Here is a 144,179-nt window from a genome sequence, read left to right as displayed (position 1 = left end):
TATTTTAATGCTATTTGAAATGATTTTAATGCCATCAACAAGAACCATGTACAAAGGTTATTAGTGTACATGAAATATGAAGACGCTGCAAGCAGAGTTCCATGACTCCTGTATGTATGTAAACACACACACACACACATATATACGTATATATATATCCTCTAGCTTTTTCTCCGCCTGGAGCGATATAATATATCTGACGAAATTGTTTTTATAAGCATTTTTTATTAAAGAATTATAAATACTTAGATAAACATATTTAAATAATTTTAGTGCCAATTAAGACCTTGATTTAAAAAAAAAAAAAAGAATGATTTTTAAATTATTTTTATTGATCCGCGGAAACCCTGGTTCATCTCGCGCATGCTCCCTACGATCTCCAAGAAACTCAGAACGGCGGTGTGCAGCCACAGTGGAGGATGGATGCTTTGCTTTGTGCAGGCGGTCTGGAGCGGAGAATGGGGGATTTCGGGGTAAAACTCCTCTTGGACGCGATGGCGACTCTGCATCGAACAAGACGAACTCAAAGAAGAGATGCTAGCGGTAAATATATGTTCGATTACTGCCTGCTAAGCTAAAAGTAGCCTAGCCTCAGCTACGGCTAATAGCGGCTAATAGTAGCCTTGCAAGAACAAGCTTTATTAAAGTGTATTTTTTGTGATTCACAGGAAGCAGTATGCCGTCTTAACAACTCGGAGACTAATTGCAGGCGCTATGAACCGGAGCAAGGGGTAAGATTTAAAGAATATGCTTTCATTCTGCGGTAAAAGGTAATGGATACCGATCATAGCTTTACATTTTGTTTTCACAGACCTCCTATTTGCTCTGAGCCATATCAGCAAGTCCAGATTTGCACGATGTTGATAAAGACGACATTGTGTGTAAGTGACTTGTTTTAATGTTTTCTCCTTCCTTGTTACTGTGACTTGCGTTTGATTTTTTATTCATACCACTCTCATTTAATTGTTTTCCAGCTGCTGGTAAGACGTATTTTCAGACGGTACGCAGGAGCTTCAGATACACGCTGCCAGCCAACACGTTGCGTGCGGAGGCTATCTGCTCGGAGTCGGGCCAGAAGAAAGAGGGTAAGACTTTATTTGGTGACTATTTTTCAGGTGCATTGATAGATGTGTTGTGTCCATACGCAGTGCGCTGATTCATTGTTTTTTTTTTCAGCTGCTGAAAGCGAGGCAGAGTGTGCTAGCAGATGAGGAAGTGGAACTCTGGAAGTCCGCCTTCCTCGGAGGTGTCTCTGGATGGATTGTACGGTCGCCGCCATTTCGTAGGCCGGATCTCACTGAACTATGTGTTAAGCTGCAGTCCCGGTTAGAAGCGATGCCGAAGTACAGGGCCACGCACAGTAGGCGTCTGCACATCGGACCTGCCTCGGAGGGAATGCTGCCAGTTACCTCCAACCCCGAGGAAGCAAACGGACCGTTCACGGACTTTTAATTTTTAGAAATGCATGTGTTTGGATACGCGTTGTATATAGTTGGGTGTGTTTTAATAAAGCTCTTTCTTTGCCTAAACAGCTTCCTGGCAAATGTTCATTTCCTGTATGAATTCATTCATGTCCTTGATGGTAGCATAATAATTGTGTAGTAGTGTAGGATAACATAAATACACACCATATGAATGAATAAATATATGAATGAATATATATACATATATATATATATATATATATATATATATATATATATATATATATATATATATATATATATATATATATATATATATATATATATATATATATGAATAAATTTATATATATAAATTTATATGTAAATATATATATATGCCAACCAATCACGAGCGACTTTACTTGTTTAAAAAGAAGTGGTTCCGTCCAATACTCAGTAAGAAAATTAAAGCCTGGCGTGGCCACGTGTGGTTTTGCTGCCAATCACGAGCGATTTCATTTGTTTGAGAATAGTGGTTTCAGCCAATACTGAGTAGGTTATTCAAGCCAGACCTGGCCAGCCGCGCAGGTTTGCTGCATTCATATGCTAATTAGGGCCATTAGTACAGCTGATCGCTCTCCACATACGTCATGGTACGTTTCCGACAATTTGTGGCAGGACAAACGCGGACAAGCACGGGTTGCAAATTGTCGGAAACTGACGAAAATCAGGCAGATCTGCGGGAGTTTACGGGGACGAAAATCTCACTTTTCATGCAGTGTCAGCTGTCAGGAGTTGGAATTAGGGCTCTGAAATTTGCCCTAAAAACAGATCTCTCGCTTTCTTCTTGCTTTACATCCTCCTCTTTCTAAGAACACATCAACAGGAAATGCCATCATCCCTGTTTTGAATTAAAGACTGGGAGTCATAATTTGGATCATGTCTGGATGTGGCATCACCACTAACCCCATCTGTCAGGAGATCACCACAGTAATTCTCTACCTAAGTCCCTTAACCAGGACACAATATTTGGGGTATTATGAAAAACTAAGACAAAGACCCATATGGCCGTAAACATTTGAACCACTGTAGATCTATTAATGTGTAATTCTTTCATCAAAAGACTTGGCTTTTTGAAAGCTTAAAGATAAGAGGAAAACATGATTTTTCAGAAAACTGTCCTTCCTGCAGTCATTGCCGGTGCAGAACTCGTAGGAAAGACTGCCCAGACTTCCCTCTCCCCCAGCTCCTGTGGGAGAAGCCCAAGGTGTTCCAGGGCCAGATGAGAAACACATAGTCCCTCCAACGGGTCCCAGTCCTCCTCCTGGGGGAAGTGCCTTGAACACCTCCCCTATGCAGGCTAACAGAGGGCATCCATAACAGATGTCCAAGCCAACCCAGCTGACTGCTAGTGGTCTAACTCCTTGATTTTATCATCCTAAAGGAGGTAAAAATGGGCCAACCTGCTCTACAGCGCCCCTAAAACAAGACAGACCCACCACAATATCCTAGAAATGGAATTTGGTACATACATAGAACCCCCTATACCAAGAGGTGTTTCTTGGTGGGATGTTCTAATTTCATAAGGAAGTTATCCGTTTGGGATCCAAAAGTTATATATATATATATATATATATATATATATATATATATATATATATATATATATATATATATATATATATATATATATATATATATATAAACCAAACCAACCGGACATTGTGGTGTTGGACAAAAAGGAGAGGAAACCCGTTTTGGTTGACATAGCAATACCAAGATGAGAAACTAGAGAAATACAAGGGGATCAGAGAAGACCTGGACAAAACCTGGAAGGTCAAGGCATCAGTGGAACCCATGGTCATTGGGGCCCTCGGGGCAGTGACCCCCAAACTGAATCAGCAGTTCCCTGGAAATACCTCAGACATCTCGGTCCAGAAGAGTGCAATTCTAGGAACAGCAAAAATACTGGCAGAACCCTGAAGCTCCCAGGCCTCTGGTAGAGGACCCCCAGCTTGGAGGAAAAAGGGTCTTCCCCCCTTTTTCCTCCAAGTGGAACCCAATGACCACGGGTTACCAGTGGATACCAGTCACTTGGTATCCCTATGCCAACCACAACGGCTTTTTGTCCACCACCACAATGTCCTGTTGCTTTGTGATTACCATTCGGTTCGTCTGTATCTGGAAGTCCAGCAGGATCTTGGCTTGATCATTCTTTACCACCTTTGGAGGTGTTTTCCACGGTGACCTTGGGGTTACCAGCCCATACTCTGCACAGACGTTCCTGTATACTATTCAGCCACTTAGATATAAATCTAAGAAAAAAATTTAGTTAATCAAACCTCTGCTCTGTCTGTTCAAGATGTTTTCCCTCAGTTTCTTCTCTGAATTACTTTTTTTTCACATTTTCATTTACAAAGGGTGTTTTTTTTTATGGAACTAAATCCTCTCCATATGGAGGTCCTCTATTCTCCACGACAGAAAGTGTTGTTAATAGTCAAAAGATGGAATGCGCAATCAATAATTCTATCTGTGGTGCGCTTTTATTTTGAAGGCGGGGTTAATGGCAGTGACGTAGGACTGTCCTCGCGCTGCTGTGGGACCGTTTAGAGGGAGGGCAGCTCAGGGTCCGGACACACAGGGCGGATCCCTGCAAGATGCTCATTAGAGACTAACTGCACATTATTATTTTAATAGGTTATTGTTTGTTAATAAATTATTACTAAAGAGAGCAGAGCGGCTGAGAAACCAATGAATGGAGTTACTTTCTGCCTTGTTGGGATTCCACCTCACTCAGAAACTGAAGTAAGTCTGAAATGATTTTATTCTCTGTTTGTTTCCAAACTTCGCCCCCTGCTGGTGAGGAAATGCTTTACTTCCAGTGTGTTTATGCTGCTGTGACGCTGCAGCTCATCCTCCAGTCCCTGAACGCATCCTCGCTCTGATGACGCAGCTCCGCGCGCTCCGCTTCAACATCTTCTCGTGCATTTGTTACGTCACAGTGTGCATACCGGTAGAAAACATCCCAGCATCCTCTGAAGCTGAAGGTTCTGCTTCCAGCTGGGGAGCAGAGCTCCAGATGAAGGCTGCTCATTTTCTGCTTAAACAGACCATCAGGAGCGGCTGTGGAATGTGACGCACGCACGCGGCCCACGCTCAGTGACAGAAGGCGCATTGTTGCCTTCATGCGTTTCTCTGCACAGAGGGCCTCATTCAGAGCGTTTCTCTAAAACAGAAGTAAAGCCTGAACACTTTCAAGCAGACGCTTATTAGAAATGACAACCGCTCCCTTCCTTTCCCATTACGCAGCGCGTGGCTCCATCTCAGCCAATTTCTCTGACCTCATTCCCACTTTATTACTGAGCACTTCACCAAACATCTAAAAATAGCTGGAACGCCACTAAAAGAAGTTATGGCATTTCATTTGATAGGATCATGAAGAGGTTCTTGATGTTATTTGCTTACAATGCCATTTATTGGCCCCGATTCCTGATACCTGGCTGTGCAGTATTGGCCGATACCGATACCATCTGTTTGAAATTGATGTGTGTGTTCATATGAAGAACTGCATACTACTGTGATGTAAACTAATTGCCATCATGGCTTTGTCAAGCTGCTGCAGGAAAAATACTAAAACAAAGTGAATCCAGTAGAACTTCTTATTGCCAACCTGGACCTAAACGTTTGGCTCTCAGTGCCCTATTTGTTGGTACTTGCCAATACCGATAACACCATTTTAGTGCTGGATTAGGGCCTCACCCGATACTGGTATCGGTGCAACACTACTTAAAATAACACTTTTTCATATGTTTATAAACATAAATTAATGGAAATACATTATAAAAAGTAACTTTGTCACATTCCAGTCAGTGTTTCCTGGAATAAGTAATTCCCCTCGATTTGAGTTATAAATTAAGACAATTTTCTAATGGAATGAGATATTAACATGTTAAACAGAAACAAAAAATTAATTATCGTATTTGAACTGCATAATATGTAATTATCTTATTCTCATCATCCCACAGGCAGATTTTCATATTTACCTGCTTAAATACATTTATTTATCTTTAGATAAGTTAACAGTGTGTAAAAAAGTTTCAGGTTAATGAGACACTGATTAGTGAGATGAGGAGAAGATCTGAAGCTCAGCTGTGAAAACAATAGAAATGAAGTAATTATTGCACTAAAGCCAGACGACTGAGGCCCATTTGGAAAAGGAGGAATATTTGATATAATGTGAGTTATCATAACATTAAGACTTTATTCATTTAGCCAGGGGCAGATTTAGGAAATTTGGGGCCCTAGACAAAGACAGGCAGGGGGCCCTCTGAATGGAGAAGACAACACATCAAACAGACCCATTATACAGATAGAGAAATGTTAATAGAATAGACATCCATTATCTGTTCTAGGTTGTGTCCCTCTCTTCTTGTCCCTTTTCTTCTTGTTTTCCTCTCTATGTTTTGTACTCAGCTGACTTTTCATGGTGTCTCTAAAGGAATGAAAGATTTTTTCCAAGCACTAAGCTCACTTAGCTGATTGCTCCTTCCTGTGTTTCCAAAAAGGCCAAAGTAAATAACCCAGTCCTTCTTTTCACTGTAGACAAGCCATGATCTGCTTCTCTGTTCTCCATTTTTCATTTGGATGAAATAATAGCTGCATGAATCATGACAGCAGACAAGATAGAGGAGAGCCGGAGGCGGGGTTACCAATCTACTCGCTCTGGAGAGCAGAGTTCGCTGCTTTTAGATGTTGTCTCCAAAGTCTCCAGTAGCAGAAAAAAGGCACTAGATTTGGCGCTAGGAGCTTTTTAGAAATCAAAGTGCTAGAGGGGTCTGAAAAGTCGCTAAATATAGCGACTAAAGCTCTAAGTTGGCAACACTGCTCTTTGCATGGTTTGTTTTCAAATGGTTTGCTGCTGTCTGTTTGGACCTTTCTGAACATGTGCAGCAAATGGACTGATCCAATATGGTGGACACTGAAGGGGGGGCTGAGACACACTTAATATTATCAGCGTTCTGATGGCACTTTAGTTAAAGGATTTTAATCAAAACCATAATTAATGTGCACAAAAAAGGAATAGTTGTATTAACCATACATGTAAACAGAGTTTTATGGGGCCCCCAGGAACTTGGGGCCCTAGGCTACTGTCTAGTATTGCCTAATGGTAAATCCTCCCCCTGCATTTAGCAACACTGCTTTTAAATTGATAAAACAGTTGCTGTTTTTATTTCTGCATTATCCATCACTGTTTTTAAGAAATGTTGTCATAATAAAATAATCTTGAAATCTCAGTTTAGGTTTAACAGTTTATTTAGAGAGAATATTATATATATATATATATATATATATATATATATATATATATATATATATATATATATATATATATATATATATATATATATATAAAAAGATTAACATAAAACATATTTTACAGTTTAGAAGGAAATGTTTTCATGGAAATGGTAGTATTTACCAAAAGTGCAGCTTGTGCCACTAGAACTGAACGATTTTCCAAGCATGAAAAGTACGATTATTTTAAGCCAATATTGTGAATGTGATTTCATCTGATTTTACCTCAATTAATTTCAATAAAGAGTTTAGGATCTTTTATGACCTTGTTTGTCCAAAGCCCATTTCTGCAGGACTTTACTGAAACCTCTGTGTGAAAAAGTTCTGACCTTTACTTGCAGGAATGAATCTGCAATCTAGCTGCATCTTTCTCTTCTGCAAGGTTGCAAACCACTGATCTCTAGTTATTCATTGGTCTGCTTATAGCCGGTCTCACTGTAAACAATCTGTGCGCTGCAGCATCGAACAACCATGATGTTCTCCTTTTCAGGGGGACTTGAGACTTTTAAAATAACAATAAATTCATCACTTTGACACAGACTGGCTGTTTCATAGCATCAGTAGAATAACTTCAACTTAGAATAAATAAATCAGCCCATCACATTGCATAGTCATTATGAAAACAATGAAGTCTATAAATCATGTAATATAGCATATTATATTATAATATAGCATCACAATAACATTAATGTGTTGATGGAGCAGAATAATACAGATGAGCCAAAAGTGCTAAATTGTGTATTACATTGTTTTGGTATTACATAAAATTTTAAGATTTTACATCAAGACTGATTTACAAGTAAATGTCTGGTAATGCTGTAGTATTTCCTATTTTCAAATTATGCATGCATGATGGCATATACTTTTTTTTGCTGTCTATGCATTAGTCTTTAAAAATGTTAGTTTTTTTTCCTGTCAATATAACATGCAATATATTTCAGCACATGACTTTTTCAAATGAGAAATACAACAAACACTACAGAAACTACAGTGTCATCCACTTAAGAATTACTAAATTGATAATTCACAGTGAATGACTGATGATAGACACAATGTCAATGGCTAATTTAGTCAATATCTTTGAGACAGTGTCTAACTTCACTTGCACTGCTTCTGTTAATACGGTAAAGCCCTCCCGAGCGTCCGGCACCAGGCTGCACGTGATCCATGAAGTGACAAATGTTGTGTCTTGTTACTTACCTTATCCTTACCTGCAGATGGCGCCACCGTGCATCGATATATAGAAGTGCTGTGACTACTACCCCGCCACACATTGGCGATTGCTGTAAATGTACCCAGCTTTAAAAGCATTCTTTTTGTCCCAGGACAGGCCACCAGTGCAGATCAAGATGAGTTCATTGAGATTTAGGCTATGTAAGAGGCAGTCGGCCAAAATCCCGGACGATTTTAAAATTCCCCCCAGACATTTTTTTAAAGTCTGAAAAGTAGGACATGTCCAGAAAAAAAGAGGACATCTGATCACCCTACATTAAGCCATAAAAAAAAGACAAAAGGTGTTTTATAAAGTAAGTGAAACAGGAAATTGTCTATATACCAAACTGAAAGATTGTTGTTCTGTACTTAAAAAAAAAAAAGATTTAGATTTTAAAATGGAAAAATTCTCTTTTTTATATATTTTATTTAAAAGTTAATGTATTACATGGATGTATAAACACGTAATTTTATTTCAATGTTAAATTCTGTTTAAAGTAACAGAATATAATTAAATGTCATGATTTTATCAAGAGCTCGGACACACATGCAGAGAGACCAATCCACAGAGACCGGGGGAAGGTTTAACAGGTTTATTTAGGAGTTTGTGATGAATCCAGTGTTGCTCTGAACACTGCTCAACTGGAACTGAAGGGTAAGGGGAAGACACTGCGGTTAGTTCAGGCTCAGTAGGAATTTGGATTCTGAAACTTGAAGAGGAGAATTTGGTAGATAACTTACGTTTTCAGAGAAGTTGCTGACTCTTAGACTCCAGTCTGTGTACGGAAGTTTCGGTGTTTGTCTGATTCAGTGGAGGGGGGAACAGGGTTTACCCAGAAAGCGGTTGTTAAGGTGAACGGAGAAGCTGACTGCCACTCAGATTTCCTGCGTTACTTGAACAGGTCGTAGTGGAGATTAACCCCTTACTCAGTATGAAGCTCAAATGATCTCTTGAGGGAAAGTGGATTCAAACCTCCAGTTTAAATTCTTAGCTCAGTTTGAAGCTCAGATGATCCTTCCTGGGAGAGAAGGTCAGAAAAATCCAGTTTGCAGGATGACTTCCTGCTGAGAGGCAAAGACAAAAACAATGTTAAAACTCAGGATGACAAGAACTCAGTTAGACTCAGCAAAACTCAGCTTGGCTAGAGTACCCCAAACTGGCAAACACTCTGGCGTCGAGGTAGTGGCAGTCAGCAGCTTAAGAGCACCCCGTACACAAGGAAACCCTTAGCAGGTGTGTAGAGAGGCGGACCAGAACCAGGCGCCTCTTGGTGGAGGAAGGGAGACAAACACAGAAACAACACATACACAGACAGGAATCCTTATAATAAAAATATCTCCGGACCTTTACTGGTTGTTGATTTTCGTTATTGGGACCCTGCTGATTTTTAATTGGTTACCTCTGCGTTACATACTATAGGATCCATTGGTTTACAGATGGATTTATTGGTTAGTTCATCCACTGACTGACTTCCTACAGCCAGAAAACTGCTTGTTTTTGCAGTCAAATGCGGCACATGTAGGCATTTTTACTGTGCATCTCTGTGGGAGTGTGGAGAAACAATATGGCGGCCGCTTCACTTTTTTCAGGCAATCAGCAATTCTGTGAATAAATAGAGATCAGTGTTGGAAACCTACTTTAAGCACATTACCGCCACCTACAGGGCTGGTATAGAAATATAGCTACTTGTTTGAGTTTACGTAAATGTAGTTTGACCAAAACTGAGAGCCTCTTTGATTTGAAAATTGTGTTTTGTTAAATTGTGATTATATTGCAAATGCAATTAATGGCCCAGCCGTAGCCAGAACTGTTTGTTTTGAATTGAATGTTGTTGAATTGCTTTCCTGATGGAAGTGGCATTTTCCCACTAACCCCGCCCTCACCACAGACTTGTACACAGAGTGAACGTCTCATGGTCAGCTGAACTAGCAGCACATTTAATCAATTAGAATTCACTGAAAACAAACCTTTTAATGGTTTTTTGCCGCAAAAGCTGTAAATGTTTCATATTGGTTTCAAGTTTTGTCCCCATATGCAGAACGGGTAATGAGATAAATGAAGTTTATTTGAACAGAAAAAGCAAATGGTACAGTTTCTTTGAGGGAGGGCACATGAAGTCATCTGCACACTGCTCAGCAGATAAAACGGGGGGCGGGGGGGGGGGGGGGGGGGGGGGGGGGGTTTGAGGTTGTGGGCATTCAGACCTTTGAGAAGAGTTTAACAAACTGATCTTACTTGGCTTGAAGTCCTCCTTCACCCAGAAGGGAGGGGGGTGTGGGTTGAGGTCTTGGTTCCTTTGTGGGGGTCCAGGTTCCAGAGGGAGGTTTCAACTGAGTTCAGGTTGATGATATGGAGACTGCGGTGGAGGGCGGACAGGTTTACTCAGGCTTGGAGGAGGAAAGAGGAGCGATCCAACTGCCAGCTGGAGAATCCAGGAACTGCTTGTGATCAAAATGTTGATGGAAGGACTCAGGCAACCAGTGGGTAACAATCAGCGATGTTGTGAGGTGAGCCGAGGCTTTGAGGTGTGTGTCGAGTACTGGAGGGGGCGTTTTCGCAAGGCACGTATCGAGGCTTGCTTCATTTGGGGGAGCAGTCAAAATAGATGACGTCCGAAGCCTTGCTACCTCGCCATACAATCTGACCGCTTATGGAAGGGGTTCAGCTCGCACAGAACTTCGGCAGGCATTTAAACAGCCTCAGTGTTCGGTAAAGATGTGAGAGTTTGTAGGAGAGTTGGGTAGAGTTTGTATAGATTCTAAGAATACACTCACCGGCCACTTTATTAGGTACCCCATGCTAGTAACGGGTCGGACCCCCTTTTGCCTTCAGAACTGCCTCAATTCTTCGTGGCATAGATTCAACAAGGTGCTGGAAGCATTCCTCAGGGAGTTTGGTCCATATTGACATGATGGCATCACACAGTTGCCGCAGATTTCTCGGCTGCACATCCATGATGCGAATCTCCCGTTCCACCACATCCCAAAGATGCTCTATTGGATTGAGATCTGGTGACTGGAGGCCATTTGAGTACAGTGAACTCATTGTCATGTTCAAGAAACCAGTCTGAGATGATTCCAGCTTTATGACATGGCGCCTTATCCTGCTGAAAGTAGCCATCAGAAGTTGGGTACATTGTGGTCCTAAAGGGATGGACATGGTCAGCAACAATACTCAGGTAGGCTGTGGCGTTGCAACAATGCTCAATTGGTACCAAGGGGCCCAAAGAGTGCCAAGAAAATATTCCCCACACCATGACACCACCACCACCAGCCTGAACCGTTGATACAAGGCAGGATGGATCCATGCTTTCATGTTGTAGACGCCAAATTCTGACCCTACCATCCGAATGTCGCAGCAGAAATCGAGACTCATCAGACCAGGCAACGTTTTTCCAATCCTCTATTGTCCAATTTCGATGAGCTTGTGCAAATTGTAGCCTCAGTTTCCTGTTCTTAGCTGAAAGGAGTGGCACCCGGTGTGGTCTTCTGCTGCTGTAGCCCATCTGCCTCAAAGTTCGACGTACTGTGCGTTCAGAGATGCTCTTCTGCCCACCTTGGTTGTAACGGGTGGTTATTTGAGTCACTGTTGCCCTTCTATCAGCTCGAACCAGTCTGGCCATTCTCCCCTGACCTCTGGCATCAACAAGGCATTTCCGCCCACAGAACTGCCGCTCACTGGATGTTTTTTCTTTTTCGGACCATTCTCTGTAAACCCTAGAGATGGTTGTGCGTGAAAATCCCAGTAGATCAGCAGTTTCTGAAATACTCAGACCAGCCCTTCTGGCACCAATAATCATGCCACGTTCAAAGTCACTCAAATCACCTTTCTTCCCCATACTGATGCTCGGTTTGAACTGCAGGAGATTGTCTTGACCATGTCTACATGCCTAAATGCACTGAGTTGCCGCCATGTGATTGGCTGCTCAGAAATTAAGTGTTAACGAGCAGTTGGTCAGGTGTACCTAATAAAGTGGCCTGTGAGTGTAGATTGGCTGTTTTTCCAACCAATCTAGTTGGTTAAAACTAAGTTGGTTAGATTAAACCAGTGTTTTTCAATCCTGGTCCTCAAGGCACCCTGCTCTGCATGTTTTGGATGTTTCTGAGGTTCAGCACACCTGATTCAGAGGATTGCAGTTCAGCAAAGCCTGATAATCTGCTATCAATTGAAAACAGGTGTGTGAAAGCGGGGAAACATCTTGTTGCTATGATGCGTCTTTGCTCAGCAGCTTTGCTCGTTGTAAACCAACCAATCAGCGCACAGCTCATCTAAATATTCATCATCATACCATAAAAGGCAGAAAAACCGGTTGTTTCATTCTATGGCTTATAACCAGGCTGCATTAGGGCTCATAGAACAACAAATATGACATTTTCAGCCCAACTAATGTTACACACCCTATTCAGAGACCTTAGAGACCAGCACCAGATACCCTATATCAGGCGTCTTCAAAATCTTCCAGGCCAAGGACCCCAAACTGATGGCGAGATGGAGAGGGGACCCCATAATTATATATATTGTATGAAATAGTGTTCTATCAAACTGGTCCTATAGTCACTCTATTACAGATGGAGTAATGTAACTAAAGTAATTTCTCTCTGGGATTATTAAAGTATTTCTGATTCCTTGTTGATGGGACAGGTGTTGTGAATGAAACGGTGCCCAGCTTGAAAGAGCTCCTGTGTGTCGCTGAATGTGATCATTGATGACTGAAAGACATCTTCTGCCTCCATTTATCTGTTTACTACAGTGTGATGAATTCATGTTAATGTGGATTTAAAGACATTTCAATTAGTGGAAAAAACTGCAGGTAAGAATATAAAAAAAGTCTGATCAACAAAACCTTTCGCAACCCCCATGCAGTACCTCCGTGGACCCACTAGGGGTCGCGGACCCCCTGTTGAAGACCTCTGCCCTATAGAATCATTCTATTACCACTTTAATATATTTATTGCCGTCCCCAGTAGGGGGCGGTAAATATGTTATTTAAACAGATAATATTCTGTCATATGTTGTTCTGTCAACACGCCCCCTACTGGCTGTGTGTTCGAACAATAAATGAAAGTTTGAATCAAGCTCAAATCATGGTCAGATGGATGGATGGAATAAATACACCACAAGTTCCATTCAAAACATCAGAGTTTATTTAAAAAAAAATATTCAACTAAAAGTCAAACACATTTCAGTTAAAAACTCTTGACTAAACCACTGAAATTCAACTAGAATAGAATAGAATAGAATAGAATAGAATAGAATAGAAAATCCCTTCTGGATTTGAAATTCTGGTGTTTACAGCAGCAAAAAAATTATAGAAAAAATGGTCACACAAATGTGGACCTTAGAAAAATGTATAAGAATAACATTATAGTGTAGAGTTAAATGATAAACGATAAAATACTGCACTTTAAAGGGTTTTAACAATATCAAACTCTGCACCTGGAGAATAAATAACCAATATACAGCTATGGACATTTTTTAACAGTAATGGATACCTGATAGTGTCTGAAAGGGGGGCGGTTAAAGGGAATAGGAACAACCCCCTTTAGAGACATAGACAGGTATGGGGCATTGCAGGCCAACAAAGAAACCAAAAGACGCCCATTCCAAAGGGATGGACCGTTCATCTGTTTCTATTTGCATGTTTTCTAAATAAAAACAAGGCTTTGTTGGGCTGCTGTATAAAACCTGAAACTCAACACTATTTCTGACATTTTGAATTGAAAAATCTTCCTGGATGGAAGACAAACGTCTTCAAACTTGGGAACAAAGTCCAGCGGATTGTTTTTAAGAATCTACACCAGCATACCAGTAAGACTCTGACTAAGAGTTAATAGCTGCTCCCTCTAGTGGACGGTGGTAACATTACACTGAAAGAAATTCCCTATTATTCTACGTTCACACCAGACGCAGCAAGAGCAGCAAAATCGCGTCTGCTGCTTCATTTTTGCTGCTTGTACCAGTTTATTTCTGACGCGCGGCTGAAGCAGCTTTGCTGCTCTGGCTGCGCGGAGCAAAAGTGTGTCTGACGCGCGTTGGGTTGAGCTTCACTATCCTTTCTCTGCCTTGCAGCTATATTAGCTGTGATCAGTGGGAATAAAGTAGTTTTAATATGTTTTTAAGTGAGAAAATCCACCTGAAAACTTAGTCATTGCAGTCAGTTAATCCAGATTACCATCCTGACTTCTAATATTATTTCTGTCGGAGCCGCTCAGAGCCCCACATACCAGCGGTGCGCCGACAGTAGGAATCCCTTCATCAGCAGCCTCTGGCCGGGTCGCCTCCTCGCGGTTCACTCCGGCAGCTGGTAGGTGTTTTTCATCTGAATAATCCAAACTGCAGGCAGCAGGATAATAAAAGTGAACATATTCTGCCAGCAGATTTCTACATTTTAAGTTAATTTAGGCATTAATAAACAGTTTCAGAGGAGTGATCATAGCGCTCTCATCATCAGCAATGTGTCTGTCTCTCTGCCAGCTCCCAGATCAGCTTCTCTGATTGGTTGACGCGGCGCGTCAAGCAGCAAAAGTTAAATTTTTCCATCTCGAGCAGCAGCTGCTCAGACGCGCTGCGCCTTCTGCTCAAAACCCGCTGCGGGACCTTTTGCTGCGCCTTGACGCGCGTTAGCCATTGACCTTGCATGTAAACTCACTGCTTCTGCCGCACCTCCGGTGTGAACGTAGCATAGACTAAGTCCACACTGCAACAAGTGACCAAAATCAGATTAATACCCGACAAAGGTCACTATTCTGCATCTTACCTAGCAGAAGCAGGAAGAAAACATCAATGGTGGATGATGATGCGGAGAGCACTCTCTATTTTTCACGATCTTGAAAAGATTGAGTTTTCAAGGTTGGAAAAGATCGCTAGGTGTGCTCCAGCGCTACCTTCCATGTTTACTTCCAGGAAACACAGCACACAGTGGTTTGTGATGTCATTGCGTCCTCTAGTACGCAGAGCCTCATGAATGCAGTTCACACAGAACATCACAAACATATCGCATAAATTTGGAAATGTAAACGACAACGCAAAAAATAATCGTATTTCACAGAACTATTGGAATTGAGCATTAAGGCCTGCAGTGTGAACGTAGCCTAAATGGGCTTTATCAGTTAATGGGATTGAGCTAAATCGAATCTAATAAACCATTTAGTGAAAATTATTTGAAAGTTGATTATTTGTTTACATTCCCAGCTTTAAGGTGATATATGTCACATTAATTTATCATATTTTGCCTAAGATGTTTGAGGACAAAATTATTGCAATTACTCTTACATCAGTTAAAAAAGAAAAAACCTCCACTCCGAACCTCCTCTCCTCCATCAGCTGATCAAATCCTTCCGTAAAGTTGAACAGCAGATGAGCTGAATCCCAGCATTCCCTGCCTCTACTGCTGGACATCTTTAGTCCTCTTGGAGTAAGCCAGATGATCACCTGCTGCCCCCTTGTGGCCGGACTGGTTTAAAGCGCCACAAGTTAATCTATATAGCATCATTTAGTTCAATCAAGTGGAAGATAAATGAACCCTATAAGTTTAAGATGAATTATAACAGAAGTGAAGAAGATACAGAATTGAATAGATTTTTCAGATTGGACTCACCTGTTCAGTGGCTGAGCAGAACGAATACGCGGCATGGAGATGATTTTATAACTATAAATGGCTTATCGGTGACCCAGGCTCCTTAACACTGCTAACTAATTTGAAGGTATGAAAGTTTATTTCAAACTAATCAAAGTACAAATCTCCTAAAATTGGTGCGTTTTTTTCCCTTATTCTGGTTAAATCACATGATCAGCGAGACATTATTAGCAATTAGAGGATTTTTGAGGCAAACTCAAGCTGTGTGAAGACTAAAGCAAAGCAAGAAACTATTTAATCAGAACAACCCTGTCTTGGTATCTGAGGTAAACAGTTTGGAGGCGTCGGGCCGCTCTGTTATACTGAAATGATATCTGTAGATGGTTTTCTAAATCAGGCTATAAAATTAGGGGAGGTCCATAGAATGAAGTAATAAAGTTAAAGGAACAGATTGTATCTCTGAGTTACGAGTGTGCTGGTATACAGTAGATTCATACATAGAGGCTTCATCACATTTTATTTTAGTAAAAAACAAGTCATCCTTCGGTTTGGAAAATAATTCAATATTGATCAGTGTGCAGACATCTTTTATTAGGGCAGGGGATCAAGTTGAAAAAAGGGTGCCTCATACGGTACATGAAGCTGCAGCTAAAAAAAACAACTAATATTAACTAATATTTTTGTTTTCTTTCTTAGCTTCAGTCTTCTAACAGTTTGAACTTTGCCCCGAAAAATCCTCTCGATGCAAAAAATGTATTACTGTTAGAAAAAAGTGTAAATTGATTTTTCATATTTCTCTTATTCTGATTGAGTTTCATGAATTGCATTCATTTTAAGATCAAGTTCTTTTTCCTTCTGGGGGCGGGGCTTTCCTCTGGAGTGAGGACCATCCTTGAGAGAAATATCAGCTGTGCTGCTGCCATCAACACCTTTGTTTATAGATGTTGGAGATCGGCCTGTTTTCCAGTGTAGTCCTTTTTCTCTGACTGTGACTAACTGGATGTGCTCTCTTCATCCTCTGACATGGGAGCTGGCTCGGAGCTTGTCTGCCTGGCTGTGTGTTTCCTAGATGGGGCCGCCTGTGGAGCTGGTTGACAGTTGCCTTTTGTATCTATGCTTCTTTTTCTATGTCTGCTTCTGTCTCCTTGAATCCCGGTCGGCCTCAGCAGATGGCCGCTCACACTGAGCCTGGTTCTGCTGGAGGTTTCTTCCTGTTCAAAGGGAGTTTTTCCTCTCCACTGTCCCTACAAGCATGCTTAGTGTGAGGGATTGCTGAAGAGTCAATGAGTCGATGCAATCAGCTGATTTTATGTAGATAGAAAACTTTGAATCAATCTGACTGGATGATCTGGTGAACTGGAAAGTGACTTGAGATGACATGTTAGGAATTGGCCAATATGAGTAATTAATTATAGTTATGTCCTCCAGCAGTCTAAGCCTATAGCAGCATAACTATACAGATAGCTCAGGATAACCTGAGCCACTCTAACTAGAAGCTTTATCAAAAAGGAAAGTTTTAAGCCTAGCCTTAAAAGTAGACAGGGTGTCTGCCTCACGGACTAAAACTGGTAGTTGGTTCCACAGGAGAGGAGCCTGATAACTAAAAGATCTGCCTCTCATTCTACTTTTAGAAATTCTAGGAACCACTAGTAAACCTGCAGATTGAGAGCGAAGTGCTCTGTTAGGAACATAAGGAACAATCACCAGGAAACACTTGACATATCCTTTCCAGTCGTCTTCTTAGATAACTCTCATTTCGATCACTTCCGTCTGATATTTCGGAGAATGCAGCCGGTTTGGGTTCTATAATGGAGCGAGTCCATGAACCCTGGAATGAAGTGAACAGAGGGAAGCAGCAGCCAGCATGTGATCAGTCATGTTCAGACCTGAGGCCAAAGGCAGCGGGCCAGAGCAGATGCAGATTCTGACTCATGAATCAAATGCTGTTATTTTTACCCCCCATGATTACGAAGCCTCACATGTTTGCATAGATTGGTTTAAATTGCCTTCATAGGGATCCTTGGTCCCCCCCACCCCCAGTGTTTACTGCCTTCCTGCATTTTTAGTTCACTCCTCTGTTTTACTCTCTTACTTTTACTTTGCTGCAGCAGCAAACATGTGAAACAAAGAGAAAGGGTGTAGGAGGGTGTAGGACCATGGATAGCGCAGGCTAGGAAGGTGGATGATGTTGGCGGCGCTGTCAGCTTCTTTTAGCATCTCAACCCACTGTATCCTCGCATCCTCACTTTTCTCTTTCTCACTGCCTGTCCTCTGCGCTGTTCTCAGGTGGCGACTGAGGGGATGACAGCACTGCTTACCCTGTTAGCTGATGAGGCGGGTGCATAATGTGCACTCACCCAGAGAGGCATGCAGGTAGTTAGGAAGCTGTGACAAAAGTCTAACATCTACTGGGATTAAAAAGGTCAATGAAACAAAAATTGAATTAATCTTTCTTTTTCTTCGATCGTTTTGAGGTCAAACACTGATGCTGAGGCAGAGGGCCTCGACCCACTCATCCATGGTTTGATGGAGCTTTTTTGTGAGCAGGTGCTAATAAAACTAAATAAAATAAAGAAATTGAACTTTATTGATCTCACTTTGGAGAAATTTAACTCTGCATTTAACTGATCCCCCATGGGGAGCAGTGGGTGGCCATTGTTTGGCGCCCGGGGAGCAATCATGGGTGAAAAACTGTCCTCAGAGCCGTGAGCTTTAAATTCTCCAGCATGTCTTTGCTTAAAGTGGTCTGTCACTTGAACCACAATCCTCCCTCCACCAAACTTTCCCCTTGAAACACTGCAGTAAGGGAAAAAAACGTTCTTTAATAAAACCTCTTTCACCCGACTGCGGGATACATTTACACATTTATTTGCAAAGCAGAAATATGATTGTTCAGTCTATTTCAGCATCCAATATCTATATCTAAATTTTAATTTATCTCTAAATCTATAATCTATCTTTTTTAATTCAAATATATCTTTAATCTAAACGTTAAAAGTATTTGAAAAGCTAAATATATATTTTTTCTACTAAACGTTTGTATATACACTATATTGCCAAAAGTATTTGCTCACCCATCCAAATTATTGGAATCAGGTGTTCCAATCACTTCCATGGCCACAGGTGTATAAATTCAAGCACCTAGGCATGCAGACTGTTTTTACAAACATTTGTGAAAGAATGGGTCGCTCTCAGGAGCTCAGTGAATTCCAGCGTGGAACTGTGATAGGATGCCACCTGTGCAACAAATCCAGTCGTGAAATTTCCTCGCTCCTAAATATTCCACAGTCAACTGTCAGCTGTATTATAAGAAAATGGAAGTGTTTGGGAACGACAGCAACTCAGCCACGAAGTGGTAGGCCACGTAAACTGACGGAGCGGGGTCAGCGGATGCTGACGCGCATAGTGCGAAGAGGTCGTCAACTTTCTGCAGAGTCAATCACTACAGACCTCCAAACTTCATGTGGCCTTCAGATTAGCTCAAGAACAGTGCGCAGAGAGCTTCATGGAATGGGTTTCCATGGTCGAGCAGCTGCATCCAAGCCATACATCACCAAGTGCAATGCAAAGCGTCGGATGCGGTGGTGTAAAGCACGCCGCCACTGGACTCTAGAGCAGTGGAGACGCGTTCTCTGGAGTGACGAATCGCGCTTCTCCATCTGGCAATCTGATGGACGGGTCTGGGTTTGGCGGTTGCCAGGAGAACGGTACTTGTCTGACTGCATTGTGCCAAGTGTAAAGTTTGGTGGAGGGGGGATTATGGTGTGGGGTTGTTTTTCAGGAGCTGGGCTTGGCCCCTTAGTTCCAGTGAAAGGAACTCTGAATGCTTCAGCATACCAAGACATTTTGGACAATTCCATGCTCCCAACTTTGTGGGAACAGTTTGGAGCTGGCCCCTTCCTCTTCCAACATGACTGTGCACCAGTGCACAAAGCAAGGTCCATAAAGACATGGATGACAGAGTCTGGTGTGGATGAACTTGACTGGCCTGCACAGAGTCCTGACCTCAACCCGATAGAACACCTTTGGGATGAATTAGAGCGGAGACTGAGAGCCAGGCCTTCTCGTCCAACATCAGTGTGCAACCTCACAAATGCGCTTCTGGAAGAATGGTCAAAAATTCCCATAAACACACTCCTAAACCTTGTGGACAGCCTTCCCAGAAGAGTTGAAGCTGTTTTAGCTGCAAAGGGTGGACCGACGTCATATTGAACCCTATGGATTAGGAACGGGATGTCACTTAAGCTCATATGTGAGTCAAGGCAGGTGAGCAAATACTTTTGGCAATATAGTGTATCTCAATTCTTCAATTTTAATCAATACATTTTTGATTTTATATCTGATCTAAAAATTGCAGCTTTTACTTTGAAATAAAGTATTTCTGCTGATGCATCAAAACATAAATTTTGGAAAGATTTCGCTGGATTATCTTTATTTAAATGTCAAGCTTTCCTTACTTAAAGGTATTGTGGACGATTTTTGAAATTTTTTTTTAAAGACCCGCCCTCACCACTTAAAAAAAAATACATGTGCGAGAGCGTGCACGAGTCCATTTCTCCTCGTGCACGCTCTGTTTAAAGGTTGCTGTTTTTATAGCTCATTCAAGCTCACTGTGTCCAACCGTCCACCCTAACCCCTAAATCCCTCCATCACTATAGAGCAGGGACTATAAAGTGAACTTTATAGTGAACTCAGTTAACTGACCGTTCAGACACATGATCACTGCTTTTTGCTGCCTGATGCCTGCGCCATCTTTGTTATTAATCTCCGCTGTCGGATAGCGACAGCGGGCCGCTGTGACAGCAAATTCCATAATGCTTTGTGAGGACAGCTCTCCAGCAAAACATTTTGGGAATTATCTGCCTCTTCTGATGCCTTTCTTTTTTTCTCATACACTTCTTAGAAACTTTTTCTCTTCCGACCCTCGGCCATTTTCAAAGAACCGCGGTGAGAAAGGTGAGCTTCAATGACCGTCTGAAACCGTAGCTCACCACAGATAAACGCCTGAAAGAAAAAGATAGCTAATGGGACGAGAACGTAGGACGGCCTTACGGAAACATCACCAGGATGATTGACAGTTAGGAGGACCATTGCTTGAGATGACTTTTTGCTTGGAGAGTTTTTAAAAAAATTAGATGTAAAATGTTGCTCTATTAAAGAGGTTAAAGTTTTTAATGATGCTGCCACCTGTGGCCAAAACAGAGAACTGCGGCAGTCTTCTGCTCGTTATTCTACATGACAATTTCTTTTTTTTTACTTTTCCACCTTACATGGAGTTGCAGGTGGCGCTTGAAAATAACGTGTCGCTTTGCTAGGTCAGACCCGTTGAACAAAGATACGCTTACCCTCTGCCGATGCGCGGGAAATTTAGACCTGAAGTATATGAAGAAAAATTTGCTACAGGCTGATGGATGCATCAGCACTGATTTACTGAGGCGTCAGTCTAATCATCTACTTAAGGAAGTAAAATGTAGTTTGGATTTTTTTTTTTCTATTCAGGTAATGCATCTTTATTTTAAGAACTGGAAAAACATTTCTATTGATCTAATTTAATCTAATTTAGTGTTCAAAGCTCCATTTTAGCCCAAATCAAGGAGAGAAAAAAACTTAGGAAAAATTTATTTAATTGTGTTTCCTTTTCTTGCAGTGAGAAATATGTTTGTTGTAGAGCAGTGAGGAGAATAGTCCTTCCTGTAAAGGCTCCATTTTTTCGTCTGATAAAAATAGAAGAGAAAAGCTGTTGAAGTTACAGGAGAGACGAAGCAAATTAATTTGGTAAAGAACCATAAAAAAAGATTACCTAACATTTATGTTCCTTTCCACTTTAGTTTTGTTGCCATTTAGACACAATATTGACAAATGAAGTATAATCATGTTTATTTTTAGACTTTAGTTTGCAGAATAAACAATAATACAGGCCCCTCTATGGAGTCGATTTTGTCCCATGTTGGTTTTAATCAGAGAACACGGTTTGTAAATGAAATCTGAATAAAAGGAATCCAGAAATAAAACTTTGAAATAATGATTTTTCAGATTTAACTGTTTCAAGCTTTTTTTTTTAACAAATGTTTTTATAATTTTTATGACAATTCTTTTTCTAATTTCTCTTTGTCAAATTGCCTTCTTTTCACATTGCATTTTACATTTTCAAAATGTTATTCCTGGATTTCCTTTGTTTATTTCATTTAAAAAGCATGTTCTCTGCAACAATAATGGAACAAAATTTATTTTTCCTTATTTTCTTTAAGGTTTATTTTGCATGTTTGCATAAAACCCCAGACAGCCTCAGCAACCAGGCTGTGAGCCTAAGAGGAGATGACAGAGAGAGAGAGAGAGAGAGAGAGAGAGAGAGAGAGAGAGAGAGAGAGAGGGATTACCGGCGCTGTGAGCTCCACTGATGGGCGAGACGGGATCTGCACAGGAGGAGATGAACGTTGCTGAGTGTTTGTGTGTGAGGATGTCAGCAAATAAACCCCGGAGGAGGGGGGGAGGCAGGAGAGAGAGAGAGAAGCATGCACAGCTGAGTAGAGCAGGACTATACATAGATGCAGTAAAGATAGTGAAGCGTAGGCAGACCTGTAGTGGCAGCATGGAGACAGATCCTCCAAATCTCTTCTCAGCGTCAGTCTGGACTAACCATGGAAATCCTTTCAAACATCACTGGTCCACCAAAGGAATCAAACTTTTTTGGATCTGATCGGGGAAAGTTGTCGATGGGAACGCTTAACAGAGGAGCTTTGAAGAAGGATGAGCTGAAGTCAGAGGAGACCGCGTGCAAACGATGCCCCAAGTGATCCAGCGTCACACGTAGCCATGCCTCTCACTACCTTCAACCAATCAGAATCGAGCCTTGAACGGCACGCTGTGGGCCAACCTCAATGATGGAAGCAAAGAGGTTGGATTTTAAAACAGAGAACACCATAAAAACGGACACGGTGAAGATGCTTCTTCTTCCTTTGGATCGGCTAAATGTTCAAACTAAAAATCTAGAAATCTTTTGATTTTGGCCAAAAAGGAAAAATGAACTTAAATCAATGTTTAAGCAGCTGATTGAACCCATACCGCTCCGATTCGAGGGTCCGGTCGCTGTGAGATTGTCTTAGCTGTGGAATCTGACGTCTCTGTGGTTTGCTGGCTGAACAGACCCTGCATGCTCGGACGGATGCTATGCTGAGGGGGTCGGCTGTTGCTCCAGCCCCACCAGGCCACAAGTGGCACTTTCACTGTTCTGTTGGGGTGGACTGCAGCAACCCTGAACCTCGCTGCATTTGGCTGGCAGTTCTCCGGGGCGTCTCCGCTAACAGTCCCTCCCTTCCAGCACCAGTCACACCAACAAGAAGATCCAGGATTATAAATCGCCATCGCTTGTCTTGGGTAATAGAGCTTGCGAATTTTCAGTCAAATCATAACAAGAAGCTAACAGAGGGTCCAATGTCCACTCAGGCAGTTTGTTTTTGGTTTCTCTAAACAAAACGAGAAACAAAACTAAGCGCTAATGTTAGAACATTCGGTGAACAAGCAGACTGACCTGAAGTTCCTCCTGTTCACCATATAAAAAATGCAAATAGTTTTTTGTTGTTTTTTCAGGATTTGTGGCTTGTTTTTTATGAAAAGTTGACAGGAAAGGTTGTACAAGAGAGGGGAAAGACATGCAGTAAAGGTCGGATTCGAACCCGGGTCGGCCATATTTAGGGCTAAGGCCTCCATACATGGGTAGTTCCCCCTAACCACTGTGCCCCTGAAGCACCCCTTTCATTCTGACTTTGTTTTGTTTGACCTTGTCTTATTCCTCATCCAAAACACTCAGGTTATCCTGAGCCATCTCTATAGTTATGCTGCTATAGGCTTAGACTGCTGGAGGACATAGGGAACCTTTTTTCATCAAAGTCGGTAAAGCAAAGTCATTGCTTTACCTGCTTGCCTTTTGTAGATTCAATCTTCCCATCCTGGTGAGGTCTATACTTTTCTTCCTGTTGTCTTTTGATGGCTCTTTGTTGGAGTTTGTTGTGAGATTGACAGCAGAGGTAGTCCTGGTTCATTGGTTAACTTCTTCTGGTTGTTGCTGATAGAAGTGGTGCTGCTGCTGTTGATGATGGCATTGTTGGAGTTGTTGGTGGGGTTTTTTTTGTTGCTTTTGTTGCAGCGTTAGAAGTTGGACTCTTTGTTGTCATGGTCCTTGGTCTGTCGTTATTTGGAGATGTTTCTTATTTCAATGCAAACAATTTACATCTTACCACACCTTATAGTGTTACATTTAGCCAAGTTTGATTGATATACTGAGAAGTAGCAGATTCTGGGCGTGCTTCAGTGGCGCAGTTGTCATGCTTCAAGGTCTGGTTATCCTCCTTCAGCAGTGTGTCACAGTGAGCTCCTCGCAAATATTTTTGATTTCTGCCCAATATTGAAGAGTGGTCTGCGCTATGTTACTCCATGCCACAACGCCAGAGGGCCAATCAGGAACTAGCTGTGGGTCTAGATACGGCCGAAGCGGCGAGGAATTGGAGGCAAGTTTGTGCGACAACGGAGGGACATGAGGGCCAAAAAGAGCGGGTATCCAGGTGGAAAAAGGGTCCTAGCGTTCTTACCCACCTCGCGCTTCTAGCTGGTCCAACTTACCGAGTCGTTTTCCACAATGGCGGTCATACAAACGAAACAAGCCGGAAAGGTACCAAACAGGAAATACGCATATTTCCTGTTTCCTCGGACACGTAACGAGGAGTCCTCCAATCTGAACAGACCTCGGCGCCGTGCTATGATGTAATCGGCTGACGAATCTGGAGGACGCAGCCACTGAATTAGAGCTCAGCAAATGTGATCTGGAAAACACAATTTGAAAAGCATGCAATTTGCAACTATATCTGAAAATGAGAAATTTTAGCAAGGTTTTGGAAATATAAAATCTGTGATGAAATTAATAAAGTTTTTTAATAATTTTTTTTTGTTTTGTTCCATTCCTTAATTTTTTCCCCAAAAAACAACCATAATATTTTCATCAAACAATAATGGAAAAAATTGATTTTGTTATTTGACAGCGATAGTGATGTAGCAAAGGGGTCAGAGTGTTTAACTAAAGGCCGGCATAGACTGTACATTTTTAACCTAGTTTTAGCCTCATTGTGCGTTACGGGGGGTGATTAACTGCTCACAAGCTCCTCCGGATCAGGAGTCATACAGTTAGTTTCCAAACAAACATGTTTGAAATTCAGTCGGCCCTTGTGTGGTGATGGTGATGTGATGGTGAGCGGATCCTACCGTTGAATCGGGGTGAGTATTGGCATGGGTGTTACAATATGATACGTGCTACGATACTCCGCGATACAATATTATCACGATATTGCAATATTGCTATATATTGTGATATTTTTGTACAGATAAAAGAGCAAGTGCTGTATATTTTCATCAGAAGATATTGATCATTTTGTTATTTTGGTCCTCGTCTTCCACTGTGACTGCCTGATCTACAGATACGGTGCGGCACCGCACAGTAAAAGGGCTCCACGGCGCCATCTGTGTTGGTACAGAGGTAGCTGATTGTCCCTCGCTGTTTTAGGTAAATATTTTTTTAATCGATATTAAAAACTGAAAAAACGATATTATATCAGGCAGCCAAAAATCATCATAATTTATCATATTTCGCCAAATTGTTTTTTTTTTCACACCCCTACGAACTACGAGCTGACTTACCTCAACCTTGCAAGCTACACATGTACAAAGGGAATTCTTCTTCTTCTCTGACTTTACCTCAGGATATACATCATCTCTCTACGGGGTCAGATGTGTGGCTTTTAGTCGTACAGGTTGAGCAGTCAGATCTCATCAGAGGATCGGGCCGCACGGAGGAAGAAAGTATCGTGACCTGTGACCTTTTAAATCATTTATCGTACAGTTTGAGCTGTAGCTGAGAGCAACATGTCGTACATGGTGTGCTCGCCCTAAAGCTGAGCAGAACTGTGGCACAGCATTGGTTCTCGGCCAAAACAGTGATATTATCATCGGATAGCTACCGGCCCAAATGTTTACATATCCCTTTCTGGTGAGGTGCTTTAAATGATGGAATCGATCCGATCATCCAGACGGATTGATTTAAACGTTTCTTAGGAAATTCAGACATTGCCTTATACTCAATCACTGTGCCTGAGTATTTCTGTTTTTGTAATGAGGTTATTTCCTTTACATTTATAATATTGATTCAGATATTTATGGTTCTGGTTTGTCTGTTGTAACTAATTGTAGTTGGTAGGGATTTTTGAGCCTCTTCATTCCCATTTCCCTTATACCGGTACTTTACCACTGGAACCCACAGACTACTCTATTCTGCTCAGTTCTACTCTATTCTGCTCTGTTCTACTCTATTCTGCTCTGTTCTACTCTATTCTGCTCTGTTCTACTCTATTCTGCTCTGTTCTACTCTATTCTGCTCTGTTCTACTCTATTCTGCTCTGTTCTGCTTTGTTCTAATCTATTCTGCTCTGTTCTACTCTATTCTGCTTTGTTCTAATCTATTCTGCTCTGTTCTACTCTATTCTGCTCAGTTCTACTCTATTCTGCTCTGTTCTACTCTATTCTGCTCTGTTCTACTCTATTCTGCTCTGTTCTACTCTATTCTGCTCTGTTCTACTCTACTCTGCTTTGTTCTACTCTATTCTGCTCTGTTCTACTCTATTCTGCTCTGTTCTACTCTATTCTGCTCTGTTCTACTCTATTCTGCTTTGTTCTACTCTATTCTGCTCTGTTCTACTCTACTCTGCTTTGTTCTACTCTATTCTGCTCTGTTCTACTCTATTCTGCTCTGTTCTACTCTATTCTGCTCTGTTCTACTCTATTCTACTCTGTTCTACTCTATTCTGCTCTGTTCTACTCTATTCTGCTATGTTCTACTCTGTTCTGCTATGTTCTACTCTGTTCTGCTTTGTTCTAATCTGTTCTGCTTTGTTCTAATCTATTCTGCTCTGTTCTACTCTATTCTGCTCTGTTCTACTCTATTCTACTCTGTTCTAATCCATTCTGCTCTGTTCTACTCTATTCTACTCTATTCTGCTTTGTTCTAATCTATTCTGCTCTGTTCTACTCTATTCTGCTCTATTCTGCTCTATTCTACTCTATTCTGCTCTGTTCTAATCTATTCTGCTCTGTTCTACTCTATTCTGCTTTGTTCTACTCTATTCTGCTATGTTCTACTCTATTCTGCTCTGTTCTACTCTATTCTGCTCTGTTCTACTCTATTCTGCTCTGTTCTGCTTTGTTCTAATCTATTCTGCTCTGTTCTACTCTATTCTGCTCTATTCTACTCTATTCTGCTCTGTTCTAATCTATTCTGCTCTGTTCTACTCTATTCTGCTTTGTTCTACTCTATTCTGCTGTGTTCTAATCTATTCTGCTCTGTTCTACTCTATTCTGCTCTGTTCTACTCTATTCTACTCTGTTCTAATATATTCTGCTCTGTTCTACTCTATTCTGCTTTGTTCTAATCTATTCTGCTTTGTTCTAATCTATTCTTCTCTGTTCTAATCCATTCTGCTCTGTTCTACTCTATTCTACTCTGTTCTACTCTATTCTGCTCTGTTCTACTCTATTCTGCTCTGTTCTACTCTATTCTGCTCTGTTCTACTCTATTCTACTCTGTTCTACTCTATTCTGCTCTGTTCTACTCTATTCTGCTCTGTTCTACTCTATTCTACTCTGTTCTGCTCTGTTCCACTCTATTCTGCTCTGTTCTACTCTATTCTGCTCTGTTCTACTCTATTCTGCTCTGTTCTACTCTATTCTGCTCTGTTCTACTCTATTCTGCTCTGTTCTACTCTATTCTACTCTGTTCTACTCTATTCTGCTTTGTTCTACTCTTTTCTGCTCTGTTCTAATCCATTCTGCTCTGTTCTACTCTATTCTACTCTGTTCTACTCTATTCTGCTTTGTTCTACTCTATTCTACTCTATTCTACTCTGTTCTACTCTATTCTGCTCTGTTCTACTCTATTCTGCTCTGTTCTACTCTATTCTGCTCTGTTCTACTCTATTCTACTCTGTTCTACTCTATTCTACTCTGTTCTACTCTATTCTGCTCTGTTCTACTCTATTCTACTCTGTTCTACTCTATTCTGCTTTGTTCTACTCTTTTCTGCTCTGTTCTAATCCATTCTGCTCTGTTCTACTCTATTCTACTCTGTTCTACTCTATTCTGCTTTGTTCTACTCTATTCTACTCTGTTCTACTCTATTCTACTCTGTTCTACTCTATTCTGCTCTGTTCTACTCTATTCTGCTCTGTTCTACTCTATTCTGCTCTGTTATACTCTATTCTACTCTGTTCTACTCTATTCTACTCTGTTCTACTCTATTCTGCTTTGTTCTACTCTATTCTGCTCTGTTCTACTCTATTCTGCTTTGTTCTACTCTATTCTGCTCTGTTCTACTCTATTCTGCTTTGTTCTACTCTATTCTGCTCTGTTCTAATCCATTCTGCTCTGTTCTACTCTATTCTACTCTGTTCTACTCTATTCTGCTTTGTTCTACTCTATTCTGCTCTGTTCTAATCCATTCTGCTCTGTTCTACTCTATTCTACTCTGTTCTACTCTATTCTGCTTTGTTCTACTCTATTCTGCTCTGTTCTAATCCATTCTGCTTTGTTCTACTCTATTCTGCTGTGTTCTAATCTATTCTGCTCTGTTCTACTCTATTCTGCTCTGTTCTACTCTATTCTACTCTGTTCTAATCTATTCTGCTCTGTTCTACTCTATTCTGCTTTGTTCTACTCTATTCTACTCTGTTCTACTCTATTCTGCTTTGTTCTACTCTATTCTGCTCTGTTCTAATCCATTCTGCTTTGTTCTACTCTATTCTGCTGTGTTCTAATCTATTCTGCTCTGTTCTACTCTATTCTGCTCTGTTCTACTCTATTCTACTCTGTTCTAATCTATTCTGCTCTGTTCTACTCTATTCTGCTTTGTTCTAATCTATTCTTCTCTGTTCTAATCCATTCTGCTCTGTTCTACTCTATTCTACTCTGTTCTACTCTATTCTGCTCTGTTCTACTCTATTCTGCTCTGTTCTACTCTATTCTGCTCTGTTCTACTCTATTCTGCTCTGTTCTACTCTATTCTGCTCTGTTCTACTCTATTCTGCTCTGTTCTACTCTATTCTGCTTTGTTCTACTCTATTCTGCTCTGTTCTACTCTATTCTGCTTTGTTCTACTCTTTTCTGCTCTGTTCTAATCCATTCTGCTCTGTTCTACTCTATTCTACTCTGTTCTACTCTATTCTGCTTTGTTCTACTCTATTCTGCTCTGTTCTAATCCATTCTGCTCTGTTCTACTCTATTCTACTCTGTTCTACTCTATTCTGCTCTGTTCTACTCTATTCTACTCTGTTCTACTCTATTCTGCTTTGTTCTAATCTATTCTGCTCTGTTCTACTCTATTCTGCTCTGTTCTACTCTATTCTGCTCTGTTCTACTCTATTCTACTCCGTTCTAATCTATTCTGCTCTGTTCTACTCTATTCTACTCTGTTCTACTCTATTCTACTCTGTTCTGCTCTGTTCTACTCTATTCTACTCTGTTCTACTCTATTCTGCTCTGTTCTACTCTATTCTGCTCTGTCCAACTCTATTCTGCTTTGTTCTACTCTATTCTGCTCTGTTCTAATCCATTCTGCTCTGTTCTACTCTATTCTACTCTGTTCTACTCTATTCTACTCTGTTCTACTCTATTCTGCTCTGTTCTACTCTATTCTACTCTGTTCTACTCTATTCTGCTTTGTTCTAATCTATTCTGCTCTGTTCTACTCTATTCTGCTCTGTTCTACTCTATTCTGCTCTGTTCTACTCTATTCTGCTCTGTTCTACTCTATTATACTCCGTTCTAATCTATTCTGCTCTGTTCTACTCTATTCTACTCTGTTCTACTCTATTCTGCTCTGTTCTACTCTGTTCTGCTTTGTTCTAATCTATTCTTCTCTGTTCTAATCCATTCTGCTCTGTTCTACTCTATTCTACTCTGTTCTACTCTATTCTACTCTGTTCTACTCTATTCTACTCTATTCTACTCTGTTCTACTCTATTCTACTCTGTTTTAATCTATTCTTCTCTGTTCTAATCCATTCTGCTCTGTTCTACTCTATTCTACTCTGTTCTACTCTATTCTACTCTGTTCTACTCTATTCTACTCTGTTCTACTCTATTCTACTCTGTTCTACTCTATTCTACTCTATTCTACTCTGTTCTACTCTGTTCTGCTTTGTTCTAATCTATTCTTCTTTGTTCTAATCCATTCTGCTCTGTTCTACTCTATTCTACTCTGTTCTACTCTATTCTACTCTGTTCTACTATATTCTACTCTGTTCTTCTCTGTTCTACTCTGTTCTGCTTTGTTCTAATCTATTCTTCTCTGTTCTAATCCATTCTGCTCTGTTCTACTCTATTCTACTCTGTTCTACTCTATTCTACTCTATTCTAATCTGTTCTACTCTATTCTACTCTGTTCTAATCTATTCTTCTCTGTTCTAATCCATTCTGCTCTGTTCTACTCTATTCTACTCTGTTCTACTCTATTCTACTCTGTTCTACTCTATTCTACTCTGTTCTACTCTATTCTACTCTATTCTACTCTGTTCTACTCTATTCTACTCTGTTCTACTCTATTCTGCTCTGTTCTACTCTATTCTGCTCTGTTCTACTCTATTCTGCTCTGTTCTACTCTATTCTACTCTGTTCTACTCTATTCTGCTCTGTTCTACTCTTTTCTGCTTTGTTCTAATCTATTCTTCTCTGTTCTAATCCATTCTGCTCTGTTCTACTCTATTCTACTCTGTTCTACTCTATTCTACTCTGTTCTACTCTATTCTACTCTATTCTACTCTGTTCTACTCTATTCTACTCTGTTTTAATCTATTCTTCTCTGTTCTAATCCATTCTGCTCTGTTCTACTCTATTCTACTCTGTTCTACTCTATTCTGCTTTGTTCTAATCTATTCTGCTCTGTTCTACTCTATTCTGCTCTGTTCTACTCTATTCTGCTCTGTTCTACTCTATTCTACTCCGTTCTAATCTATTCTGCTCTGTTCTACTCTATTCTACTCTGTTCTACTCTATTCTACTCTGTTCTGCTCTGTTCTACTCTATTCTACTCTGTTCTACTCTATTCTGCTCTGTTCTACTCTATTCTGCTCTGTCCAACTCTATTCTGCTTTGTTCTACTCTATTCTGCTCTGTTCTAATCCATTCTGCTCTGTTCTACTCTATTCTACTCTGTTCTACTCTATTCTGCTCTGTTCTACTCTATTCTGCTCTGTTCTACTCTATTCTGCTTTGTTCTAATCTATTCTGCTCTGTTCTACTCTATTCTGCTCTGTTCTACTCTATTCTGCTCTGTTCTACTCTATTCTGCTCTGTTCTACTCTATTCTGCTCTGTTCTACTCTATTATACTCCGTTCTAATCTATTCTGCTCTGTTCTACTCTATTCTACTCTGTTCTACTCTATTCTGCTCTGTTCTACTCTGTTCTGCTTTGTTCTAATCTATTCTTCTCTGTTCTAATCCATTCTGCTCTGTTCTACTCTATTCTACTCTGTTCTACTCTATTCTACTCTGTTCTACTCTATTCTACTCTATTCTACTCTGTTCTACTCTATTCTACTCTGTTTTAATCTATTCTTCTCTGTTCTAATCCATTCTGCTCTGTTCTACTCTATTCTACTCTGTTCTACTCTATTCTACTCTGTTCTACTCTATTCTACTCTATTCTACTCTGTTCTACTCTATTCTACTCTGTTCTACTCTATTCTACTCTATTCTACTCTGTTCTACTCTGTTCTGCTTTGTTCTAATCTATTCTTCTCTGTTCTAATCCATTCTGCTCTGTTCTACTCTATTCTACTCTGTTCTACTCTATTCTACTCTGTTCTACTATATTCTACTCTGTTCTTCTCTGTTCTACTCTGTTCTGCTTTGTTCTAATCTATTCTTCTCTGTTCTAATCCATTCTGCTCTGTTCTACTCTATTCTACTCTGTTCTACTCTATTCTACTCTATTCTACTCTGTTCTACTCTATTCTACTCTGTTCTAATCTATTCTTCTCTGTTCTAATCCATTCTGCTCTGTTCTACTCTATTCTACTCTGTTCTACTCTATTCTACTCTGTTCTACTCTATTCTACTCTGTTCTACTCTATTCTACTCTATTCTACTCTGTTCTACTCTATTCTACTCTGTTCTAATCTATTCTTCTCTGTTCTAATCCATTCTGCTCTGTTCTACTCTATTCTGCTCTTTTGGTGAATTCAGGCATAGCAGCAGCAAAGGAACAGGTGAAATTGAAGCAGCAGATTCACAAAGATAAAATAAATGACAGCGATGGGCAGACAGCACGCTGTGGGTAAAATTATAACAATTACAGGATAAATGCTGAAAATCTGTCAAATCTGTAAAACTCCCCCTCCATCAGAAAATCAGCCTCTTCCTAAATTCTTCTTCTCTGTTTGTTTCCCATTGTGTGCTCTAGTTCCATAAATAGACGTATTATAGAATGAGTTGCTGGCTGGATGCAGTAAATGTGACATCAGGGAGATTTTCAGAGGGAGATGTATATGGGTGGAGGTTGTGACCCAATCCGATCCGATAGAATCATCACTCAGTGAGAGTCCTCCCACTCCCAGCTACTCACTCTAGAGTTGCATTTCTAGGATGTGACTAAAGAGGATAAGTTTATCTTCTGATTGTTTGTATTAGAACCAGTAGAAACATCCATGTTGAAAATCTTGTTCTCCATCTCTGTTCTTTACAGGCTAGAAGCCGGAACGATGGGATGGTGTCACCGGATAAAAACAGGTGTAACCTGCCGCCGTCCGGTGAGGTGGAGGCCGTGCCATCGAAGGGTCCGCGGACCGTCGTTCTCCAAAAGAACTCGCAGGGTTTCGGCTTCACTCTGCGCCACTTCATTGTGTACCCACCAGAGTCGGCCCTCCAGAGCCTCAAGGTAACTGAGGGCCCCGGTAGGTTATGTTGGTATGGATGTCCCCGTGGTTATAGCAAAATATTAAGCTCACTAAACTATAATGTGTTAAAGGATGATAATGTATTTCCTAAGAAAATGAATGCAGTTAAATTCTTTCTGTTTCATCACTGCTCCTGAGCTGTACAGGAAATGGGATCCAGGAGCTAATTTTTTCAGCTTTGGATTTAAACATAAATCTAGTCTTTTTGAGTTTTCAGTTTTTCCTTTCATGTTAACATTATGGTATATAGTGTGTAACCGAAAGAAAAAAACAACTAAATTGCAGATAAACATGGTTTAATCAGATTTACCTGGACTGCTCCGAGTATGCACCATGATAACATCAGAGAAGCAGTTCAACGGAGAAAATGTAAAAAGCATCAAATTGTCTCAGAAAAGTTATTATTAAATATAAAAGTTAGCATTATTTTTTTTACTCATAGTTTAGCATTCTTTAGTAATTTTAAGACAGATAGATAAATTCTCACAGAGCTGAGAATTTATATTTAAATACAGCAGCAGCCATTAATAATTGGTCCATCCCAGTCAAAAGCCAGCCGAATAGACGCGAAATTCCCTCCACCTTCGAGTCTCTGCAGTGACTCCACCCTTTCACTAATTTACAGGGTCTGACCAGGAGATGTTGTTTCTCTCTAGATCTTAATGTCCACAAATCATGACAGAAAGAATATTTTAAATATTTAAAAAGGAATTGTAGGGGACCAGCCAAAGACTAGCCAAGGACTAGCCAAGAACCAGCTAAGGGCCAACTAAGGGCCAGCCAAGGACAAACCAAGGACCAGCTAAGGGCCAGCCAAGGACCAGCCAAAGACTAGCCAAGGGCCAGCCAAGAACCAGCCAAGGACCAGCCAAGGACTAGCCAAGAACCAGCTAAGGGCCAACCAAGGGCCAGCCAAGGACAAACCAAGGACCAGCCAAGAACCAGCTAAGGGCCAGCCAAGAACCAGCCAAGGATCAGCCAAAGACTAGCCAAGGGCCAGCCAAGAACCAGCCAAGGACCAGCCAAGGACCAGCCAAGAACCAGCCAAGGACCAGCCGAAGACTAGCCAAGGACCAGCCAAGGACCAGCCAAAGACTAGCCAAAACCAGACAATAACCAGCCAAGGACCAGCCAAGGACTAGCCAAGGAGCAGCCAAGGATCAGCCAAAGACTAGCCAAAGACCAGCCAAGAACCAGCCAAGAACCAGCCAAGGACCAGCCGAAGACTAGCCAAGGACTAGCCAAGGACCAGCCAAGAACCAGCCAAGGACCAGCCAAAGACTAGCCAAAGACCAGCCAAGGACCAGCCAAAGACCAGCCAAGGACCAGCCAATGACCAGCCAAGAACCAGCCAAGGACCAGCCAAGAATCAGCCAAGGACCAGCCAAGGACCAGCCAAAGACCAGCCAAGGACCAGCCAAGAACCAGCCAAGGACCAGCCAAGAATCAGCCAAAGACCAGCCAAGGACCAGCCAAGAACCAGCCAAGGACCAGCCAAGAATCAGCCAAGGACCAGCCAAGGACCAGCCAAGAACCCATCAAGGAAAGTGGGGAAATTTTGAATGGCTACCAACCAGACGAGGCATCAGGACAACTCTATAGTCTTTTGAGGGTTAACATCAACTAAGCTCTAGTAGATGTTTAGCAGGATGATTACGTTAAATACCTGTCATCATGTAAACACATCGTCCACCAGCAGACCTGCCAACCCCCCCGTCCCAGTGAAGAAGATGAGCCACATCTTCATGGACAGGAAATGATCATCATTCTATGTGATTTTCAATATTTTTACTACTTTTAAAACTTAAAGCTACAGTGTGTAATAATTACAAGGATATAGAGTCAGAAATTGAATATATTATACATAAATATGTTATTTATCATCACCTATGAGCTCAGCCTTTTAACCATAATATTTGCGTTGCCTTAGAATTCGTTATTTATAATTACATAGGAGCGGGTCTCGCAGCCATGGAGGCAGACATCTTTGCGCTACGGCAAGCGCAGAGGCAACAAACTAGCGATTGCGAGATCGCCCATTACGCTCGAAAGTAACTACAGCAAGTTGAGAGAGATGAACTGAGACGGTACTGAACAGTAGATGGCAGTATTATGCCTGAGAAGCGTTTAGTCTGCCTGAAACCAAAGAAGAAGAAGAAGCAGGTATACATCGCTTCAGTAACAAGAAAGGTAAACAAGGCGGCAGGCGTGAGTGACTTTGCAAACTGTTTGGCCAAACATCAGACGAATGGAGGATCATGCCTACTCTGTATCACAACGAAAAGCGGCGGACACCGAACCCCCGTCATCTAAGAAGCGGAAACACGACGAGAATAAACGCAAGCGTGACAAGAAATGGCAAAAAACACGGATCAACATTGGCACGGCATTTACACGATGGAAGTCACTGATGGAGGAAAAAGGTTTTCAAAGTGACGCTCAAGTTGCCAGTTTTCTGTTGGACAGGTAATTAATCCTACACACACAATTGTCTTTTTATACACGTAATACCCCACCCCCACATCCCAGTTTCAACCAAACTATTGTCAAGATGTCTGGTAGCATTACTTAGATAAGGCCACAGCTTCATAAAATTACCACAGCTGATAGTGGCGTGTGTGAGTGTGAGAGAGACAGATATATGAAGCTGCATATTAGCGAGCTACGGATATATACCTCGGTTACTTCTCTCCGGCTCCTTTGGAGATCTTCAAGCCTTTCCTCCTATAGTCTAGTCACCCCGCTTGCACCTCTCCCTCGCCTGGCCCTGGCTGCACGCCCACCCCGGCCTCTCTGCCCTCGTCCTCTCCCTCTTCCTCGCCTTGTAACCCCCGTGCCACCAAAATGACTTGGATTCTGTAAACGGGGAATATATATTCTTCCAGCGAACACAATCTCGCTGTTAAACTAATGACTACAATTACTTCGTCTGTTTATATCACCATGCAAAGCAGCTCACCAAAACGTCACAACGATGTAGAAAAAATAATGGGTATATTTATTATCTAAAGTCTACATAAAATCTATACCCTACACAGACTAAATACTATCTGTAAAATTATCTATGTAAACAAACCTCATCACTTGAGAAGGTAGGTGATGCGGACATCGTGGAAGACATTTTGTCCCGTAACGCTCGCCGTATTGTTGGGGGGGAAAGCGGTGGGGGGGAGATGTTCATGTTGCTGCAGTCTGCAGTCTGACCGCTAGATGTCGCTGAAAATTACACACTTTGTAGCTTTAAAATTTAACTTTTTATATATTTAAACCTTTAAGATATATATATATATATATATATATATATATATGTATATATTATATACATAATGAGCACTATAAAATAAAAAGGGCCTCCAGTTGTTTGTACTGGTTCCCTTAGCAGCCTGTATTTAAATCACTGTCAATAAGTGCGACTTTTATATTCAGATTTAATTACAGCCATTAAAACAACATCTGTAAATCTGGATCATTCTCATGAGCAGCCTGAAGAAGTCAGTTTTTTAAAGGTATAGTGAAACCTAATAGGAATATATTTTCTAAAATCAAAAACGTATTTTTTTTTCATGTGTCCATAGACACAGCTGTTGTTTTTCCCCTCTAAATAAGCCGTTATTATTTTAAAAGGAAGATTTTTAATGTGAATTTTAAAGTTGATTTATATAATTATATGCTGTGTAAATTCTGCTCTCTGGTGCATCTTTATAGCAGTTTTAAAGCTTGCATCAACTTTTTTTGGGGGGGTGGGGGGACCAATATCAATGTTTTTCATGGGGCCCCTGCTTAGGAGGTAAACGGAGGTCATCGGCAACTCGTTGCTCATCCTGCCTAACAGAATCTGTTTTACTTTTCCACAGGATGAAGAAAACGGTAACTTACCAGGAAAAGGTGAGTGGTCCATGTTTCTGTCGACTTCAATAGCCACAACCCTGTGTCAAGATCGGTTTTATTTTTTAATAACCGCTGTGCTTTTATCACCTCAATCAACCTGTAATCTAGTAGAAGAAATCTGATTTTCACTGTATAAGATACAACCTGTTAGAAATAAAGTTCCGTATTTTCACGACCATAAGGCGCACCGTACTAAAAGGCGCACTCTCAGTTATGTGTCCAATTTCTGTATTTAACACACACATAAGGCGCACCGGACTATAGGGCGCGTTTTTTATATACCGGTACATGTCCTCTACTACCTTTAAATACCTCTACTGCGTATTTAAAAATACAGCGGGGGCAAAACTGAGTATGACTGTGCTTTATTCATGTATTTATTACAAAGTATTAATCAAACCTGGCAGCTGGCCGTGAGACAGAGACATCGCAGATGACACAGCGCTGTGATCACTCCTAAATGAACTTAAAATCCTGAAACCTGCCGACGGAATATGTTCGCTTTTATTACCGGTATCCTGGTGCCTGCAGTTTAAATTATTTAGATGAAAAACACCTGCCAGCCACCGCGTGAACCCGGAGGCTGCCCAGCCTAGAGGCTGCTGATGAAAGGATTTCTACTGTCGGTGCACCGCTGGTATGTGGGGGTCTGAGCGCCTCCGACAGAAATAGATAATATGGATGAACTGACTGCAATTATTAAGTTTTCAGGTGGACTTTCTCACTTAAAAACATATTAAAACTACTTTATTCCCACTGATCACAGCAAATATAGCTGCAAGATTTAGATTATTTAGATGAAAAAACACCTGCCAGCCGCCGCGGTGAAGGGGAGGAGACCCGGCCCGGAGGCTGCTGTTGAAGGGATTCCTACTGTCGGCGCACCGCTGGTATGTGGGGGTCTGAGCGCCTCCGACAGAAATAGATAATCTGGATGAACTGACTGCAATTATTAAGTTTTCAGGTGGACTTTCTCACTTAAAAACATATTAAAACTACTTTATTCCCACTGATCACAGCAAATATAGCTGCAAGATTTGGATTATTTAGATGAAAAAACACCTGCCAGCCCCCGCGGTGAAGAGGAGGAGACCCGGCCCAGAGCCTGCTGTTGAATTAAGTTTTCAGGTAGAAAAATAGAGCGGGAGCAAAACTGAGTATGATTGTGCTTTATTCAGTATTTATTACAAAGTATTAATCAAACCCATCAAAGTCATCATCCTCTGTTTCTGAATTAAACAGCTGCGCTAAATCAGACATGCCAGTTTCCCCTTCTTCGCTGTCAGAGTCACTTTCCGTGCAGCGCGGCTCCTCAGAAATAATGCCGGCTTTTGCGAAAGCTTGAACAACAGAGCCAGCAGACACGTTAGTCCAAGCATCTCAATCCATCCACAAACGGTGGCGTAACTTGCCCGGCGCTGCCTTCCACTTATCCTGAAACTGTGGTCTCCGTCTGTCATCCATCGCTCCCACGCCGCTCGCAGCCTTACTTTGAACGGCCGCTTCACACTGATGTGGAGCGGTTGAAGTTCCTTTGTCAGACCCCCCGGGATAACGGCGAGCACAGCGTTCATTTGATTCACCTTTTTTTTCACATCGGCTGTGAGATGGGCACGCAGCGATGGTGATGCGTGGAAAAAACCACCTGGTCTCCTCACATACACCTGCCTCAGCCACGCTTTCATCATCTCCTCATCCATCCAGCCTTTTTCATTTGCGTTAATATCATATGTCATCAGAGCGCTGTGTCTGTCTCGCTGTCAGCTCCCAGATCAGCTTCTCTGATTGGTTGGTGCGGCGCGTCCAGCAGCAAAACTTCAATTTTTCCATCTTGAGCAGCAGCAGCGCGTTGGCGGTGCGTCAGATGCTTAAACGCTCCCGACGCGCTGCGCCTGCTGCTCAAAACGCGCTGCGGGACCTTTTGCTGCGCCTATACGCGCATCAACCATTGACTTTGCATGTAAACTCGCTGCTTCTGCTGCACCTGCTGGGTCCGGTTCACACCGATGTCGAGCGGTTGAACAGCGAGCACTGCGTTAATTTGTTTCCCCATGTTTTTCACATCAGCTGTGAGATGGGCACGCATGGAGTCACAGATTAACAGCGATGGTGATGAGTGGAAAAAAACACCTGGTCTCCTTACATTCAGCCACTCTTTCATCATCTCCTCAATGAGGTGGTCTCAAAAGTCGCAGTTACAACACACATAGGGCGCACCGCACCAAAGGGCGCACCGCACATTTTGAGGGAAAAAAAAGACGTTTAAGTGCGCCTTATAGTCGTGAAAATACGGTTTGTTTTTTAAAGGTATTGATGAAGATGTTGAATCCTGAAAATAACTGAAAATAATCTATGGTAGTTCATTTCATTGCTATATTTTTATTGAATATTTATTTATTAACCTCTTAAAAAAGAAGGGCAGGCTAGTCTAAAGCAAAGCTTATGCTGATAAGGGGAACATAGGCTACGTTCACACAGCAGCCTGAAGTGATCCAAATCTGACTTTTTTGCTAATATGTGATCTGGATCTGATCTGTTCGGTCTGAACAACTCAGATCCGATGTTTTCCAACACAACGCAGGACACTTGGCTCTGTGGGCCTGAATCCGAAATGAATCTGATCTTTTCAAATGCGAGCTGCGTCTGAACGGCAGTGGTGTCAAAAAAACACACATTTGTTATCTAGAAGTATAGATATTGCAGTTTAAAAACACTCTGGTAAAAGTTGAAGTATTAACTTGACCTCTTTACTTAAGTAAAAGTGAAAAAGTATGATCTCCAAAAAATACTTAAAGTATAAAAGTATAAAGTAACCTTTAAAAAACAGCCAGATGCCACTTTATGAATTGAAAGCAAAATTTTTCGACTATTTCAATAAGTTCTTTGAGATAGGGCCAAGGATGAGGAAGGTCTTGTTGGTCTCCGTCTCCCGATACGCTCTCGCCTGTGTTCGACCTTTCAGACATTTCAACATCTTTTTCTCAATCCTTCATTGTAGCATGGCATAGACAATTCATGTTAGCAGTTTGAAGAACACCTGCTTGCTTCTGATGATTTCCTTTAGCTAACTAATGAGTGTTTGCGTTATATGACTCATCCAATTACACTAGTTTTCACTAGATGTGGATGGAGCCAATGATCTGCATTGGATGGCGCACATGACGGGAAAAAAATATTTATAAACATTAAACCGAAGCCAAGAGTAACGAGTAACGTTTGTTTTAAAAATGTAAGGAAAAGAAAGTACAGATACTTATGTGAAAATGTAATGAGCAGAAGTCAGAAGAAAAATAAGTAATGGAGTAAAGTGTAGATATGTAAAAAATTTACTTAAGTACAGTAACAAAGTATTTGTTCTTCGTTACTTGACACCTCTGCTAAACGGCCAGGTCTCATTCATCCGACCTGAACGCCATTAATACCCGACAAAGGTCACTTGCTTGCTTCGCAGAACAAGAAAAACATCAACTGTGGAGGACGATGATGCGGATAGCAGTATTTATGTTTAAACATTTTGAAAAGATTGAGTTTTTAAGGTTGGGAAAGATTGTTAGATCTGTTCCAGCGCTACCATCCATGTTTACCTCAGTAAACACAGAGCACGCTGGTTTGTGATGTTATTGCGTCCTCTACTACGCATGTGGGACACTTAATCACTTACAAGTTGCATATATTTGGAAATGTGAACGGCAATTAAAAAAAATTCACACAAAAAATCGGAATTGAGCATTAAGGCCTGCAGTGGGGACCAATAGAAATGCACGTTTGCTCCTCACTCCAGAGTTTCTGGGATGCAACAATAATGGAACAAAATTCACTCCATATTTTTACACCTCCCTCTATCTGTGTTTCCTTAAAGCGGAGAGTCAGCGATCCTGCTTGGAGCCGATGGACACCATTTTTGTGAAAAGTGTCAAAGAAAACGGGCCGGCTCAGCAAGCTGGAATGTGTACCGGTAAGAAGCACAGCGTAATCCCATTACAACTGAACCCTAAAATACACACAATAAAACGTGGGGAACTTCTAAGGTAATAAATATTATTAATAAAGAAAAAAAGTTTAGCTGTATGGAAAGCCAAAAGTACCACAATATGTTAATAAGTGACAATATTTCTATTGATGTTTCTATTGATGTTTCTTTCACACATCAAAATTTAAAAAATTATTTATATCCTAAATAACCAATTAAGATATTTAGATAGGCATTATTAATGATCATTAAATTCATATTTGCAGTTCATGACCATAATGAGTTATATATATATATATATATATATATATATATATATATATATATATATATATATATATATATATATATTAGTGCTGTCAAAATTATCGCGTTATTATCGCGTTAACGCGAGGCCATTTTAACGGCGATAATTTTTTTAACGTGAGATTAACGCTATGTGGTTTTATGGTACAATTTTCCAAGTACATCCCGCTGCAGCCTGCGAGAAGGCGGGGCTATTTCCCCCCAGTCTATGCATTTCCCATAGGCTTCGAGAGCAGAGCTTCTCAAGGGAAAAAGACGCTCATACACTGGGTGACGCTGGTGCCTTTTCTTTAAGCCCCACCACCAACAAACAAGTTGAGTGTCTGGTAACTAGTAGCAACCTGATATACGCTGAGAAAACAGATTACTGAGGTGAAATGGAATCTGCTACGGCACTTTTGCTGTCTGTGTATGCAACAGGTCAGTATCGTGTGTGTGTGTGGGTGGGTGTGTCTGTGTGTGTGTGTGTGTGGGTGTGTGTGTGTGTGTTCTCATTTTTGTTAAGAGTCTGAAAAGTAACTTTCTAGAGCATAGACTACCTCCATCTAGTGATGTCGGTCTATTGATTTTGATGTATTGATTGAAAATTGTTCATTACTACCTTGGTTAATTAACATCTAATGTTAACTGCTTGTCTTTGTTCAAAAGACTGTATTAACTGTAAAGACTGTCTTTTACATCAGCCTGTTTTCAGGGCCTTTTTTTTGGCTACATATTTGTTATTTTTTGCTACATGCCTCCCCATCTTCTTGCCATATGTTTCTATGGCATAAATCAGTATCTGTGACCTGTTTTCATTTAAAAAAAAGAACATTGGCACAAACCTAGCCTGTATGTATTTTTTGTATGTCATCGAGAGTATTTAAATGATTTTCAATCAGAAAAAAAATTTGCGATTAAAATGCGATTAATCGCGAGTTAACTCAGGCATTGATGCGATTAATCGCGATTAAAAAAAATTAATCGATTGACAGCACTAATATATATATATATATACACATCTTCCTGCTTCAGTAAAGTAAAAAATAAAAATGTGATTAAAATTTGGAAGGTGATCTGCAGTGGACTCACTTCCAGAAAAAGGTGTCTTTTTTGGAATCCAGTCTGTGTAGGATGTTCCAGTGATTGTCTAGTTTAATGGAGGGCGGACAGGGTTTACCCAGATTGCGTTTGTTCCTTGGTGAACGGAGAAGCTGACTGCCACTTAGATTTCCCACGGTACTTGAGAGGGTTGTTGTGGAGATGAATCCCCTGCTCAGAGAGAAGCTCCAGACGATTCTTGGGAGAAAAGGTTGATCCAAACCATAAACTTGAATCCTTAGCTCAGTTTGGTTCTCAGAAGATCCTTCCAGGGGAGAGAAGGTCCGAAACACCCAGTTTGCAGGATGCCTTCCTGCCGAGAGGCAAAGACAAAAACAGCAAGATTAAAACTCAGGTTAACCAAAACTCAGTTTGACCCAGCCAAAACTCAGCTTGGCTAGAGTACCCAAACTGGCAAAACAAAAAACTCAGGTTAGACTCTGATAAACTAGGCATGGCTAGAGTACCCCAAACTGGCAAACACTCTGGCCTCGAGGTGGTGGCAGTCAGCAGCTTAAGAACACTCCACATTTAATGAGGCAACGAGCTGCAGGTGTGCAGGGAGGCCCAATGAGCATGGGGCACCACCTGGTGGAGGAGAAAAGGAAACACAAAAACAGACCACACAAACTGGATTCCTGACAATACATAATTATTCAAACAATAACCCACCTCCCAATAATGCATGGTCTGAAGAGTTTCACTTTTTTCTCTGTTGTCCATATTAAGAACTCTGGGAAATTTAACTTTACCCTCAAAGGTCATTTTTGGCACCAATCTCCTGCAGAGTGAAAATAGGCAATGAGGCCGTCTGGCACCTCCTCCGGTACCGCTGCCACGATCCGAGCCTACCGTCTCTCCATTTTTTTTCTTATTATATTAAACAGTCCTGACTCTTGGTCTCTTCTGTTTTAACTGTTCTCTGGATCTGGGTTCTCCAGGAGATCGACTGGTGAAGGTGAACGGGGAGAGCATTCTGGGGAAAACCTATTCTCAGGTTATCACACTCATCCAAAACAGGTGCAGATCATTATGACTGTAACATCTTCTCACACTCTTCTTTATTTTATTTTCTCACTGCTGTTTGTTGTGTTTTTCTATTCAGTGAGAAGCAGCTGGAGCTGACCATTATGCCAAAAGATGAGGATGTGTTGCAGTTGGTAAGTGTGAGTATTACCTTCCTTCTTTTTTCTGCCTTTTCCTTCCAGCTAGACTGTCTGCGATGCAAAATAACTGTTTCAGGCATAAAGATGGTGATCGGAGCGTACAGGCGTGGTGGACGCTTTCAGGCAGCAAAGGGACATTTTGCAGAAGGTGTCAAATCTAAACTTCTCTATAAAGCTGTCGAGATAACCAATCAAGGACTGGATGTGGCTGTGACGTGGGGTTAAGTAGGTCAGCACAAATAATTTTTTTGTTAAAATCCTACCAGAACTGTTTCTACTGGGGCCTGGAAAGACAGAAGTACAACTGGAAGTGATTATTTAGCCGCAGCATGTGTACCGGATGGAGGTAAAGCTCAGAGGGGAGCTCATCTGCTGACGCTGTTGATTCTCACTCACATCGAGCTAAACAGACAACAGGATAGTGGCGGCTGGTGAAATGTTCTCCGGGGGGGCTATAAGTTCAAAATAGACGTATGTCAACAATGTGGGTGAGGTTGCGTTTGGACCCAAAAGCAGAGATGAGTTCTTGTAGATTTAATGCAAACTGAGGCAAACATCCAAAACACAAAAAATTCTGAGAACCAAGAAATTGGCAAATATCGTTGAAAACTCAAGTTGAGACTAGGAAGCGACTAACAATCAACAAGGAATCAACACTGAAGAACTGCAGAGGGAGACAGAACATAGACTGGGCTAATCAGATGATAGGGAGCAGGTGTGGATGGAAGTGACTAGAAGGGAGCTAGGGGAAAGGAGACAGGCACAAATGGGCAACACAGAGTAACTAAAGAGTTCTTAAATATAACATAAAATGGGAAATAAACCAAAGATCAACAATGCAGAATTACTTAGATAGTGAACACTGAAAACTCAAGGTCTCAAAAGGGGAGAACCAGGACACGGATGCTAAAAACCAATCCAATGTATACTAAGGTATCACACTAGTATATTTACATGGATGCCAACAACAAAAACCAACGTCATCAAATGTTCTGCAAAGTGCTTTAAATCAGTGCTAGCTGTCTTTATCCATGCTGGGTCAGATCCTGACGTTTGAAAAATGAGGCAGGGAAAGCAGGATAAAGCCTTAGCCTCACTGCATGCAGCTAGCCTAGCCTTGGAGCTAAATAATTCTATAGGCCTGTCAATGAACCGCACTTTCTAACAGACGACTGTGACGTCAGCGCTGTGGAGGGAGGTGGTTTGCAAATAAAGATGCTTTCAGCTCTGGATGCAGGAGAGCTGCTCCTCGGGATGCTCCTATCTTTGTATTGAAGAGGAGCTGCTGCGCATGGACAACTTTAACCAGCGTCTATGGGGGAAATACGTCACCAATCCGACGACCAACGAAACAGCTTTACCCATAATAAAAGATTAAATATTTATTTTGCACATCTAAAAAATACATTTTGAAACATTTAAATTTTATAAATTATTTTTTATTAGTTTTTTTTATGTGTTGTTAAAGTTCATTGGGTGACGTAACGTACTCAGTTCTATAGAAAGCTGAACTCAAATCTAAAGTGCTTTAAATCAGTGCTAGCTGTCTTTATCCATGCTGGGTCAGATCCTGACGTTTGAAAAATGAGGCAGGGAAAGCAGGATAAAGCCTTAGCCTCACTGCATGCAGCTAGCCTAGCCTTGGAGCTAAATAATTCTATAGGCCTGTCAATGAACCGCACTTTCTAACAGACGACTGTGACGTCAGCGCTGTGGAGGGAGGTGGTTTGCAAATAAAGATGCTTTCAGCTCTGGATGCAGGAGAGCTGCTCCTCGGGATGCTCCTATCTTTGCATTGAAGAGGAGCTGCTGCGCATGGACAACTTTAACCAGCGTCTATGGGGGAAATACGTCACCAATCCGACGACCAACGAAACAGCTTTACCCATAATAAAAGATTAAATATTTATTTTGCACATCTAAAAAATACATTTTGAAACATTTAAATTTTATAAATTATTTTTTATTAGTTTTTTTTATGTGTTGTTAAAGTTCATTGGGTGACGTAACGTACTCAGTTCTATAGAAAGCTGAACTCAAATCTAAAATATCACACAAGCAGAAATCTCTGAATTGGAACAATTAGACCATAGAAGGTATGGAAAGCTCTACACCCTCAGCAGGGTCCTGGAGGGTGCATGGGAGTTCACCCAACCAGTCTACATGTGCTTTGTGGACTTGGAGAAGGCGTTCGACCGTGTCCCTCGGGGGGCCCTGTGGGGGGTTCTCCGGGAGTACGGGGTGCCGGGCCCTTTGATACGGACTGTCAGGTCCCTGTATGACCGGTGTCAGAGTCTGGTTCGCATTGCCGGCAGTAAGTCGGGCTCGTTTCCAGTGAGAGTTAGACTCCGCCAGGGCTGCCCTTTGTCACCGATTCTGTTCATTACCTTCATGGACAGAATTTCTAGGCGCAGCCAAGGTGTTGAGGGGATCCGTTTTGGTGGCCTTAGGATTGCGTCTCTGCTTTTTGCAGATGATGTGGTCCTGTTGGCTTCATCAGGTCGTGATCTGCAGCTCTCGCTGGATCGGTTCGCAGCCGAGTGTGAAGCGGCCGGGATGGGGATCAGTGCCTCCAAATCCGAGGCCATGGTCTTGAGCCGGAAAAGGGTAGAGTGCCTTCTCCGGGTCAGGGGGGGTGTCCTGCCCCAAGTGGAGGAGTTTAAGTATCTTGGGATCTTGTTCACGAATGAGGGAAGAAGGGAGCGGGAGGTCGACAGGCGGATTGGTGCAGCGTCTGCCGTGAAGCGGGCGCTGTGCCGGTCCGTCGTGGTGAGGTGAAGAGAGAGCTGAGTCAAAAAGCGAAGCTCTCGATTTACCGGTCGATCTACGTTCCTACCCTCATCTATGGTCATGAACTCTGGGTCATGACCGAAAGAACGAGATCGCGGATACAAGCGGCCGAAATGGGTTTCCTCCGTAGTGTGGCTGGGCTCTCCCTTAGAGATAGGGTGAGAAGCTCGGTCATCCGGGAGGGACTCGGAGTAGAGCCGCTGCTCCTCCACGTCGAGAGGGGCCAGTTGAGGTGGCTTGGGCATCTGTTTAGAATGCCTCCTGGACGCCTCCCTGGTGAGGTGTTCCGGGCACGTTCCACCGGGGGGAGGCCCCGGGGAAGACCCAGGACACGCTGGAGAGACTATGTTTCTCGGCTGGCCTGGGAACGCCTTGGGGTTCCTCCTGAAGAGCTGGAAGAAGTGGCTGGGGAGAGGGAAGTCTGGGCCTCCCTTCTTAAGCTGCTGCCCCCGCGACCCGACCCCGGATAAGCGGAGGAAGATGGATGGATGGATGGAGGTATGGAAAGCCAAATGTGCCACAAATTAAATTACTTAGAGGTGGGGAATATTTTTATTTTATAAAAAAAAAAAAAGACTCAAGATGCATGCATTAAATTAACGCAACCTAAACAAATAAATAGTTGTATTTTAATTTCATAATTTGTCATTTTTAGTTACGTAGTTGTTACTCTTTGCAGAAGATATTGCTATTTTATTTCCCTGTCTCACAAATCAAAGCTAAATGAAAGCCAGTCATAATTATTTAGGTTTGTCATATGATCTACTGCTGACTTTTATGATCTTTAACAAAGAAAGCCGAAAAAGATTTTTTCAAAATGTCTCATATATCTGATTAAAAGTGAGGACTTAAGCACAAGTATTAATTAGGCAACATCATATTTATTTCAGCTTTCCATAAAATAAAAGTAATTTAAAAACTCCCTTGTTCTTGACTCTGTCTCACCATCACAGCATCTTGGTCTTAATCTTGCTTTCCCTTGGCCTTAAATCGTTCTTGCACTTACTCGATCACTTCTTTTGGCTACTTGTTTTTCGCCATTCTATAGTCTTGGTCTTGACTTGGTCTTCCTTTGGTCTCTCTTTCTTAGTCTTGGTCTTGAATATGTGTTGTCGCCCTTGGTCTTGACTTGGTGTCATTCTCAATCACTCTTGGTCTTGACGTGGTCTCACCCGCCATTGGTCTTAACTGACTTGACTCAGTCTTGTCCTCACTTGGTAGTCACTCGGTCTCTACCTTAGTCTTTGTCTCTTGACCCTGTCTTTCTCCATTGTCTTGTCTCTGCTTCTTTCCCTTGCTCTGTGTCCTGCCTCAGTCTAAGTCACAGGTGTCAAAGTCGTTACAGAAAGGGCCGTGTGGCTGCTGGTTTTCTGCCACACGGCCCTTTCTGGAACGACTTTGACACCCCTGGTCTAAGTCTTTACTCTCTCTTACCCTTCCTCAGTCTCGGTCTTGACTCTTTGTCACCCTTCCTCAGTCTCGGTCTTGACTCTTTGTCACCCTACCTCAGTGTTGGTTTTCAATGGGTCTCGCCCTCACTTGGTCTTCACTCAGTTAATCACTTAATTCTTGCTCTTGACTCTGTCTCTCCCTCGCTTGGTCTAGACCTTGTCTTACTTTCCCTCACTCTGTCTCCATCAGTCCCTCAATCTTGGTCTTTACTCAGTCTCTCTCCCTTGGTCTTGGTCTTTACACTGTGTCTCCCTCCCTTGGTCTAGACTTGATTTTAGTCTCCCTCAGTCTTAGTCTTGACTAGGTCTCATCTTCATTTGGTCTTCAATCTCTCTTTCCCATGGTATTGACTCAGTCTCACTCTCACATTATGTATTGTGGTATTAAAACAGATGTGGTGAGGAAAGCATATGAGTTTCTGAAAAAGGATATCATGGCTGCAAGTAGAAAAAGGCAAAAACAAAAAGACAGTATGCATGTAAAATACTGTTTTAGGACTTACCCAGACTACTGTCTTCATCCTTTTCTCATTAAAAATTAATGAGTTTTTACTAGTCAGAGCAGTGTTAAAAATAAGCCATTGTAATTTGGAATAGTTAAATTCATTAGATGTTGAACCACCTTGCTATATACGGGTAGCTGAATTATCAAGCAACTAACACAATGTGAAAACAGTGGTGTGAGCGTGCCTGTACTGTTTTATTTTATTATTTTTTCCTCTGTGCCATGCCTCCTCAGGTATATTCCCAGAATGTCAACTCCAAAGAGGCTAAGCTGCACTCAAGTGAGGCCCACCACTTCCCAGAAGCTCTGCGTCTCTGCAACCCGAGCTGCGCTCTGCAGCAGCCTGCTTCCAGCCTTCCAGGTCCTCTGGACAACTGGCCGTGCAAAGGCAGCAGCACCGCCTCACTGGACAACAAACCCTCTGCTACCTCCACCTCTGGCCGACCCCAAGTCCCACAGGATACCAGCAGTCACGTGGCTCCGCCATGGCGACACCAGGGCCACGTTTCGGCATCCCTTAACGCATTTGACTTCCATTTTGCTAACCACAATGCTGCCATCACCTCTGCGACGCTGCCTCCACCTCGGAGGAGAAGTCTGCTGGCCTCGTCACGCGTTCACAGTGACGCACTCTGCCAACAGGCTCTGTCCGACTGGTACCACACCCAAGCTGAGGCTGCAGAGCACTTCTCCCCCTGTCACCGCAGTGTATCGCAGGACTACTTAGCCGAGCAAGAGCTAGGTTTGCCATCCGGTCCCAGATTTGCGGCTGGCCCTACAACCTCCCTCCTGCAACACCGGGCAGCAGCCGCAGTGCATGACGCCTACTGGCTGGGTGGCTGGGGTGGAGCGTCTGAGGCCGCCAGCAAATCGTGCTCGGAGAGTCTGCTGGCAGCTTACGCCGAATACGAACACAACTATGGACGCTCTGTGGAAACACTGGCTGAGGCCTCCGCTCTGGTCTCACAACATTACGAACAGACAAGCAAAAGAGTGCAGAGGAAGCAGACAGCTCCAGGAGGACACGAACACGTAACCGCGGTGACCACCGCAGTGACCACCACAGTCACAGCTTCCTCCAGCGCTTCCAGTCAGCAGGTGGCTGAGCCCCAAACACGACGCCTAAAAGGAGAAGAGCTGGTGGGATACAAAAGCTACAGCCCCTCTTTTTACCGCAAAGAGGGACATCTCCTCCAACAGTCCCACTCCTTCAGAGACCCCAGTTACAGGGGCCCTCATATGAACTGGGGGTCCGGCACCGGAAGAGACAGCAATGGGGGAAAATTGTCTCATCTGCAGTCGCCCAGCACAGCATTGGCTTTGGACAAGAAAACGGACACATTGAGGGAGGACAGAGAGGTTGCCTCTTCTGTGTCCCCAACTCAAAGGCCCCCATTTACGCGTCAGGCTGGTTCCACACATACAGAGTCGCTGCAACCATCAGCTTGGACTCCTGCGGCAGGAAAAACTCCAGTCCAACCAGACACAGGGTCCAGCCGCAGGGTCAATGGTAGCCTGGCCCATGCTTTTAATTCCCTGTCCTCCATTCCTTTCATAGGTTAGTGAAAAACACAAAGCTTCCAACAGGAAGTCTCTGCCTTCACTTCAACAGGAAGTGTACTCTGAATATTGCGTCAACCTCGAAAAGAAACCATTTGGTTTGTTGCTACATAGTTTTTTATGTAGCATTTGTTCTTATTATTGACAGAGAAGGTGAATTTTGGTTCATTATTGTTTTTCAAGCAAAGGATCAGTTTTTTGTTTTTTTTTATGGAAATAAATTTTTTTCCCCCCATTTTATTATTTAAAAAAAACATGAAATTATAGGTCAACATTCTCTCAGTAGAAGAAGTACAGATCTTACAGATTTGTTCTGTTTTTACTTTCTTTGCCACACTAAAATGTTTTGTGATCATCCAACAAATAATAGTTAAGAAAAGATTGCCTAAATTCAGTGTTTTATGTCAATACTGAACATTTTTAAATGAATTGTACATATATAGGTAATTATCTACTTACCTGATGAGGGATATATTTAAGAGTGTAGGGCTGCAACTAATGATTATTTTGCAAATTAAATAATCTATCAAGTTTTTTTCGATTTATTGATAAATAATCGAATATCAAAAGGTTCCTCAAAGAAGAATTTTTACAGAATTAAACCAGGTAAAACTAAAATATTTCCAGATGAGGAGTTCTGGATAGAGCACATTGACAGACTATAAAGTTTTTTTTAAGTTGGTCGCTCTGTCAGCTAAAGACATGTTTTAGAGTCTCTATACTCCAGTTAACGATTTTCGATCAGTAAATTAGTTGACAATTATTGTAATAATCAATTATTCCGATTGTTTCAGCCATATAGGAGGGTGTAAATATATATATATACACTACCGTTCAAAAGTTTGGGGTCACCCAAACAATTTTGTGTTTTCCTGAAAAGTCACACTTATTCACCACCATAAGTTGTGAAATGAATAGAAAATAGAGTCAAGACATTGACTTGTGTCCAATCAAGCGCTGTCCACTGGGTATGGCATGGCGTTGCAAAATGGAGTGATAGCCTTCCTTATTCAGAATCCCTTTTGCCCTGTACAAATCTCCCACCATACCAGCGCCAAAGCAACCCCAGACCATCACATTACCTCCACCATGCTTAACAGATGGCGTCAGGCATTCTTCCAGCATATTTTCATTTGTTCTGCGTCCGACAAACGTTCTTCTTTGTGATCCAAACACCTCAAACTTGGATTCATCCGTCCACAACACTTTTTCCAGTCTTCCTCTGTCCAATGTCTGTGTTCTTTTGCCCATCTTAATCTTTTTCTTTTATTGGCCAGTCTCAGATATGGATTTTTCTTTGCCACTCTGCCCTGAAGCCCAGAATCCCGCAGCCGCCTCTTCACTGTAGATGCTGACACTGGTGTTTTGCGGGTACTATTTAATGAAGATGCCAGTTGGGGACCTGTGAGTCGTCTGTTTCTCAAACTAGAGACTCAAATGTACTTATCTTCTTTCTCAGTTGTGCAACGCCGCCTCCCACTTCTTTTTATACGCTGGTTAGAGCCTGTTTATGCTGTCCTCTGAAGGGAGTAGTACACACCGTTGTAGGAAATCTTCAGTTTCTTAGCAATTTCTGGCATGGAATAGCCTTCATTTCTAAGAACAAGAATAGACTGTGGAGTTTCAGATGAAAGTTCTCTTTTTCTGGCCATTTTGAGCGTTTAAATGACCCCACAAATGTGATGCTCCAGAAACTCAATCTGCTCAAAGGAATGTCAGTTTTGTAGCTTCTGTAACGAGCTAAACTGTTTTCAGATGTGTTAACATGATTGCACAAGGGTTTTCTAATCATCAATTAGCCTTCTGAGCCAATGAGCAAACACATTGTACCATTAGACCACTGGAGTGGTAGTTGCTGGAAATGGGCCTCTATACACCTATGTAGATATTGCACCAAAAACCAGATATTTGCAGCTAGAATAGTCATTTACCACATTAGCAATGTATAGAGTGTATTTTTTTTAGAGTTAAGACTAGTTTAAAGTTATCCTTATTGAAAAGTACAGTGCTTTTCCTTCAAAAATAAGGACATTTCAATGTGACCCCAAACTTTTGAACGGTAGTGTATAGCTTAACATTAACTTTTTGCTCACTTGCGACTGTAGTTAGTTGTTTTTCAAAGTTACTATCCACTCAACATTTTCTCATGCCATAATTTAGTTGTTAGAAAATTACCTTTAATTTGATTAACACTCACTATGGCTTCCTTAAGTTTACTTAAAATGTAAACCTTCCAAAGCTGTCAAGCTTCCGTCGAATGATGCAACTTCAGGGCAGAGAGAAGCTCAGAGGTTGATGCTTTCCTTCTGGAATGACAAATTCAATGTGTGGTTACTTCCATGAAAATGTGGAACATATGTTGATCATCAAAACATGCAAAATGCTGGGTGGAGGTTTTGCAAACTTCCCGCAGTTCTGGTGCAAAGTGCGACAGAAACAAAAACAGAAGAAGTATGTACGAGAGCAGATGTTTTTTAAACCACTCTATAATTATGTGTTTTAATACAGCCTGTCATGTCTCTGTCCACATCATGTTCACTCACAGCGTCTGTTTCCCCTGTACCTGTGTAACAGTGATCAAATGTTATCCTTCAGTCTTTCCATGTGCTGTTTTTAGGCATTATAAACATCTGAGGATGCAAATGAACATTCTTAGAAATGGAGCTTCTATGGATGCAGAAATACCTAAGCTTCCAGCAGCTGTTTTTATGTTTAGTACAAATCCCCCCGAAAGTGACGACAGATTGGTTAGAAGTAAAAAAAAATTTATAAAAAAAATCAGAGATCAATGCTGTATAAGCAGGTTTCTCTGTTTTAATCACAGTTTAGATGGAGCTTGATGGAGGGCGTTTCCAGGGCGTACGAAGATCTGTCTCTTGACACTTCGGAGCTAATGAAGAACAAAGACGTCCGATTTATTACATGCTTCTGGGTTTTCCTCTGAGTTGAAGAAGAAGAATCATTGTTTGCGCTCTGAGCGATTTCCCCACAACCACCTTACGACCGCCGACTGAATTTCAAACATATTTGATTTTCTCCCGACCTTAAGATTCCTGATGCAGCAGTGTGTCGCAGTGAGCTTTTCACAGATATTTTATGATTTATGCTCAATATTGAAGTGTGGTCTGTGCTATGTTATTCCACGCTACAACGCCAGAGGGCCAATCAGGAACTAGCTGTGGGTCTAGATACGGCCAAGGAGGTGAGGAAGTGGGGGCAAGTTTGTCCGACAACGGAGGGACATGAGGGCCAAAAAGAGCGGGGATCCAGGTTGAAAAAGGGTCCCAGCGTTCTTACCTACCTCGCGCTTCTAGCTGGTCCAACTTCACGAGTCGTTTTCCACAATGGCGGTCAGACACACAAAACAAGCCAGTAAGGTACCAAACATGGTACCAAACAGGAAATACACAGTGTTGAGCGGATGTAGATTTGACCAATCAGATGCTTCCTGTCTGTGTCAGTCACTTACAATTTTGGAGAGGTGCAACAGAGTGCGGAAGGGGTGGGGCATATCTGTGTTCACTGCAACTCACATGCAGACAACCTGGTTTCTGAGTATAAACCAGCCCTTACCACCTGTTCACTACACGATGCAAGATCAGGCTTAAAGTCGGCCCAATTGAAAAATTCTCGCACAACTGGAGAATCAGCCCGAAAAGGGCAAAACATCGTACAGTGTATGCCCGGCTTAAGAGACCAAATGCAGAAGGATCTTTAAATCTGGTGTAAAGTCTTCCTAGTTCAACTTCACAGATGATTTCTGTTTCCATAGAAGCTGTGTTTCATAGAAATGAAGCAGAACTCACCCATGTATCTCTGTGTCCGTATGTTCTTTCTTTTGTTTTCCTGTCTGCCTGCGTTGTTTACCTGGTGTTGCTCGCCTGCACAGATGACCCTGTCAGTCCCAGTGCCGACCGCCAGGCCTGCTGTGTACCCGCTCACTCCGAGTCCAGCAACCACGCCTCCGCTGCGGCCAGCATCACCTTCACCTCTGTGTCCCCCCCACCCTCCATCTCCCCCCCTGTACAACTGCGCTCTCACGACTTCAGTGAGTCTCACTGACCCAATCTAAGCACTACAGGCCTAGAAAGAAATTCCCTTTACTAATGCGGAATTAACAGAAGATGTTCAGCCCTATATTTAAAACATAGTCCTGATCAAAACCAGCTCCCATGTCCTCCCTTTTGTAGCCTAACACTGTAATACCAAAAAACTTTCCAAGTGGGAAGATATTTCACTTCCCATCCAGGAAGCTTTTTCAATTCAAAATGTCAGAAATAGCCTCAAAAGAATGACCTTTGTCCATTCTCTTAGGACGAGAATGTTCACATTTAGGACAAAAAAAAAAGGTGGTTTGTGAGGGGTGTAAAGGAATCCATATATGTTAAGAGAGAAAAAACAACAGGCTCTTCCAACTGTTGCATTTCTGAATTCTCCCGAGTGGTGCCCGACTTTACACGAGTGAATAAAGTGAATGTGATTGGTCCTTTATTAAGGTGGCGGGATGTTGTGGCGGAAGGTTCGCAGTTAGCAACTTAGTGCTAGTAGGTTCCCAATGGGAAATTCCATTGGGACCAAGTAGCACTAAATTGGTGACTTAGAAACGACACTGTCAAGGAACGCTATGGACAGAGGAAACATGCAAGAGGAGGAGAGTTTAGTGTCGGAGGTCGTGGATGAGTCTCCTCAGTCATCCATTTTTTATTTAGAGGAGGAAAGCGGGGAAGAAGATGTTGGTTTGGTGTAGAAGGCTTCCAGCCGTACATGTTTGAGCCCAACGCTGCCAGTTCTGTTAGCTCTACGCCTGCTGAAGACACAGACGTCCATCCCCGTGAACACTGGGACGGAACTCAATGGGAAAGGAAATTATTCTGATTTCTTATTTCACCCGTTGCGTATTTTAGCTGCGACACATGAATCAAGATGCTATGACCGAAAAAATTTGATTGACAGATGACCGTTGATATATGATTGGCTGAATTTAGGTGAACAAGCCAACGTATAACTAACTGGCCTGCAGAAGATAACGAAAAAAACACAGATTTTAAGACAGGATTTTTTTTTTAAATAGAAATATTCTAAATTTTGGGACAACATGGTCTGATAAAGAGTACATTTATAGACATGTTTAAGCCAGAATGATTTGACATTTAAAAATGATTTCCCTACAACCTTAAACAGAGGGGCTGGACTTGGATTTCAGCTTTCAAAAACCTACAATGCAGCATTTGAGTTGTGCCCTTCCCGCTATCATTGCATTGCCTACGATCTCCCCTAACAACCCCCCTTTTAGAGACATAAACAGGTATGGGGCATTGCAGGCTAATGAAGAAGCCAAACAACCCTGATTCCAAAGAGTTGGACCCGTTCATCCGTTTCAATTTGCATGTTTTCTAAACAAAGACAAGGCTTTGTTGTGCTACTGTATAAAATCTGAAACTCAACGCTATTTCTGACATTTTGAATTGAAAAAGCTTCCTGGATGGGAAGAGAAACGTCTTCAAACTTGGAAACAAAATCCAGTGGATTGTTTTTTTAAACTTTTTCGGAATGACTGTTACCTGGATGGCTGAGAGTGTTCACCAACTCTCACAACTGCTTGTGTCGAACACATCCCTTATTATCAAAGTCAACAAACGTAAAAGCTGGAGAAAATTCCTAGATGCATTTAGCAAGCACAGCATCACGTTAGCATTGAGCAGCATGAGGTTTAACTAGCTTAGCGGTGTTTCCTGTCCATTAGCTCCTTTCATGGATAGAATTGTATCAAGTAAGTTTACAGCTTATTATAAAAAAAAGAAGTAAAAAATACCGTTTAAGTTACTGCAGTATAATGTCCCTTTGGGATTATTAAAGTATTTTTGAATTGAACTATTAACAAGCTAACATAGAACAGAACGAAAGGATAACAGCATTTCTTTGAGAGTTCATTACTGCTACAAAAACAACAAGCAGCTTCAAACTATTTCAAAACAAGAATTGTTCCATTATGATATATCCCAAAAGCCTCTTAAAAAGGTCTAAGTCATAAAGTCTAATCTAATGGATATGTAATGATAATGCTAATGCTAACGCTGCTGTGAAGCGTCGGGATGCCGTGTTCAGAACAGCAGATTAAAAATCTCTTTGGATTAAACTCAATCTGAAACTGATTAAAAGTTACCACAGATTATATTATATTTCACAACTTCTGTAAAATTATGACCTTTAACCCTAATCTGATTATTGGATTAAACTGTTATCTGATTTTCAATCCAACATAATGAATTAATTTTTGGGGGAATTCCTGTTTATCTGTTTTCAGATATTATGATTGTTGCACTATATATTATTTTTGGAGGTAACTGGTGATATTTTAATAAATCAAAGTGTATTATTGTCTGGGTAGGAAGCATTAAAGGTCGCCGCTCCTCGTACCTGCTGGCCATCACCACGGAGCGATCCAAGTCCTGCGACGAGGGACTCAACACCTACAGGGAGGAGGGCCGCGTCATGTCGTGAGTTAATAACTTACAAAAATCCCTACTTGTAGTTTAGATCAACTTCAACAAGTCATGTTTTATCTAATTTTATATAATTATAGCCATTGGCAAATCATGCTATCTACCTGCGCCATTTAAAACACACTTATATAAGGACTTTCTAGTTGTTTGTAGATTATTATTTGCAGTGAAACTTCAAACAATGTTACTAGGAGAGCTAATATAGACGATGCAGATAGAGGTGTTTCACAGTAATCTGTGAAATCTTGCTTTTCAGTTAGAGAGCAATATTTAATAGTGGAATTATATAAAGATATAAACTGCTATGGAGGGAAATCTGATGTAATATTGAAAGCAAAGAACACAATTAAAAAAAAGGAAAATTGAAGAACATTATTTCAAAAAAGACATCAAGAAAAATTTCTCAATCAAAATAGGTTTTGAGAAAACTTCTATTTTTTCAGAATTTATTTGATCAAAGCTTTTTTCAGATTCTATTTATTCATTGTTTTTATAAAAAAATTTGTATGTATATCTATTGATTTTTTCATGTTTTTCAGTTTTTATTTCTCTTTCATTTTTCTGACATCTTGTTTTTGAAAAAGAAAATTTGGATTCAATATAAAAAAAAAATCATATTTATTATTATTTTTATTATTATGATTATTATTAGGTTGTTTTTGTTTTTTTTTTCCCATTTAATTTTTACATTTTTTTACATCCTATTTTTTTAGATAAATATTATTTTAAAGTCTCTTCTTAATAACAAACTTATAATTATAGTTTTTGTGTCTTTTTTCCCTTTTTGCCTCATTAAATTCTTCTATTTTTTTTTTTTTTATCCTATTTCCTCTTCTTCAAAAAAACCTGCTGGAAAAGATGATGTTCCTTTCAGTGTCCTTTCTACTCGCAAGATTTTTCTCAGAGGCTACACTAGATAATGAGTTCCCTTCACATTATACATTTCCAATATTAAAAACCTGCTGTTTGCTTTTATTAATTTTGGATAAAAATTCTCTCCATAAGCCCCTGCAGGCTGGAGCCTGATAATGAGATTCATTTTAACCTAATGCCGTATCCAGCAGCCGTAAAAAAAAAAACATTTCTATACGAAAATGTGATGTAACACCGAGCATCTGTTTGGCAGATGTTAGTTTTTAATGTTTTTTGTGTGTTTTATCTGCCCAACAGAAAATTACCAAAAAGAGTGAAGAGCTTCTTTGCTGAGGGGGTGAGTTACTGGAACGGGTTTAATTTGTAAACCAGGTGAAAACATGGAAAACTCTTAACCTCTCGCCTGTTAATCCGAAGTCTTTGGACAGTTTGCGAGCGCAGGAGGACGCCCGCTCCAAACGCCACTCTACATCAGAGCTGGGCACCATTACCTTCAGCGATGTTCGCAAGGAGGGCTGGCTGCACTACAAGCAGATCCTCACCGAGAAGGGAAAGGTACGTCTACCTGCTGCTTCAGACGCCTTGGAAGGCTTTGAAGATGTACGGAGAGAAATATTATTGAAATAAGAAAAATAAAACTGAAAAACATCCTTTAAAAAAAGAATTTGAAATCAATTTATATCAGCAAATACTGCTCCATTGATTTCAGATTCTTTTTTTCCCAAATATATTTGGTTTATTTTTTCAAGAATCAATTCTTTTATTTTTCGATTATTTATTCAGATTTTTTTTTTTTTTTTCCAGATCTTATTTATTAAAATGTATTCTCCTTTTTTAAAAAGTTTTTTCAGATTCTATTTTTCCATATTTCAGAAGTATAGACGTTGAAATCAGTAAAACAGGATTTTAAAAGAATTCAGTTTGTAAAACTATATTTAAAAAACAATCAAATTAACATTTAAAAAAAAAACTACGGAAAACACAATCTGAAAAAATATTGGAAAAAAAAATTTGGAATATAAATAAAATTTGAGTTAAAGAAAAAGAAAAAAGTTTAATTTCAAAATAAAAAAATCCAAAAACACATTTTAAAAATAAAACCTGAAGAAAGGGAAATTAAACAGAAAATCTGGGGGGAAAAAATGTTTGACAAAAGAAAGAGGAAAAATGAAATCAAAATTGAAAAAGGTAATAGAAAAATAAAATAGGAAAAACGACATTTGTAAACTAAATCTGAAATAAATAAACCCTGAAAAAGAGTTTTCAGTAATAGTGTAACTAAATAACCTTCTGATGTATTTTCCTGAGTTTTCCGGAGTGCGCTGACCGTTCTATCCCAGCAGAGGTTTAACTCCGCTCCTTGTTTCTATAGAAGGTGGGAGGCAGCATGCGGCCTTGGAAACGTGCCTTCAGCGTCCTCCGCCATCACTCGCTCTTCCTTTACAAAGACAAGCGGGAGGCTGTGCTGCACGCCGCGGGGGCCGGCGGCAGCCAGGACGAACACCCGCCCGTCAACATCCGAGGCTGCCTGATCGACATCGCCTACAGCGAGACAAAGCGAAAGAACACCCTGAGGCTGACCACCCAGGACTTCTGTGAGTATCTGCTGCAGGCTGAAGACCAGGACGACATGCTGGCATGGATCAGGGTCATCAGAGAGAACAGCAAGACGGATAACGAGGTGAGGAGGAGATCAGTGGCTCACACGTTCCCCGCTCATCTACTCAGGCCTTATTTAGGCTTTCCCTTCCTTCCTTCCAGGAGATCGGTTTCTCCAGACAAGCTCTCATCAATAAGAAGCTGAACGACTACAGGAAAAACAGGTCAGGTGGGGCGCCATGTTCAGGGAAAAGGCTTTCGTTTCCATTGTGTAATCAGGTCACTGTGGGCTGGAAGCTTGTCAAAACCATCATTTCCCAGAAACCTTGTCTCACCCTTCTCTGTGTCTGAGACGAGCTGGTCCAATTGGGTTATCCTTTACTTCTATTCAGTTTATGTCTATATCATCAGTTCACAAGACCTGTCATCTTAAGGCACTTTCCAGTTCACCAGATCATCCAGTCAGATTGATTCAACAATTTCTATCTAAGGAAAACCAGCTGATTGCATCGACTCATTGCCTCTTCAGCAATCCCTCACACTAAGCATGCTTGTAGCGACAGTGGAGAGGAAAAACTCAATTTGAACAGGAAGAAACCTCCAGCAGAACCAGGCTCAGTGTGAGCGGCCATCTGCTGAGACCGACGGGGGTTCAAGGAGACAGAAGCAGACATAGAAAAAGAAGCATAGATACAAAAGCAGTGGGCTGCCATTGTGCGGCTCCCGGGGAACAGTGTCGGGTTAAGGGTCTTGCTCAGGGACCCAGAGTGGGGCTCAAACTCAGAACCTCTGGATTCCAAGTTCTATGCCCTAACCACCAAGCCGCCACAGAAAGGTTAGCAGAAACTTTTAGCATGTAGATTTTTCTTTAAAAATGTTTTTTTTTTATTTGCTAATGGATTAAGATGAATATCCTTTAAAATGAGAAGTTAATTAAAGTGCATATTAGCCAACTCTCTGGATCTGTGCTTCCTTAAATTTCCATAACCATTAGTTTAGCCTTTAGCGATGCTTTGATATCAGTTGCTAGTTTCAACATTTAGCCGTAGGCCTCCCTGGTGGACCATCAGAACCAGGCCTCTACATTGACTCTGTGCTCCTGTTTCCTTCTGTTTTAGTCTGACGGGCAACAAGCCGGATTCCTCGCCCAGAGCCCACCGCATGGTGCCCGACTTCCTCCTGGCTAAAACAGAACAGACGTCAGTGAGCCGAGCGCTCAGAGCCGGTGGGTGTCACCTTGTTTGTTTTTACTTTGAAAAGGCTTCCTGTATGTGACTCCATCAGGAACAGTTTGCAGCGCCAAACTGACCCGAACCCGCAACAGAATAATGTCAATGATGTCACCTACGGCACACTTTGCACCAGGAAATGCGGTTTTAGTGTCATAGAACCTGCCAGCAGAGCAGGAAAACACAAAGAGAGAATAAATAAAATCAGCTTCATGACTCAGCAGAAATGAATTCCTCTGATTTCGGATAGATTTGAGGAGCAACAACATGTTTGATTCCCATCAGGAATCGAACATGTTTGAAATCCAGTCGGCCGTCTTAAGGTGGTCGTGGGCAAATCGCTTAGTGGACAAACAAGGATTCTTCTTCTTCCTCTCAGATGAAAACCCAGCAGCATGGCGGGGGTGCAATGAGTGAAATGGAGTTCTTTCTGTCAAATTGACATATCGTAGTAGCCACGTTTGCTCAGCCATGTCTTTGTCCAAATACGTTGTCTCCTTTTCTTTTTAGGGCTTTCAGCACAAAATTGCCCAAATTGCCAAGGCAGCGCGTTTCACTCTAGTGAGCTTCATATTCCTCTTCTACTGGTTTGGCTTCTGGATAGACAAGTCAGAGCAGCGCCATCTCACTGCAGAGCTGAGTCCCACCTGGTTTTTAGACGCACAGTGTGAGCAGGTAGATCGCATCAGAGCGTCGGCTCGCACAGTGAGAACAAACATCGTGAGCTGGGAACTTTTAAACCCTGCAGTTTCATCGAACAGTTTGAGCCGTAGCTGCGTAAAAGAGAACAAAGAATTCTAAAATAAACTTAGACTTTATTGTCATTTTGTACACAGGGTGTATACAAAAAATCAAAAATTTCCATTTCTTAAAGTGCAGCAGTGATCAAATGTAAAAATGTGGGAGAAAAAAAACATGTTGACAAACGCATAGATTATTTTATTTTTTTTTTTATGCCTGGTTTGTAGCGTTCTGAACAGCTGAGTTAGTAGAGCTATACGCTGTACCGCTCTACCATTCATTTGATGGATTAAATGGTTAATTTTTTAAAATTCTTGGAATCTAAATTTCCCCTGCACTTCATAAATGAGCATTTTCACCAAACTTTTACTCAGAAAGATTTAAATAAAAAGATGTCTTTGTATTTGGTTTCAGACGACAACAAGGCTCTGTGGGGAATAAACCTCATGAAGAAAACTAAGAAAAGCTGCAGTCCCAAAGCCTTTGGGGTGAGACTGGAGGACTGTCAGCCTGCTGTCAACTATAAGGTGGGCAAAGAAATGTCCTTTTACTGAAGGGGCACTCATCATGCCTTTAACGCTTAAAGCGAAATAGATGATCATCCAGTTGAGAAGGTCAAAGAACCAGCAGTTTTCTATCCTTCCCGTTCAATGGCTGCCTTAATAGACCGGTTTTGTCCCAGCGACGCCCAGAAGGCCGACCCGCTCCACCAGTCCTTCTGGAAGTGATGCTTTATTGGGCTGACCTGAGGGAACATCTGTGTTTTCTAGTTCTACGTGTGGTGTTGTAAGCCGGAGGAGGTTTCAGGGCTCGGTTGTGTTGAGGCGAAAGGTTTAGGATTAGTTAGAATGATTTTGGGGCAAGAATATATGATTATTAAATTGTTTTTAGGGATTAGGATTAGTAAAGTGTCTCTAGTCCAGTTTTCTTTGCCAGAGGTTAGAATTAGGACAAAAGTGCGTCTTAGGTTTAGGTTTATGCTACAATTCAGACTGCAAGCAGCAGAGGCAGCAGAATCAGCAGGTTTCCATGCAAAGTCAATGGTTGACACGCATCAAGGTGCAGCAAAAGGTCCTGCAGCGTCTAGAACAGCGCCTCATGAGCATCTGAGGCGCTTCAGAAGCAGCAGCTGCTGAAGTTGAAAAATTAAACTTTAGCTGTTGGACCCTCCACATCAACCAATCAGAGAAGCTGATCTGAGAGCTGGCAGGGAGACAGACACAGCGCTGATGATACAGAGCGCTTGATAATCGACCAATCACATTCACTTTATTCACTCGTGTAAAGACGGGAACCACTCGAGAGAATTTGGAAATGCAACGGTTGGAACAGCCGCTTCCCTGCGATTTTCATAACGGCTAAATTAACTTAAAATGTAGATACCTGCCGTTAAACATGTTCGCTTTTATTACCCTGGTGCCTGCAGTTTGGATTACGTACATGAAAAACACCTTCCAGCCACAGTGGAAAACCCCAAGCGGCGAGCGGGCCTGAGGCAGCTGCTGCTGGGGATTCCCAGTGACAGTGCACCGCCGGTATGTGGGGGTCTGAGCGGCTCCCACAGAGAAATAATCTTTGAAGGCAGGGTGGTAATCTGGATGAACTGACTGCACAGACCATGTTTTCAGGAGGACTTTCTCACTTCAACATAGATTCAAACTACTTTTTACCCGCTGATCACAGCAAATATAGCTGCCATTGTTCCAGGCAGAGAAAGGATAGAGTAGACCCACTTTCCACCGCACAGCCAGAGTAGCAAAGATGCTTCAGCCGCACGTCAGAACTGCATTGGAGTCAGGGTTACGGTGCGGCCATAGGAAGGGTGGAAAACATGAACGCTTCTGGGGATCATTGAAACAAATTCGCTCTCCTCTCCATAGTTTGTCCCTCGTATTGTGGAGATGTGCTGCGGCGTGGTGGAGGCCACGGGTCTGGAGTACACCGGGATCTACCGCGTCCCCGGGAACAACGCCATGGTGTCCTGTCTGCAGGAGCACCTGAACAAGGGCCTGGACATGGACACCGCTGAGGAGGTGAGGGGAACTGGAAGGACGTGTCTCTTCAGGCCGGATCCAGATCAGGTTCTAACGCCTCTGTCTCTTTGTCCACAGAGGTGGCAAGATCTGAACGTCATCAGCAGCCTGCTGAAGTCGTTCTTTCGTAAACTGCCGGAGCCTCTGTTCACAGACGGTGAGTCTGAGCGAGCCGCTTTAATCCCGTTTGATTCGTTCGCTCTGTAATTTCCTGCCTTTCAGGATTGCTGAGTTTTTTTTGTCCGCAGATAAATATACCAGCTTCATTGAGGCCAACCGGATAGAAGATGCAGAGGAGAGATTAACAAGCATGAAGAAACTGGTGTGGAAATTCTTCTCCCGGTAAAATCTGCTGAGATTAAAGCCATAATTTCTCCTCACACTCTGTCCTCGGCTCCTTTCAGATCCTCGGCCTGCCAGATCATTATTACCACACCCTCAAGTTCCTGGTGGGTCACCTAAAGAGAGTAGCAGACCACTCAGAGAAGAACAAGGTAACCTTCAGTCCTCACGGTTCTCCTCAATCTCAACTTTGAATCCCTGACGGAGTTCTGTTGCTGCAGATGGAGCCTAGAAACCTGGCTCTGGTGTTTGGCCCCACCCTGGTGAGGACGTCAGAGGACAACATGACCGACATGGTCACCCACATGCCTGACCGATACAGAATAGTGGAGACACTGATCCTGCATGTAAGAACTCCCACCGCATCCTCAGAACCTGAAGAGAAGTTGAACTTGCGTTAAAAATGCTCCCGATTTGATTCTGCAGCATGACTGGATCTTCTGTGATGGAGAACTGGATCGAGAAGAGAAGGTGAGGTTCTCCCTCTGCTGATGAACGGACACCATGCAGGATCCAATTTTTTTATGATTGTGGGCGTCTGTGTGTCTGCAGACCTCAGAGGACAAAGGGGACGTCCAACCGGTCCCCAACATCGATCATCTGCTGTCCAACATCGGCAGGCCGGGCATGCCTGGAGACGCCTCAGGTGAGGAGGGGAATGCTGGTTGGTGAGGCGGCCACAGTGCCGCTGTAGAACCACCGGTGCTGAACGGCGCCGCTGCAGAACACCGCGGGCCTGTAGGCGCTCCAGAATGGCGCTGCTGCATAACGCCCTGGAGCCGCTGCAGAAGGCTCTCCTTTAGGACATGAAAGCGGATCACATATTTACGCACGTGAATAAAATAGTTCCAAATGTGATTGGGGGGAGTGGGGGCCTAGTGGTTAGGCCATAGGGCTTGGAATGCTGAGGTTGTGAGTACGATCTCCAATCCCACAGACTGCCACTGTGGGTCTCTGAGCAAGACCCTTAACCCCACACTGCTCCCTGGGCGCCGCACAATGGCCGCCCACTGCTCCCCAAAGGGATGGTTTAAATGCAGAGGTGAATTTCTCCAGTGTGAGATCAGTTCAATTAATATTATTTACATTATTATCCATATAATATTTAAATTTTAGTTAAAAAGTTAAATTATTCCCTAACTGGAAAAATTATGTTCCTATAATAATGGACAAAATTCACTCCATAACCAACCAGCCTCAACAATAGAAACGTTCATATGTTTGGAACACAGTAAATAAGCTAACAAGGTACCTACTCCGAAAACACGAGGAGCCTGGAACCATCGGGGGGGCGTGGTTACCTGGGGGAGCTCACCTCTCCACCAGTTCATAACCCCTCCACAGAGGCCTATCGAGGTGATACCATTTTGTACAAGTGTCTGAATATCTCGAAATTTCCCACAATGCACCTTGAAAAGCAGTGATCATCCATGGTCTCTAGATGAGCAGATATATCCCAGGTTGCTTTGCAAGAGCTCTCCTCGCAAAGCATCATGGGATTTGTTGTGGGGGCAATAAAGAGCAAAGATGGCGCAGGCAGCTTGGGAGGAGGCGGAGTCACATGACCAACGGGGTTAGTGGTGATCATCTGTTCGAACGGTCAGAACGGACAGAACTCAAGCAAAGCTGCTGCTTGCTTCTTCTCCATCTGTCCTCCATGTTCAGACCCATGCTCTGTGACTAAAAAGAGGTTTTCTTCCCAGCTGGGCTGTGAGTTATTGATCTGTCAGCGTTTCCTTCTCTCTCTCTCTGCTCTAGCTGAGACTCTGGATCGGCCTCTTCGGTAGGACCAGGTCTAAACGCTCTATCTCTGTGTTTTTTGGTGGCTTTGTCTTCGCTTCATCTCGTTGTTTCTGCCTGTTTCCCATCATTTCTGTCTCTCTGTCAGTAAAACCGTTGTGTGTGTTACTCATCAGTAGTGTTGAACAGATGATTAGACTCTGCATAGTTTCCTGTTGGGGTTTATGGAGGATGTTTAGATGTCACTGCTTCTAACGCTCGTCTCCTTTCCTTTGGTAGATTCCACCATCAGCGACTCGGTTAAACTGAAGGTAAGCAGACGGAGTTTCACATCTGATCACATTTCCAACATATGATCAATAATCCTCTAAATATTTTTAAAAATGTGATGGGATTTTGCTTAATATGTCATAAACTAAAGTATTTGGTGCATCTAGTTGGAGCATCCTATAATTATTAATAAAAGTTAAAGCAAATGTTACAGCTATCATTGTGCTTTCTGACTGATTTCCAGAGCAGTAAGGGGTAAGTGTAGGTAGCAAACAATCAGGATAAACAGGTCAATCACTTATTTACAGATGGGAACTTTGTGAAAACAACGGTTTCACAGGGTGCGCATGTGAACAAAGGAATTAACAGATGGATTTGGAACAATTCATGGTGAAAACCCATGTTTTTAGATATGGATCACATATTTTACATGGGATAGACATGTGAATAAAATATTTCCACATGTACAATCATGACATCCACATATAAGTTTAAAAAAAAACATGTTTTTTCTCTAGAAATTGTTCCAAATCAGGCTTCATACAGTACATGTGTTTTTATATCATATATGTTTACATTTGGAAACATGTGAGACTAATGTGAAACCAATTGTTTCACATGTGAAAATTGTGGGGTTTCCTTCATGTAAAATGTGTTGTTTTACATTGAAAAATGTGACGATTCCTCGTGTAAAATATGAGGTTTCATATGTCAAATATTTGGTTTCACATGTGAAAACATTGTGTTACAAATTTTTGGTCACATGGTTCACTGGAAATACGATTTAGTAATAATTTTTAAATGTCTTAATTTAAGTGGATTTACCCTTAATTTGAGTAGGTAAATGAGATAGTTTGCCAATGGAATCGGCATTTTTACTCTTAAAATAAGATAATTAGATAATATACACTTAAAATAAAAAAAAATGCAATTGTGTTTTCTTATTTTAAGTGTAAATTGTCTTGTTCCATTGGCAAAATGTCTCTCTTACCTCCTCAATCAATGCACTTATTTTAAGAAAAACATGACTTATCTAGATGTCGATTATTTCCAGTGTTTTTCTTGTGAGTCGCCTTAGTTCACATGTGGAAAGTGGTTTATACAACATGTGAATCCATCCCTAAATATTCTGCCAAAAAGACTCAGGTCACTGATTTCTGGGCTTCATTGTTTCAGATTTCTTCCAGCTCCAAGAAAGACCTGAACGCCATGGATTTCCTCCCCAAATCCATCATCTCTGCTGTGACCCGCAAACGTAAAAAATGTCCCAGCGCTCATCTGGCGGTCAGCAGCGGCGATGAAGACTCTGAGCACGAACCGGTCAAGAATACCAGCTACAGAGAGGGGGGTGGAGGGGGGGCTCAGGAGGCGGCTCAGGGGGAGCGCACCTGCTCCAAAAAGGAGAAGAGACAGGGGGAGGAAGATGTGGGGAGACCAGCAGAGAGAGGAGGAGGAGGAGGAGGAGAGGAGATGAAGGACAGGAAGATCAGGCAGAGAAGCAGTTTGATCCCCCCCCCTCAGCAGAGTCATTCCACACACCCCCCACCACAGCTGAAGACTCCCAGTGAGGCCAGAGGACGTCCCAGTATTCCCTACTGGGTGGCCCCCAGCCGGCCCCCTGCCCTGCAAACGTCCAGCTGCCAGCAGCCAGAACGGAACCAGGCCGTCCGCTACAGGAGAACCAGAGGGGCTCGGACCAGGGCCACCTCCGTCAATCTGGACCTGGAGCTGGGCCAGCGCGAGGATTTAGTCAGAGGTCAGAGGGCAGACAGACTTCAGCGTGGCGGGGCCGCAGAGGGAGGCTCAGGGCAGCAGGTCGACCCCCTCCCTACCTTCCCTTCTCCTCCAGGAGCGACGGAGCAGACGTCCTCCTCTGTGGTGTTAAGGAGATCAGCTCCAGATGCTCAAGCCAAGAACAGGGCGCTGCGGCGCCACACTGTGGTCATTTAAAGAAGAAAAAAAACTAAAGTTTACTAACCGACGTCTGCTCACAGGTTTTCCTGCTAAAGCAGGACGGTGAGCCTTCGTTAATCTCTCCACCCCAGACCTTTACGCCCAAATAACCAGCTGTTAAAAACAACTTTATATAACCTAAGAAAGAGTCCGTGTTCCTATATTTAACTAAAACTAAACCAAAAAACAGAAACCCTTAGTGCAACAGAGTCCATCCATACTCCTCCACAGGAAGAAGGGAAGCAGAAAGCATCCTTGCATCTGATGCGTGGATGAACTCACAGGCAGCAGAGGGAAAATTCATCTGAAGCTGGAGTTTGTTTGATTAGAGGTGGAAAGGCGTCAGCGATGATGTCGTGATTCTTGTTCCTCCTCCAAGTTTTAGAGCGGATCCCCTCAGTGAAACAAACAAGCTCAGAACTTTGAAAAATAGACTTGCAAACACAAGAATGACTATAAACTGAAAAATGAGACTAGCAAATTCAAAGGTCACACTAACATAAGGAGAAAAGCTGCGGTTACAGTAAATAGAGATCAACAAAGTGGAAATGAAAAAAATGATGGGTTAAAGAAGCAGCACAGCAGAAGCTCCACTAGGGGGCAATCATCAGTGTTAACTCATATTGGTGGTTTTTCTTCACTTGAGTTTATTTTTTGTGTTTGCAGGACTTTTTAAATTTGCAGTGAGATGCATATCATCCATTTATGCGGCGTTTGCACTCCTGGGCCTCCGTAGCTCATTGCTGCAGAACAGTGTTAACAATTTGTATTCAAGATAAAAACTCATGTGCTTCAGCAGTTTGACGTGCTTGTTTAACCTGAGGCAGATCAGCATTTGTACCATTTTCAATTTACTCATCAGATTTTGAAAAGCAAAGGCTTTATTAGGCTTTAAGCTTTCTGTGTCAAAATGTCTTACCTGCCTTATCACAGTAAACCAAAAGCTCAATAAAAAAAGAGACTTTTTATTTCTTTGGAAATAAACTGAACCAACATAATTAGCTCTGAAACAAATGAATAGAGATTTTAAAATATATCTAAAACCCAAGCCTTCCAAGGCGCTGACAGATCCTCCCATTGGTCTGCAAAGGAACGGACCCACTGATCCATAAAGCATTTAGATGGAAAAACCCTCCGTCCGCCACTAGGCTGCCAAATGTCTCATTTATGTGTCAGAGTACATGGTCTGCTAAACGTCCCCGCGTTTACCGCTTCCACTCCACTGTCATTGGAGAGCAGAGGCCATGCAGGAAACAGTCCAAACCAGTTTAAAGTCAGACCAGTTTAAAGTCTACAGTCAGACCAGTTTAAAGTCTACAGTCAGACCAGTTTAAAGCCAACAGTAAGACCAGTTTAAAGTCTACAGTCAGACCAGTTTAAAGCCAACAGTAAGACCAGTTTAAAGCCAACAATCAGACCAGTTTAAAGTCTACAGTCAGAGCAGTTTGAGGCCAACAGTCAGACCAGTTTAAAGTCTACAGTCAAACCAGTTTAAAGCCAACAGTCAGAGCAGTTTAAAGCCAACAATCAGACCAGTTTAAAGTCTACAGTCAGAGCAGTTTAAAGTCTACAGTCAGACCAGTTTAAAATATACAGTCAGACCAGTTTAAAGTCTACAGTCAAACCAGTTTGAAGCCAACAATCAGAGCAGTTCAAAGCCAACGATCAGACCAGTTTAGAGTCTACAGTCAGACCTGTTTAAAGTCCACAGTCAGACCAGTTTAAAGCCAACAGTCAGAACAGTTTAAAGCCAACAATCAGAGCAGTTTAAAGCCAACAATCAGAGCAGTTTAAAGCCAACAGTCAGAGCAGTTTAAAGCCAACAATCAGACCAGTTTAAAGCCAACAATCAGACCAGTTTAAAGCCAACAGTTAGACCAGTTTAAAGCCAACAATCAGACAAGTTTAAAGTCTACAGTCAGACCAGTTTAAAGCCAACAATCAGACCAGTTTAAAGCCAACAGTAAGACCAGTTTAAAGTCTACAGTCAGACCAGTTTAAAGCCAACAGTAAGACCAGTTTAAAGCCAACAATCAGACCAGTTTAAAACCAACAATCAGACCAGTTTAAAGTCTACAGTCAGAGCAGTTTGAGGCCAACAGTCAGACCAGTTTAAAGTCTACAGTCAAACCAGTTTAAAGCCAACAGTCAGAGCAGTTTAAAGCCAACAATCAGACCAGTTTAAAGTCTACAGTCAGAGCAGTTTAAAGTCTACAGTCAGACCAGTTTAAAATATACAGTCAGACCAGTTTAAAGTCTACAGTCAAACCAGTTTGAAGCCAACAATCAGAGCAGTTCAAAGCCAACGATCAGACCAGTTTAGAGTCTACAGTCAGACCTGTTTAAAGTCCACAGTCAGACCAGTTTAAAGCCAACAGTCAGAGCGGTTTAAAGCCAACAGTCAGAACAGTTTAAAGCCAACAATCAGAGCAGTTTAAAGTCTACAGTCAGACCCGTTTAAAGTGTACAGTCAGACCCGTTTAAAGCCAACAGTCAGAGCAGTTTAAAGCCAACAATCAGACCAGTTTAAAGCCAACAATCAGAACAGTTTCAAGTCTACAGTCAGACCAGTTTAAAGCCAACAATCAGACAAGTTTAAAGTCTACAGTCAGACCCGTTTAAAGTGTACAGTCAGACCCGTTTAAAGCCAACAGTCAGAGCAGTTTAAAGCCAACAATCAGACCAGTTTAAAGCCAACAATCAGAACAGTTTCAAGTCTACAGTCAGACCAGTTTAAAGCCAACAATCAGACAAGTTTAAAGTCTACAGTCAGACCCGTTTAAAGTGTACAGTCAGAGCAGTTTAAAGCCAACAATCAGACCAGTTTAAAGCCAACAATCAGACAAGTTTAAAGTCTACAGTCAGACCCGTTTAAAGTGTACAGTCAGAGCAGTTTAAAGTCTACAGTCAAACCAGTTTGAAGCCAACAATCTGAGCAGTTCAAAGCCAACGATCAGACCAGTTTAGAGTCTACAGTCAGACCTGTTTAAAGTCCACAGTCAGACCAGTTTAAAGCCAACAGTCAGAACAGTTTAAAGCCAACAATCAGACCAGTTTAAAGCCAACAATCAGACCAGTTTAAAGCCAACAATCAGAGCAGTTTAAAGCCAACAATCAGACCAGTTTAAAGCCAACAATCAGACCAGTTTAAAGCCAACAATCAGACCAGTTTAAAGCCAACAATCAGAGCAGTTTAAAGTCTACAGTCAGACCCGTTTAAAGTGTACAGTCACCCGTTTAAAGCCAACAGTCAGAGCAGTTTAAAGCCAACAATCAGACCAGTTTAAAGCCAACAATCAGACCAGTTTAAAGCCAACAATCAGACCAGTTTAAAGCCAACAATCAGACAAGTTTAAAGTCTACAGTCAGACCAGTTTAAAGCCAACAATCAGACCAGTTTAAAACCCACAGTCAGACCAGTTTAAAGCCAACAATTAGACCAGTTTAAAGCCAACAGTCAGACCAGTTTAAAGCCAACAGTCAGAGCAGTTTAAAGCCAACAATCAGACCAGTTTAAAGCCAACAATCAGCCCAGTTTAAAGCCAACAATTAGAGCAGTTTAAAGTCTACAGTCAGACCAGTTTAAAGCCAACAGTCAGACCAGTTTAAAGCCAACAATCAGACAAGTTTAAAGTCTACAGTCAGACCAGTTTAAAGCCAACAATCAGACCAGTTTAAAACCCACAGTCAGACCAGTTTAAAGCCAACAATTAGACCAGTTTAAAGCCAACAGTCAGACCAGTTTAAAGCCAACAGTCAGAGCAGTTTAAAGCCAACAATCAGACCAGTTTAAAGCCAACAATCAGCCCAGTTTAAAGCCAACAATCAGAGCAGTTTAAAGTCTACAGTCAGACCAGTTTAAAACCAACAGTCAGACCAGTTTAAAGCCAACAATTAGACCGGTTTAAAGCCAACAGTCAGACCGGTTTAAAGCCCACAGTCAGAGCAGTTTAAAGCCAACAGTCAGTGCAGTTTAAAGCCAACAATCAGACCGGTTTAAAGCCAACAGTCAGAGCGGTTTAAAGTCAACAGTCAGAGCAGTTTATAGCCAACAGTCAGACCGGTTTAAAGCCAACAGTCAAACCGGTTTAAAGCCAACAGTCAGACCAGTTTAAAGCCAACAGTCAAACTGGTTTAAAGCCTACAGTCAGAGCGGTTTAAAGCCAACAGTCAAACCGGTTTAAAGCCTACAGTCAGACCAGTTTAAAGCCAACGGTCAGACCGGTTTAAAGCCAACAGTCAGAGCAGTTTAAAGTCTACAGTCAGAGCAGTTTAAAGTCTACAGTCAGACCAGTTTAAAGCCAACAGTCAGAGCAGTTTAAAGCCAACAATCAGACCAGTTTAAAGCCAACAGTCAGACCAGTTTGAAGCCAACCGTTCCAACATGGAAGTTTCAGACTTCCACTTTGAAACTCTAGTTTTCCAAAAACCGAATGGAGCTGAACCGACTGCATCTCTGTGTCCTTTCAATATCTGGTGTCTGAGTTTCATCCTGCACAAACCGATTTTGTAACTGTTGTATAAAATCCTTTGTAACCTTTTAAATATACAAATATAATTTATTAAATTATTTGTTTGGCAATAATTTGTTCATTTGTTGTAATTGAAGCTTGTTTCTGGGATGAGAATTTATTAAAGGAAATCATTTCCATCAACCGAAAATCTGAAGTAATGCAACCAAACAGAAGGAAAGACATTTTCTTCAACATAACTGCTTCATCTTCCTGGTTTTTTTGCCCTCCTGACGGCAGGAGAGGCAGAACATCTCAGCGTACGGCAAGACGGAACGTAAAGGTTTGAAACGCTCCCGAAGGATGAGAGAGACTTATTCAATGTTGTTGAAAGAGAAGAACGTTTCAAAAATGGAAATTTAAAGAAAATGGGTTTTAAAATAAATTAAATCAAGTTTTGAAAGTAAAACGTTTAACCAGTATTTTCAGTTTGACATTATTGCAGGTTTGATTTTCCAAATTTTTTATTTTATTTTATTTTTTTTGTGTGTAATGAATAGTTTTACTGTTTTATTCTTTTCTAATATTTGTTCGACTAATACTGAAACCAAAGAACAAAATTCAAAAAAGGAAGTTGAAAGAAAAAACATTTAAAATAGAAATAGAAAAACATGTAAAAAGAACTTTTAAGTTTTTCTTTTCTTCCAGATTAAATGTATTAAATTTTAGGATTTTACTTGTTGTATTTTTTGGTAAGAGGTTTCTATCTGGAATTAAAGGAAGTTTCAAACTGAGATAATCAAACACAAACATGAGATCAAAACTTTCAAATCTGTGAAACTGAAAAGAAGTCATTTGTTATTCCATCAGTATCTGTACAAAAATAAAACTATTTAAATATTAAACCCAAACAGGAAACTATAAAATATTCAGATAAATGACTCTCCAAACCGGTTAGAAATGTGTTCTTTGCTTTTAATAATATTAGAGGATAGAGTTTAAAGTCCTAAACGATCAAATAAACCAAACTGATCTGAATCTGGATTAAAATCATTAAAATGGGAAACATCAAAGTTCTAATTAGTTGATTAAATTCAGCCTTTTTATTCACTGCCTTTATTTTAGCGCCTCCACCCTGTAAGGAGCTCAGAATATGGCAGCAGAGCCATGATTCATTTCGGGTGAAGCGGATTGGTCAATCTCAGGGGGAAAAACTTCCAAACCCGCGTTCTGTGACCAGAAACAAACTTTTAAGAGGCTTTTTGGCAGATTGCTGAATTCAAATATTTACTCTGTTAATTAAGATTATTTGATTAAAAGTAGCAGCTCAGCTCATTTCAGCAGCTAAACTGGTTTTTATGTCTTTAATGTTTATTGAGTGCATTTTTTCCTGTTACTGTTGCCGAGAGCGCTTTCAAAATGCAAAAAAAATCTAGACATGAAAATTTTCTTAATACAAAAAAAAAGTTTTGTGAAAATACTTTCCCTATTTTGTCAAGATTTATTTTCCACTTTTCAGAACGAGTTTAATGAATTGCATTCTTTTTTTATTGCCTTGAGCTTAAAGTGAAGAGAATATCAGGAAAACTATTTAATAAGAGTTCAATTCATAAAATCTAAATTTCCATTAAAAAAAACGTGTTCTTTGCTGCAACAATAATGGAGGAAAATCCCCTTTAGGTCCCACTGCTGATAGGAGAGACTTCAATAGTCAAAGAGCAGGAATCATTTTCATTGGTCAGGAGTCTAAACAAGCCTTCAAGGATTACGGCGGAATAATCCCACCGTCTGTCGGTCTTAATCTGGTCACAGCGGCCTCAGCTGGACCCCATCAAGCAGAGGTTGATTCAGACCTGGTCAGCAGAATGTTGGGTAAAAACTGAAGAGGCGTTTATTTAACCCTCAGAGATTCTATTTCACTTTATTAAAACGATAAATCACAGGAAGTTCTTCGTCTGAAGAAAGGAGCTTCAATCAGATGCTGGGAAGTTTGGGGAGCAAAAACTTCTTCCTATGTCCATCTGGGGGAGGGGCTTTGTCATGACAACGTGCGGCTCCTCTGGTGGGCCTTCCTCAGCAGGTAGACCAGACCCTGTGCGACGAACGGCCACAGCATGAAGAGAAGAACCGTCTGACACGACACGTCGAAAGGCCACCACGCCTCCTCCTGGAGGGGAAAGAAAATAACATGACCACCACGTTACCAGAGCCGCCACGGAACCAGAGCCGCCACGGAACCAGAGCCGCCACGGAACCAGAGCCGCCACGGAACCAGAACCGCCACGTTACCAGAGCCGCCACGGAACCAGAGTCGCTGTGACACAGGCTGCTGCAGAACATGAACCAGAACCAGGAACCTTCAGCAAAGGTTCCTGGATCAGAGCAAGCCTATTTTATTTTTATAGCACAATTCAGTACATTCAGTACAATTGAAAGCGCTTTACATAAATTAGATAATAGAAAAAATTTGAAAAATAAAATTGAAAACATTTGTAAAATAAATAAAACAATTGGACCACAAGAAAGCAGAATAAAAGCCAGTGAAAAATAAAATAAATAATAAAAAAAAAGGCATGAGGAAACAGAACAGAGCTACGGGGCTAAATAAGGGCCATAAATTAAAGATGTTTCTGGTTCCCAAGGTTCCTGAACGCAACAGTTATTCATATTTTGTTCAGTCGCTTTAGGCCGGGCGTACACTGTAAGATACTTTCAATCGTTGCACGCAGCTACAGTTCAAACTGCATGAGGGAAACGCAGGGTTTAAAATTTCCCAGCTCACCACGTTTGTTCTCACACTGTGCGACCCGACGCTCTGATGCGATCTACCTGCTCACACAGTACGTCAAAAAACCAGGTGGGACTCAGCTCCGCAGTGAGATGGCGCTGCTGGGACTCAATGTGGAAGAAGAAGAGGAAGAGCTGCTTTGTTGACACACACGCAGTTAGCTAGGTTCTGGTAAATCGGCTCGTAGCTCAGCTTCAGCAGCAGGATTTACCCACCAGCACCTCATGAGGGACGACTGAATATCAAACGTTTTATTTTTTTTCGACCTTACGATTTCTGATGGGGAGGTGGTTGTTAAAGGAAAAGTTCAGTCATATTCAGAATTCAAACTTCTGAAAGTCCTTTAAATATTAAATTATTCCATCCTGTTCAATAAATGATCAGTGTTTTTAATTCAGAGTGATTTTCATGTGAATGTGCTTTACTGGAGGCATCCATGTTTGTCAAAGAACACTACTGCCACCTACTGGTTAGTGACGTCACGGTGCGGTATCGGCTGTTGATCAAGTCCCAGTGCTGTATCTGGTGTTTGTCACAACGCGCTATTATCCAAGTCATCTTGAAAACATTCTTCTTCCAAATGTTGGCTACATATTACGGGTTTTTTTTTCTGGCCAGAAGTTCGATGGCAAATCCTCCCTCTTCAAGTTGGCAATCCAACGACCAACCTGTCCATGGAGGATCAGGAATCAGAAAGGTGAGATAACGCTTTTTTTCACTGTTACCCGATATATTGCAGCATCCAGCTGCCATGCACGTGGGCATTGTCAGTTTCACTATAGCTCTGGTGAATTTCAATGGTGAAGTCCTCTGGAAATCTTCAATAATTGTTGTTGATTGCAGATGTGTCTAGTAGTTCCCATTGATTTAGCTTGTAAAGCGGGAAGAATGGCGCTAGGCTTACCGCACCGTGACGTCACTGCTGGAAGATGGCAGGAGGAGGGGTTACTATATTAGGACAAAAATGGCCGCTCCCAGACTCTGTGATCGCCACGAAAATTATTGCTGTTATTTTTTTACTGATTAGCGCTAAATTCATGTGACCGTATTAGTCTTAGGGATAAGTAACGATCCACTGATTATTCCTGCTGACCAGAATTTTCCTTTAAATGCTAATTTAAAGGACGTAAGGCGAACCATGAGGCTAAAACTCAACCTACTTCAGAAAAATCTCACACAACTGAAGAATCGGCCCTAAAAAGGAAAAAACTCATACAGTGTACGCCCGGCTTTGCCTGTCAGTCATCCTTCCAGTGTCTTCAAAGCCCTGCCCCCATGCCCAAGGTGGCAGAAGTGTAAAAGTAGAAAAACTGAAACTAAGAAAAAAATATATAAGATCTGATAGGAAAAAAAATATAAAACTTTAGCTTTAAAAATGTACTTTTAAGTTTGATTTTCAAAATTATTTCTGTTCTGAAATGATTAGCTACACAGTAAAACGCTTGTCACTGATCATAGCCACGGTCTGTTTGCTTAAATAATCAAAACTGAAGTCTTAAATTTACCTAAAAGATTGGTTGAGATTCTGAAGATGCTGAAATACAAAAAAAGCCAGATTCCTCCCCGAGTCACAAGGTTTTTAGGAAGCTAGATGTCAGACAGAACCAGAAGACAGGAAGCCTTGGAGACCCGACTTTCCAGGAAGTCCTCTGAAGCCAGATGGTCCTCCCATCACTGCTGCTTTTACCAAAGATGAAAGAAAACCACTGACCTACTGCAGAAATGCTGCCATTTGTTTGGGAAACTAAAGGCTTCATAGAAAATATCACAGCAGGAAGTGATGGAAAGTTTCCTGAAGGTCATTCATTGGTTCTGATCCAAAGGAGGACTGATTGGTGGAACCAACTACCAGTTTTAGTCCGTGAGGCAGACACCCTGTCTACTTTTAAGGCTAGGCTTAAAACTTTCCTTTTTGATAAAGCTTATAGTTAGAGTGGCTCAGGTTATCCTGAGCTATCTCTATAGTTATGCTGCTATAGGCTTAGACTGCTGGAAGACATAGGGACCCCTTTTTCATCATTTTGCTTCATTCTATCTCCATTCTCCCACTCTGCAGAATCTGTTAGTTCAATCTCTAACGTTCTGCTCTCTCTGCTTTTTCTCATAGTAGCTTCATCTGGTCTGTTCCTGTTTGGCTGTGACTCCATCCTGGAGAGAAATATCAGCTGTGCTGCTGCCATCAACACCTTTGTTTCTAGATGTTGGAGCTTGGCCTGTTTTTCAGTGTAGTCCTGTTTCTCTGACTGTGACTAACTGGATGTGCTCTCTTCATCCTGACATGGGAGCTGGCTCGGAGCTCGTCTGCCTGGCAATCAGCAGACAGCTTTCCCCGAAAATTGTCTAAAGTGGCTTTGCTTCGCCTGAGGAACATTTCATGACCAAAACTTTCAGAGATAGGTTTTCTGTCCGGTTGCAGCCGGTTCTGTTAGATGAGCTTACCCGGTCAGACCATCATACCTATAATCAAGACCCATTTATCCCTTTAGTTTTGTGCGAAAAATAGACTTTAAACTACCTCAACAGCCGTGCATCCCTTTAGTCATGTACCAAAAACTATTTAATTACTTGCTTTATGTTTTTTTTTTAAGCGTATTGCAATCTGACCTTAAATAATTTTTTTTTGAAACATACTAAATGAAAAACGGAAATTTTCTGACGTCTTTTTGCATACGTATTGACTATGGGCCCCGCTGCCCTGGTCTGACAGATAAAGCCGCCCTCGTACCCTCACCTCAGCATCTTGGCTGAAACCGCGGGCGGGGCCCCTCCTTTCCCTGACCCCTGTGGGGGGTCAAACAAACCCCGTTCAAAAGTTCACAGAAAAATTTCAAACACTAAAACAAACCCTTAAATTTGGATTCGAAAACCCACAGGGAAGTGGCAGCGAGCCTTCTCCACCGCCTCCACCCCGGGTCCAAAACGCTCCTCATGTCCTCCCCTGACCCCCTCCGGGGGCCCCCGGGAATGTTTCTTTTGCTGCGGGTGCGTTGGGAAATCCTCTCAGCTCCACCCCTGACCCGTCCCCCCCCTTTCCGAAGCCCCCCCCCCACCGCCCCCCGGAAAAGCCCCCGGGGCCCCCCCCTGGGGGTTCCCCCTTGGGGAAAATCCCCCCTTGGACCAAGAAGGTCAGGGGGGCCCCCCATTAAAATTTAAATTTCAGTTTTTTTTATATACCCCCCAAAATTCAAAAAAACAGGGTCACCCTTAAAGGGCACTTTACAGTTAAAACCCCAACCCTTCCGTAAAATTTTTTTTTTCAAATTTTTCCCTATCAAAGGAAAACCAGTTGATTGCATTGACCCCTTTGGGAACCAAATAAAAACCCCCCAAAACAAAAGCATGCTTGTAGCGGGAAATGTGAGAGGAAAAACTCCCTTTTAACAGGAAAAAACCTCCCGCAGGGAAACCCGGGTCAGTGTGAGCGGCCCCTCTGGGCCCAGGCCGGGCCCGGGGTTCAAAGGGGACAGAACAGAGATTTCAAAAAGCAGCTGTAAAAGGCGGCCCCCTCCAGGAAACCCCAAAAGCCCAGGCAGACGACTTCCCAAAGGGGGGCTCCCCCTGCCCCGGGGGAAAGAAGAGAGCCTTCCAATTTGTCCCCGGTCCGAGAAACCCGGACCACAAATGGAAAACAGGCCGATCTCCAACAACTTTTTAAAATGGGTTTGTAGAAGCAGAAAAAGCTAATGTTTTTTTCCAGGGGTGACGTCCCCAGCCAAACAGGAAAAGACGAGGCAAAAACTACTTGAGGAAAAGCAGAGAGAGAGGGAAAGGGTTTGAGAAATTTAACTAAAAAGATTCTGCGAATAAAAAGGGGAACAGAGAAGAATGAAGCAGAATGGGTGAAATGGGGGGCCCTATGTCCTCCAAAAATCTAAACCTTTTAGCAGCATAACTATAGGGGAGAGCTCAGGAAACCAGCCACCCAAATAAGCTTTAATTTAAAAAAGAAAGTTTTAAAAACCTTTGCCTTAAAAGTAGAAAGGGGGTCTGGCCCCCACGGACTAAAAAATGGTAGTTGGTTCCAAAAAGGAGGGGGAGCCTGATAAAAAAAGATCCCTCCCCCTTCTACTTTTAGAAATTCTAGGGAAAACCACTAGTAAACCTGCAGATTGAGAGCGAAGTGCTCTGTTGGGAACATAAGGAACAATCAGATCTCTGATATCAGATGGAGCTTGGCCATTTAAGGCTCTATATGTGAGAAGGAGGATTTTAAATTCTATTCTTGATTTAACAGGAAGCCAATGAAGAGAAGCCAGGATAGGAGAGATATGATCTCTATTTTTCATTTTCATCAGAACTCTGGCTGCAGCATTTTGGATCAGCTGAAGGCTTTTAACTACAGTTTGTGGACTTCCTGATAGTAAAGAATTACAATAGTCCAGCCTTGAAGTAACAAATGCATGGACTAGTTTCTCAGCATCCCCCCTGGACAGGATATTTCTAATTTTTGCAATGTTCCTCAGATGAAAGAAGGAAATTCTAGAAACCTCTTTGATATGGGATTTAAATGACAGGTCCTGATCAAAAATAACACCAAGATTTTTTACTTTATTATCTGAAATCAGTTTAATCCCATCCAAATGAAGTGACTGGCTAATCAGTTTCTTTTTCAGAGACTCTGGTCCAAAGACTATAACTTCTGTTTTGTCTGCATTCAGAAGCAGAAAATTAAGAGTCATCCAGGTTTTTATGTCTTCAAGACATGCCTGTAATCTATGTAATGGGTTAGCTTCATCTGGATTTATAGACAGATATAGCTGGGTATCATCAGCATAACAGTGGAAATTAATCCCATGCTGTCTAATAATTCTACCAATTGGGAGCATGTATAAAGTAAAGAGAATTGGTCCTAGCACTGATCCCTGTGGTACTCCACAGGTAACCTTTGAGCGTGTTGAAGATCTATCATTAACATGAACAAACTGAATTCGATCAGATAGATAAGATTTAAACCAGTCTAGTGCTGTTCCTTTAATTCCAACAAAATATTCAAGTCTTTCTAAAAGAATATTATGGTCAACTGTATCAAATGCAGCACTAAGATCCAACAGGACGAGCACAGATACAAGTCCATTATCTGAGGCCATGAGAATATCATTAGTGACTTTCACCAGAGCTGTTTCAGTGCTATGATGAGCTCTAAAGCCAGACTGAAACTCTTCAAAAAGTTCATTATGGTGGAAGTGATCGCAAACTTGTTTGGCAACTACTTTCTCAAGAATTTTGGATAAGAAAGGAAGATTGGATATAGGTCTATAATTGACCAAGTCATCTGGGTCAAGAGACGGTTTCTTAAGCAGAGGTTTAATTACAGCAATCTTAAAAGCTTTAGGTACATATCCCTGTAACAGAGATAGATTAATCACATCTAAAATGGAGGAGGAGATCAAAGGGAATACCTCCTTAAATAACCTGGTTGGAACTGGATCTAACATACAAGTTGAAGGCTTAGATGAAGACAATAATTTTGCTAATTCAGAGAGTTCAACTGGATCAAAGCAGTCTAAACCCGGTTCAGATTCCATGACTACCTCAGGTACAATCGCGGATAGAGGAGTGCTTATGATCTTATTTTTAATAAGATCAATCTTATTTATAAAGAATCCCATAAAATCATTGCTGCTAAGAGCAGGTGGAATGGACGGTTCAACAGAGCTATGGCTCTGGGTGAGTTTGGCAACTGTATTAAAAAGAAATCTAGGATTATTCTTATTCTCCTCTATTAATGAGGAGAAGTATGCTGCTCTTGCTTTACAAAGGGTCCTCTTATACAACAGTAAACCATTTTTCCAGACTAGGAAGGACTCCTGCAGGCCTGTGGAGCGATATTTTCTCTCCAGTTTCCTAGCATTTTGCTTCAAAGTATGCAGCTCTGCATTAAACCAAGGAGCAAGCTTTCTATTTTTAACGGTTTTCATTTTCAAAGGAGCTGCGTTGTCTAAGGCAATACGCAGAGAACTAGCAACCCCCTCAACAAAATCATCAACCTGTGAAGGGGAATAAGCTAAGCTTTTGCACTCTGCAGCACTGCTCAGTGACACAGAGCAGAGAGAAAGTGAAGCAGATTCTTTAAAATTTATAACTGCACTATCTGATAAAGATCTACTAAAATTGAACCTTCTTTTGGGGGAGGAGAACTCTGTTAAAGTAATCCTGAAGGTTATTAGAAAGTGGTCAGAGAGGACAGGGTTGTGAGGAAATACTGTTATTTCTTCACATTCTATGCCGTATGTCAGCACAAGATCCAAAGTATGAAGATGAGAATGCGTGGGACTATTCACATTTTGAACAAAGCCAATAGTGTCTAAGATAGCATTAAAGGCTGCTCTTAAGCTGTCGCCTTCAATGTCAGCATGGATGTTAAAATCTCCCACTATGATGACCCTGTCAGTATTTAATACCAAATCAGAAAGGAACTCTGAAAACTCATCTAAAAATTCAGAGTAAGGACCTGGTGGACGATACAAAGTTACAAAAAGAAGAGGTTTTCTTGCCTTGAAATTTGGATCAGGGAAATTAAGGGTTAAATGTTCAAAAGAGTTGTAGGAATTAATTGTTTTGGGAGTAATCAGTAAGTCAGACTCGAAGATTGTTGCTACTCCTCCTCCTCGCCCAGAACTTCTGGGGATGTGAAAATTTAAATAGCTTGAAGGAGTTGCCTCATTTATGCTCACATAATCCTCTTGCTGCAGCCAGGTTTCTGTAAGGCAAAACAAGTCAATGTGATTATCACAAATCAAGTCATTAACTAGTAGACTTTTAGAGGAAAGAGATCTTATGTTAAACAGACCGCATTTAATTGTTTTAACTTTTTCCCCAATTGAAGTTATTTTGATTTTAATTAGATTATCATGATTTACTCCTTTGGGAATCTTTGCTAATTTATTAGATTTTGGTCGTGGGCAAGACACTGTCTGGATGGAGTAAAGAGTGGGTAACAGTAGAGAAGCTGCAGAGATGTGTGTTAAACTACAACTCTGCTTCCTGGTCTGCACCCTGGGTGGTCAGGGTTTTGGAGGACTAATAAATGTGGCCAGATTCCTAGAAAGAAGAGCTGCACCATCCAAAGTGGGATGGATGCCGTCTCTCCGAATCAGACCAGGCTTTCCCCAAAAGGATTGCCAATTATTAATGTAGCCCACGTTGTTTTCAGGGCACCACCTAGACAACCAGCGATTGAATGACGACATGCGGCTAAACATGTCATCACTGGTCAGATCAGGGAGGGGACCAGAGAAAATTACGGAGTCCGACATTTTTTTGGCAAACTTACACACCGCCATTCAGACGGAGTATGGAGAGAAATTTGGTCCAACATTGATAAAAGCAAAGAACAGGTTTAAAATTGTAAAAATTGTTTTTTTTCATTTTATATGCTGAAAATCTGATAAAATTCTTTCCAGCTGTAATAAACACTGACTGAATAGAAAAACATAAGATAAAATAAAGCAGAAACTTATTAGGTTACAGGACAAATAAAATCTGTAATAATGATTGCAGCTCTGAACACTTCATTTATGATGTTGTCACACCTTGACGATTTAGCCAGAGTGTGCCCATATATGAAAAATCTGGCAAAAACACTGGCAAAAGTAGGATAAGTTATGGCTTAGTTTTGTATAAGTTATGAGCATGCTGAAACACGCTGAAGTACATTGATATATGGCGAGAACATTCCAGCGTCTGCCATCTGTTGGCCATCAGTTCCAGGTCAGTTATCTGATGGTTGACATACGTTCAGTGTCAGTTCCTCATCAGTCGTGGAGTCTAGCCTATCCTAAACCTTTGACTAACTTCTGTGTAACTTATCAGGAACTTCTCTCCAATGCATATCAACGTATCTGACGTGTTCCAGACGAGCGCTGAACATTTCTAACGTCCAGCTACTGTATAATGGCGTATTGGCAGCGTTTTGGTATAAAGGAGGAAACCATGAGTTCTCCTCCAGACTTCATCCCCATCATAGGGTGAGCCAGAAGGTGAGGGTGATGGATCCTCCCTGCGTTCACGACCACCACCAACAAACTTCCTAGCAGACATGACGCTCAATCTGCTGCCACCAAAAACCTTCTTTCTTTTTCTTTTTTTTTGGCTGGCGGTAAACAGCAGCTACTGTAGGTTTATACTGCGATCAAAGACATCTTTTTATGCAGACCGGTCACATCCGGGCGCATCGCTGCCCCCTTCAGGACACTGGCTTGGTCATTATTTCATGGGCATTACGCTGCCGTGCGTTATGCAGAAGTTAGGCTGCTGTTGGACAGAAGTTCTGGACTCGCTATGAATACTCTAGACCAGAAGTCATGGATTAGCGGCAGCGGTCCGGATCTGGACCCAACCTGATTTACAATATTTATAATTTACTGCATGTTGTCCGATGGCAGTGTCTAACTTCAATTGCTTGCTTCTCCTGTTAATACGGTAAAGCCCTCCAGAGCGTCCGGCTTCAGCCTGCACGTGATCCAAATTAGCCAAGAAAGAGAGCAGAGAAAGTGTGGACTGCTGGAAGAACTGTGGTGAACTGGTGAAAGAAAAGTGAAATGGTGCTCAAAGATGACCCTGCACATTTAGAAGATGTTTGGCTCAACCTGCTGCTGTGAAGCAGGATTCTCCACCATGAACAGAATCAACAATAAATCTGGATCCAGGCTCAAAATGAGCTCCTTGCTATGTGCTTTAGAACGGCTTAGTCTCCATTAAACCCAGGTTTAAAGCCTTGCAGGGCAGCATAAAGCCCACTGCCAACATTAAGACAGAAAAAAGAAAGAAAAAACAGTCAGTTCAGGTGTTTGAGAAAATATGGGAATCAAGAAATTGTCTTCATACCAAACTGAATGATTGTTGTTCTCTAATTCAAAAACAATCTAGATTTTAAAATGGAAATTTTTTTAATTTTTTTATAAAAATTCAATGTATACATGGATGCATAAACACCTCATTTTAACAGATTAGAATTAAAAATGTCTCCGGACCTTTACTGGTTGATGATTTTCTTTATTCTGACCCGCTGATTTTTGATTGGTTACCCCTGCTCTATGTATGCGCCAAAAATAGGAAAAACTCCATAGAAAGTTCAGCGTATGCCAGCGTTTTATTAGTTTCTGGGACGTCGGGAAGACGCTGGATAAATCAGCAAGATGTAACAGGAGCCATCAGGTTGAAGTACGGCTGTAATAATCGATTATTGAAATAATTTAGTAATAGATTGATCATTGACTGGAGTATAAAGACTCTAAAACAGGTCTTTAGCTGACAGAACGACCCATTTAGAGCAGTTAAATATATCAAATTTAAAAAAATATATATATAAACATTTTGCATTTAAGTGGAAAAGATTCACCTGATTTCATTTCACTAAAAATCTTCTTTAAGGAACCTTTGGCTACCTGATTATTATTCGATTAAAAATCTATTAAAAAATAATGTTTAGTTGCGGCCGTAGATTGATGTGACGCCAACGCCTGCAGCTTACGTTCTCTCCAGCCGTGGGAGGAAGCGTCCCGCCCGCCGTCCCGCCCTCTCCTGGGAGGACCGTGGCTCCTCCCATCCTCCGCTCCTTCCCCACCCTGACCGGCTCCGACTCGTCTTCCCTCCAGACGGCCTTCAGTCCGAGTCCCGGGACCTGGAGACGAGTGCAGATAAACGCTGCTGCTGTGGAAGCCGTTGGACTTGACAGCCTGTGGCAGACGGAGGGTTTAGGAACTGCTGCATCTCGCCGTTTGCACCAAGCTTTTTACACATGGAAGGAACCAGAATACCTTGAAGCTGCTCAGCTGCTCCACTGAGTCCACAGAGTCGCAGAAGATTTCACTCTCCGAGTCGCTGGTCACAGCCAGACCTTCAGACGCCCCAGAATCTGCAGCAGAACATCAGAAACTAGAGCGATGAGTTCAAATCTGTTACGTTGGGAGGAACCGCAGAGGCTGCAGGCTTTGCTTTGTGGAGCGGAGCAGGGCGTTTAAGGAGGATGTGGGATATCAGGGTTATGAACACACCTTGTGGGGGGCGGGCCTCACCAGGAGCCCTCAGCTGCGGGTCTGGACCACCTCCTTCCAAACGCTCCGGCTCCTTTCCTCCCTCCGTGTCACCCTGCTGACTGCCTTTAGAGCCTGCAACGAGACGCCGTGTAAAATGAACATTTTCAGCCTGTTTTATTCTGGACGTCCCATCAGAACCGAGCTCTCTTCTAAGCCCACACCCTGAACTGGACCAGTCAGAACCAACCCACCTTCAGCGAGGTCAAACAGCGACGCCGGAGGCCGGGGCATGTCATCAATGACCCTGTAGAGAGGCTCGAAGTGTCGGAAGGCCCCCGCCGCCGTTTGGTCCATGGGCATGGTGTTGATGACCTGCATGGATCCACCGGACAAAACAAACATGCTTTTAATAATACTGGAGCAAATTTCTCTCCGTACAGATCAGAAAGCATGAAAGATCTCCTTTACTGGAGAAACCAGAAGCTACCAGCCTACAGAAATATGACGGCAACATAAAAAGATTTGTTTAAATCGTGGGATCTGCCACAAAAAAGAAAAATTAAAATATTTGGTTAACTTAAAAAAAAAAAAAATCTCCACATTCTCCTATAGCAGGGATCAGCAACCCGCGGCTCTTTGATGCCCGCTTGTGGCTCACTGGAGCTTTTTCATTTTTTTCTTCTTTTAAATATATGAAAATGTTTGTTTTAACATGGCGTGCAGGAGGTCAAACAAACATTCATTATGTTTCCAATCCTGTAAAAATGTGTATAACAAACAAACTGTCAGAAATAGCATTGAATTCCAGGCTTTATAGAGTGGATCAACAACGTTCGTCCGTTTCTATTTGCATGTTTTCTAAACCAAAACAAGGCTTTGTTGGGCTGATGGATAAAACCCAGCAGCAGCTGCCTCAGGCCCGCTCATCTCTTGGGGGTTTCCTCTACTGTTAATGCTGGCTGAAAGTAGATGTTAGCTTTTTTTAGGTCTGTGCTACAAACTGCAGGCAGCAGGATAATAAAAGCGAACATATGCTGCCGGCAGGTTTCTACATTTTAAGTTAATTTAGGCGTTAATAAGCTGTTTCAGAGGAGTGATCATAGCGCTCTGTCTCCCTGCCAGCTCCCAGATCAGCTTCTCTGATTGGTTGATGCGACGCGTCCAGCAGCTAAAGTTAAATTTTTCAATCTCATGCGACGCGCTGTTCCTGCTGCTCAAAATGTGCTGCGGGACATTTTGCTTCGCCTTGACGCATGTCAACCATTGACTTTGCATGTAAACTAGCTGCTCCTGCTGCTTTTGGTCTGAACGCAGCATAACACTTGCTAACACTGGCAAAAAGCTTGCTGGCCAGTGGCGACCATGACTTCTTTGTCAGAAAGATGTCTTTGGTGTAGACACTTGTCAATCAAACATATTTGACCAATCGGTCTGTGACAGTGTACGTCACTTCCGCAAAAGCGCAATTCATTTAGGGTAGTTAGCGCCATTTCTGTGGTGAAGAGACAGCAGCAACGAAGAAAAGAAAACTAACAGAGAGCAGATGTGTTCTAGTTGCTTCTTTGGAAATAATGGGACACTGTTGCTGCGTCAAAGGATGCAACAGTAGTTCTAAACAGAAAACAGCAGATGGTGCCTTACGGTTTTTCGTATTCCCCACTTGGAAAAAAAATACGGACCGCAGACAGAGGACTTAACAAAGAGGCGTCGGGCTCCGTGGGTCGCTGCTGTAAGAAGGAAAGACATCACGTTTCATAAAATATCTCCTCATGTTCGTGTTTGCTCTCGGCATTTTCACAAAGGTAAGTCCTTATAAATATACACTAATAGAAATCAACACGCTGAAATGGTTTGCTTATAAAGTTGCAGGAGTTCATGTAAACCTACTGAAACATGCTGTGGAAGAGAAGCGGAAAGTGATGTTTGTTTTGTTTATTTCTTTTTTAGACTGCTAAAATTTAATAAATAATGCATTCTCTGTGTATAATCATTTACACAATCTGCAATACAAATATATGTTTTTTATGAATAAATTTATATATAAATACAGTGTACATATAAAAACACTGTACATACCCACTCGTCAGCCAACTCAGTGCATTTATTCATCCTGTGCAATCTACTTAAGTTTATTTATTATAATCCTTTGTTCGTCTCTAAGCTTTTCAGTTTATTTATTTACCTCTGGCCTTACTAGTCCGATGTACTTGTGCTGTTTCGGTATAGCAAATTTCCCCACTGTGGGAAACATAAGGTTATCTTATTTTATTACACATGTAATCTAATGATCTCTGTTATTAAGGTGCTTTCTATGGTGTTTTGAATAGATGTGTAAAACACTCAACCTTTCATCTACTTTGCAGGTCAACCCGCATATGAGATGATGGAGACTGACCCAGACTGGGCTCCATCCCTGCATCTGGGCCACACTGACATCAAACCAACAGACACAGAACGCTCTTTAAGACGTGGTTATCGGGAACAGCTGAAAAAGAATGCCCTGCAAGCAACTGAAACGGGGCTCCATCAGGCTGATGAAATCCTTCAGCGACAGGATGAAGTTACACATGAGGCGACAGAGAACCCTAACCAGCAACAGACTGACACGCAGAAGGCTGCTGAAAACGTTGGCCGGCCAAACACCAAGGATGACACAGAAGGTGGTCGTCAGGAAGGACAGACAGAATGTAACCTGTGTGTGCTCAGGTGTGCAGAGATGAACCATCTTTTGGAAGAAAGCAGAGAGCTGCGGCGTGAACTTGATGAGCTGCAGATCTCTGATGGCTTCTTTGGAGACAGTAATGAAAAAGTCCAGTACTATACGGGTCTACCAAACTTGGCAACCTTTATGGCTTTGTTTAATTTTATGCTGCCTCTCATGTCTGCTCAAAATAAAATTCTCAGTCCATTTCAAATGCTCTGTTAACCTTCATGCGTCTGAGATTGGATCTGCCCTCCCAACACCTTGCTTATCTCTTCCGTGTTTCACCAAAGACTGTGTACAGAACATTCAATAAAATGCTGTCATTTTTATATGCAAATCTAAAGCGTGCAATTGTGTGGCCAGATAGAGACACCTTGCACAAAATTATGCCTCATCAGTTTGTGGAGGCCTTTGGACATAGTCACAGTGATTATTGACTGTTTTGAAATTTTAACAGAGAAACCAGCTAATAAATGAATGCCAGATCAAGTACTGTTTCAACTTTATTCTTCTTTTTTTATTCTTCTTTTCACACAAATAGAATTTTGCTTTTTTTAAAGTTACTTTTGAAAAATAACAGCAAAACAAATATAAGTTTCACCATCACTTCAAATATTAACAATGTTTCTGAGGTTGTAAAAATGTGTGTACAATAAAGAGTGGATTTGAAATTTGAAACAAGTGTTATTATCTTTTCAATCAAGCAGAGGATTTATGAAAATGCAATACAAAATCTCAAATACATAAATAATGCAGAACAGTGCAAAGCTTCAAATGTTTTACTTTGTCTTCCTCCCTCGTATATAGCAGATTGCTCTTTAGATTAAATTAGAAGATTTTCATTTTCCCTGGACTTGTTTTCACTGTGGCCTTCCTTAGAGATATGGCCTAACATGTGATATCTGTAAAGAAGACTGCAGATCTGTGAAAACAGGCCTGGATAAAGTGAACAGCAAATACAGTGTGCAACTTATCAATGTGCAAGTAATCAATGTGCAAATTATGACAAGTTTTTTCATTCAGTCTGATGAGCAGCACAAACTGCTCTAATAACTGCAGCTATAAGTGCAACTGCCCACAACATCTGCCTTGTCACTGTAATAATAATATATAATATCGTTCCCTAGCAGCTTTAGAAAGTTTGTCTGGGTAGGGTATCTGTTCAGTTTTCTTGTTCTTTTCCATTTAACTGATAATCCTCACTGCTGGCAGCGCTCTCCTCTTGTTTTCTGCTGTTTTGTTTTTCTTCCGCTCACCACAAAAATGGCGCTAGGGGGCGTGTCAGTCACGTGTCTGACAAAGACCGATAGATAAGCACCCGCCCACTGCGGAACGTTTGTGTCAAAATTATTCAGTCACAAAAATTTGAACATCAAAACTTTTTGCACTTCAAAAAAAAGGTTTGATTCAAATAAAACAATTTGAACTTTTTTCACTTAAAAAAAAATTATTCATAGGGTAATTTTTTTTTGTTTGTTTTGTTTTGTTTTTTTGCATTTGCACAGTTTTTTTCTTTTATTTATTTATTTATTTTTTTTTTTATTGAAACAACTTTTTTGGGAATTGAATGATTAAGACACAAATGTCCTACCCATGTATGGCCCAATCACAAAATAGATCCCTTAACCAAAGAGAACATTTTCAACAATAAAAAAAAGTGTTCAAATGCAATTTTTTGAGTCTCAAATGTTTTATTTGCATTCAGAAATAGTTTTCGAATTTTTTTAATGCAAATTTTTGAATGATTTATCTTTTCATTGAAGTTACTTTTTTTATTGATTCTGTTCTTTGCTTGTTTGTTTGAAGCAACTTCTTTTTTTGATTGAATAATAAAGACACAAATGTCCTACCCATTACCTACCCATTATATGGTCCAATAAAAAAAATCAATGTTACTTCAATTAAAAAAGTTGCTTTAAACAAAAAAGACTGGACTTCTATCAAATAAAACATTTTCAATCAAAGAAAAGCAGTGTTCAAATTGATTTTTTTTTGAGTCTCAAATATATTTTTAATATTTAAATACTTTTTTTCTTTGATTGAAAAGTTTTTTTTTTTTCATTGAAGTGAAGATTTTTTTAATTGGAAATATATTTTTTGATTAAAGCAACCTTTTTTGATTAAATAATAAAGAAACAAATCTACCTTCATACATAACTTCCTGACAATAACAAAGACACATCTATATTAAACATTGTTTCAATCATCAGAAGTTGCTCATAATTTAAAGAAAAATTTAACAGGTTTTCTAAATTATGCTTTTTTTGAAGCTATAAAGAAACTCTAGGACTAAAAGGTCTACAATGTCTCTCAGCTTTAATGCTTTATTAAGAATAAACAAACGGTTCATAATATCCTGCCTTATCTACTCTTCTCATTGCTTTTTTTTGTAAGTTTATAAACTTTTACTTCAATAATTTAGATTAAATCTTCTAACCCTGAAGCTGCATCTCCTGGATCATCTCTGAATGTTCAGCTCGACCCGTAAACGATCAGGTTTACCTCTTGTGCTACTTTCTTCATCTCCTCCACATATGCTGCCATGGCGGTCTCCTGACTCATCTCCCCGAGGCGACTCCACGCATCCCTGGAACGACCAAAGAAAAATGGTTTAAAAACAGTGGAGCTGCGTTCGACCATCAGGCAGGAGGAAAGCCTCAGAGCCGAGACGTCGGACAGATTCTGTGGGCCGAGAGAAAAACGCCTCCATGCGCAGTCAGATAAAGAGTTATGATAAAAACAATGAGGCTGTAAAGGTGTTAGGCTGAGATTGAAAGGAGATCATAGTTTATTATACTGCAGTTAATATTTGCTGAAGCTGAGCGTTAAACTGAAACCTTCAGGGTCCAAAGCTCCATACTGACCACTTGTAGCGGCCCACTGGGTCCCAGAACCCGGGCCGGGGTGCCTTGCATGGTCCACACACAGCCTGCTTGTACAGACTGTAGAAACGCAGCATCACCTCATAAGAAGGCCTGTAGGAGCCTGTAGAGAAGCAGAAAAACAACGTTTCTTTCTTTATTTACACACTTGGATATTTCCAGAAAAAGTCTGATCATACAGACGGATTCTACCATTTCAGCCTAACTCTAGTTTTACAACTATTCAGACACATTCAGCTCATTTTCACAGTTTAAAGCACATTAATGCGGGCAGGGGCGGACTTAGTAAATGTGGGGCCCTAGGTTAAGACAGGCAGGGGGCCCTCTGAACTGAGAACACATCACATAAAGCAGACCCATTCTACAGATAGAGAAATGTTAATAGAATAGACATCCATTATTTGTTCTAGGTTGTGTCCCTCTCTTCTTGTCCCTTTTCTTCTTGTTTTCCTCTCTATGTTTTGTACTCAGCTGACTTTTCATGCTGTCTCTAAAGGAATGAAAGATTTTTTCCAAGCACTAAGCTCACTTAGCTGATTGCTCCTTCCTGTGTTTCCAAAAAGGCCAAAGTAAATAACCCAGTCCTTCTTTTCACTGTAGACAAGCCATGATCTGCTTCTCTGTTCTCCATTTTTCATTTGGATGAAATAATAGCTGCATGAATCATGACAGCAGACAAGATAGAGGAGAGCAGGAGGCGGGGTTACCAATCTACTGGCTCTGGAGAGCAGAGTTCGCTGCTTTTAGATGTTGTCTCCAAAGTCTCCAGTAGCAGAAAAAAGTCGCTAGATTTGGCGCTAGGAGCTTTTTAGAAATCAAAGTGCTAGAGGGGTCTGAAAAGTGGCTAAATATAGCGACTAAAGCGCTAAGTTGGCAACACTGCTCTTTGCATGGTTTGTTTTTAAAAGGTTTGCTGCTGTCTGTTTGGACCTTTCTGAACATGTGCAGCAAATGGACTGATCCAATATGGTGGACACTGAAGGGGGGGCTGAGACACAGGGCGTTTCTCAATATGCGTTCTTGAGCGTTCTCGTGTGCTCGTGTACTCGTGACACGTCATCAGCCTCAGCCCGAGTACCGTTCCAATTCTCTAGAACGCCAGATCGAGAACGCATCAAATCCCCGGATGTTGTTCTCGCCCCGCCCTCTTTATCGAGCATCCATCAGAGCAGACTTGAGCGTTCTTCAGACTGACCGCTTCCCCAGAATGCCCCGCGGCCGCAGCTTGATTCGAGACAGCGCTCACAGTGTTAAGTTAAACATTCCCTTTTCTGCTGCTGTTGTTCTTCAAAAGTACGTTTTGAAATCGTTTGAGGCGATAACATTATACATCGAAGCCTCCCTGTGTGGCCTGTTTACAGAGTTAGTGCAAAATAAAAAAAAAAAGTCTGACGTTGAGCGGACCAGAGTGACCAGCAGACCTCCGAGGGTAACCGCAGCCAGGGCTAATGTTACCCCGTCTGTAGTGCACTTCTCTCGGTCTAGTTATGTGTGAACTACCGCTCGTTCTGATGGCGTTTTTTTGCGGTTCTGTAATTTTTTTAAATGTTTTTTAAGCTTTAGAAATTAAAAATATTGTTTTCAAAATGTTTTGTGTAGGGAATAAATAGTTTTGACTGTTAAAGAAATGCTAAACAACGTTGCATGTGATGACGTCACGAGTACGCTTCTGCTCCAATACACATACGTGCTTGCGTGCTCGCGTTCTCGTCAAGTCCGATCTTCCTGCGTTCTCGCCAAGAACAGACTTGACGAGAACGCGAGTACGTACTCGCGTTCTCGTGAATTGAGAAACGCCCACAGTTAATATTATCAGTGTTCTGATGGAATTTTAGCCAAAGGATTTTTATCAAAAACATAATTAATGTGCACAAATAAGGAATAGCTGTATTAATCATACATGTAAACAGTTTTATGGGGCCCCCATGAACTTGGGGCCCTAGGCGACTGACTAGTATTGCATAATGTTAATTTCTCCATCTGTATAATGGGTCTGTTTTATGTGTCGTCTTCTCATTCAGGCCCCCTGCCTGTCTTTGCCTCGGGCCCCAAATTTCCTAAATCAATTCAGTTTATTCTGTCCAATCAGCTGCCTGTAGTGTCTTTAAATGTCCAGCAGGTGTCAATATTCTGTGAGACAGTATCAATATAGTTTGGCATCAATGTGCCTCATTAATCACTAGCGTTTTATTTTTCATTGTTTTATAACCAAGTCTCCCTCATTAGTTACTAATTGTGACTCAGGGCTGCTGAGGAGGAGCAACAGGAGCAGCTGTACCGGTTTTAGGCAGGTTATGGATCACATCCACTGCTGCCTGGAAGCGCCGCTGATGATCCACCGCAGCCATGGCCAAGACCGGCATGGTCCCAGCTACCAGGACCTGAGGGGACAGGGGGGGACACGGGGGGGACAGGTTGGTCAAAACGGCACAGGGACTCCTGACGGGTCTGACCCTTATCAGCTGCTCCACCATCAGGTCTCCACCTGCCGCAGCTGAGCCTCACTAAGCCGGAAGTGGTCCTACCTCTGCGACGGTCCTTCCGGTCTCATTCCCTCAGGTGTCTTCAGTTTTAAAAAATCTGCAGTTTCACAGTTTCTCCTGGAAATGAATCCGCTACGTTCGGTCTGAAAGTCACACGACACTTCCGCGTTGGTCACGTGACACGTTACCAGGTCACGTGGTTCTTTTAAAGCTACACTGGAGAAAACGAGCAGATAAAAAAAATCATTATTACTTTAAAGGTCAAAGTTATGTCTTTAATTCTCATAATTATGATAAAATATTTACATTTTGCTCTTTTTGGCTGATATGGGCTTCCATAATAAAACTCATTATTATTAATGATTCAGATATAACTAGTCAGATTTTATATGACAAAATAAATCCTATTGACCTTGTATGGTTTGTGCAGACATTTATATCGTACTCCCCCATGAAGGGCCAGCAGATTCTGCAACAGCTTCTTCCCCGCCACATTTGTTACTTCAGTAGAAGTATAGATACTGCAGTTTAAAAACACTTGAAGTATCAACTTGACCTCTTTACTCAAGTAAAAGTGAAAAAGTATGTGCTCCAAAAACTACTTAAAGTATAAAAGTATAAAGTAACCTTAAAAAAAAAACAGCCAGATGCCGCTATATGAATTTTAAAGCTCAATTTTTGACTATCTCTAAAAACTCTATGAAATAGGGCCAAGGATGATGGAGGTCTTGTTGGTCTCCGTCTCCATCTCTCGATACGCTCTCTCCTGTGTCCGACCTTTCAGACATTTCAACATCTTTTTCTGAATTCTCCATTGTAGCATAGTATAGACAATTCACGTTAGCAGTTTGAAGAACACCTTCTTGCTTCTGATGATTTCCTTTAGCTAACCAATGAGTGTTTGCATTATATGACTCATCCAATTACACTAGTTTTCACTAGATGTGGATGGAGCCAATGATCTGCATTGGATGGAGCACATGACATGAAATAATTATTTAGAAACATTAAACCGAAGCCAAGAGTAACGAGTAACGTTTGTTTTAAAAATGTAAGAAATAGAAAGCACAGATACTTATGTGAAAATGTGACGAGTAGAAATCAGAAGTAGGTAGAAAAATAAGTAATGGAGTAAAGTATAGATATGTAAAAAGTGTACTTAAGTACAGTAACAAAGTCTTTGTACTTTTTACCTGAAAGCTCTGGAATTTAGCACTTTTTAAAATACATTTATCTGACTTATAAAAATGTTGAGAGAGGGAGTGATTAAAAAAAAAAAAAAACATTGATGAATAAAAGGCTAATAAAAATTTTTTAAATTGTTATCGGAAGATCAACCTAAACTAAAAGATCCATCCATCCATTTTCTCCCGCTTAGGCCTCGTTAGGGTCACAGAGCAGCTGGTGTCTCTGTGCTAGAGGCGGGGTCCATCCTGGACAGGTCATCAATCTGTGCAGGGCAACACAGAGACACACAGCCACGCAAACACACACCTAAGGAGGATTTAGAGAAGCCAATTAAGCTAACAGTCATGTTTTTAGACTGTGGGAGGAAGCCGGAGTACCCGGAGAGAACCCACGCATGCTCAGGGAGAACATGCAGACCCCATGCAGAAAGACCCCGGGCCAGGAATGAAACCCAGAACCTTCTTGCTGCAAGGCAGCATTGCTACCCACTTCACCACCATGTAGCCCTAAATTAAAAGAAAAAAAGAGGAATACAATTTTTAAATCAGATCCGGTTTAAAAATCTTTTCTAAAAACATTAATAATGTTGCACTGGAAAACGTGCATCGTTTCTAAATCACAAATTACACAGAATTTAGTGATTATGACTGATTTTAACCTCTTTCTTTTATTACCTTCATCAGTCATGGGTATTTACAGATCTAACTGTAAATCTAGAGTTTCTAGAAAAAAAGAAAGGAAATAAAGACGTTGTAGAACTCATTTATAAATATGATGGATATGTTAAAGCATATTTTAATGCTTGAAAAAATGTAATGTATCAAATTGTTGGCAAAAAGAAAAGTGTAGAATAAAAGGCTTTGGAGGGAAAATTGGATCCAAATTGGATTAATGAATTAGACCTTTATTAATTAAAGCTCCCTGATTTTACATAACCAGAAAGACAGGTATTTTATGACAGGTATTAAATACATATAAATTACAGAATTACAGTGTTAAAGAAGAAAATTCAAATGCAAATAGGATGATTGATTACTAATTTCATTTATGAGTCAAACAATGCAGCCACATTCTTAAAATGAAAAAGCATTTCTGGAAATGCTTTTTCATTTTCAAATTTTACATTTCAAATTTAATTTTGGTATGTGTTTGCTAGGGTACATTTTGAAAAATAAATCTCAAATGTCTTTTTCTTTTTCATTTTAATTAAGTAAAAGGATGAGCAATGTTGGGGAAGAAAATTAAAAAACAAATATGATGATTGATTACTAATTTCATTTATGAGTCAAACAATGCAGCCACATTCTTAAAATAAAAAAGGAATTCTGAAAATGCTTTTTCACTTTAAATATGGTAACGATTTGCTTACATAAGGTCAAACCATTAAAGTCTCTTATTTGCTCAGATTCCAGTTCATCCTTCAGATCTTTGCAGCAGAAGTCAGAAAGTAGAGCAGACATATTAATAGAACCACAGCAAACGTGATGAGGCTTACAGCTAATTTCATACGGGTTAATGGGTTCAAAAGGAAGGAAAGCCCGGATATAAAGGCTAAGAAGGGCACCAAACAATTATTAGCTGAAGCTTAAGCTCAGCGTTATAGGATTGCATCAATTTGACTGGATGATCTGGTGAACTGTAAAGTGCCTTGAGATGACATGTGTTGTGGAGCTATACAGTAGAAATAAACTGATGAGGAGGAAAAGGGAAAGAAGTGGTTAAAGAAATGGAAAGATGATGCAAAATGATGATCGTTCTTTTCAGTCATGACCAGATTACATAAATTGAGGCGAGGGTCGGAATGTAGACTGACTGGGAAACTGAGACCTTTGCCTTTTGGCTCTGCTCTCTCTTAATGACATAGAAACAATAAAAAACAGCTGAATTTGTTTAACTTTCTTTTACATTTGTGTGTATCCTTCATAGCAATATATTCAAATATATAAATTTTATAAAATGGAAGCAATAGGCGTCGGATTATTGCGAGGAGATATTTCAGGAGAAACTGTTATTTTCTTTAAAATCAATGCCACATGTTAGCAGATGGTCCAAAGTATAAAGGTCAGCATGCATGAGACTATGCGTATTTTGAGCAAAGCTAATCCATTTAAAATGGCATTAAAGGCTGCATTTAAGATGTCAAATTCAATTTTGCAACAGTAATTATCTTTTTCAGTATTTAACACAAAATCATTTAGGAGGTTTGAGAACTGATCTTTAAATCCTGAGTAAAGGTTTGGTAGATGATACAAATTTAAAATGAGAATTTGTTTTGTTGTTTTACAATTTGGATGGTGGAAACTAAAAGGGCTAAATCTTTAAAAGGACTATAACTTTTAACAGTCCTTGGACTAATCAATAAATCAGACCGAAAGATTGTTGCTACTTCTCCTCTTTGCCCAGAATCTCTGGGCCGGTTAAAAATGAAATAACTAGAAGGAGCTGATTCATTTATGCTCATCTAAAACTCTTGCTGCAGCCAGGTTTCTGTAAGATCAACATAGATCAGTTTGATTATCACAAATCAAGTCATGAAGCACGACTGCATGCGCCATCAGCTCATCTGTGCATCCAGTTGTACATCTGGGTCGTCCTCGATTTTATTTTGTTAGAAATACCTAAATGACGTTTTCCATCCCCAAAAATAGTAAATGTACTCAAATAAAATGTGTTAAAGGTTAATCATATAAAAGAAGATGCCTTAAAATCCTTTCTGTTTTACCCCTCTGTGCCTGATCTGCACCAGAAATGGGATGCTACGCTACATCCGGTCGCTAACTTTTTCAGCATTGGATTTAAACATAAATCTAATCTTTTTGAGTTTTATGTTTTCGTTTTAACCATATGGTATATAGCGCGTAATCTAAAGAAAGAAACAACTAAAATGCAGATAAACATGGTTTAATCATATTTTGCCGGACTGCTCTGAGCATGTCCCATGATGACGTCAGAGAAGCAGTTTAATGAAGAAAATGTAAAAAAAACATAAACATTGTCTCACAAAAGTCATAAAACATTTTTTTACAGATGTGTATTAGCTTTCTTTAGTGAGTAAAGCATAGAAATAAGTAGTTTTAGTACTATAATTACAGTATTTATGGACACCTGGATGTGTATCTATTGGCGCATGCGCAGAACGGATCGGGTAGCTACAGGGCTGCTCCGTGCTCAGAGGAAAAAGGGAAATTCTGTTTAGTATCATCCAAGTCTGTGAATAGTTCTGTCTACAATTAATGAAAATAGTTGTTTTAATGGTTATTGAGGCAGATATCTGGCGGTTAATGTTTGATTTATCTAAAGGTTTTTATCTGTTGCTGTGTAAATGGGTTTGGCTGTAATTTAAGGACAGATTCTATTATATCTACAGTGTGGGGAATATAAATCTGATAGGAGTTTTATTTCTTAATTGCTGTTTTGCACAATTTGCCTAACTGTTTTATGTTAAATTTTAAAATGTTAACAAATTTTAGTTTTATATTAAATAAAATATATTTTCAGATATATTTTTATACATAGATTATTTAGATTTAATTCTATCTTTCTACCACTTTTATATAATTACATTTCCTTTTATTTGTTCATCTTCCCAGTTGTTGTCACCTTTATTCCACTCTGTATTCTTATGAGTCTAGTCTTTACTTTACAATAATAAAAAAAATGTTTGTAAAAAGAAACAGTTTTGAAAAGTCCAGCATCCATTGTTTTTCCTGCTTTGTGTGTAAACTCATACGGGTGGTGAAAGCCGCGGAAGGCTGGAACTGTTTGAATCCACAGCCAAAATTCTTCCAGTCTCCTTATTTTCAAGGACCTAAAAGGAACCAGTCCATGTAGACCGGATCCTTGGAAGACACAGCCCATAAATTCAATTCAGCCAGAGTTTTGGAGAACTACAGTACATCCACATATGTGTATGACACATTTATCAAAATCCAGCTAAAAGAAGTGGAATCTTTCACAAGACACATCATCTCAGTGGACCTCAAAATCAAGTTCGGCAGGGAGGACGCCAACGACAGCAAGCTACCTTTTCTGGACTGTTTGGTAAACATGGAAGGAGACGGAAACCTCCACATTGAAGTCTATTAGAAATCCACTCACACAGACCAATATCTTCTTTTTGACTCACACCACCCACTGGAAAACAACCTTCGCTGAGCACGTCCCTACTAAAACAGAAGGGAAGCTCAAAGAACAGAAACACATCAAAGATGCTCAGGGCGGTTCTAGACAGGGGCCAACAGGGGCCGGTGCCCCTATAGATCATGTTCTGGCCCAATGGCGTAACGACACAACAATAGGCCCATAAGCAACATTATCTGGGTTGGCCCTATCTGAAGTACAAAACCCCTTTCTTTGAAAGAACGTCTTTATTTTGGGACGTTTTTTTCGTTCTTCCAGCAGCTCTTCTTAGCTTTTTCTTTTCTGGAATCCGCTTAAAGTACCTCTTTTTGGTATCCATCGTCGCTAACACATTGTAGTAACTGTTTTAATCTACGCTCTGGATTACCCATAATTCGAAGTCGTAGTGTAAATAATAAAATACTCAAATACATCGTTCTTTTAAGATCTTTATTTTGGTTTGAAACATAACATATTTTTTACCAACAGTCTAATGAACTATACACAGTTATTAACATAGTAATTAAAAGTACCACTGTCTGCTTTGCTATTGGTGTTGTGTTTAAACGGCTCACCATCATGGTGAAATCTGCCATGTGTTGTGGTATAAATCCGGTCCGGTCTGTCACTTCAGTATCAGGTGGGTTTAAGATTAATTTTTTGCACCATTACATCTGCAAAGAGACATCCTAGTCCACAATTGAGTAGCGGGCCAACCAAGTGTCAGTGACGGGACCCCTAAGAGGTCGGGGGCCCCTAAGAAACTGCAGTCTCTGCTTACCGATAGTTAAGCATTTGTTTGGCCCCTGTTATGGCCCCTGTACTGTAGACAATATTAAAAGAAAATCTACTGATGATATGTGCTGGAACAGACATGGTTACTCACAGGTCCTTTGGATCTATTTCAGTTTTTCTTAAAAATATATGTTTTACCAATTATTTAAAAACAATAAGTTGATAGTAAGGCTTAAGTGATATTGAGATAGGATCCCAGTTTTCTTCTGATAAAGGTTTTTTTCCAAAACGAAAAAAAAAAAGCCAATTTTTACACCTGAATTTGTAAGTTTATTCAGTAGAACCCATGTCCTGTATTTATGGAACCATTATTAATCCTGCACTTGCTGCTATTGCACTTCTGGTTAAAACTAAACTGCATTTGTTGCCTTGCACTTGTACCTGTGTAATGACATTAAAGTTGAATCCAGACATGTTCACAAGTCATTTTTTGCAAGTCCAAGTCAAGTCTCAAGTCTTGAGAGCTCAAGTCCAAGTCAAGTCTCAAGTCTTGAGAGCTCAAGTCCAAGTCAAGTCTCAAGTCTTGAGAAGGCCTGTCGCAATAATCAATTAATCGCACAAAAAATTCTAATCACTTGATTCATTAAAAAAAGTGCAATAATTTTCGTGCTTGCTTGTTTCTCCTTGTGTTTTCATCTCCGTCACTGAGACGGTAAAGCTTAAAGGTCGCTATTATATCTATGGAATTATCATTATCTTGAACTGCTAAATGAAAAATACAATTAAAAAAAGCACACGCAAAATTTTTTTCCAGATAAATTTTGCATTTTCTTACAGTATTTACCTGACATTTGTGGTTACAACTTTTTCTAGTTTTAGCAGTAAATGTCTGCTCTTTTATTGAAAATGAGGACTGTGGAAAAAAAAAACAATCACAATCCTGCCGTCCACGTACTGTTGCGTCAGTGACGTCAGTGTGTTGCACAGGGAAAAATATGATTTATGGTTTTCTTTCATTTAAATGTTAGTTTTATGCTTTGCATGTTTGGAGAGGAAGATATGATTTGTTTTTCTTTGTATTTTCTTCTTGAGCTTTGCATGTTTTTATTTTTATTTTTATATGACTGTTTTCCTTTATTTTAGACTTTTGAATTTTTCCTGCATGTTGGGTTGTTTTGGTTTGTTTTTCCCTTGTGACAATCCATGCGCACTGGACTGAAGTAGTTGTCTGAGGAGGTGGAGTGCATTAATTGCGCTGCGTAATGCTGCGCTCAGGTGTGAGCAAGGGCTGATTAAAGCCGACATAAAAGGAGTCTGAAGGAAAGGAGAAGGAGAACGGAATCTGCAGGTGACAGAGACGGACGCGCTGCTGGGGGAGATGCAGGCGGGATCCGTGCGCACTGATGGCCCAGTAAGAAGTATCGGTCTCCGCCAGGTGACGTCAATTGTTTACCTCGGGCGCGGTGCATCGTGGGAAAACCACCATATTAGGCGTAAAGTCGAGATAAGCCACACGCGGCTGTTCTTTCGGCACAATTATTTACCAGAAATGACACGATCGTGTTGTGTGAGAGGCTGCCAGTCCCGGTGTCGTGCCAAGGTAGTTATCCCTGCGAAAATTTGTATCCCCTCGTCGGGATCGCGCACGGAGTAGGAAGAACAACCCGAGTTAACTCCACTTCAATTCCAACGTGCAGAACTTGAAATTTGAAAGGTTTTACGTGCATGAAAGTTGAGCTTTACTGTTTTATTCTTTACTTCACATGTTATAGCAGAATATCGCCAGTGATATTGATCTAAAACTAATAATAAAACACAAACGTTGGCTTGAAAGCTGGTCGCTGACAGCAGTGTCTACTCCTCCCTCTGAAAGCAAACAGATCCCTGTTCTTTTCCACACGTTCATTAAAAAAATCTCTCATTGTTTCACAGTGTCCAAATGTTCTCATCCCATTGAAAACTGTTGTAAACCGTATACTTGCAATAAAAATGAAATAGAAAATGGAGTGCACGTGTAATCATTAAAGACCATATGCCAGAACTGGCAATATGGGATAAAATAAAACCTGCTGTAATCTGTTCCCCCTGTCTAAATCAGGCAAAAAAGGCCCCAGCTTTTTCATTTTTGGCTTATAAACATCTTTTATGATGACAACTAACCCCTGAAACTTTGGAGTAGATTGACCTTTATTTCTTAAAGTTAATAGGGGGGAACAAATTATAGCAGGCCACCTGCTATAATCTGTTCCCCCTGTCTAAATCAGACAAAAAATGCCCCAGCTTTTTTTAATTTTGGCTTATAAACATCTTTTATGATGACAACTAACCCCTGACACTTTGGAGTTGATTGACCTTTATTTCTTAAAGTTATAAGGGGGGAACAAATTATAGCAGGCCACCTGCTATAATCTGTTCCCCCTGTATAAATCAGACAAAAAAGGTCCCAGCTTTTTCATTTTTGGCTTATAAGTATCATTTATGATGACAACTAACCCCTGAAACTTTGGAGTTGATTGACCTTTATTTCTTAAAGTTACAAGGGGGGGACAGATTATAGCAGACCACCTGCCATAATCTGTTCCCCCTGTCTAAATCAGGCAAAAAAGGTCCCAGATTTGTCATTTTTGGCTTATAAGCATCTTTTATGATGCCAAAAATGAAAAAGCTGGGGCCTTTTTTGTCTGATTTAGACAGGGGGGACAGATTATAGCAGGTGGCCTGCTATAATTTGTTCCCTCCTTGTAACTTTAAGAAATAAAGGTCCATCACATCCAAAGTTTCAGGAATAAATTGTCATCATAAAAGATACTTATAAGCCAAAAATGAAAAAGCTGGGGCCTTTTTTGCCTGATTTAGACAGGGGGAACAGATTACAGCAGGTTTTATTTCATCCCATATTGCCAGTTCTGGCAAAATGGGATGAAATAAAATGGCTGATGTTAGAACACAAACTGTTTATTAAGGATAGTACAACATAGATAAATTGCAAGTTACTATAAACACAAATATAGATTTAAGTACCAAATTTCAACCAGGAAAAAATTATTTCCTTCTGCATATACAGTAGTTTTTAATGATTACACGTGCACTCCATTTTCTATTTCATTTTTATTACAAGTATAAGGTTTACAACAGTTTTCAATGGGATGAGAACATTTGGACACTGTGAAACAATGAGAGATATTTTTTAATGAACGTGTGGAAAAGAACAGGGATCTGTTTGCTTTCAGAGGGAGGAGTAGACACTGCTGTCAGTGACCAGCTTTCAAGCCAACGTTTGTGTTTTATTATTAGTTTTAGATCAATATCACTGGCGATATTCTGCTATAACATGTGAAGTAAAGAATAAAACAGTAAAGCTCAACTTTCATGCACGTAAAACCTTTCAAATTTCAAGTTCTGCACGTTGGAATCGAAGCGGAGTTAACTCGGGTTGTTCTTCCTACTCCGTGTGCGCGCCCGACGAGGGGATACAAATTTTCGCAGGGATAACTACCTTGGCACGACACCGTACGGTAATTTCACATTCTGCTTACTTTTTTCCATATACACTGCATGAAAAGTGGGATTTTCGTCAATATACGGCACTGTAGATTGTCGTGGAACTTCAGGTTAGCGGCAGTATACGGCAATTTGCAGGCTTCGACGAAAACTCCCGTAAATTGTCAGAAATTGACGTGGAATTTCTTAGGCAGTGTTCCCCCCATGCCTCCCCCCCATGGAATTCTAGGGGAGGCTTTAACATGTAAATGAACATGCTGTGAGCTATACAAATGCAAACCAGGGTTGCAGGGGGGGGTTTTACCTCTCTGATACAAAGAGATCAGGTATAGCCTCTTACATTTTAGCTTGAATTGATTTATTTAATTAAAGTATAGAGACCAAAACAGATCTTTAGCTGACAGAGCAATACATTTAGAGCAGTAATTATTTTTTTTTAAATTTGCATTTAAGATAAAAAATAAAATGTTGTCTGTCAATATGCTCAATTCACAATTACTTAAGTGGAAAAGTTTCAAGAAATGATTCTGAGATGATTCACTTTATAACATGGCGCATTATCCTGCTGGAAGTAGCCATCAGAAGATTGGTACACTGTGGTCATAAGGACATAGGTCAGCATGCTAAATTGGTTTTAAGTGGCCCAAAGTGTGGCAATAAATATCCTCCAAATAGATGGTAGAAATAGATCAGGCTCAGTATAGCCTAATTATAGACTCTTACATTTTAGCTTGAATTGATTTATTTAATTAAAGTACGCTAGATTACTGTGTATGCAAATGTTATGTAAAAAAAATACACAAAATAATTTACTTCAAAAATTAGTTTTAATCAGAATCAGTTGGCTGTAATGGTTAATTTTTTTTTTTTGATTTCCACTTTTTTTTTTTTTTTGTTATTGAATATATAAGAAAACAATAACAATCTCAAATAACAAGTCAATAACAAATATTTCAATACAAGAAGAAATATCACAACTCCTGCTTTTGAAAAATAAAATTAAATACACAGGCTGGAACAAAGTATAAAATAAAATAAAATAAATAAAAATAAATAAAATAATAATAGTAGTTAAAGTAAATTAATCAGTGGGGACTACCAACTGAAATTCTTCAATTAACTCAAACAATTTAATTGCATTTAAATTCTGCATCTTTCTCAGACATCTTTTGAAAAGGGAAAGTTCATTTTTGAGAGCAGAGATTGAGAGGGAGCATTTTGCATAGCGACATTTATGGATATAATACTTTGTTACAATTATTAGAATATTGATTAAAAATTCCAAATTTTTTTTTCTTTAATGGATAAACCGAATTGAATGTTTTGCCGGGAAATAAAATCTAAATTTATTGTTTTAGTTTTTGGGAATATATACAAACTATGCTCTAATTTCTAGATACCGATCTGTTTTTACTATAATTTAATTTGACAAACCGGGTCTTCTCTACATTCTTTTTTCTGTTTGGTGCGATTGCAATAGCGGGTCTTGATCTGGACGGACCGGAGGGGAGCAAAAAATAGCTCAGCTCCGTATTTTGACGGTGAAGGACGGAGAAGACGTACGTGGGCGGTGACGAGCGGAGGATGTGGAACAGCTCTCATTGATTTACATGACAGACAAGTAATACAGATAGTAGGATGGACATTTTATTAGAAATAAATCATACACTGTTCAGAATACGAAACATGGGGCTGATAGTTACATTTGTGTGGGTTCCAGCACATATTGGGGTGGAAGGAAACGAGAGGGCAGATAAAATGGCAAAAAGGGCAATTAAACATTCTATTAGTTTTATAGTTAAAATAAGTAAATCAGAAGGAAAGAGTATTATTAAAGAGAAACTTATGGAAATTTGGCAAAAAAGGTGGGATGAAGATAAAACAGGAAGATGGTTTTATAAAATTCAGAAGATGGTAGGAGAAAGAAGAAATGGAAGAAGAAATAGAAAGGATGAAAGAGTGATAACAAGGTTAAGATTTGGTCATACAGGACTTAATCATACACTTTTTAAAATACAAAAACATAAAACGGGCAAATGTGATTTCTGTGATAAATATGAAACCATAGAACATGTTATATTAGAATGTCATAAATATGAAAAAGAGAGAAGATATATGAGAAGAGAGTTTGAAGACATTAAGGAGAAGGTTAATTTATTAGATATACTGAGGAAAAATTTAGGGAGTAAACACATACAAATAATTATTCGATTTCTAAAGAAAACGAAATTATTCCATAGAATTTAATTATAGTAAGTGTGTTTGTGAGTGAAGGAATTATATACAAAGCTGTGCACAAATATGTTTATATTTTTAAGTGTGAATGTGTGAATGTATGTTTAGAAGAAGTTAGGGTAGAATGTATCAGGATCAATATTTAAACCATCACGAACCACACTCCATACCAGTAAGTGGCGGTAATGCTACTAACAGTTTGTTGCCAACCGCCATAAAACTCGACAAGAAGAAGAAGAAGAAGACAGGAAACTGACTCCTTTGAGGAGAGGGTCAGTCACAGCAAACGCTGCACTAAAATTTCCCACGAAGAAGAAACGTCGGAGGTGGAAGGCCGGAAAGATTGCATGTGGATGGTCGTTTGGTGCATGGCGCGTGTTTTGAAGCTGCTTATGGAGAAATGTCTTGGGCCGTGAGTAGTGAGGAAACAGGAAGCGATTCTTGTGGGATGGAAGAGGGAAATAGTGACAATGAAGGTTGGAAGATAGCAACATCAAAAAATGAGAAAAAGCGGAAAAAACAGAGATCAGTTCAAGGGGAATCTAGTTCAGAACAATCCAGTGATGATCATTCCATACATTCCACAGCACAACAAAATGAATTCAAAGTCATATTCAAAGTCGTTAATCAGGCAGACTCTTTTACAAATTGGAATCCGGTTCACTTAACAAAAACCATCAATAAACTTGTCGGAGAAGTCAGAGGTGCCAGAATTCTGTACAGTGGAGACCTGCTAATTATCTGCAGAGACAGCGCCCAGCAAGGCAAAGCAATACGGATCAACAAAATTGACGGGATAAGAGTTCAGTGCAGCTTAATGGAGAACAAAAAGTTCAGCAGGGGAGTCATTGGAGGAGTTCCTCTAAAAATTTCTGAAAAAGAGATTCTGGAAAACATAAGAGGTGCAAAAGTAAAAGAAGTAAAACGGTTAAAAACAACAAGAAACGGAGAAAGATCTGACAGTTTATCTGTGCTAATTAAATTCGAAGAAGAGCAATTACCAAGCAAAGTATTCATCGGTTACATAAGCTATAATGTCAAAATCTACAATCCTCCACCATTGAGATGTTTCAAATGCCAAAAATTCGGTCACATTGCAGCAGTTTGTAAAGGGAAACAGAGGTGTGGAAGGTGTGCAGGAGAACATGAGTACGGAAAATGTGGAAAAGAAGCTAAAATAAAATGCTGTAATTGTGGTGGAGAACATACTGCTGCCTATCGCGGCTGTGAAGCAAGCAAAAGGTCTGAGGAAATTAAAAAAATGAAATTTGAGCTCGGAATAACCTACGCTGAAGCTGCAAAAAGGATCCCATCTCAGTCAGAAAAACCCAAACCTACAGTTCAACACACAGCAAATTCCAAACCTCTAGAGAAATCTCTAAAAATTGATGAAGACTCACTTATTGTTAAAAAGACAAATTTTGTTCTTTTCATGGTAGAAGTTATTAATTGTACTGCACAGACAACAAAAAAAACGGAAAAAATCAAAATAATAGTGAAGGCTGCAGAAAAATATCTGGACATTAAAGATTTGAACTGGGAGATGGTTGGAAGTATGATGGGAGGACCGATGGGACCATCAGAAACTGGCAGAGTTAAGATGACCTAGAGTAAATTAAAATTATATGGGCAAATGTGATTTAGTATTATGTTGGTTTAAGTTACACAGGTTTTTTTTTTTTTTTTTTTTTTTTTTTTTTTTTTTTTTTTTTTTTTTTTTTTTTTTGGGGGGGTGAATCGTTTCCTGTTTTCTTGCTTTACTCCATATCAGTTGGTGGCGGTAATGCACAATTCACAAGTCTGCCAACCGCCATAAAATCCCATAAGAAGAAGAAGAAGAAGACAGACAAGTACTCCGTACGTGAGCGGGGCGGAGCGCTGACGGAGTATGTGGAATCTGGGGGTAAAGGAGGACAAATACACGTCCGGCTGGGTGCAGCGCCGGACGCCGGACAGTGCAATGAAAATCCGGACTGTCCGCCCTAAAGCCGGACATCTGGCCACCCTATCTGCATTCGAGCAACTTTGCGGGACTCGAGGAAGAGAAGACGGGTGCACAACGCCACGCTAGCGGTAAATATATGATTACTGGTAGCTATGCTAAAAGCAGCCTAGCTTAGCTAGGCAAGCTAAAGACAGCCTAGCCTAGCTAGGTAAGCTAAAAGCAGCCTAGCCTAAAGCTTTATTAAAGTGTATTTTTTGTGATTCACAGGAAGCATTATGCCGTCTTAACAACTCGGAGACTAATTGCAGGCGCTATGAACCGGCAGGGGTAAGGTTTAAAGAATATGCTTTCATTCTGCGGTAAAAGGACATGGATACGGATGGATACCGATCATAGCTGTACTTTTTTGTTTTCACAGACTACAGTCGCCTCACAATGAGGCGGTGACCTCCTATTTGCTCGGATTTGCACGATGTTGATAAAGACGACATTGTGTGTAAGTGACTTGTTTTAATGTTTTCTCCTTCCTTGTTACTGTGACTTGCGTTTTATTTATTTATTTATTTTTTTATTCATACCACTCTCATTTAATTGTTTTCCAGCTGCCTGTAAGACGTATTATGAGACGGTATGCAGGAGCTTCAGATACACGCTGCTAGCCAGCACGCTGCGTGCGGAGGCTGCCAGGCTATCTGCTCGGAGTCGGGCCAGACGAAAGAGGGTAAGACTTTATTTGGTGACTATTTTTCGGGTGCATTGATAGATGTGTTGTGTCCATATGCAGTGCGCTGATTCATGTTTTTTTTTTTTTTCAGCTGCTGAAGGCGAGGCAGAGTGTGCTGGCAGATGAGGAAGTGGAACTCTGTAAGTCCGCCACCGTCGACCTCATGTCCGACGAAGAAGATGGCGTCGTCGGCGGTGTCTCTGGATGGATTGTACGGTCGTCGCCATTTCGTAGGCCGGATCTCACTGAACTCTGTGTTAAGCTGCAGTCCCGGGTAGAAGCGATGTCGAAGTACAAGGCCACGCACAGTAGGCGTCTGCACATCGGACCTGCCTCGGAGGGAATGCTGCCTGTTACCTCCAACCCCGAGGAAGCAAACGGACCGTTCACGGAGTTGTAATTTTTAGAAACGCATGTGTTTGGATACGTGTTGTATATAGTTGGGTGTGTTTTAATAAAGCTCTTTCTTTGCATAAACAGCTTCCTGGCAAATCTTCATTTCCTGTATAAATTCATTCATGTCCTTGATGGTAGCATAATAATTGTGTAGTAGTGTAGGATAACATAAATACACAGCATATGAATGAATAAATATATGAATATATATATATATATATATGAATGAATAAATATATATATATATATGAATAAATATATATATGTAAATATATATATATGCCAACCAATCACGAGCGACTTCACTTGTTTAAAAAGAAGTGGTTCCGTCCAATACTCAGTAAGAAAGTTAAAGCCTGGCGTGGCCACGTGTGGTTTTGCTGCCAATCACGAGCGATTTCATTTGTTTGAGAATAGTGGTTTCAGCCAATACTGAGAAGTTTATTCAAGCCAGACCTGGCCAGCCGCGCGGGTTTGCTGCATTCATATGCTAATTAGGGCCATTAGTACAGCTGATCGCTCTCCACCTACGTCACTGTCCGTTTCCGACAATTTGTGGCACGACAAACGCGGACAAGCACGGGTTGCAAATTGTCGGAAACTGACGAAAATCAGGCAGATCTGCGGGAGTTTACGGGGGTTTACGGGGACGAAAATCTCACTTTTCATGCAGTGATAGTCAGAGAGACAAACTCAATCCTTTAGTCCTTCGTTTAGCTATACTGCGGTTGTTTACACTACGCCTTTACGCCAAAAATGGCGTCTTAGCAACAAATGTCACGTGACTGACGGAGACCGATTAGGGCAGAGGAGGAACCTCGCCTGTAAGTAGCGCTCCCCCTCGCTTAAAGCATAAACAGGAATATATCTTCCGACGGGGTTTTGGCGCGTGGATGCTGGCGTTCTCCCTGCTTCTCTTTTTAGCTGGATCGGTCTGGAAAGGGGTTTGACACGCCAGGGAGTGGAACAGTGCTGGAGTGCCGCAAAGTCTGTGGATCAGCCAGTGGGTGCTGCAGGCTGATCACTCGCACCAGAAGCATCATAACAAGCGGAGCCAAACTTCCAGCCTCTGATTTTTAAGGAAAACTCTTGAATTTTAGGTTTTATTAGGAGAAGAAAAGGACTGTTTTATTATGCCACTTTTGCTGTGGCTTTTTGTATAAATAAAACACTTGAACTTGAGTGCTTCACGGTTTGGGTATTTGAGGTTTTTTTTTTTGTTTTTTTACCTCTTCTGTGTGCGGGTAAGGCGAGCGGCGATCAGTCAAGTTAGTAAAACAAAAAACACTTGAATAAGTGTTTTTACACTGGAATAAAATATTGTTCACAAGTTGGAAATCACGAGTCTCAGTCGAGTCTGAAGTCCTTTAAATGCAAGTCTAAGTCGAGTCTGAAGTCATTAAATATGCGACTTAAGTGCGACTCGAGTACGAGTCACAAACTCGAGTCCCCATCTCTGGTTGAATCTAATCTAATCTTATTAAATTCTAATTCAGATTTTATAGAAAACTGTCATTTTAACTTAAATTAAGTTAAAAACATGTAAACTTCCTAAATTATTACGGTATATTGACCTAATATTCCAAATAATAGTTTTATTTGATCTTTTAGATATTTATAGAGCTACAATTATTTCAGTTGCTTTTTTGCTATGCTTAGAGATTTTTATTTTATTTTAACAACAATCCAAATTAACATTTTCAAGCCAAAAATAAATATTTTCTGTTGGAGGACATACAATTTTAATTAAACCTAATTGAATGGAAATTTCACTTCATGCAGCTATCTTGATATATTTGAATCCCTTGCCCTGTTTTTTTGTTTTCTGCTTATCTGGGCCCCCATGAGAACACACTGGCCCCCTCCTGGCCCCCTGGTACATTTGTTCTAGCACCGCCCCTGACCCCCTGACCTAATCTGATTGGAGTGGTATCTGCATTTTAATGCAGTGAGAAATGCTCTGATCTTTATATTGGAGAAACCAAACAACCTCTCCACAGACGCCAAAGAAAAGGACATTCTTGAATTCAGAATGTTCAGATTTTGGACAAAGAAGACAGGTGGTTTGAGAGGGGCGTGAAGGAAGCCATCTATGTTAAGGAAGTAAAAACCAACCTTAAACAGAAGCGGGGGGGACTCAGATTTCAGCTTTCAAAAAAGTTCAATGCAGCGATAGAGTTGATTCCTTCCCACTATCATTTCAATCCTCATCACCATGCAAGGAACCAAGACATCTTGCCTCGTCAGCAGGGCAAACAATGCTTCTGAAAACTGAGTTTTCAGAGGCATGGGCCAGTATCTGGTATTGCAGGCGAACAACGAGCTCAAAGACTCATTAAGAGGTGAAGCTGTTTTTTTTGGTTAAATCTGATTATTTTCTAAACCATAAAAAAGGCCTTTGTTTGTTCCACTCTATAAAGCCTGGAGCTCAACGCTATTTCTGACATTTTGAATTGAAAAAGCTTCCTGGATGAGAAAATAAACATCTTCAAACTTAGAAACAAAGTCCAGCGGATTGTTTTTTACTTTTTTGGAATGACTATGATCTGGACGACTGAGAATCTTCACAGCATTTTGGAGGACTAATAATATTTTCACAAAATCTCAGTGTTGCCCACCTCATGTTCAGGACCTCGCATGTTTTGCTGCTTGTCGAATGACGACATGCAGCTATACACGCTGGTCCAATCAAAGATTGTCAATGACACTTTATAACTGTGTCATTGACAATTTTATGCAGATATGTGTTAAAGTTTTTTTTACAACAGCTGTTGCCACTGTCCTGAATAATATTAAACCACAAAGGGTGTAACTTTGGGTCTACAACCAGAGGAGCTAAACTATCTATTTGTTAAAATATATTCAGACTTATTTTAAATTATTCTTTTAAAAAATACACTTAATGTTTTTATTGTAATTTAATTTCCCTTTTTCAATGGTGAAACATGTGGGTCTATCATTAGGGGCTTAAAATCGTCTTTTTTTGTTCACACATCACACAGTCAATATGTCGTGTTTCACAAATACTGATTGTTTTGTCTTCATGTTTTACTCCTAGGCAGGTGGTTGGTTTAACCTTTAAGAGATTATGTGGAAAGAAAAATAAAAAAATCTATTTATTTGTTAAAAATGGGAATCTAAATCCTTGGCTTAATGTGTCTTAGTGAGTAGAACATGATGTAATAATGTAAAATCCAGCCCCAATGTAAAAAAAAAAATGGCGTTCCCCTTTAATATTATAAGCGTTCTGATGGTATTTTACCAAAAGGATTTTAATCAAAAACATAATTAATGTGCACAAATAAGGAATAGCTGCATTACATGTAAATGGAGTTTTATGGGGCCCCCGGGAACTTGGGGCCCTAGGCAACTGTTTAGTTTTGCCTAATGGTGAATCCGCTCCTGAGTGACTATGTCAAATGTAGAGCAAACAGCAAATGCTTGGCAAGTGTGCAGGGTGGTGGAGTTCATTACCAAATGGTTAACATGATACTAAACTGCTGGAAAATAAAAATACAGTAAATAAAACAATCTTTTTGTGCAAGATAATATTAAAATTGGATAATAATGTGATATTATTGGGAGGTTATATTGACTGGAACGGGGGATCGTTAACAGGTGAATTTAAAAGGGATATTTCTACTACTAGGGAGTTAAAGGGGAACACCGTTTTTTTTACATTGGGCCCTTGATTTTACGTTATTACATCATGTTCTACTCACCCAAATGAGTTTTGTGTCATTTGGAGCCGTTCTAAAGATATTCTGTTAGGTTATATCCAGTAACGTCTTCCTTTGGGCAACGAGTTAAAGGCACAAACTAAACTGTTCATAATTTATTCTTTATGGTACGCCAGCATTCATAACATGTAGGCCAATCACTGTCCCCCAGACATCCGCCGTTATATTTTTTATATTTATATATATATTTTTTTTTTATTCCGTAAAAATTCAAAAAATATCCACTGGACTTGGTTTCCAAGATTTGAAGACATTTCGCCACCTCTCCAGGAAGCTTTCTCAATTCAAATGTCATTTGAATGACATTTGAATTGAGAAGGCTTCCTTCTTTTAGTCTAGTCTAGCAAGTCTAACTTAGACATACTGAGTGAGCTCAACTTTTATAAGTAAGTTATATGGACTAAAATGAGAAATTTCACTTGCAATAATTTAGTAATTTAAATTTATAATTGTGAGTTTGAATGGAGACTAAGCCATTCTCAAGCACATATCAAGGAGCTCATTGTGAGCCTGGATCCAGATTTATTGTTGATTCTGTTCATGGTGGAGAATCCTGCTTCACAGCAGCAGGTTGAGCCAAACATCCTCTTAATGTGCAGGATGATCTTTGAGCAACATTTCACTTTTCTTTCACTTTTCTTTCTGCTCTCTTTTTCTCATCATCTTCTACTTCATGAAGGGGAAAGTGAGATTTTACAACCCAGGCGCAGTGATAAGTCCTTACATACCTGAACCCAGAACCTCTGAACCAGCGTGCATAACCATAACGCGTGAATATAATTATCAAGTTGATTGCCTGCACACTGTGGACAGATATTAGATTATTTAACACCCACCTTGAACAATCGTTGACCTGTATAGTGAACTCTGTGGAGGATTTTGTATTGTATTAATTGTAAATTAGGGTTTCTAGTCATGTTAAAAGTTCTTAGACATATCTGAGCCCAGATGTTTTGTTCAAAGCTGACTGATAAATCCTCCTCCCATTTAGTAATAGGGAGAGATATTGTATCATCCAGTTTAGTCAGTGTCCTGTATAACTTAGACAGTAGTTTGGGGGGGGTTAACTCTAGAAACTCTGATATTTTAGTTGGAATTTGTAAACCTCCATCAATATGCTTAAATTTATTTCTAATTATAGCTTTCATTTGTTCATATTCTAAGAATTTATTTCTGTTAATGCCATATTGCAAGTTTAATCCAGCAAATGTGATAAACTCCGTACCTTCAAACAAATGATCCAGATATGTAATACCTTTATTCTTCCAGTACGGAAAGTTTATCACATTATTGTTTTGTAGAATGTCAGGGTTATTCCAGATGGGTGTACGACTTCGTTATTTTAAGAAATTCCCACCATGCTGTCAGGGAAGAGCTGATGTTAATATTTTTAAAACATGAGTGCTGTTTGATCTTAGAGCTAATAAACGGTAAATCTGAAATTATGATATTACTGCATATTTCCTGTTTTGTGTCTATTTAGGACTCATCTAAGGGATTATGTTTTATCCATTTAGAGATGTATTGTAATCTATTTGCTAAGTAGTAGTGTTGGAAGTTAGGTAAATCTAGTCCCCCTCTGTCTTTAGTTTTCTGTAGTGTCTTTAGGCTGATACGAGGGGGTTTGTCCTTCCAAAGAAATTTAGAGATGGAAGAATCTAGAGATTTAAACCATTCGGTTGATGGTTTATTTGGGATCATTGAAAATAGGTAGTTAATTCTGGGTAAGACCATCATTTTCATTGAGGTTAGCCTACCCATAAGGGAGATCGGAAGCAATTTCCATCTTTCTAGGTCCTCTTCTATCTTTTTTAAAAGAGGGATGTGGTTGAGTTTTGGTAAATCAGCTAATTACGTATTACTATAGATTTATAGAGTAATCCCACGGTACCTGAACTGACCACTGAACTTCCCTTCTCACTTCCAGTTCCAGGTTACCTACCCAGTTCCAGATCCAACTCCTGTTTAACCCACTCAATAAACCTGTTAAAGTCTTTCCGTGCTCTCTGAGTGGTTTCTCTGCATGTGGGTCAGATTCGTTAAACCGATCATGACAGATACAAGCAATTCCATTTGTTACTTTTTAAAATTATATTATATATATAGATATATATATCCATTTATAAGGTGTGTTCTAGTAATCAAATAAGGGTAATTTGCCCTATAAAAGGTTAAGGTAATTTTTATGTCCTTTGTATTTCAGGAATCCTTCTTTAGTCGTAGTTCTTTTGAAACCCACACTGGTCGGTGTGTGTGGGTTTCCTGTAGACTTCTATCTTGAGTTGTCTGTCTTCCATGATGCGCACCGCGCAGTCCAGGAAAACATGGCTGTCATCTTTCACGTCTTCCCAGGGGAACTTGATGTTTCTGTCCACTTCGTTGATGTGTTCTGTGAGCGTGTTGATATCCTTGGTCTTTATTTGAACCCATGTGTCTCTTTGGAAGGCTTTCAGAGATTTTCTTTCCGCCTTTATCATGTTTTATTTCTATAATAGTTAGTGTTGCACCAATGCCATTTTTTAGCCCCTATACCCGATGCGCTAATGCCATTGTTTGGCACCAATACCGATACCCGATACCTGGCTATTGGCCGATACCAATACCATACCAATACTATCTGTTTGAAATTGATGTGTGTGTAAATATGAACAACTGCATACTACTTGGATGTAAAATAATTGCCATCTTGGCTTTGTCAAGCTGCTGCCTACCTTTGTGAAGCAGGAAAAAGACTAAAACAAAGTGAATCCAGTAGAACTTTTTATTTCCTACCTGGAATGGGTGACAATAGTTTAATAAACTTTTGGCTCTCAAAATGGTATCGATACCGATACCACCATTTTAGTGCTGGATCAGGGCTCTGCCTGATACTGGTATCGGTATCATCGGTGCTACACTAATATTAGCATAGTACAATTTATTTTCCCTTCTATATACCTTGGTTACAACATTTCTACGTTTACACTATACTTGCTAATGTGATTTAAGTTTAGATATAATTGCTGCTTTTTTAGCTCGATCTCTCTCTTTCATAAGATCGTTTAATTCTTGATCCAACCTCGGGTTGTAAACATTTCAAACAGGAAGATTTTTTTATTGGTGCATGATTTTCTACAGTTCTCATCAAGGTTTGATCAGAAAGCTGAAATGCCTTCTCTGGATCCTTTTGTAGAAAAACCTCTGACAGCTTTCTATGTCTTACATCATCTTCATATTGTAAAAGATTAAATCTTCTTTTCATTATTGGTTTTTGGACCCCATTTAGGAACATTTGTTTTTCTCACAATTGCAAAGATATTGTGAACATTACAACCATCTGGCACCGATAAGCTATTTGAGCAAACTTGTGGTATATTTATAAACATGTGGTCAATACAGCAAGCTGATCCAGTGCCATCCTTTTTATACATATTCAGTTTATTGATTATCTGTGATAATCCACATGTTATGTTGTGTTTACAATAAAAGTTGTCTAAGTTATTGCTGTGCTCATTATTTGGACTTTCGTAGGACAGTCAGAAGAATTCCAGTCTATGTTGAAATACACACATTGTGTCCAAATATTCACTATTTGCATTTGGAGGTCTGTAACAGCACCCTATAAGTATTGGTTTTAGATGTTTCAGACTCATTTTTATCAAAGTACTTTAATACAAGAATACATAAAGTCTGGCATCACTTGAACAGGTCTATAATTTTGTATATAGATAGCAACTCCTCCATATATATTCCTATCATTGCTAAAAATGCTGTATCCATCAATCATTGAAGTTGCATCATCAAATGTAGAGTCTGCATGGGTTTCAGACAATGCCAATATGCAAAGTATTTGGTTTCAATATGTCTGTTAATTCACTTCATTTATTTCTAAGACTGCATATATCAATATGGGCAATTTTAAGACCTTTCTTTGGTAATTTATGTAACATACTGAAGATCATGTTGTTTTTTTTATTCATGCTGTTTGATTCTATATTGAAGAAAAACACCTAAATTAAACCACATATATACATTCATACACAGATTGAGACAGACCTCTTTGTATTGCCAATCTAGTTGTCCAGGTTGTAATAAGTGGGCTGAACTCCTCCTGACTTCAATGTACATCAGATAGTTCTCAGCCTTATTTATTCATAAAACTTTGAATTTCCCTCCTAAAACATTCACAAATTAGGCAAAATATTAACAGTTCTTAACTATCTATCTTTTATTTTAATCTGGAAAAACTCACACAGAGAGAAAAAGATCATTAGAAGAATTTTATTGATACAATTTGGTTTTTAACAGAGCTCAATAAACACTTTGGAAGTTGGACTTTCCTCTCTTTCCTTTACGAGCTCTTAGCCGCTGGTAGCCAGAGAATCTGTTGATGCCATTTTTGTTGTAGAAACTGTCAGAGGCAGAGGAATCTTGGAAGCCCCTAAACATTTCACCATTTCTTCTTGTCCTTTGTCCTCTGAATGTTTGAGGACCATGGAAATTGTTGAAGCTGCTTCTGTTGGTCCAACATTGGTCATTTGACTGGGCTACATTTCCTGTTGACTGGTTCCAGAGGGAAACGCGTCCTCTCTGTTCCTGCTGTGGATACCATCTTTGATTCTTCCTCTGTCTTTGTCTGCGGTTGAAGTTGTTATTTTGTCGAGGGGTGAATCTTTTACCCGAATTGCTTGGGAAGGAGCCTGCAGTTTGCTGTCTGAAGTTGCATCTTGTACTTTTGGAACATATCTCAGCACTGAGCTTGTTGTTCCAATGAACTGTTCTCTCAGTCTGAGGTCTGGAAACCTTTTGTCCATTGTTGGATCTACTTTTTCTTTGATCCTGAACATTGAATGTTATGATGAGAGGCTGGTTCATGTTGTTTCTTCCATGGTTGAAGCTTTTGGTGCCTCTCTGCTTTGGTGCAGCCATTACTGACCTGTTTCTAACCATGTAATTATATTTCTTCAACCAGTGGGGCTCTTTTCTTTTCCACAAAGGGGAAGGATTCATTTCAGGAGTGGTGCCTTGATTGAAACGAAACGGCAAACGTAGCAGTTTTCTGTTTCTGACTGGCGTATCTTCACTGCAGGCCATGGCTTTATTTTCCTTCTCTGACCCGTGAATCTTCCTGAAGTTTGCCAGTAGTTCATACCTGCGTTTTTTACGCAGAGCCCACAGACCAGATGAATCCTTGCTAAGGATTGAAGCCGGGTTTCTGCGTTGTCCTTTGGAGAACATTGTCCTGTTGAACTTTACTGGAGCTGGGTTAGCCACATTATTCAGCTCAAATTCATCCTCTGTAATCAACTTAGTGATTCCTCTGTAACGAGCAAGGATAGCAAACCTGAGGTTTTTACGCCATGCCTTAAACTCAGATGATCTACTTGCTCTCATTTTCTGGTCTTGTCTCAAATTGTAGATATCTTTCTTGTCCATCATTTTAGCGTTCAGATTCTATCAGGGAGAAGCGATAAGTCGTCTCAGTACTCTTTCCAAACACTTAGAAGTGGTTTAGGAACGAACGAGTGAACTAGTTTTCTGAAAGCTGCTTCTGACTCTGACTGCTGATCGCACAATGAGCTAGCACTATGGAACCCCTTTATATAGACTAGCTGTGATGTCATCAAAGCATTTAGAATGTTAGTCCTTTAAAGTCATCAGGTGGGCGGGGCATGACCATTCTTATTTTCTTTTTCTTTTTTTTTCTTTTTTTTTAAGTATCCTGTCTGGCAATGTGGCAATAAGAATAATTGTCTTGATGCCAAAAAGAGCCCAAAAGATTTTACTTTCACAAGTGGATTTGATGTTAATATTTTTAAAACATGAGTGCCGTTTGATATTAGAGCTAATAAACGGTAAATCTGAAATTATGATATTACTACATATTTCCTTTTTCTGTATCTATCCAGGGCTCATCTAAGGGATAATGTTTTATCCATTTAGAGATGTATTGTAATCTATTTGCTAAGTAGTAGTGTTGGAAGTTAGGTAAATCTAGTCCCCCTCTGTCTTTAGTTTTCTGTAATGTCTTTAAGCTGATATGAGGGGGTTTGTCCTTCCAAAGAAATTTAGAGATGGAAGAATCTAGAGATTTAAACCAGTCGGGTGATGGTTTTTTTTGGGATCATTGAAAATAGGTAGTTAATTCTGGGTAAGACCAACATTTTCATTGAGGTTAGCCTACCCATAAGGGAGATCGGAAGCGATTTCCATCTTTCTAGGTCCTCCTCTATCTTTTTTAAAAGAGGGATGTGGTTGAGTTTTGGTAAATCAGCTAATTACGTATTACTATAGATTTATAGAGTAATCCCACGGTACCTGAACTGACCACTGAACTTCCCTTCTCACTTCCAGTTCCAGGTTACCTACCCAGTTCCAGATCCAACTCCTGTTTAACCCACTCAATAAACCTGTTCAACTTTTTCCGTGCTCTCTGAGTGGTTTCTCTGCATGTGGGTCAGATTCGTTAAACCGATCATGACAGATACAGGCATTTCCATTTTTTACTTTTTAAACCTATATTTTTAAGTTTTTTTAATTTAGTTTTTTACCTTTTAATTAGCTTTTTAGCTTTTTTTCTTAACAAATTAACTTCATTTTCAATCTAATTTATAGTAGGTAATATAAAAGGGGTATATGAAAAGAAATGTTGTTTTGTATACTCTCTGTGTATACAGAAAGACAAATAATGTCCAAGTCTAATATCGTCAAAGACTCATTTAATTGGTCAAATGCCAGCATCTTAGCTGAATAGCTGTATAGAAGTCTTGTGCTTCTAGCCCTCACTGAGGGATGGGGGGATGGGGGGGGGGCTCCATTTATAAGGTGTGTTCTAGTAATCGAATAATGGTAATTTGGCCTATAAAAGGTTAAGGTAATTTTTATGTCCTTTGTATTTCAGGAATCCTTTTTTAGTCGTAGTTCTTTTGAAACCCACACTGGTCGGTGTGTGTGGGTTTCCTGTAGACTTCTATCTTGAGTTGTCTGTCTTCCATGATGCGCACCGCGCAGTCCAGGAAAACATGGCTGTCATCTTTCACGTCTTCCCAGGGGAACTTGATGTTTCTGTCCACTTCGTTGATGTGGTCTGTGAGCGTGTTGATATCCTTGGTCTTTATTTGAACCCATGTGTCTCTTTGGAAGGCTTTCAGAGATTTTCTTTCCGCCTTTATCATGTTTTATTTCTATAATAGTTAGTGTTGCACCAATGCCATTTTTTAGCCCCGACGCGCTGATGCCATTGTTTGGCACCAATACTTATACCCGATACCTGGCTATTGGCCGATACCAATACCATACCAATACTATCTGTTTGAAATTGATGTGTGTGTATATATGAAGAACTGCATACTACTTGGATGTATAATAATTGCCATCATGGCTTTGTCAAGCTGCTGTCTACCTGTGTGAAGCAGGAAAAAGACTAATACAAAGTGAATCCAGTAGAACTTTTTATTGCCTACCAGGAATGGGTGACAATAGTTTAATAAACTTATGGCTCTCAAAATGGTATCAGTGCCCTATTTGTTTGTACTCGCCGATACCGATACCACCATTTTAGTGCTGGATCAGGGCTCCGCCTGATACTGGTATCGGTATCATCGGTGCAACACTAATATTAGCATAGTACAATTTATTTTCCCTTCTATATACCTTGGTTACAACATTTCTACGTTTACACTTTACTTGCTAATGTGATTTAAGTTTAGATATAATTGCTGCTTTTTTAGCTCGATCTCTCTCTTTCATAAGATCGTTTAATTCTTGATCCAACCTCGGGTTGTAAACATTTCAAACAGGAAGATTTTTTTATTGGTGCATGATTTTCTACAGTTCTCATCAAGGTTTGATCAGAAAGCTGAAATGCCTTCTCTGGATCCTTTTGTAGAAAAACCTCTGACAGCTTTCTATGTCTTACATCATCTTCATATTGTAAAAGATTAAATCTTCTTTTCATTATTGTTTTTTGGACCCCATTTAGGAACATTTGTTTTTCTCACAATTGCAATGAGATTGTGAACATTACAACCATCTGGCACCGATAAGCTATTTGAGCAAACTTGTGGTATATTTATAAACATGTGGTCAATACAGCAAGCTGATCCAGTGCCATCCTTTTTATACATATTCAGTTTATTGATTATCTGTGATAATCCACATGTTATGTTGTGTTTACAATAAAAGTTGTCTAAGTTATTGCTGTGCTCATTATTTGGACTTTCGTAGGACAGTCAGAAGAATTCCAGTCTATGTTGAAATACACACATTGTGTCCAAATATTCACTATTTCCATTTGGAGGTCTGTAACAGCACCCTATAAGTATTGGTTTTAGATGTTTCAGACTCATTTTTATCAAAGTACTTTAATACAAGAATACATAAAGTCTGGCATCACTTGAACAGGTCTATAATTTTGTATATAGATAGCAACTCCTCCATATATATTCCTATCATTGCTAAAAATGCTGTATCCATCAATCATTGAAGTTACATCATCAAATGTAGAGTCTGCATGGGTTTCAGACAATGCCAATATGCAAAGTATTTGGTTTCAATATGTCTGTTAATTCACTTCCTTCATTTCTAAGACTGCATATATCAATATGAGCAATTTTAAGACCTTTCTTTGCTAATTTATGTAACATACTGAAGATCATGCTTTTTTGGATTCATACTGTTTGATTCTATATTGAAGAAAAACACCTAAATTAAACCACATATATACGTTCATACACAGATTGAGACAGACCTCTTGGTATTGCCAATCTAGTTGTCCAGGTTGTAATAAGTGGGCTGAACTCCTCCTGACTTCAATGTACATCAGATAGTTCTCAGCCTTATTTATTCATAAAACTTTGAATTTCCCTCCTAAAACATTGACAAATTAGGCAAAATATTAACAGTTCTTAACTATCTATCTTTTATTTTAATCTGGAAAAACTCACACAGAGAGAAAAAGATCATTAGACGAATTTTATTGATAGAACTTGGTTTTTAACAGAGCTCAATAAACACTTTGGAAGTTGGACTTTCCTCTCTTTCCTTTACGAGCTCTTAGCCGCTGGTAGCCAGAGAATCTGTTGATGCCATTTTTGTTGTAGAAACTGTCAGAGGCAGAGGAATCTTGGAAGCCCCTAAACATTTCACCATTTCTTCTTGTCCTTTGTCCTCTGAATGTTTGAGGACCATGGAAATTGTTGAAGCTGCTTCTGTTGGTCCAACATTGGTCATTTGACTGGGCTACATTTCCCGTTGACTGGTTCCAGAAGGAAACGCGTCCTCTCTGTTCCTGCTGTGGATACCATCTTTGATTCTTCCTCTGTCTTTGTCTGCGGTTGAAGTTGTTATTTTGTCGAGGGGTGAATCTTTTACCCGAATTGCTTGGGAAGGAGCCTGCGGTTTGCTGTCTGAAGTTGCATCTTGTACTTTTTGAACATATCTCAGCACTGAGCTTGTTGTTCCAATGAACTGTTCTCTCAGTCTGAGGTCTGGAAACCTTTTGTCCATTGTTGAATCTACTTTTTCTTTGATCCTGAACATTGAATGTTATGATGAGAGGCTGGTTCATGTTGTTTCTTCCATGGTTGAAGCTTTTGGTGCCTCTCTGCTTTGGTGCAGCCATTGCTGACCTGTTTCTAACCATGTAATTATATTTCTTCAACCAGTGGGGCTCTTTTCTTTTCCACAAAGGGGAAGGATTCATGTCAGGAGTGGTGCCTTGATTGAAACGAAACGGCAAACGTAGCAGTTTTCTGTTTCTGACTGGCGTATCTTCACTGCAGGCCATGGCTTTATTTTCCTTCTCTGACCCGTGAATCTTCCTGAAGTTTGCCAGTAGTTCATACCTGCGTTTTTTACGCAGAGCCCACAGACCAGATGAATCCTTGCTAAGGATTGAAGCCGGGTTTCTGCGTTGTCCTTTGGAGAACATTGTCCTGTTGAACTTTACTGGAGCTGGGTTAGCCACATTATTCAGCTCAAATTCATCCTCGGTAATCAACTTAGTGATTCCTCTGTAACGAGCAAGGATAGCAAACCTGAGGTTTTTACGCCATGCCTTAAACTCAGATGATCTACTTGCTCTCATTTTCTGGTCTTGTCTCAGATTGTAGATATCTTTCTTGTCCATCATTTTAGCGTTCAGATTCTATCAGGGAGAAGCGATAAGTCGTCTCAGTACTCTTTCCAAACACTTAGAAGTGGTTTAGGAACGAACGAGTGAACTAGTTTTCTGAAAGCTGCTTCTGACTCTGACTGCTGATCGCACAATGAGCTAGCACTATGGAACCCCTTTATGTAGACTAGCTGTGATGTCATCAAAGCATTTAGAATGTTAGTCCTTTAAAGTCATCAGGTGGGCGGGGCATGACCATTCTTATTTTCTTTTTCTTTTTTTTTCTTTTTTTTTAAGTATCCTGTCTGGCAATGTGGCAATAAGAATAATTGTCTTGATGCCAAAAAGAGCCCAACAGATTTTACTTTCACAAGTGGATTTGATGTTAATATTTTTAAAACATGAGTGCCGTTTGATATTAGAGCTAATAAACGGTAAATCTGAAATTATGATATTACTACATATTTCCTTTTTCTGTATCTATCCAGGGCTCATCTAAGGGATAATGTTTTATCCATTTAGAGATGTATTGTAATCTATTTGCTAAGTAGTAGTGTTGGAAGTTAGGTAAATCTAGTCCCCCTCTGTCTTTAGTTTTCTGTAATGTCTTTAAGCTGATATGAGGGGGTTTGTCCTTCCAAAGAAATTTAGAGATGGAAGAATCTAGAGATTTAAACCAGTCGGGTGATGGTTTTTTTGGGATCATTGAAAATAGGTAGTTAATTCTGGGTAAGACCAACATTTTCATTGAGGCTAGCCTACCCATAAGGGAGATCGGAAGCGATTTCCATCTTTCTAGGTCCTCCTCTATCTTTTTTAAAAGAGGGATGTGGTTGAGTTTTGGTAAATCAGCTAATTACGTATTACTATAGATTTATAGAGTAATCCCACGGTACCTGAACTGACCACTGAACTTCCCTTCTCACTTCCAGTTCCAGGTTACCTACCCAGTTCCAGATCCAACTCCTGTTTAACCCACTCAATAAACCTGTTCAACTTTTTCCGTGCTCTCTGAGTGGTTTCTCTGCATGTGGGTCAGATTCGTTAAACCGATCATGACAGATACAGGCATTTCCATTTTTTACTTTTTAAACCTATATTTTTAAGTTTTTTTAATTTAGTTTTTTACCTTTTAATTAGCTTTTTAGCTTTTTTTCTTAACAAATTAACTTCATTTTCAATCTAATTTATAGTAGGTAATATAAAAGGGGTATATGAAAAGAAATGTTGTTTTGTATACTCTCTGTGTATACAGAAAGACAAATAATGTCCAAGTCTAATATCGTCAAAGACTCATTTAATTGGTCAAATGCCAGCATCTTAGCTGAATAGCTGTATAGAAGTCTTGTGCTTCTAGCCCTCACTGAGGGATGGGGGGATGGGGGGGGGGCTCCATTTATAAGGTGTGTTCTAGTAATCGAATAATGGTAATTTGGCCTATAAAAGGTTAAGGTAATTTTTATGTCCTTTGTATTTCAGGAATCCTTTTTTAGTCGTAGTTCTTTTGAAACCCACACTGGTCGGTGTGTGTGGGTTTCCTGTAGACTTCTATCTTGAGTTGTCTGTCTTCCATGATGCGCACCGCGCAGTCCAGGAAAACATGGCTGTCATCTTTCACGTCTTCCCAGGGGAACTTGATGTTTCTGTCCACTTCGTTGATGTGGTCTGTGAGCGTGTTGATATCCTTGGTCTTTATTTGAACCCATGTGTCTCTTTGGAAGGCTTTCAGAGATTTTCTTTCCGCCTTTATCATGTTTTATTTCTATAATAGTTAGTGTTGCACCAATGCCATTTTTTAGCCCCGACGCGCTGATGCCATTGTTTGGCACCAATACTTATACCCGATACCTGGCTATTGGCCGATACCAATACCATACCAATACTATCTGTTTGAAATTGATGTGTGTGTATATATGAAGAACTGCATACTACTTGGATGTATAATAATTGCCATCATGGCTTTGTCAAGCTGCTGTCTACCTGTGTGAAGCAGGAAAAAGACTAATACAAAGTGAATCCAGTAGAACTTTTTATTGCCTACCAGGAATGGGTGACAATAGTTTAATAAACTTATGGCTCTCAAAATGGTATCGCTGCCCTGTTTGTTTGTACTCGCCGATACCGATACCACCATTTTAGTGCTGGATCAGGGCTCCGCCTGATACTGGTATCGGTATCATCGGTGCAACACTAATATTAGCATAGTACAATTTATTTTCCCTTCTATATACCTTGGTTACAACATTTCTACGTTTACACTTTACTTGCTAATGTGATTTAAGTTTAGATATAATTGCTGCTTTTTTAGCTCGATCTCTCTCTTTCATAAGATCGTTTAATTCTTGATCCAACCTCGGGTTGTAAACATTTCAAACAGGAAGATTTTTTTATTGGTGCATGATTTTCTACAGTTCTCATCAAGGTTTGATCAGAAAGCTGAAATGCCTTCTCTGGATCCTTTTGTAGAAAAACCTCTGACAGCTTTCTATGTCTTACATCATCTTCATATTGTAAAAGATTAAATCTTCTTTTCATTATTGTTTTTTGGACCCCATTTAGGAACATTTGTTTTTCTCACAATTGCAATGAGATTGTGAACATTACAACCATCTGGCACCGATAAGCTATTTGAGCACACTTGTGGTATATTTATAAACATGTGGTCAATACAGCAAGCTGATCCAGTGCCATCCTTTTTATACATATTCAGTTTATTGATTATCTGTGATAATCCACATGTTATGTTGTGTTTACAATAAAAGTTGTCTAAGTGATTGCTGTGCTCATTATTTGGACTTTCGTAGGACAGTCAGAAGAATTCCAGTCTATGTTGAAATACACACATTGTGTCCAAATATTCCCTATTTCCATTTGGAGGTCTGTAACAGCACCCTATAAGTATTGGTTTTAGATGTTTCAGACTCATTTTTATCAAAGTACTTTAATACAAGAATACATAAAGTCTGGCATCACTTGAACAGGTCTATAATTTTGTATATAGATAGCAACTCCTCCATATATAGTCCTATCATTGCTAAAAATGCTGTATCCATCAATCATTGAAGTTACATCATCAAATGTAGAGTCTGCATGGGTTTCAGACAATGCCAATATGCAAAGTATTTGGTTTCAATATGTCTGTTAATTCACTTCCTTCATTTCTAAGACTGCATATATCAATATGGGCAATTTTAAGACCTTTCTTTGCTAATTTATGTAACATACTGAAGATCATGTTTTTTTGGATTCATACTGTTTGATTCTATATTGAAGAAAAACACCTAAATTAAACCACATATATACGTTCATACACAGATTGAGACAGACCTCTTGGTATTGCCAATCTAGTTGTCCAGGTTGTAATAAGTGGGCTGAACTCCTCCTGACTTCAATGTACATCAGATAGTTCTCAGCCTTATTTATTCATAAAACTTTGAATTTCCCTCCTAAAACGTTGACAAATTAGGCAAAATATTAACAGTTCTTAACTATCTATCTTTTATTTTAATCTGGAAAAACTCACACAGAGAGAAAAAGATCATTAGACGAATTTTATTGATAGAACTTGGTTTTTAACAGAGCTCAATAAACACTTTGGAAGTTGGACTTTCCTCTCTTTCCTTTACGAGCTCTTAGCCGCTGGTAGCCAGAGAATCTGTTGATGCCATTTTTGTTGTAGAAACTGTCAGAGGCAGAGGAATCTTGGAAGCCCCTAAACATTTCACCATTTCTTCTTGTCCTTTGTCCTCTGAATGTTTGAGGACCATGGAAATTATTGAAGCTGCTTCTGTTGGTCCAACATTGGTCATTTGACTGGGCTACATTTCCTGTTGACTGGTTCCAGAAGGAAACGCGTCCTCTCTGTTCCTGCTGTGGATACCATCTTTGATTCTTCCTCTGTCTTTGTCTGCGGTTGAAGTTGTTATTTTGTCGAGGGGTGAATCTTTTACCCGAATTGCTTGGGAAGGAGCCTGCAGTTTGCTGTCTGAAGTTGCATCTTGTACTTTTTGAACATATCTCAGCACTGAGCTTGTTGTTCCAAAGACATGTTCTCTCAGTCTGAGGTCTGGAAACCTTTTGTCCATTGTTGAATCTACTTTTTCTTTGATCCTGAACATTGAATGTTATGATGAGAGGCTGGTTCATGTTGTTTCTTCCATGGTTGAAGCTTTTGGTGCCTCTCTGCTTTGGTGCAGCCATTGCTGACCTGTTTCTAACCATGTAATTATATTTCTTCAACCAGTGGGGCTCTTTTCTTTTCCACAAAGGGGAAGGATTCATGTCAGGAGTGGTGCCTTGATTGAAACGAAACGGCAAACGTAGCAGTTTTCTGTTTCTGACTGGCGTATCTTCACTGCAGGCCATGGCTTTATTTTCCTTCTCTGACCCGTGAATCTTCCTGAAGTTTGCCAGTAGTTCATACCTGCGTTTTTTACGCAGAGCCCACAGACCAGATGAATCCTTGCTAAGGATTGAAGCCGGGTTTCTGCGTTGTCCTTTGGAGAACATTGTCCTGTTGAACTTTACTGGAGCTGGGTTAGCCACATTATTCAGCTCAAATTCATCCTCGGTAATCAACTTAGTGATTCCTCTGTAACGAGCAAGGATAGCAAACCTGAGGTTTTTACGCCATGCCTTAAACTCAGATGATCTACTTGCTCTCATTTTCTGGTCTTGTCTCAGATTGTAGATATCTTTCTTGTCCATCATTTTAGCGTTCAGATTCTATCAGGGAGAAGCGATAAGTCGTCTCAGTACTCTTTCCAAACACTTAGAAGTGGTTTAGGAACGAACGAGTGAACTAGTTTTCTGAAAGCTGCTTCTGACTCTGACTGCTGATCGCACAATGAGCTAGCACTATGGAACCCCTTTATGTAGACTAGCTGTGATGTCATCAAAGCATTTGGAATGTTAGTCCTTTAAAGTCATCAGGTGGGCGGGGCATGACCATTCTTATGTTTCCTAGCAACAGAAGGGAACTGGGCCAGAGAATAAACACTGCCAACATTGAAATTATCATTATCAACATCAGTTTTATTTTAGTCTTCATTATATAAATATTTGTTTGTTGAAAGCAACAAAATGTGATGGTTTCTTAGTTAATGTTAGGTGATATAAAGATGTCATATGATATAATATTCCTGCTATGAAGTGAATTTTGCTTTATAAATGTTGGGTTAAAAAACAAACCAATTGGGTTGGGTTCCGAACCCAGCGTTATTTAATTATTAAATTCAGTTCAGTATGCTTATATATTCAATTCAGTTCAGTTTATTTCTATAGCACCAATTCACAACACATATCAACTCAAGGCAGTTTACAGTTCGCCAGGTCATTCAGTCAAATTGATTTAAAGTTTTCTGTCTAGGTAAAATCAGTTGATTGCATCGACTCATTGACTCTTCAGCAATCCCTCTCACTAAGCATGCTTGTAGCGACAGTGGAGAGGAAAAACTCCTTTTTACCAGGAAGAAACCTCCAGCAGAACCAGGCTCAGTGTGAGCGGCCATCTGCTGAGGCCGACTGGGGTTCAAGAAGACCGAAGCAGAGATGCAAAAAGCAGCTGTAAAAGGCGGCCCTGTCCAGGAAACTCACAGCCAGGCAGATGAGCTCCGAGCCAGCTGCCATGTCAGGATGAAGAGAGCACATCCATTCAGTCACAGTCAGAGAAACAGGAGTACACTGGAAAAACAGGCCGATCTCATACATCTAGAAATAAAGGTGTTGATGGCAGCAGCACAGCTGATAATTCTCTCCAGGATGGAGTCACAGCCAAACAGGAAGAGACGAGGCAAAGCTACAATGAGAAAAAGCATCTGATATCAGATGAAGCTTGGCCATTCTAAGGCTTTATATGTGAGAAGTAGGATTTTAAATTGTATTCTGGATTTAATAGGAAGCCAATAAAAAGCAACTAAGACAGAAGAGATATGATCTCTATTTTTAATTTTCATGAAAACTCTGGCTGCAGCAGTCTGGATCAGCTGATGGCTTTTAAGTACAGTTTGTTGACATGTTGCTAGGAATCGACTCTAGAGCAGGCACATTCAGTGGCACCACCAGGCGGTAGCCAGGGGTGGCCACAGCCACCCTGTGCAATGCCCTGGCCATCCCACTAGCCAGTGTAAATTGTAGTAGCATCACTTTATCATTGCATCCCATTATGCACAGCCAGTCACGTAACATAAAAAATCACACAATAAGCTGAGATATTAGTAGGTGTGTTTACTTAAGTATTTATTATTTCTATAGGCAGGTTTACCACAATTCTAGATTCAAACCCTGAAATTTCGGCTTTAAGTTTAAGTGTTGGGATCTGGAGGCTTGTCTAACTTTCTCCATCAGAGGGTGCCTAAGCATCTTCCTCCTGAGGGCGTGAGCTGACTTCGACACACCTGTTTTCCATCTGCTCATCATGAGGCCTACTTAAGGAGGAGGAGGCTGACACTTCCCTGCCAGAGTGTTTGCCAGTAATGATCCTGACTTATCTGGAATTCAGTCTAACCCTGGAGAAAAACAATCACTGCCTGGAACCTGCCTGTCTGCCCTCCGCCTCAGCCTCCGCCTCTGCCCTCAGCCTGCCGACTAGCCTCTGGACCCACAAGGTTCCCCCCTGCTGATCTGATTCTCTTCTCAGCAGGTATTAAATGGTAAATGGCATGTACTTATATAGCGCCTTTATTCAAGTTAGGAGACTTGACCAAAGCGCTTTACACTACATTCATTCACCCATTCACACACACACTCACACACTGATGGTGGCAAGCTACATTGTAGCCACAGCTGCCCTGGGGCTCACTGACAGAAGCGAGGCTGCCGTACACTGGCGCCACCGGGCCCTCTGACCACCATGCAGGTGAAGTGTCTTGCCCAAGGACACAACGACAATGAAAGTCGGAGTCGGGGCTTGAACCGTCAACCCTTCGATTTCAGGGCAAACTCCTACATCCAACGCCACTGTCACCCTTCTCAGCAGGTATTAATCCAAGTCACCTTAAAACTGCAAGTTTCCTGGATCCACTCTAACTGATCTGTCCTCCTCTAGTGGCTTCCCTCCCGTGACCAGTCTGACGAGCCAAGATCCTGTGCACAATTATTGTAAACTTTGTGAATAAAATATTTAACCTTTTCCCTGTCTGAAGAGTGATTCTGCATGTGGGTTAGACGCTTAGACCCCAACTTGACAGAACACTCTGGCCAACAAACTAGCCCCACGGATTCACTCAAAAGGACCTTGGATCAGCAGCATGTCCTCATTCAGAGCCATGACTCCGCCCTACAAGAGCTAAGTGAACGCCAAGCTGAGGCTAACCGCACCCTGCAAGAAATCACAGCTTTCTCCAAAGATCCAGCTCACAGACTGCTACACCTGTGACTGAAGCCGTTCTGCTTCCGGTTCAGGATCCCAATCCACCTCTCAGGTCAGAAATCCACCCTTTGTTTTCTGAATTCCGCCCATCCCTCCTGGAAAGATTCTCTGGTGAACCGAGTAAGTTCAAGGGGTTTCTGTTTCAATGGTCAATCATTTTTAATCATTCTCCTCAGAGCTTTTCTCGGGATGGAAGAAGGATTTCTTTTATTTTGTCACATCTGTCTGGTAAAGCCTTGGAGTGGGCGGAAGCAAAATTCTCATCCAAGACTGAGTATGGTTGTACTTATGATGAATTCATAAAGGAATTTAAGCAAGCTTTCAATCAAGATACAGATAAGACCACTGAATCCCGTAGATTGTTAGAACTAAAGCAAGGAAACAGAACAGTGGCAGATTTTTCGATTGACTTCCGGATCAAAGCGGCAGCTTTAATCCGGAAGTATTTTGAAAGATCTAATGAAGTTTCCTCTTCCACAGTGCATACTGAAGCCGAGCCCATGCAGATCGGTCACACCAGACTCTCATCAGAAGAAAGACAAAGGAGATTCAAACAAAACCTCTGCCTATACTGTGGAGAACTCGGACATTTTGTTTCCGCCTGTCCCACTAAGGTAAAAGCCGGGGTCTGCCAGAGGAAATGAGGAGTCTGGCGGACCATCTCCAAACTGAAAAATCGCCTCGACTTCTGTTACCCGCAACTCTGTTTTTTGAAGATCAGTCCCTCCCTTTGTCGGCTATGATAGACTCTGGTTGTGAAAGAAACCTAATCGACTCCAGTTTGGTCAAACAATTAAATCTTGAGAATACTCCTTTGACTATACCCCTGAGAGTTTCAGCGTTAGATGGCAAACAACTACCTCAAATTACGCACCAGACCAAACCCCCAAGGGCGCAGATAGCGTGTACGTCAGGGGTGTTCTGACGTACACAGATTCGAATGACCCTCAATCCGTCCCCCCCACTTTTATTTAAAAAAAAAAAAAAAAAAACATACGGCGAAACTCACAGAAAATCAAAAAGCTTTTTCTAATTTACTGCTTTGCAACAACAACATAAAACAGTCAGATCATAGACGGGCAATCGTTTTGTTTAACTGCAGGCGGCCTGCGTCGTAGAATCTGATTCTAATCTAAAAGTTATCCTGTCTCTGGCGTTTACGTCTCGAGCCTGGTTTCCATGGTTACTCAGACAGACAGTAGTGGCGGGACAGTTCCCAATTCCGGAGTCCGGACATCAACATGAGGCCAGCCAAACCGAAAAAACAGAAAACAATTGCATCCTTTTTTCGAAAAGCACCAACTGTAAGTGAACTGTTCATTGCGGTATCATATCACCTTGCATTTTTTTGGTTGTCTGTTCGATGTCGCCGTGGAAAAAAAGAGTAGAGACGGTCAGTGAGAATAGCGTGAAGAGAGGTGCCAATGTCATAAGGCGGGAGGCAGGGGGAATCGACTGGCATTTATTTATTTATAATTAAATCGACTGTTCCGATTTTTTCTGGAGTTGTTGGGGGTCTTTCAGAAATGTGTAGGCTACAGTAGGCTACTTGAATCCGTATTTATGCCAAGCCAAATGGTTTAGGTTGTTACAGGTTGAATCATGAGAAAAACGAACTTCAAAGCTAGACAAATTCCACTACACAGGGGCGGATTTAGGAAATTTGGGGCCCTAGGCAAAGACAGGCATGGGGCCTTCTGAATTGAGAAGACAACATATAGAACAGACCGATTATACAGATACAGAAATTTTAATAGAATAGAAATTTGAGGATGTCATGTATCTTCAAGTTTGTCTATGTCACTGTAACTCGGAGGAAAGAATATCTCTCTCTCATATATATATATATATATATATATGTGTGTGTGTGTGTGTGTGTATATATAAATAAATAAAAGGTGCATGTCACAGGAAAGACTAGTGATGTTACAAATATGACAAGTGCTTAAACTACAGAACAGTAAATTATTTAATCTATAATTAACGTGGCCCTTAACATCCCCAGCTGTACACAATAACACACATTAAAGCAATGTTAATACAAAGCTGTAAAGTAGAGTGAGACGTTGATAATAACTTCCTTATGTTTTTTGAATGTATAAATTTAATTATAAAGGACTAAAACACCTAAAACTTATGGGTGATTTTACAACATTTAAAAGCCTGAGATTTTACTGAAATTGGAGCTACTGGGGCTCACTGGCCTTAGATGTAATGAGCGAACTGGAAGTGCTGAATACATCGCTCCAAAAAAGCACCCAGACAATGGAGGGCATGGTCTCCGCAGTCTCAGTTGTCCAAGAGAGATTACGGGACAAAAGAAAGCCAGCCCACTTTGAGCACCGATGAGTGAGCGCCTATACTTCAAAACAGTTCCGAAGCTACAAGTCCTTGGAGTCTCATATGCAGTTCATGAATGGATGGGTTCAGGAGCTGCAGATCATAAAGCCAGCAAACAGTGGGAACAGAGTAATTCGTACGAAGATAAGCTGTGATCAGAGGGGCTCTGGAACCTGCTAATTTAGCAACTGCTAACCGCTAATGCTAACAACCACTCACGCATGTAATGTACTTTTAACTAGCTGCTATGTGTTTCAAAGATGTAGTTAGTAACGTTAACTGCCAACTCTCCGGGTTTCTCACGTATTTGAGCCTTTTCCCGCTGCCGTTTTTATTATTTTCCTGTAAAAGATCCCAACTTTGAAGGAAAGAAACAATGTAGGCTATAAAATAAAACCGTGCATCTTTAACTTACCAGAATGAAAATGCAGGGAACACACTCTCATTGACATCGGGATACTGTGGAAAGTTATGTTCGGTCGTCTTACAGCCGCGATCCAAGCTAGCTCTCTTTATCTCTGACGCTTGGTCTCCATTGTTACGCCTCCAGTCAGGAAAGCGGTGGAAAGTTAACCCATTTTCTATGTTTCCATGGCGATCATGTGTTGAGCTGTTACAGCCCACAATACAGCAACGGTTTACCATGGTTGAAATCAAGTTAAGGTGAAATTAATCAAATTAAAACACGGCTGAGAGGGAGTACAGTATGCGGGAGTCATAGGGAGTAGTCTGAGCTGCGGTAAAAGACGCATTCAACATGGCGGCGACGCGAAGTGCTTACGTCACGATAACCAAGCCCTATAGTAACTGTCCCCCACAGTTTCAAAAACCTATCTGCGCCCCTGCAAACCCCTAGAATTTTTAATCTCCGGGAATCATAGGGAAACCATTTCATTTTATGTTTTTCCATCTGCAAGCTAATCAGTTGTTCTGGGTTTTGATTGGCTCCAACTCCACAACCCACATATTAACTGGTCTAAGAGGCATGTGGAGTCCTGGTCTATTCCCTGTCATTGTTCCTGTCTCCGTTCCGCCGCCCCTCCGACTGTTGGGATCTGGAGCTGTACCACCTTCCTCCAGCAGAGTGCGCCGTGGGTCCTCCGGAGCTGAGCCTCCAACACACCTGTGGCGCATCTCATCATCAGAGACCCAGCGCTATATAACCTGCCTTCAGACCTTGCTTCAACGCCGCAGTGTTGATCTAGTTTGGTTAGCGACCTGAGCCTTGTTACCTGAGAATCTTAGCTGTAAAAGTATATAAATGAGTCTCTAGCTGCTGGAATAATCCGTCCATCTTCTTCTCCGTTGGGTGCTGGTTTCTTTTTTGTGGGCAAGAAAGATGGTTCCCTAAGACCTTGTATAGACTACAGAGGCCTTAACCAAATAACTGTTAAAAATAAATACCCACTTCCGCTACTAGCATCAGCCTTTGAACCAGTACAAGGGGCTACTGTCTTCACCAAGCTCGACTTAAGAAACGCATACCACTTTCTCAGGATTAGAGAAGGTGACGAATGGAAGACAGCCTTTAAAACCCCTTTGGGCCAGTTTGAATATCTGGTCATGCCTTTTGGTCTCACTAACACTCCTGCATGTTTCCAAGCACTCGTCAATGATGTCCTCAGAGACTTTCTGAACATTTTTGTGTTTGTATACATTGACGACATTTTAATCTATTCCAAGAACCTTTCTGAGCATAAAAAACATGTCCGCCTGGTCCTTCAAAGATTGTTGGAGAACAAACTTTTTGTAAAGGCTGAAAAATGCGAGTTTCATCAACCTTCTGTCACCTTTTTAGGATTTGTGCTCGAGGGCGGGCAGGTTAAGCCATCGGAAGAAAAGATAAAGGCAGTTTTGGATTGGCCGACACCTGAGAACCGAAAACAGCTGCAGAGATTCCTGGGTTTTGCCAACTTCTACCGTCGTTTCATCAGGAATTATAGTCAGACAGCTCTACCTCTCACAACTCTAACATCAGTCAAAAAGACCTTCCAATGGACTCCAGAAGCACAAAATGCTTTTGAAAAATTAAAGACTATGTTTTCCAGAGCTCCTGTGTTAATCCAGCCTGATCCTGCCAATCAATTTATCCTCGAAGTGGACGCCTCTGACTCTGGTGTTGGTGCTGTGTTATCCCAACAACTCGACTCTGATCAAAGGATTTACCCCTGTGCATTTTCTCCCTTAGACTCTCACCGGCTGAACAAAACTACGACGTTGGGGAAATCTAGCGTACATCCAGTCCGCCAAACAGGCTAACCCTCGTCAGTCAAGTTGGTCTCTGTTTTTCTCTCGGTTCAACCTCATTATATCTTACAGACCCGGCTCCAAGAACATCAAACCCGATTCTCTCTCTCGTCTATACTCTGCTGATCAATCCGAGACGCCTGAACCTGTTCTTCCTGCCTCCTGTACTGTTGGAGTGGTTTCCTGGGAGATCTCCGATCTCATAAACTCTGCCCTAGCTTCTGAACCTGACCCAGGTAACGGTCCTCCTAACAGAACCTATGTCCCTTCTTCTGTCAGATCCTGCCTGACTCAATGGATGCACACAGCCAAGTTTTCCGCTCACCCGGGGGTGAGCCGAACTATCGCCTTGATTTCTAGACGTTTCTGGTGGTCTACCTTGCACAAGGATGTGAAGGAGTATGTTTTGGCTTGCTCCATCTGCGCCAGAAACAAAACCTCACATCAACCGCCCTCTGACCTGTTGCATCCTCTTCCTGTTCCAACTCGTCCCTGGTCTCACATCGCCATCGATTTTGTCACTGGTGTCCCACTCTCCAGAGGTATGTCCACTATTTTTACCATCGTCGACCGATTTTCCAAGTCATGTCATCTGATTCCTCTCAGGAAACTTCCCACGGCCTTTCAGACTGCACAGCTCCTAGTGAAGCATGTTTTCCGATTCCATGGAATACCCCAGGAAATACTCTCCGATCGCGGACCACAGTTTATCTCCCAAGTCTGGAAGGCTTTCTGCGCTGCCCTGAATTGTAAGTCATCACTTACTTCTGGTTATCACCCACAGTCCAACGGTCAGACAGAAAAAATGAACCAACAGCTCGAATCGATTCTCCGCTGCCTGACCTCCAACAACCCCACTGACTGGAGTCAATACCTCACATGGATCGAATACGCCCACAATTCCCTCAAGTCTGCTTCCACCAGTCAATCTCCATTCCAGGTTAGTCTCGGATATCAGCCCCCTCTTTTTCCTGCAGACGAGAGAGAGATTTTGGTCAAATCAGTCAACCACCACATCCGCCGCTTTCAGCGTATCTGGAGGGACACCATCGCCACCCTCAACCACTCTTCCGTGTCTTCCAAGCGCTTCGCGGACTCCAAAAGATGCCCTGCCCCAGAGTACGTCATTGGTCAGGAGGTATGGATTTCCACTCGGGACATTCCCCTCAAGGGAATGTCTCGAAAATTGTCTCCCAGATTCATTGGTCCCTACAAGGTTGCCCAGATTATAAACCCCTCTGCCGTATGCCTACATCTTCCTTCGAGTCTCCGCATCCATCCCACGTTCCATGTCTCCCAGATAAAACCAGTTGTCTCTAGCCCTTTGTGCCCTCCATCCGACTCCCCTCCACCCACCCTGGTCGTCGATTGGGAGGGCTACGGTCCGGAGGATCGCCAATGGGTTCCTGGCTCCTACATCCTCGATCCGTCTCTGATTTAGGATTATGAGCGCTCCCTTCCGTCGACATCTTTTGGACCGCCAAGAGGCGGTCGTTGAGAGGGGGGCACTGTTGGGATCTGGAGCTGTACCACCTTCCTCCAGCCATGGGCGTAGGTTTGCATAGGGACCATAGGGACATGTCCCTACCAAAATTTTGAACCGACCTAATTGTCCCTACCAATAATTGGATGTGAGCAACATGTTTATAATTTACAGCAGTAGTTATTGCAGCAGTGGCTTCTTTTCCTCTCGCAGTTCCTCTGCCTGCTCTCTCCTGTCCCTTTCATGTGGCAGCGCATGGAACTGTGCTGCGCTGTTTAACTCCACTCTCATTGGTTGTTCTGCCTTAGGTTCCGCCTTCTCTCTCTCTGATTGGCTGTTTTCTAGTCCTGGCGTGCTTGGAGCACAAATCTGAAAATTGATTCACACTAGAATGCTACTACAATACATATTAGGCTACAAAACTAGTCCCAATTAAAAAAAATGAATATCATGTACACTAAAAAACAAAAACCTTTTTTTTCTTTTATAAAGCGAAATATTCTGAGTCAGCCAGGAGTTCTGAAGACTGCTGGAAAAATGGGCAAATAAAGGCTGTAAGCCATCAACATTTCTAATTCTTATCCACAGCGCAACTAAAAAAGAAAAACTGAGTGTTTCCTTTTTACCAATATTTAGTTGCTATTACTGTTTTCATTTTTTATGACTCTTTGAGGAAGTTCAGGTATAATTATTAGCAGGTGTTATTTCTCTTATAGAGTATAACAACAAGAAATGGGGCCTAAACATCTGCTGTTTTTCGTTTAAAAAGCATAATTAGGGTTCCACATAATAATAGTTCTATTTTATTGGCTATTTATACTTCTAGAAATAGGATAAAGACAAGAACAAAAAAGGAAGAATATAAACATTGATTTTATCTTACGGTACATAGATTTCCACACAGTCTAAATTAGTACAAACATTAATGTCTGGTAAAAATGCTTGAATCTGGCTGTTTATTTTGGATAATGTTAAATTACAGACAAGATAGTGTTATATTGTCTTTTATAATTGTTAAAAATTATTTTATATTTGAATACACTTCGGCTCATTCTTAGTGTTGTGTTTGTAGATGATGCCACTAAAAAAGAAAATAGACATACAGTAAAGAGCTATTTAAACAGTCAGACAGTAAGCAATATAGGACAATGATAAAAGGTTGTGTTACATTTAATCCCTTACTATTAAAAACACAGTTATACATTATATGATTATAGGAAACACAGATATCCAGTAATAATGATCCAGGGCAGCTTGTAGGTGAAGCAGCTGGCCCTTCAGTGCTTCAGGTGATGTCTAAATAAACCAGGTGAAACTAAAATATTTCCACATGAGGAGTTCTGGATGGAGAATATTGACAGACAAAACATTTTTTTTAATCTTATACATTATATATATGTATATATATATATATGTATATATATATATATATATATATATATATATATATATATATATATATATATATATATATATATATATATATATATATATATATATATATATATATATATATTGTATTTTTACAATTTTGGTATAATTACTGATCTAAGTGGATTGCTCTTTAGGGGAAAGGGACATTTTACATTTATATTATGTTTTATAGTCTCCATTCTCCAGTTAATGATTAATCACATACTAAATTAGTTGACGATTATTGAAACAATCAATTAATACGATTAATTTTTTCAGCCCTAGATAAAATACATGAAATGGGCTATACAGAGTAACTACAGCCCAGATGTTCAACTTAATATTTTAATGAATGTATTATTTTGCTTGATACAGAGGGAGCATAGTAGGTAAAATATAAGAGTGGGGTTTAACTCTGCACAATTCTATATCTTCAAAAGAAAATACTGTATTTACCTTCTCTATTAGTCATGCAAATGAAAACATTTTACAAAGTAGAAAACAGTCCTAATTCCACATTCATCAGAGCCTGTGATACTTCAAACATTGATAAACAGCATCTAATGAGTGTAGTGCTTATAAAATTTTTATTAATGTAGCAAAATGTTGCTTTTCTCTTTTAACAATTAATTCCTCTTATCAGCACGGATGCTCACATCGAGCATAAAAAAGGGCACGCATATTGCAGCACCAATGACACCAGACCAATAGTGTCCCCACCAAAGTTCAAATCAAACCTACGCCCTTGCCTCCAGCAGAGTGCGCCGTGGGTCCTCTGGAGCCGAGCCTCCAACACACCTGTGGCGCATCTCATCATCAGAGACCCAGCGCTATATAACCTGCCTTCAGACCTTGCTTCAACGCCGCAGTGTTGATCTAGTTTGGTTAGCGACCTGAGCCTTGTAACCTGAGAATCTTAGCTATCTTTAGATGAGATAAGATTCTAACTCTTCCTTGTTTTTTGCCTCACAGGAATCCTGTCTCTCCCTGAGGCTCTGGATGAGCTTAACCTGCCTAGCCTGCTCTCGTGAGCCAAACCTGAAGACTCTTCTGTGGATTACCCTGCAGCTCTTGGCTAAGAGTTGGAAACTCAAATCAAGGTCTGCCCTCAAAGTCAGAAGTAAGACGCTTAAGCAATTATTGGACTCTGCTGAACAAACAGTTTCTGGACCCAACAGTTTCCTCTCTCAAAAAGAAACCCGGACTCCTTCAAGGTATTCCTCAGAAATATCTAAGACTCATAACTCATCAGTCCGTTTGCTAACTGAACTGTCATCCCTGCAGACTCCAGTAAACCTGCCCCCAGACCAGTTCCAGTTCCAGTGCAATATTCATGTGCTTGTGATTCAATAAACCTTGTTAAACTTTTTATCCAGCCTCCATGTGTGTTCTGCATATTGGGCTTACTCTGTAACCAATCATGACACCGACTCAGCAGCCGGCAAACCATCAGGAGGCTGACCCGCCCGATCTCTCTGCTATACCTCCTGATTATCATGATTTGGCTGCGGTGTTCAGTAAGGCTAGAGCCCTTTCTCTCCCTCCGCACCGTCCTTATGACTGTGCCATCGATCTTCTCCCTGGGGCCCCACTCCCGAACAGTCGGCTTTATAACATCTCCAAACCTGAAAGGGAGACCATGGAGAAATATATCAATGAATCACTAGCGGCTGGAATTATCCGACCATCTTCTTCTCCACTCGGAGCCGTTTTTTTCTTTCGTCAGCAAAAAAGACGGATCTCTGCGACCCTGTATTGATTACCGAGGGTTAAACCAAATAACTATCAAGAACAAATATCCGTTGCCTCTGTTAGCTTCTACCTTTGAACCGGTTCAGGGTGCCCCTGTGTTCACCAAGTTAGACCTGAGAAACGCTTACCACCTTCTCAGAATCCGTGAAGGAGACGAATGGAAAACAGCCTTCAAAACACCTCTGGGTGTTTTGAATATCTGGTAATGCCTTTCGGTCTTGTCTAACGCCCCTGCTTGTTTCCAGGCACTAGTGAACGATGTTTTGAGAGATTTTTTAAATGTTTTTGTGTATACTGATCTACTCCAGAACCATCTCTGAACATCAAAAACATGTTCGTTTGGTCCTGCAAAGACTTTTGGAAAACAAGTTGTTTGTCAAGGCTGAAAAATGCGAGTTTCATCGCCCGTCTGTTACCTTTCTAGGTTTTGTGCTCGAGGGCGGGCAGGTGAGGCCATCTGAGGATAAAATCAAGGCGGTTCTGGACTGGCCCACTCCTGAAAACCGGAAACAACTTCAAAGATTTCTGGGATTTGCCAATTTTTATCGTAGGTTCATCAGAAATTACAGCCAAACAGCCCAACCTCTAACAGCCTTAACATCAGCAAAAAGAACTTTTCACTGGTCCTCTGAGGCTGAAGCAGCCTTCAAGAAACTTAAGACTCTGTTTTCCAACGCACCCATCCTCATTCAACCTGACCCCTCCAAACAGTTCATCTTGGAGGTGGATGCATCTGACTCAGGGGTGGGAGCTGTTCTGTCCCGAAGTTCTGATTCTGACCAGAGAACTCTTCCGTGTGCATTTTTCTCCCGCAGACTCACCCCTGCTGAACGAAATTACGACGTCGGCGACGGAGAACTCCTCGCCATAAAACTGGCCTTGGAAGAATGGCGGCATTGGCTGGAGATCCTGTGCACAATTATTGTAAACTTTATGAATAAACTATTTAACCTTTTCCCTGCATGTGGGTTAGACGCTTAGACCCCAACATGACATTAAGTGTGCCACCCCTAGATTTTTAGTGGCCCCATCTTGTTACAGGTTCTGATCAACAATAACACCAAGATTTTTTACTTAATTGTGTTAGATCAATTTAATCCCATCCAGATAATATGATTGACTAATCAAGTTCAGTTCTCAAAGACTCTGGTCCAAAGACTCAGTCATCCAGGTTTTTAGGTCTTCAGACATGCCCATAGTCTTGGTAATGGCTTAGTTTCACCTCGATTTATAGGCAGGAATAGCTGAGTATCATCAGCATAACTGTGGAACGTAATCCTACTGTCACAGTCTTTGGTTTGTTATGTTTATTTAGAGTATTCAGTTTTTACTTTGCTCCTTGTTTTAGTGTTTAATTATTATTTTGTTGTTTTCTTCTTAGTTCCTGTCTTCCAGGTTTTCCATTTGTTGTCCTCTGCTGCCCTCTTGTGTCCTCTATCCCTAGCTCTGTTTTCTGCTCTGTCCTCGCTTGTTTTCAATCCTCTCGTTAGCCCTCTCTTTGTTTCTGTCTCCTTTAAAAGTCCTTCCTCTTCAGTTCCTGTTTGCTGGATCCTCGTCTAACGTCTGTCTGCTTACCTCGTCTCTCCCTGGCTCCTAGAGTTTGGTTTCCCCTGATGTCTCCTTGGTTCTGGTTTGTTTGTTATTTTTGTTGGATTTTTGATTCCTGCCTCCGTATCTGTGAACCTCATTAAACCCACCTAAATTCACCTCTGCCTACTTGCCTCTGCTTTTGGGTCCTCAATCCAACACCAAATCGTGACACCTACACTGTCTAATAATTGACAGACAATAATAATTTTACCATTTGGGAGCATATATAGTTCAATCTGAAAAACTCACATGAAGAAAAAAGACAATTAGGAGAAATTTATAGATACAATTACTTGGTCTTTAGCGCTCAGACCTCGGCAGGAAACATAACGCTTAATTTCGATAGATATGCATGAACATAGCAAAGAATAGGGCTGTTTCCCCCCCAGACCTGAAACTGGTGTTGGAGTGGAGATAGAGGAAGATGGTCAGTCTGTAGACTGGTTAGAGAGATGGTCTGCTGAGCTTTATGGGGAGATCCAGTGGATTGTGTGAGCTGATACTAGAGCTTCACTCAGGGACCTGGAAGATGGAAGTCCAGTTGGATAACACAGGTTAAGAGAACCTGTCCGTGATGAGCAAGCATGAAGCGACCGTAGAGAGGAAAAACTCTCCATTGGAAAGAAACCGCTGGCAGAACCAGGCTCAACATGGCGGTCTTCTGTCGGACCGGTTGAGATGAGACAGGGAACGCAGTAAGAATCCAGGAGGAATTACGCTCTGATGAAGCTTTAGCTACGATGGTGGAAGAGGGGCTGGAGGTGTGTTGAAAGAGTATCATCTAAATGAAGGCATCACCTGTAAAATTAAAGCATGGCTGCAGACAGAATGATGCCGATCCAATCAAGAAGCAGTCTAGACCGAAATAAAAGTCAGAAGGCAGCCCTTAAAAAGTGAAACTGGACAAGGAGGAAGGAAATGCAATAGCCAGATCAAGCAGTCTGGAAATAAGAGCAGAGCTGGGATGATGCGCAATGGCAAAATTGCTGAACAAGCAAGGAGGCAATGACGCTTAAAAATAACGATGCGATGATGACTGTGGTGATAACAGCAATGATAGGCTGTGGCTGAGCGCTCTGGCCCGCCACGATCACAGACTAGCTCTACGTAGCGGTGAGCTAAGGGTGCGAGCAGAGAACACATGCCTGAATAACCTTTGACCTGTATAGTGCACTGTGGGGAGGATTTTGTATTGTATTAATTGTAAATTGGGGTTTCTAGTCATGTTAAAGGTTCTTAGACATATCTGAGCCCAGATGTTTTGTTCAAAGCTGACTGATAAATCCTCCTCCCATTTAGTAATAGGGAGAGATATTGTATCATCCAGTTTAGTCAGTGTCCTGTATAAGACAGTGGTTTGGGGGGGTTTACCTTTAGAAACTCTGATATATTAGCTGGAATTTGTAAACCTCCATCAATATGCTTACAATTATTTCTAATTATAGCTTTAATTTGCTCATATTCTAAGAATTTATTTCTGTTAATGCCATATTGAAAATATAATCTAGCGAATGTGATAAACTCCGTACCTTCAAATAAATGATCCAGATAGTTAATACCTTTATTCTTCCAGTACGGAAAGTTTATCACATTATCGTTTTGTAGAATGTCAGGGTTATTCCAGATGGGTGTACGACTGCACGGGATAAGTGATGACTTCGTTATTTTTAGAAATTCCCACCATGCTGTCAGGGAAGAGCTGATGTTAATATTTTTGAAACATGGGTGCCGTTTGATCTTAGAGCTAATAAACGGCAAATCTGAAATTATGATATTACTGCATATTTCCTGTTCTGTGTCTATCCAGGGTTCATCTAAGGGATTATGTTTTATCCATTTAGAGATGTATTGTAATCTATTTGCTAAGTAGTAGTGTTGGAAGTTAGGTAAATCTAGTCCCCCTCTGTCTTTAGTTTTCTGTAGTGTTTTTAAGCTGATACGAGGGGGTTTGTCCTTCCAAAGAAATTTAGAGATGGAAGAATCTAGAGATTTAAACCATTCGGTTGATGGTTTATTTGGGATAATTGAAAATAGGTAGTTAATTCTGGGTAAGACCATCATTTTAATTGAGGCTAGCCTACCTATAAGGGAGATCGGAAGCGATTTCCATCTTTCTAGGTCCTCTTCTATTTTCTAACTCAGCTAATTTAGATGACACAGTAATTCCCAAATATTTGATATTTCCTGATTGCAATTGTAGACCTGAGGGATTCTGTAGAGAGCAATTAATTGGTAGTATTATAGATTTAGACCAATTTATAGAGTATTCTGAGACTTTTGAGAAAGATTCTAGTAATCTAATCACTTGAGAGAGGCAAGTGTTTGAGTGCTGGAGATAAAGTAATACATCATCTGCATAAAGACTAATTTTATGCTCTATTTTCATGCCTTTTATACCTTTAACCACATTAGTTTGTCTGATTGTAGCAGCCAGAGGCTCAATGAAAATAGCAAAAAGTGAGGGGGAGAGCAGGCATCCCTGTCTGGTGCCCCTCTGGAGACAAAAGCTGGAAGATGTTTGATTATTTGTCTTGACACAGGCTGTTGGGAAGCTGCATAATATTTTTTAACCAATTTATAAAGGAATTGTCAAAATAAAATTTATGTAGAGTGGCGAATAAAAATTTCCAGTTTACTCTATCGAATGCTTTTTCTGCATCTAAAGACAATATCTAGGATTTAAGATTTTTACTGTAGGAATAATCTATTAAATTAAGCAGTCTGCGTGTGTTAGCAGCTGACTGCCTTTCTTTAATGAAACCAGTTTGATCAGGGTGGATTATGAGAGAAGTGACTTTATCTAATCGTTTTCCTAAAGCTTTACAGATTATTTTATTTTAATATAATATAAATATTTGTTTTTTTTAAGTAACAAAATGTGATGGTTTCTTAGTTAATGTTAGGTGATATAAAGATGTCATCTGATATAATATTCCTTCTATGAAGTGAATTTTGTTTTATAAATGTTGGGTTAAAAAACAAACCAATTTCTGCAGGTTCCCAGCAAAGTAACCTAACAGTCATGTTTTTGGACTGTGGGAGGAAGCTGGAGTACCTTTAGAAAACTCCATGCAGAAATTCAGTTCTATTCAGTTTATTTCTATAGCGCCAATTCACATCCTGTCATCTCAAGGCACTTTCCAGTTCACCAGATCATCCAGTCAGATTGATTCAAAATTTTCTATCTAAGGAAAACCAGCTGATTGCATCAACTCATTGATCTTCAACAATCCCTCACACTAAGCATGCTTGTAGCAACAGTGGAGAGGAAAAACTCCCTTTTAACAGTAAGGAAACCTCCAGCAGAACCAGGCTCAGAGTGAGCGGCCATCTGCTGCGGCCGACTGGGGTTTGAGAAGACAGAAACAAATATAGAAAAAGAAGCATAGATACAAAAGGCAACTGTCAACCAGCTCCACAGGCGGCCCCGTCCAGGAAACACACAGCCAGGCTGACGAGCTCCGAGCCAGCTCCCATGTCAGAGGATGAAGAGAGCACATCCAGTTAGTCACAGTCAGAGAAAGTGCTCTGTTAGGAACATAAGGAACAATCAGATCTCTGATATCAGATGGAGGATACATTTTTCTGTAGGCTATTTATAATTCTGGTATCAGTGTTTTCACAATGATTTTCTGAACTATTGTTAACCTCTTGGTGATTAAGCCTATTGGCTGTAGGCTCATGAAGAACACGTCACCACCGCCTCATGCCTGAGTCAAAGGTCAGAGTCAGCTGCTTCAAGGCGGTGTCTCTTTCATCACTTCTGCTTCATGCTTTTATGGAGCTCCTGAATAACCAGCTTCTGTCTTTAATTACGCTGCTCTCTAATTATACTCGGGTTATAATAAGAAAGGGTCTACTTTTATTTTGAAAATCTCCCGAGGAAGGCTTAGTGGGCTCTGACGTCAGGTGGATGCCGCTGATGTGATTGAGAAGAAGTGGGGCTCTCAGACCCCAGGCCAGGATAAAAAGATGAGGCGCAGCGCGCGGCGCGCCTCCTCTCCGTCCTCCATCCCGCGGCGCGCATAAGGAGCGGCCGGGCGTCTGCGCGTCATGCTGGGCAGCAAACACAGAAAGAACCGAGCCGGGACGTCCCAACCGAAGGCCATCGATCCTCTCAGGAATCTGGGTGAGTGTTTTCCCCTCTAAGCACCTTTAGCTGCAGAGTGGAGGGTCTGTAGAACCAGAACCAGACCAGAAACAGACCAGAACCAGAACCAAGGACCGTTATGTGGTTCCGTCTGATCCAATCAGGGCTCTGCGCGAACCAGAACCAGACCAGAACCAGAACCAAGGACCGTTATGTGGTTCCGTCTGATCCAATCAGAGCTCTACGCTCTGGACCAGCAGGCAGCCGCTTTGGGATCCACAATGTTCCGTTAAAGCAAACTGGAGCAGAAGGGATTACTGCCAGAGACCGTGCTAAAACCCCGAGGACCCAGGGGGCCCCTGGGGGCCAAACCCACCCAGCTGGTCTGATTCATCTGTTCATTTCTACTAACCACTGCTTTATGCTGCTTTTTTACAGAACAAACTAAATATTATTTTAAATATTGGGCTTAATTCTAGTTAAGTAACAACATCTTAGTTAGAAAGTTGTTACATAATGGCTAATAAAAAACAATAACATTATGACTCTTTATAATTTTACACATTTTAACACACGAAATATACTCAAACCAAAATAACTATGTTTTTGTTTATTTTATTGTGGTAGGAACTGAATCTATGAATCTAATGGTAAAATTAGGGTTGATACATACTTACAAAGTAAAACATGTTGAAAATAAATAAATCTGCAAATAAAATAACTGATTTAACAATTTTAATGGGGAAGTAGAGTAAAATATCTGATAATATGAGCTGGAAGGTCTCAGTTTTTGTGGTTATTAAGGTTATGACATCATCTGCTGTTATTCCTGTTAAAGGTCGACTCACCATATGATCAGTTGTTTCCCAATAACAGCCTCTTTTCTTCCTCATCTAACAATAAATGATTCAAATGTTGCTCCTAATTTTGATTGATTTCTTTTATTTTTGTAGGGGTTGTTCTGGTGATGCTTATTAGATTTGATCAATAAAACTTCCATCCAATTGATCCGATTGATGGGGGAAATGCTGAGGTTTGATGGTTTCTCTCCTTTTCTCAGATCTTTGTTCAAATGTTTCACTGATTTTTTCTCTTCTGCTGTTTTCCTCAGTTCTGCTCTTCACTGCTTTCTTAGATCTTCCCTTTAAATGGTTGCAAGAAAGTTTAAGCATAGTGCTTTGAAGGCTTGAAAAACTTTTTTTTTTAATCTAGGATGATTATATTATATTATTTTATATGTTTATTATTTACTCTGTTTTTTGCTGATCTGTTCAAACTCAGGTTTTATTGTTGGTTTTCATCTTTTATAGTCCAGTTGGATTCGATCGGTCAGCGAATCTTTAGCTTTTTGGATTATTCCTTCTAGAAACGGAAATTAAAAAAGGGATGAGCAGAATTTA

General features: G+C 40.7%; 3 protein-coding genes across 5 annotated transcripts in view; 2 read left to right on the top strand and 1 right to left on the bottom strand.

The window, feature by feature from the left end:
• Positions 1 to 22,702: 22,702 nt before the first annotated feature.
• Positions 22,703 to 67,157, top strand: LOC119795755 (rho GTPase-activating protein 23-like). Of its 3 annotated transcripts, none has more exons than XM_038303946.1 (25): positions 22,703 to 22,924; positions 32,325 to 32,516; positions 36,390 to 36,420; positions 40,283 to 40,378; positions 42,721 to 42,799; positions 42,885 to 42,939; positions 47,926 to 49,249; positions 53,141 to 53,299; positions 55,640 to 55,748; positions 56,925 to 56,964; positions 57,045 to 57,182; positions 58,000 to 58,308; positions 58,389 to 58,450; positions 59,345 to 59,451; positions 60,611 to 60,723; positions 62,077 to 62,229; positions 62,308 to 62,386; positions 62,478 to 62,551; positions 62,634 to 62,723; positions 62,793 to 62,918; positions 62,998 to 63,042; positions 63,124 to 63,217; positions 64,330 to 64,354; positions 64,591 to 64,622; positions 65,758 to 65,893. In XM_038303946.1, exons 1-24 carry the CDS (start codon positions 22,718 to 22,720, stop codon positions 64,613 to 64,615), a joined length of 3,732 nt encoding a protein of 1,243 aa, XP_038159874.1. In that variant the 5' UTR covers positions 22,703 to 22,717; the 3' UTR covers positions 64,616 to 64,622; positions 65,758 to 65,893. The 3 variants fall into 3 exon arrangements, with proteins under 3 accessions (XP_038159874.1, XP_038159873.1, XP_038159875.1); XM_038303945.1 differs by having other exon boundaries at positions 42,885 to 42,945; XM_038303947.1 differs by lacking the exon at positions 64,330 to 64,354 and having other exon boundaries at positions 42,885 to 42,945; positions 65,758 to 67,157.
• A 5,722-nt stretch (positions 67,158 to 72,879) lies between these two features.
• acbd4 (acyl-CoA binding domain containing 4) lies at positions 72,880 to 92,022 on the bottom strand. The gene is made up of 10 exons (XM_038303940.1): positions 91,862 to 92,022; positions 91,615 to 91,717; positions 89,319 to 89,439; positions 88,957 to 89,041; positions 84,002 to 84,122; positions 83,769 to 83,882; positions 83,532 to 83,629; positions 83,246 to 83,450; positions 73,275 to 73,357; positions 72,880 to 73,170 (listed from the first exon to the last, which is right to left on the bottom strand). The coding sequence occupies exons 2-10, from the start codon at positions 91,697 to 91,699 to the stop codon at positions 73,024 to 73,026; spliced, it is 1,059 nt and encodes a 352-aa protein (XP_038159868.1). The 5' UTR covers positions 91,700 to 91,717; positions 91,862 to 92,022; the 3' UTR covers positions 72,880 to 73,023.
• Positions 92,023 to 142,512: 50,490 nt separating this feature from the next.
• The window catches only part of LOC119795754 (1-phosphatidylinositol 4,5-bisphosphate phosphodiesterase delta-3-A-like), a 20,660-nt gene continuing 18,993 nt past the window's right edge, over positions 142,513 to 144,179 (top strand). The window contains exon 1 of the mRNA XM_038303944.1: positions 142,513 to 142,818. Coding sequence (XP_038159872.1) covers positions 142,743 to 142,818 — 76 coding nt within the window. The 5' untranslated portion in view covers positions 142,513 to 142,742. The remainder of the gene's footprint in view (positions 142,819 to 144,179) is intronic.

This window comes from Cyprinodon tularosa, unplaced genomic scaffold (genome assembly GCF_016077235.1).
Source record: "Cyprinodon tularosa strain WSP-4 unplaced genomic scaffold, ASM1607723v1 ctg521, whole genome shotgun sequence".
Lineage (NCBI taxonomy): Eukaryota > Metazoa > Chordata > Actinopteri > Cyprinodontiformes > Cyprinodontidae > Cyprinodon > Cyprinodon tularosa.
The sequence above is the reverse complement of the archived record's forward strand: the minus strand, read 5'-3'. Positions and strand labels throughout refer to the sequence as shown.

What these genes read in the sequence shown, in the direction of transcription:
- acbd4 (XM_038303940.1), bottom strand. Translation starts at nt 91,699, where the DNA reads ATGCCGGTCTTGGCCATGGCTGCGGTGGATCATCAGCGGCGCTTCCAG. An exon ending in CCAGTGGGCCGCTACAAGTG is followed by an intron (nt 89,042 to 89,318) that starts GTCAGTATGGAG and finishes TGGTCGTTCCAG; the next exon opens with GGATGCGTGGAGTCGCCTCG. An exon ending in GCTGTTTGACCTCGCTGAAG is followed by an intron (nt 83,883 to 84,001) that starts GTGGGTTGGTTC and finishes GTCTCGTTGCAG; the next exon opens with GCTCTAAAGGCAGTCAGCAG.
- LOC119795755 (XM_038303947.1), top strand. Translation starts at nt 22,718, where the DNA reads ATGCTGAGGGGGTCGGCTGTTGCTCCAGCCCCACCAGGCCACAAGTGG. An exon ending in GTCCTCCATTCCTTTCATAG is followed by an intron (nt 49,250 to 53,140) that starts GTTAGTGAAAAA and finishes TCGCCTGCACAG; the next exon opens with ATGACCCTGTCAGTCCCAGT. An exon ending in ACATGGACACCGCTGAGGAG is followed by an intron (nt 62,230 to 62,307) that starts GTGAGGGGAACT and finishes CTTTGTCCACAG; the next exon opens with AGGTGGCAAGATCTGAACGT.